At 37.7% G+C, this 144,179-nt stretch overlaps 1 protein-coding gene across 1 annotated transcript; it reads left to right on the forward strand.

Moving 5' to 3' along the window:
• Positions 1-7,269: 7,269 nt before the first annotated feature.
• On the forward strand, positions 7,270-65,792 carry HGF (hepatocyte growth factor). Its single transcript, XM_075727705.1, has 18 exons — positions 7,270-7,342; positions 20,643-20,808; positions 25,516-25,628; positions 26,230-26,344; positions 30,826-30,968; positions 32,667-32,787; positions 37,592-37,710; positions 47,746-47,920; positions 49,914-50,041; positions 51,515-51,617; positions 54,200-54,339; positions 56,262-56,300; positions 56,786-56,882; positions 59,648-59,722; positions 60,415-60,561; positions 61,288-61,394; positions 63,274-63,419; positions 65,622-65,792. Exons 1-18 carry the CDS (start codon positions 7,270-7,272, stop codon positions 65,790-65,792), a joined length of 2,178 nt encoding a protein of 725 aa, XP_075583820.1.
• Positions 65,793-144,179: the final 78,387 nt, after the last annotated feature.

Below are 144,179 nucleotides of genomic sequence, written 5' to 3' on the forward strand. Positions count from 1 at the left end.
TCTACGTATTATGAGAATTGATGGGTTTATTTTCTTATTAAAAATTGTTTATTCAAATGTTTACATGAAAATCAAGTAAAGGACAGAGGGGTTCTTGGGTTTTGGGTTTTTTTTTTCCTTCTTAAGGAAAAGTAATAAAATTATAACACTGAACATTTATTGTTCCATAGTATGAAGAAGCTATTATTTTTCAGCTTTTATATGTGAAAAATTTTGTACCAGAAGTAAAAAAAACAACTCACAAAATTGTATATTTGAAAATTCCTTTCCCAGCTAATTTAGCTCATATTTTTGTTTATCTGTTTACATTGGAACCTTGGTAGGCTGCATAAAGAGAGAAAAAAGTTATAAATCACCATAAAGATAATTACTTTCATAACACCAAAAATTAGGTGACCATCAAATGTTGGCAGGTTCAAAAACATTCTAAGGAAGTATTACTGCAAACTTGTTCTGTTTTTATACTTCTCCCTAGACAGCCTTCACTGATTACTCTCAGATAAAGTTTCTTGTCTATGTGGACTTGTCCTTCAACCTAATCTGCAGATTCTTAAATTAAAACCCAGTGTTACTGATCTGGGGAGTTAAATACACAATGAGTATTAATCTGTATCTTGCTTTTATAAGAAAGACTTCAAAAAAACTTGTAGTAATAATACCAAGTCAGAAATAATGTGTTTCTGTTTAGAATAGACCACAACTGCTATTCAGCAGAAAAAATACTTTTCCATAAAGTTTTTTCTATGCCACTATTGTAAATACTTTTGTTGCTTTATGTGTATTCCTATCAATCTGATTTTATTAAGAAGATAATTTTATTTAATAATCTGATAAAAAATATTGAAATAGGCCATCATACCAGCTTGCTTAACAGTAGTGTTCCAAATTCAAAAACTTATTCTTTAATTGATGTTTCATTTTGGTTGTGAAGAATGGGATCAAATTTTGGGAAAGTTGAGCAAAGCTGACGCCCATGAACAAGCAGACAGCTTTAGAATTGTAACTTCAGACCATAGGCGTCTAGATTCTGCTTCAGTCTTATTTCTGCTACAGAAGTTGGTAGCAAAATCTTCAGCAGAAGAATATGCTAAGGTGAGAATATACTCTGTCACTGTTTAATGTGCAGTGAAGCCTAGTCATCCATGCTCAAATTTCACCTTTAAGAAGAAAGCTTGGCAAAAATTAATCTCTATGAAAAGTGGGGATTGGGTACTTGGTAAAAATAGACACCATAGTGTTGAGGTATGGAACACTAAAAATAGTGGAGAGAAAATGTGTATGTGTTTTACTGGCATAGCAAACAAAGAGCAATCACACTGTTATCAGTGTCATTTCAGTACCAGCGTTGAAATACCTGTGTAAGATCTTTAAGGGACAAAACTGAACTGAAAAGGGTTTCTCTTCAGTATATAGAGGAAACAGCAGAGAAATTTAACAGTTTGTCCTAGTCTTCCTTTGAGAGTTCCTGTCCTGATTCTGCAGCCACATGTCCCTTTTCCCTACTTGACTATTTTCCAGTAGCTGCATTACAAAGCTCATATCCCAAACAAGGAGACTTTGATTCAAATAAAGTACCCAAAGCTTGTTCTTGAAAAGAAGTCAAGCTGAGATTCCTCCTCTGATAACAGCTTTTCTGATGTCTTGGCAAGCTTTCTGTCTCTGCAGTTTCAAACCTTAAACCAGGAAAGATCAGTGCTTTATGGCCATGAATTGTGAGTTCTTTTTTGTTGTTTGTGTTTTCTCTGAGCTGCTATTAATACATCCTCATGTCTGAGAGATTGCTAGGAAACTGATGAATCCCTGTTTAGTTTTTTTTTTCTAAAAATCTTTAACAGCACCCTAGGTAGAAATTCTCCTCTTTGATATGAAATCCTAGAGAATTTACTCTTGACAAGAAGTTCTGGAAGTCTTCATTCTCTGGAATTCAAAGGGCTAATGCTTTTGTTTCTGGATTTTTGAATTGCTAAAGTTATTCCATGATACATAATTCATAGTCAAACACTGGCTTAATTTTATTCTTTGTTACTCTAAATATATTGAAGAAAAATTTTTAAAAGTCTACCAGTCTGAGAGATATTAATAGTATTTTTATAGCAATACCTCATTTTGTTAAACATCTCTACGTTATTTTTTTTGTAGCTGGTCTTTCAGCAGCAGTTTTGGTAGGGTCTTCTCAGCATAACTCGCAATGATGTTTCTTTTACAGAAGTATCGTATTGGAAGATAAGGACCCTTCACTGTCTGTCAACCGTTTTACCTCCTCTGAGGGTAAAATGTATACTACAGAGAACCTGTTTTAAACTTTTGCCAACTTAAAAGCACACATTTAAGATGAACAAAACAATACATGGGCTTGTATTAACATCTCTCCATTGTTTTTGTCAAAATTTTCCTGGAAAATTTTTTTGTTTGTTTATTGTTGGGATTTTTTAGATGATTTTTTTTTTTAAGTGAAAATGGTGTCCTGATTTGAAATCCTTCAAAAGTTTATTTTTAAAGTAAGAGCAATTACAGAAAATAAAAAATGCTCTAGGAAAACCAAAAGTTATTCTCCAGTTTGGGATTTAATACATAAAAAGATCTTAGAAAAAATACCATCAGTTTTATGGTTTAACCAGTTAAATGAAAAAATATTGTCAGGTGTGTTCAGTGGTTTTACTTAAGTACACTCTTGGTTTTCACTGACTTAAAAAATGCAGAGGGAAGAGTGAATTATCTGTACATATAAAAGTTTCAGAGTAAGCATTACTGTAATGTCAAAATCACATATATACACACCTTAGCTCAGGCACTACGATCCTTAAACTGCTTTAAAAAGTGGGTGATTTTAAAATCAATGTGATTTGCAGATTTCCTTAGTGGCTGAATATTTTGGGCTCATATTTTCAAGATTTTCAAAAATAAAAAAAAGAAGAAATGCATTTAAATATACATATACACAAATGTAGATTTCCTTGATCATGATTAAGCTTTGTAGTTTACCTAAATATGCAAAGGAATGAAGGTTTTCTGAATCAAAAAAAGAATAACAGCTGGAAAAAGGGAGATCTGAAGACTGGGTGATAACCACAGGTGAATTTGGCCAAGCCTCTGATTTTCAGACTACTTTGTCCTAGAGAATGTGTCTTCTAATAAGCATGAAGTACATTTCTTTATTTGCTAAAAATGAAACACTTATGGAGAAGCACAAATGGATGCATATTTGAATGGTTAAACAGTATAGAGAATAACTGTCCTCAGAGAAGTAACTCAGTAACTATGGCATGTAAATTAAGGCCTTCTGGGGCTGTTGCTTCATAACAAATGTATTTAGCTTCTGTTTGTTTTTCCAATGGCCAGTACCACAACTTGATTTTAGTAGACTAAGGTCAAAGAGAGGTTCATTTTTTCTTACATTCTTGTACAAAAAAAAAAAAAAATCTATTGTAAAAGTTTTGCAGATCAAATTAGGCCCTGAGTAATACAGGAAAAGTACATTAGAATCTATTTAACAGTACTGCCAGTGATGTTTATCCTTTCTAGACTTGGAGTGGCAGAGACTAATAGAAGAGGAAACAAACAAATGTAAACAAAAAGTTTATTGTCCTCAGTCAATATACCTAAACTCTGAGTATGTATAAGTAACAATTCTTCTGAGTAGAGTGAGGGATTTTTTGTGTCCCTAGAATTGTATAGCCACAATGCAGCACATTCTCAAAAACTTCAAATAGATATTACTGGGAATTTTTATGAAAATAACCATTTTGCATGCACATTTGTTTGTAAAATTTATCTCCTTGTAGGTAAAACATTTAGGTGTGGAAATATCTAAATTTTCATCAGATAAAATTTGATCAGATATTTCTTACTAAGAGCAGTGTGCTGTATATCGATCCTTTCATTTTTCTTTTCTTTTTTTCTTTCCCAAAATGTTGGAAATATTAATTTCCAAACTGATTTTGAAGGGCTGTATTATCATCAGCTGCATTGTGCATCATGACATATTATGTGTGTTTGAATATTATGAATATATATGAATTATAACAGGTGGAACCAAGCACAACAAAGTCACTTCGGAGCTCATGTTCCTTTTTAACCTCAGCAACTTCAAAACCATATTTTTCATTCCCCAGGAGCATGCATTTGTGTATAAAATGATAATCTAGACAATTTCACATTTTGCATATGCCCTGCATTATTTTGCATATTTGTGCCATGAAAGTGCTCAGTCAAGGTGTGAAGCTACTTGCACAAGTCTGTTTTGGAGTAGAGGAAAAAGCAACTGCATAGTTTGAAGCCAAATCATACCATACCTTGAGCCTACAAAGCCAGGTAATAGCCCCTGACTGATTTTTATTTGTAACCTCTGACATGAGCTGAAGGAATAAGAAGCTTTTTAAAACTAGACAGTTTGGGTTATTAAATACACATGGAATTTTACCTGTGAATGCCGTGTTTGCAAAGGTGACTGCCTCAGGACTGTAGGTTAGTGTCTACATTGCAGAGGGAGGTGTGTCTCTTGTCTTCATTCCTGGGTTTCCCTGGTGACTAATCAACAAGAAGCCTCATCTGATGTGCCACACCCTCCCACTTCACTGCATGGGGCTTTTAAACACTTGACTGGTGTGGGGAACTTGTCCTTTGGGAGTAGCAGTTCAGATATGCAGCATTTAATATGATGACATGCAAAATCCTTTTCACTGAATCTAAAATGGTGGACTCAGAGGAGTTTCTGACCTTCTGCTTTCAACCAGACATTAATTCCTGTGCTTGGAACTTATGATCCCCTTCTTCCCCTTCTTCCTTTCAGCCTTCCATCCTTATTTGCCTTTTTCTTTCTGCATGAAGAAGGCTTGGGGACTAGGCTGGAAGGTGCCATGTGTCCAGCTGGGGCTCTGGCTGAGGTGCCTTAGCAAGTATTGACAACTTTCCCAGCACTGTTGAATCTCGTGGTCCATACCTCAGCCTTTTCTCTTCCTATTCTCAAGCTCCGTTTATAAAAAAAGACAATAAAAATTTATCCTGCTTGAAATGTGAAGCACAATTGCTTGGTTTAAACTTCTCAGACAGCCTGAGACTTTCTTATCAATCAACTCAATGTTGAACAATAATTACTACATGCACTTGCTTATTTTATTTGGCTTATTATCCAATAGGACCTTAACAGTGATACCTGTACCAGATAAATCAAGAAGTAAAAAGTTTTATTTTGTACACAAGAGGTGATTCATATAACAGATGCTGGTTCATTTAGAAAAGCTTTCTTTAAAGCTAATTGTGACTTGGTATTACTGTGTGTGTGTGTGTGTGTGAAGATTCCTGCTGAAACTGTGGATATCTAGCATTTCTGAATAGCAAATTACATCTGAAAAAAAGATCCAACTGTGGTTATGGTCAGAAAAGGGAATATAAAAATAGCAGTTTCTATGTATTTGGTCATGTCTGCTTCCTTTTCCAACCAAAATAAAGTTTTTCAAACTTTTTTATGCATGTAAGCAGTCCAGAGCAAATACATCTTTGGTAAAGTGTGCAGTAACTCTTTTCTTTTTAGATATCTTCCACAGAAATGTTATGCTACTTTCCTAATACAGAGCTATACTGATTTGAAAGTCAGGTTATCAGGGCAAGTTTGCAAAGCTGCCAAAAAAAAGAGAAGAAAAAAAAAAAAGAAAACAAAAAATCCCCACTCTCAGCTAAGCCACAAAACCAGAAAAAGATAAAGAGATTTATAGGTCAGAAAACATGGCCTCAAAAGGTCAGGAAGCATAACAGAATATTCTTGCATAAAACCTACTACTTTTGATTATCATATTTATATCTTTAGTTTCTCTATGTGCAGACTCAAACTTAACATGGAATTCTTTTTGAAAACTTAACCATGAAATGCAATTTTTGCAGCCTTCCTTCATATTGAAATTCATTCCAAAGTAAAATTTGATTGAACTGAACTAGACTATTATGCTTCAGCTGTAAAATAGATGGGGCAAGAAGATGCAGAAAAAGGATCATACTACACTTTGCAGTATATGATGCGGGACGAAAGGATATTTTTATTTCCCACATCCAGATGCAAACCTTTGTCTTGACTGCCTATGAATAGAGCATCTGAATATAGCATTTATAGGATCTTTCCCTTTCTAATCTCCCTTCTGTCCGTGGCCCTCCACTCCGTGTGCCCTAGTTTCCACTGAGGGGAGATATATAGGGCTTATGTAAAAGGCAGAAGTGTCCTCCAGCAGGTCCCCAAAATTGGACCAGGACTATGGAGTTGCACCTGCCCAGCATAATATATGCAGCCAAAGAAGCTTATACCCATGACTTGAGCTCTCAAGCAGAACTGCAAATACATCATGAATAATACACAGGACGATGTATTAATAATGGGAATCCATATAGCAAAATATTTTCTCCATTAGGAAACACCCTAGTCCTCAAGAGACACAGCAGAAGTCTTCTTAAAATTCAGGAGAAATCTGACTACAGGCCAAATACTCCCCTCAGGGAAGTCAGTGGCAAAAAAATCTACTTGACTTTAATGGCACATGATTTTGTGCTTTATACAAAAAAAGGTCACTCACCACATGCATGGACAACAAGTCAAATATGTCTGGTTAACTGAATGTGGCTATTTTGGGCATAGCATGGTGATATGATTATTTTTGTTGCTTATTGTTTGTATTTATGTCTGTCTTTAAGCATAGGGAGAAAAACAGAAAAGAAAAAGTAAGTGAGATATCCATGTTCTATCAGTTGCAGTGGACAAGGATTTCACACAAGGTCATTGGCCAGTGGGATACATCTTCTCTGGTCTCAGGTTGTGCATCTCTAAGGAACTCCTGTAAATTAACTTTTATTCTTGGGAGAAAAAGAAAAACAAGGACAGCAAAAAAAAAAAAACCCTAGAAATAATTTTCATTCTGCAGATTTCAGAAAGTATTTTTTTTCTCACATAAATGTGTTTTTCCTGTAATGCCAAATGTTCAAAATATTTTCTTCACAGACTCTCTCTCAACTCCTTCCTGTCCCCTTTCCTTCATTTACCAAGGCAGCAATTCCCAAATGGAAATTTTATGTTTTGCCACTGGGCATAAATTGGGTGAAAAAAAAAAAAGTTTTGGGAATATAGGAAAAAATTGAATAAAACTTAACAATGAACATTTGTAGCTTGGGAAACAACCCATTTTTAAGAAAAGCTGCTACACTCAAAGGTGTTTATCAGCAGTGTGGATAGTAAGTCTGGGCAAAGGAATCTGGGCTGGAGATCGAGACCCGTTTTCTGACTCACACGGCATGGTCTCTGGTTTATTTGTGGAAAATGGAGGGAAATGGTTTCCTGTGTTGTCACACACTCGTGCTATAGACGGTAGGTGGGTGCATGGGAGAAAGAAACAGTTTAAATTAAGGCAGAACTTCTCCTGAAGTGTTTATTTTTGAACACTTGCGTGTCACGAAGGCCGGTCTCATGACTTTAAACAAAAACCAATGCCATTGCATCCATGAGGTTAAAATGAAGTGCAATAGAAGAATTATAACCACTTTGCCTGCGATGGAAGGAAGGTCGGGCCTTGCTTTGGACTGAGGCTTGTCTCCATGGAGCGATGCCAATCAGCTGATACTTGACCTTTAGATACTTCAGAGTTGCCACAATTTTGGGGAAGTGGCATTTGTCAGACAGCCAAAGAGGGTGATGGAGAGGCCAGGCTGGTGGCCAGGGGCAGCCATAGGCAGGTCGGAGGAAAGGTGTTTCCTTACTGGGAAATTGTCCTTGCTCTGTCCCTGGCCACGGGGTGGGGGAGTCCTCCTGAAATGGCTATGGATGAGGGTGCTGCCTGGGGATGCGCCTGAGGGGCGGGTGGAGAAAGGGAGAGGTTGTGAAGGGCAATGTCTGCGAGGAGGAAGAGGTTTGTTCTGCCTGCAGATGAGAGGGCAAAGGGGTGCTCTGGGGGCAGGAGGGGTTGGGGGGAGGCTCCGGAGAGCTGCGTAGCAGCAGACACCAGCCCGGGGGCAAGAGCTGGGGGGCCGGCCCGGCCCGGCTGCTCCTCCTGAGCGCCTGAGGGATGGAGGCAGGGGGGAAGGCGGGAGGGAAGGATGGGAGCCCTCTCCCCGGGCTGGCTGCGAGGCGGGATGGGAGGCAGCTCCTGGGGAGGGGAGGAGGAGAGGAGGCAGAGAGGGGATGTTGTTAAACAGTTTCTTACCGTAAGAGGGAGTTGGGACCCAGATCTTTCCAGTTAATCACACAACAAACTTAGATCACCGCAATAAAAAGCGGCTGGGCTCACTCTGCCTCCTCTAGTGACCGGCTGTGCGCAGGGTCCTTCCGAGGAGCCTTCTCCTCTTCGCCTCCCCGCCGGCCGCCGGGGGGGCCGCCAGCACCATGTGGGCCGCCCAACTGCTGCCAGCCTTGCTGCTCCATCAGCTGCTGCTGCTTCCCATCACCATCCCTGCGGCAGGTTAGTTTTTCTACCACTTCGCTAGCCGCCCCCCGCCACCTCACAGCCGCATCCTTTTCCCTCTCCTTCGCTGCGCCGTGGCGAGCGTGGATGCACCGGGCGCCCCCCCCACCCCCCGCAGGTGGGGGCAGGCGGGGAGACCCCCCAGCTCCAGCGCCCGTCAGCTCCTACCTGCTCGGCGGGGCAGGCACCTCGCCCCGCAGCCGGCGGCCGGGCAGGGCTTCGGTGCGCCGGTGCCGCCCAGCGCCTCCCGCGCCCGGGGCGGGCTGCGGCGCGGAGCGGAGCGGCGCGGGGGCAGCGCGGAGGGTCGGGGCAAGCCGCGCTCTGCCCGCAGCAGGGCGTCCGCGGCCAGCGCTTTGCGGGGGCACCCGGCACGGTTTGGTGGTTTGCGGAGAGGTGGCTGCTTGCCGCCACCTCCTCCCCGCGTGAAGGGGGCACTCGGGGCTCGCTCAGGACCGGGAGCCCCGGAGGCGCTGAGAGCGGGAGAAGGAAACCTCACCGGTGCCCACAGGTCCGCCCGGCCGCTACTGGGACAGGAGGAAACGTGCGTCCTTAATTTCCAAGTGGCAGAATAAATGTTAAGTGACAGAAGTTGACACGGCATACCCAAAACACAGGATAGTGCGTTGATGAAAGGGAATGTCCTTGCTGAAGTTCAGCAGCATGAACGTGCTATTTCCAGGCTGAAATACTTGGAATTTCATTAGATGTTCCCGATGAAATCCAGGAGGCGGCGGGGGGAGGAGGAACAAACAATAAGTAATCAAGTGCTGGAAGCTCTTTAGCTGAATTTCTTTCCTGAAGTGTCCCCCTTGGACTGGATATCTGAAGAGCTAACTTCGTGCTTCTATTGGCCCTCTGGGGAGACGTCTAAGGAAAAAAAAGTTTGCAAAGGTTTCTACAAACCTTTCCTTCCTTCCTTCCGCCAATATTGTTAGGGTCAGACCTTTGCACAGACAGAAACAAAAGACAGCCACGATTCAGGGAAAGGATCTGCCAGGAGCGGGCAGAGCGAGGGCAGGCACACGCGGCGTCTGGGTCCTGGGCTGAGGGCATCAGGCGATGTGTGTGGCAAGCGATGTTGATGGTTTCCAAGACAGAACTACATTTTCTCGTTAAAAAAATAAATATTTTGAAATGGGAATTCAAAGTGGAATATTTTGTGATCCAAGTGGGCAAGTCAAAAAAAGACAGGCAGCATCATGCACAGTAAAATCTGTCATTTTTCCCCTACAGTAAGAGTGTGGTTCTGTAGGATGCTGAACATCTCGCCAGAGCTTCTGTGCTCAGTCTGCTCAGGGATGATTATGCTTTTGTGGGAATTCTTAGCAGGTGACACACAGATACAAGCACTATGCTACTACACTTTTCTGAACTTCTTTTCCACATACATTGCAATTTCCATTCTATGGACATGTGACCTCTCTGAAAAGTGATGACTAGAGCTGGTTAGGAATTTTCTGAGGAAATGTTTTGTTTTGGTTTTTTTTTTTTTTTTTACTGGAAAATGCTGACCCATCAAAAGTTTTCACTAAAATAATTCCTTTCAAACAAACTTTCTTTGGCTTGGTTCCCCCAAATCAAATGAAAGAGAAATTTGCAGTAGGAGACATTCACAATAGCTTGTGGTACCTGCTGTTGAGCAACCTTCACCTGTGACAGAAACCCATCAACTGATGGGCTAGTTTGAAGGAAAAGCAGAATACTCCCTCACCCCGGCTTTAATCCAAAGATACAGAAACTGGTCTATAGCCAAGTTCATAAGAAGCTAGGTCATGCTTGCTCTCTTGATAGTCAGGATGCTTTTCTTGGATGTGAGAAAGTCCTTGTTCTCTCTGACCGTAGGCTCTTAGCACAGGTCTGTAGTTTACCAAGCTCAATCAATATTTAATCTATGTAATATTCCAACAGGAGAGATTGAGAGACAGCCTCAGTACTGCCAGTATGAGTAGGCTGATGAATAGGTGGTGCCCTAACCAATGGGCTCTCCAGATTAGGAGCAGCTGGTTCATCTTGATGTGGAGGAAAAATAAATTTCCAAAACTTCAGAATTTTTCACAGAGTAGAACTTGTTTTCTGACTAGCTTTCATAGTGACAGTTTTTTGGCAATTGTCCCTTTCTTAAATTTCCTCTCCCACCTACCTTAATATTAATCAATCCAATTGTTTGCCTTATGGGCAAGAAAGAGGACTCTTACCAATCTCTGCCATTGTGCTTACCTTGCTTTTTAAAAGTATATGATCTTCAACGAAAGTGTCTGGGTTTTTACAACGTAGGCAAGGGGAAGTTGTGCCATTCTTTTCTGAAAATATATTGGTTGCTTTCTAAACATACATGGTAACTTTGTACCAGATGTTGAATTCTTTTTACTAGGATGTTTTTAAGAAATTAATATTTGCCTACATGTTTATTATTTTTATATATGAAAAACAAGCTAAGTGATGAAAACAGAATTTAAAAATAGGAAAAAAAAAAAGAAGTCTTTTGCTAATGCGTATCCATACTTTTTATATTCCCATTCTACAAAGCTATCAAACATTTTAAACGTACCCAGTGATGAGTGTTATTTCTTCTATGAATGGATCTTTTAGGTTTCGAATCTCATGCCCTAAGTTCTGTGCAAAGACAATGTCCTGTGCTACCAAGGTTGCTGACTAATACATTTGGGTTATATTAATGGGTAAAGAAAAAGGAGGGTGAAGAAAACACCAAGAAATTTTCATGTCAGCAAGCTGTCGACACTATCAGTTTCTGAGTTTCTTTTTAATATATAAAAGATAAGATGGTGACTGGTGAAAGACAAATGTGCAAGGTTCCTGTAGACTACTTGCCTAGTCATTATCAATATCCTGTAAGTCTCTGCCAGTTGCACAAAGAAATTAATCTGTAGCTAATAATTTTATCAGCGAGTTTTCTTCGTTGTTCAGATGTTCTTATTGTTCAGTATTCTTAGACAGTATCTCTTTAATAATGTTATTCTAGTGAAACTAAAATTTACTTCTTAATCAAAGCAAAAAGTAGATTGGTATATTGCAAAAGAGTGAATGTTAAAGATTTATTTAAACTAAAGATACGTTTTTCTGGGAAAAGACTGTCAGCCAAGTGTGTTTATTCAAATTTCTCAGCACTTTCTGTAGTTTGGATGATCTGAAGCGGTTGCTAATGAAGATGTGGGAGTTGCACTTAGTTCCTATAAATAACTATTGCTTAAAAAAAAAAAAAAATTAAATCCCATAGCCATAATCGATGTATGAATGTTGTGTATTCCTGCGGTCTGCATAGCTAAGTATATCTTAAAAATTTAACGTGATTTATACTTCCCCATCCCAGCTGTAGATAATCATTATACTATATACTGTCAACAAAGCGAAATGATACTCTGCCAGTTGGAAGACTGTATTCCTTCTGTTTAATGGAATCCTTTTGGTGCTCAGTGCCAGGGGCTGCTTGTTTTGCTCTCACATGTAATACAGCACTTACCCTGCTTAACAGATTTTCCGTTTCTATTAATGCCATTTTCATAAGTAACATAGCAGAGAATATAGAGTTGAAAGACACCAGATTAAAATGTTGCATAAAACTCTGGAAAATTGTGCACTGAAGTCAAGGAAAGGAAAGCCTCTTATTGGAGGAGCTCATCTGTCATTATTGTAATACTTCAATTGAGGCCAGGGTTGGAAGGGAAATGTGCAGTCTCCCTCGGAGAATGCAATATCTCCCCTTTGGATCTTTATGCTGAACATTAGTTTGCCACTTAAGCATTTCGAACTTTTCCAAGGAGATTTGAAAGCAGGGTAACTGGGCCTCTTGATGGGTAAAAGTTTGATGTGGAGAGGAGAGGGTTGCCCTGAACAATTTGCAATTACTTGTGCTGGATGAATGTTGGACTTTCACTTTCTCCCCATCAGCGTTGAAGTGCAGAGGCCAGAAGGCAGCATGGAGGTGAGAATGGATTGTTCATAGAGGTGAGAAAGGACTGATCTCCGCGCTTGCTTGGGAAGCATGGAGAATAGCAGGAGGATTGGCATGACGTGAACAATGTTTGTACCTTGCAGTGGGGAAGTATGGCAACTGCAAAGAACTGGGAAGGGGTGAGGACATCTTCAGCATTACCCCATCTTTTTTCTGTAGTTTTCTTTTGGCAGGGCCCTTAGAGGATAGTAGAGCTGTTCCTGAACATGGTTAGTACCTACACGCAAAGCAGTGCTACGTCAAAGCAGAGCTGGGAACATGCTCCAGATTAGTCAGATGTGTTGGCATAAATCTAGCTGCAGGAGTTTTCAATGGTTTGTGGGCCTCCACCCTTGTGCTGTCTGATGAGCCTGGCCATGTCTGGCAGTCCTTGGTGCTGCTGGCCCAGCTGGGGATTGGCTGCTCCCTCCATCTCCCCTCAGCTCCAGCTCTTCCTACGAATCCCAGCCTTGGCCAGCAGCACTGTTTTTATGTATACAACATGCAGCAAGGCTCTCATCACTCCTCACAGGGGCTGTTTTGCTGCCCTCAGCAGTCTGTCACTCTTTGTTTTGCCCAAATCCCTGCCCTGCTTGCTTGTGCTTTTCTCTTTACCCCCCACTCCATGCCCGGACATCCTCAGCGGTGGCTAAGACCCAGTCACAAAAGAAGTGCACAACGTGTTGGGTGCCTCGGAGAAGACACCAAAGGCTTGTAAAGATTGTGGAATGCAATGTGAAATGGTGGGGATTTAATTCTTGTGCAAAAGGCATAAGAAGACAAATCTTACAAGGGAAAATCCTCTCAGTAATTTAGCCAGAGGTTAGATACAGCAAGTCAGGGTACAAACAGCAGAACATTTGTTTCTGCCAATCGGTCCCAGCATCCTGCTGACCAGATAACCTTTTCTTGGAAGAAAAAGAGCTGTCCTTTTGCATATACCATCCAATTTTAGAATATACTATCTGTTGTTAGCATTATCCCTAGCTTCTTGAGCTTTCATGCTGACTATAGGAGAGGGTTACAAAGTCAGGACTTAGCAAAAACATGAAGTTGGGTTCCAAGTAACATGGCAATCTTTGCAGCTGCTAATAAGGGGTATGTGTGCAGGGGTGTGTGTGTGTGAGTGGTAATATGCAATGTAAAGCCAAAACAAAAAATCTTTTTGCATTTCCTGAATCTGCTCAACAACTAGACTGAAAGCCAGTGCAAAAATAAGGAAAAAATTATCTCTATATTATATATCTATATTTCAAACTACTTCTTTTTTTTTTTCCCATGATGTCTCTTTTGCCAAGAAAATAAGTTTCAGAAGTTAAAATAATCACATCATCCTCCAGATACCTTTCTGAGAAACTGTTTAATTATGATAAGCTAGAGATGCCTCCTCGGACAGCTGGTTTTATTTTGGTCACTTTCCAGCTATACAGATGACTGCAATTTTTATGGGTATGGTTGGTAAACTTCTTTCATGCCAAATTATTGTCTTACATAAATAACCGCATTAAACTTAATCTGGCGTCTAAGTCTATTCACTCTACAAAGTTCTTTTCTTGGGCACATTTCAGAATTGTTTCAGTTTCTCATTATGTTGGTCTTATGTTGGTCTTTCTTTCTTTCTTCTCTCTCTCTCTCTCTTTTTTTTTTTTTTTTTTTTTTTCCAAATGAGAAGTCATTTGGAAAAGGTGTTCACTTTTTTGCATTCTAGCCAGGAATCTGGACATTTCTGACACTGAAACAGGCATAAGGAGAAGTCAAAGTAAGTTGAAAGTAAGTTAAAAGTGCTGAGCATTAATTTTTTTTATCAAAGTGACTTTGTTAGAACTTGCTTTAAGAGAGAAAACTGCCTTGAATGTACTTGTTTAAAAAGTGTTTCCTAACTATTCTCATAGATAACAATACTTTGATGACTCTATTAATGATTTTAGTATCAACATTCACTTTTAATATCTTTTCTTTTATTACAGTAACCATACTGTTAACTTAGAGCATGTGGTGTCTGAAACCAGTTAGTAACATCTACTTTCACTACCTGGTCAAGTTGTTTGGGTTTTTTTTTTTTTTTTTTCCTTAATGAAGCTGGTATATTTATGCTGTCATACTGGGGCCTGCACCAATATGCAATTTACACTTGATGTTTTATAGCCTTTGAAAAACATTGTCTTGGAAATACATAATTGAATTTAATTAAAAGTATCCCTTGACCCATGTTTTATGGACAAGTTAAACACCTCACTGCATTTACATACTGTTCTTCAAGCCAAGTATGCTGAGAACTGTTGCTTTATTTCAAGCCCTACTCATTGATTTTTCTTCTTACACAAGCTTTGCAAAATGCAACTTTATGCCTATAATTAAGCATACTTTATTTTTTTATTTTCATATTAAATTGTCACTATTTATACAGAGATAAGCATTCAGCTTTGATGTCTCTTATGAAAAATGTTTTCTGACACTGTGATGATCCATGGTTTTGCAGATTTTTGCTTTGTACATTTTATTGAGATCTAAGATTTGCTTGTTTCTTTATTTTCCATTCAGATACATACTTACAAATATCTTTGCTTGGATGTTATCATGCAATTTTTGTTGAATATGGTGCTCCCTGATAAAATGTTTGCTACATTTATTGTGTCAAACTGTGCTTTCCTTCATTTATTTCAGATGTGTTTAGGGTTGGGGTTTTTTTCTTTTCTTTTTTTTGGAAGGTCTTTCATATGATAGTAGATTTCTGATTTTTTTTTTTTCCCCTAAGTTTTAGGTCACATGAAATTCAGCTCTCTTTTTTTTTTTTTTTTTTTCTAGCTCATTGGGGAAATCCAGTTTACTTTGGCTTGCAGTGATGATTGTTTGCAAAATTAAGTTAACAGCTAATCTCATTTTGATATTCTGACCTGATTATCAGTTATAACACAAATAATCTTTAATTAGTCCATCTGTTAACTGTTCAAGGTCAAGTGACTTCATTTCATTAAAAAATTATGCAAATAATTAAAATATTAAAGAGAGATCTAAAATGCTAATTGATACTAAAGAAAGGGGTTATGTCTCTTCTATATTTCTGAAATAATTGTATCACTATATGACCATTTTTCTTTACTGGAACATATTATGAATCTTCACCCTCTCTGAGCTTCCTACACAGTCTGTGGACAATTTCCCTCTTTCAATTTTTTTCCCCAGTGCCATCTTATTTTTCATTTCATTGCACTATTTGGAAGGACTGCAGCTGATTACTGCAGTTCTCTGATGATATTTTCCAGCCTAAGGAATTTAGGTATCTTCATTTTCTTCATTTATTTTTTTCCCCCAAATATTTAGTTTATCTCTGACATCTAACAAACATAATGAACAGTGGTGCTGTTATGTGACTGTCCATTTTTTTTTTTCAAAACTGAAAATAATAAAAAGTCTTTTTTCTATCCATGGTATGAAGACCTGTATCCAACTTACATACATCAGTAACTATGATAATAGAAAAAAACCCAAATTTCATTACTCCAGACAGCTGAAAGTTTAGCACAACAAAGCAAATAACTACTTAGCAAAATGCTGAAGTTCTGCAAGTATAAACAAACAGAATAAGGAAATAAAACTCCATACCAAATCATCAAGATTTCATTAAGAATCTTGATTTAAATATAAACCTTTAATTTAAATGTATTTCTCTTCTCATTTGGAAAATCTGGTGTTGAGTTTTGACTATTTTGTTCTATTTTGTATGAAGTGGGATGCAAAATTAGAAAGAAACAAAAAGAATGAGGCTTCTCACATCACAAAACTTCACAATGTCTTTCTTTAAGAAAGCACTAACTATTGCAGAGACTAGAGTGAAACTTGGAAACCCTGGAAGCTGACATGCCAAATGCATAACTCCTTTTTAGTAAAAGCTTTGTAGAGTCAGAGTCTATGACAAGTCCATAAAGTAGAGATTTTTCTAGGGGAGACAGCCAGTATACTCCAGTTGTACTCTGTAAGATTGTAACTCTAAAGCCTAAATATACATCTATTTTAGAAAAAGCTGCACTGGCAGAGGAAGGAGAAAGGGATTACCAATAAGGTAGATAAAGTCACATAATTTCATTGTAAAATTTTGCTGTAGACAGTACAAGTAGTGTTTTGATCTCATTATAATGGACAAAGGTGACCTTTAGGCCTGTTGATGTCCTGTACACTATTTTGATTACCACAACAATGATATCATATTGGTGATATTAGTTTTTTACTAAATAAATAATGCAAAATCAAATCCTTTTTGTGGTCAGACTAGGACCTGAAACTTGACTTGCTTAGGTACTTGAACTCTAAATGGCCTGCAACTAGATTTATACTGAATTTCTTGACTCTTATACAGCTCAGTATCAGACCTATTGTTTTCTGCAAGGTATGAATTTTTAATTGAGATATAGTACATAATCAGACAGTTTCAGGACTGAGTGGTGTGATGGTGTGGGAGCCCAAAGCACTTTTTGGTGTGGGACACAAGGCCAGAAGAGAAAAAGGAAGTTACTTTGCTGCCATTTTCCCATTAGCCCAATGATTAGAAAATATCTGGAGAGTGGGAGAGATCAAAATACAAACACCTTTGCTGATTCAAACCTATTCTCTTGTTAATCAAGAGTGTCTCAATTTCTATAATATTGAATATTATGGTGTCCATTACTCTCAGTACTTGCTGTTTTACTGGTTCTATTTTCTATTTTGTATAAATGTAATTAAATTGCAGTTAAATACGTTCTAGAATACAGATACTACAACCTCCTAGTGAGTTTTCTCACTAAAAGGCTACCAAATGATAATTTTCATTATCTCTAATTATTGATTTGGCATGGGCTGGAAACACTTCAAGAAAAGGTATTGTTGGAAATCTTTTCCCCCAGATGCTCTATAGTATGAGCAGTCTCAGTTAATGCTTCATATCTGAGAAGATTATACAGAAACCTCATATAAAAAAGGTAGTAAGGGAACCCAAAGTTGTGTTCTTATAGCTCCCAGGTAAATGTCTTTCACTGTGAGGAACCTTTTTTCTTCAGTAAATATTTAAAATATTTCATGAAAATGGAAGAGCTCCAGCAGGGAGACTGTGGAAATCCCAAATGAGATTACGGAGTACTTGTCCAGTGCTGCATCCTACTAGAGCAAATGTGGTAGTTCCTATTTCCTTGGGCACTGGCTGAGCTCTTCTTTTTTTCTGTTCAACCAAGGTTGCTATCATGTTAAGAAATAAAAAGAAGCACCACCCTTGCTTTTTTGAGGAATTTTTTAAGTCAACTGAAGAAATATTTTTAGTTAGTAGTTGTTTCTGTTGAAGAAATAAATGTGGATTCATATCTGACTGGATTCTTTTGTGTTTGAATCAGCTGCTATTATTTTCCAATTTAAGTGGAATGTCAGACTTCTTTAGAATATGATATTCAACTACAAGTAACATCAGAGGATATGGCCCACAAAATAACCAAATGTCCTGATTAATCAAAGTTTAGGAAACTAAAATGAACGGTGATCACAGATTAGGAACATTAGTTTTAGCATATTGAATAGTAACCTTTAATGTAGAACATTTCTAGGGCACTATTTTATTTAAGATTTTAATAATAAATGCACCTAATTTGAAGTGAAAAAGCTCAGTTGTTTTTATTTATTTTGTTGTTAGAGTTGCAAAAGTAATCCTTTGCATTATTCTGATGGTTCTAACAGTCACACCGCAGACGCATTTGGCCCTTTGCCTTTTGGATTATAAGCATGTGGTAGAATGTTGTTGTTTGAAAGCTAAAGTAAATCAGGCTGTTATGAATTGCTAAATGCAAGATCAAACCCATAATCCTCTTTGGACAACTGCTAGGAAAAGAAAAAAAAAAAAAGCAAAACTGTGAACCATGTTTTTCAAGTAGAACAGAATTTCTTGATTTTTTAAATCACATTCTTGCATGCTAGCTGGTGAGTTTAAGAAGCTGTTACCATCAGGAATTAAGATAATGACACTTATCAGTAGATGGGAAATGTTAGCATCAGGAACTGAAAGAAAATACTTTGATATTTCTGTACAGATTCTTACCTCCATTTGACATAAAAATCTTGGCTGAGACAACATAGAACTAACAAATACATCTTGTAAGATAATAGACTGAGAAATTTACCACAAAGTCTTGATAGAAGATTTGTTTTTTTCTGTGGTTGTGTTAAAGAACAGATCCAGTCCTTTTTTCAACACTTTGGCTCTATCACAGATACAGCAAAAAATAAAGCATCTTCAGTGTAGACACAACGGCTTCCAGTAACAGGGTGCTGATACTTAAGGCAAGCGTGTCCTTACAGCATTTCCCTAAACATTCATTTTGAGTGCATGTACACTGCACAAATACAAGGCTAAAAGGCTTAAGAGAACTGATATGAGTCCCTAACATGGCACCAAAACTATTAACGTTTGATCTTTTCTTCAAAAGCTTCTTCATATAATAACAACATAGATTTGGAGGCAAATAAATTCCTTTTTCTAAAAATGTTTGTAGTTGGAATTAAAATTGTGAGCTATTAGGTGCAGGGGAATAGCATAGTTCACCTTCAACAGTTGAAAAAGAAGGAGAGTAGGATGGGGTGAAGATTATTTTATAGGGACATTGCAACAGAGATATTCTACTCCTTTGATTTTCTTTTTTTAAAAGGCTGAAGCTTGATTGAAGTTAATTTAAATGTCTTTGGTGTATTTTTAGGTGTCTTAGGGATAACTCACCACTGAGAGGTGTGATTTAGCTGAATACAGTGAAAATGTGAGCTCACTTAATGATCAGGATGGAAGTTCTGCAAAGCAAACACCCTTTGGTCCTCTTTGGTTTTATGATAATGTGGACTTGTCAGTAACTCCTTCAGAGCCTCAGCTATTGCAATTTACAGAGTTTTTGTGAGCTTCTGCACAGAGTGCACCGAGCAAAAATTTACTGACCTAAGTGCACTCTGCACTTGCATGAGGAATTATCTATTCAGGATAACAGAGCACTAGGCTGAGGTTTCATATATTTTAAAGATTCTGGCAAAATTTAATAAATTGATCCTGAGCGTTCGTGCTCTATCATTGTTGCAGATTCTATAGAGAAAAATGAAAAGACAGCTGCAAAAGCAGTTATATGGAAAGAAGTTATGAAAAATACGATTACTCACTTTGTAAATTGAGGCGGTATTCATTCAGCTAACCTTACCAGGATTGGTCATCTAATCCAAAAAGATCTGGGATCATTGAGTGAAATAGGAGAAACAGATCCAAAGGGCAATTTGTCCTCCCTATGTTACTCATCTGTCAGAACAGGGAGAATCACTGTCCAGAGGTACTCATCTGCCTTCACTGATGGTGGAGCAGCCTACACTGGCAGACTGGTTTCTATGGAAAAAAAAAAAAAATACACATACATACAGGGAAAACTGTGGGGTTTTCTTGCAATCAAAGACTTTTCCTCTTGCATTTTAGCCAAACATCTCTAGCCAATCTTCCCTAATCCGTTTTATGCTCTTTCCTCTGGGCCTTTCAACAAAGACATGAAAACCAGATCAGTGTGTTCCTTTTGCAGAAATCTTTGCAGCAGTGCAGATGTTTCCATGCTATGGCCTCTGACTCCCTTTGTCTTCTTTTCTGTAGGCTAACAACTCTAAATCAGTCACACCTAAACTGGACACAGCACTCACACTGAGTCTTCACTGGAGCAGAGGGAGGACAAATGATCATTTTGTGTCGCTGCCAGGCTCCACTTCTTTTCACAATTTGTGATAAAAAATTTGCTGTTTTAAGAACAGTTTGTCACATTCAGATTATGATTCTCTATAACATTTATATCCTCTTCCTTCTGATTGTAACTACACTCTGTCCATCCAAAAAAGACCTTTGTTCATCTTTTTCACTGGAGTTTTTAATGGAAATAATTATAAGATCTCAGGTTATTATTATTGGACATATTTTGGGGGTTCTGTAAAAATTTTACAAAGGATGAAAAACCTTTCCTCTTACCCTTTTCTAGCATTATACAAGTCTTTCTTTGAAATTAATTTTACTATAATTCCTACCACTCCTGTTTTTAAGAATGGAGATCACCATCTAGAATAATCAATTCTTCTCAAGTATCTGCTGGTATTTATTTTTGTGGATTTCTCTATGATTTTGGTACCAATGTTCCTATAATTCTTAATACATGTTATCCATTTCTAATGCCATCTTGAATCTCAGCGCTCTTCTTTACAGTGTGGTTTTTTTTTTTTCTTCTTTGCTTCTTTCTTAGAGTGCAAAGGAAAAAGGAGAAATCCTCTTCATGACTTCAAAAAAACAGGAGAGTTGATGCTCATTAAAGTAAATAAAACACTGGAAGTAAAAACCAAGCTGTTAAATACCACTGAGCAATGTGCCAAGAGATGCAGCAGGAACAAAGGCCTTTCATTCACTTGCAAGTAAGTTATGTATCTCTTTTTTTTTTTTTCTCCTAATGGTATCTATATACTATTCTTTGGCCAAAGGTCTGTCTGTAATTGTCATCAGTGGTATCTTGTACTGAGGACATCCTAAAGATTTTGCTTTTTTGATTTCCATGATCTTGTTCTACCTGTCCAGAGTGCAGGTCTTTTCTGAAGTATTATCCAAGTTGTTCTGTCTTCTTAGCTTGTCCAATCTGTAATCTTTTCCATAACATAGGTGAAAAAATGTACTCATGTTTAGATGTGGATGGCTTGTGCTGCACTGTAGTGTTCAGTGAACATTTCTGAGATTTTTATGTCTCTTATAAAATGGTTGTTGTCACACATCACAGCTGCAGTATTTCAGCACCACTTCAGACCATATTCTGTCTTCATTCTTTGCACATTACTCCCACTGAAATCAATGGGAACCTCACACATGGAACACAGATACATGCACTGCTGAAGTTCACTGGCAAGTACTATGAATCTGATACAATGGAATCAAACCTTCTGGGCTGCATAATCACTACAAGTATACGATAGCTGTTCTTCAGCATCTGCTGTCTCTTCGAAACACATCATGCAGCTGATTGCTTGTCTGCCTTGTACATATTCTCTACTATTTTTTGGAACAAATCACTATTATTTTTCCCACGTATTAGATTTAAATTATCCCCCTGGCCTCTCTTAGTCTAGACCATTAGCAACAAATGAAAGAACATGAATGCAGGAGAATCTTGGAGAGAATGGATGACTTCTGTACTGGTGAGTACTGGCCTAAATGTGAGCCTGATCTTGAAACATAAAAAAGTTTTGACAGTCACTACAAATGGAAGTTAGACCAAATGTGATAACAAAAGCTCTTTCATGGCATAAAAGATCCTCTACTATAATTTAAATCTTCTTTAGGCCTTTAATTCCAGTGTTGCAAGATCTAGTTTGTATTGTTTTGTACTTTACCCATTTATATATGTAAACAATGAGCAGAGTTATTTCTGTTAGAAATTTTTTCCAGGCACTAATATTTTTCACATGGTACAAACCACTCCTTTTCCTATTGGCAGAGCTTCCGCTGATATCATTGCCAAGCGGATCAGGTTATATTCAATACAGCAAGAGATCCCTGAGTTCTGATGGTCAGCAGTGAGAAGTATTATAAAATTAGGTTTCAAAGCATAAGAAAATTCTGAATGATGCCAAGCAAACAATTCTGTTTTCCAACACCTGCTTAGGAAAATTGTCTCAAGCTAGTTGTAGCTGCTCTGGCTGGTATGTTTTATGTTCTGAAAATAAAAAGTAGGTTACTATATTTGTTGATTCTATTTTACATGAATAATAATCTAGAATATCTCTGAATTTTTATTACTTTCTCATTTGTGAAGAATTTCTTCTATTAGGACAATGGCTGATGGATTCATTAAGGGGCAAAGTCTCTCTGTAATAATCACTCATAAAGTAACATAGAGGAGCCATGAGGGACTTTGAGAACATGGCTTGGAAGAATCCTACTCATAGATAGCAGAATTGCAATCAGTCATGTAACTATTTTGCACTGCAGGTGAAAAAGGATTGCAAGTCTGACTAATCATGCTCTGAATTTGCAATTTTCCCTGACACTTTTTTAGCAAGGAAGGCTAGCAGCAGAGGTGTAGGTGGTTAGGTGTTGCCTGTGCTACCACTACGCAGCAGAGCAAGAGGGATTTTCTGTATCTGGCAACATTCTTGTGGTTTCCTGTTTGGCCCCAGATGAATCCTGTTGTAGTGTGCATAGTTCTTTGATGCTACTGTAAACACATATTTGACATGTGTTCCCTTTTATAGGAATCAGTGATTACTAATGTTTCCCTTTTATTCCTAGGATCCACAGCATATGTATTTTACTAAAAGGTGAAATTTGTTGCTAGCTTAGATTAAAAACAATTAGTTTACTGGTTGCTGTGGGAGCATTCTAATATAGGAAGTAACCCAAAATGGCATTTTAAATACTTGAAATATAAGAGTTAGTTTTTCGTTTGTCTATTGACATTTTCATGGCTTGATTCTGATGCTCCATACCTATGTAGTAGTTCTCCATCACTTGAGTCACAGGCCTGATGTTTCATTTTCTGGATGAAAACCCAATTTGTTTAAGATCAAATAAAAAAGAAATATTTTGTAACATAATTGTGACAATAGCACTGGGAGCTGCAACCCCCGGGTCTGTGCCCTGTGAGGTACTTAAGCAGGAAGAGCGTTGGTTTTCTTTTCTGCCAGAAAGTGGTAAAGTAGCAGGTTCCAGGCACTACAGATTTACAAAGGATCAACTACTCCTTATTTTCTGGGCAGGGAAAACCAAAACAAAACCAACATTTGATTTATTTATGATAAGTTCCTGTATCAGTTGCAAGTAAGGTGGAGTATTATATTTGATAATCATTAATCCTTGCTGGTTTTAACTCTGACACCTTTTTGTTGAAGCTAATATATGCCACTTCTCTAAATGGACCTTTCCTCTTTTCCCTTGCTATCATGCTTGCACAGATTTTGATCATTTCCAACTGAGTTGCAAGATCCTTATTTAGACTTGTTTCTTCTTCATAACACTATTCCTAAAATCTCCCATCAAAGCACCCCTTAGAATCACTTACCTTGTCTTTTTGACTTCATAACTCTGTGCATCATTTTCTGCCATCCCTATCAGCTTTATTAACCTGATGTTAAGCTGTTATTATTCCTTTGCTTCACAACCATTTGCAGTTCATTACTCCCACTGTTTTCCTGCAGTCATCCTTGCAGCTCTTTGCACTACATTTCTTATGGATGAGAAAAAGATAATACAGTTACTATTTTATTTGCTATGCAGGTGACTTTTGCAGACAAGTCACTTCCTTACCTACAAAGCTGTGCCTGTCTTTTCCTTTGTTATCTGCTTAATTACTAGAGTGTCTTTGTATTTACACAGAAAGAGATTCCAGTATAGACCACAGAACTCCAGTATCTGATCAGATCTGTACTGACTATCTCAGTACAAATAGCAACAACAAAAATTGTTGTGATCGGCAGTATTGGTAGAAGAAAGTCCAAGAATTTGCTTAAATATGTTGACTTTGGAAGTGTAAAAACCCTCCAGATTTAGGTCCAAGAAAAGATTGTTAAAAACTTTTATGTGCAGAAGTGGCTGAAGCCAAACTGGAAAGAAACCAAAAGGCAACTGAAAGGCAAAAACTGAAAGAAATGTTTGTAAACAGTGCATTCTGCATTCCCACTTTAGGAGGGAGGAGGGGAAAGGAGAAAGTAGTTGGAAAAGCAGGAAAGGTCAAGGATATTTTTGTGAAGATGGAGTTAGAGGCACTTGGATACGCTCATATTTGAGAACTAGCCAGGAGAGAACAGAAGGCTGAACAAGGGCAGAAGGATGAAGGTTAGCAGGTTGGAAACATTTGGATTCAACAGAGTAGAGAGAGCAGTTGGATAAAAAATCTGTTTGGTGATGGAAACGATAATGAAGAGGATGTTTGAAAGAGAGAAGAGTGGGGAGGTTGGATAGGATCTTGTAATATTTTTAACTGAAGCCAGCAAGATCTCACACAGAAAAACTTCTATGGTGAGAAGGGAATTAAATGAAGATCAAAGAACTTTGAGTTGAGGGATGGAGTTCTCAGGAATATGGCACAGCCAAAATACAGATGAAGTGTAGAAAATCTCTGTCTTTTGATTATTATCAAGTAGTGTTACAATGCCTCCTCAGGTCAGAATAAAATATCTCAGAAGGTTTGGGATGACTGACAGAAATATGGACTTTGTGGTGGGCTAGAGACAATAGTATCATGTCAGTGATTTGTTATTTGGTTCTAATGAGAAATTAAGGGAAAAAAGAATCTTCAGTGGGTTGTTTTGTTGGTTTTTTTTTTTTCTTTTTTTCTCATTGGAATAAGTGTTGCCCCTACCGAGGCAGTCAACTGTTTTTTTTTTAAATCCTTTAAAATATTTTACTTACACTTAAGGAATTTCCTTTCAAAATTACGTTAGGAGAAAAAGGTCTGCACATTTAATTTAAAAAATTGAAAGTGTTTTTACTCTTCTGATTTCTGTTTGTCTGTCTTGCCCCCCCCACATCCACTTAATTCAGCACACATTGTACTCTACCCTTGAAAGCAGTTAAAAATAAGAGAAAAAAAGAAAAGAAAAGCAAGGACAAGCTGTAGGTACACTATCACAGTTTAGATTATTCATAAAAATGAAAATAATGTTGTTTATAAACAGCTCTGTTGTTCTAGGCAAGAAACAGACTCCTTGTGCTTGAATTTTCCTCAAACCATCAGTGTGAGATATTTAACTATTTCAGAGGCACATTGTAAGCAGAGCAAAGAAGATGTTTTTAGAATCTTCCTTTTTATTCCTCAGAAAGCAGCATAACTGGAGACACAAATGCTGTCTCAGTCACATTTATCTCACTTTTAAAATAAAGATCTTAAATGACAAGGGAACTCTTAGATTAGTGTGAACAACCAAGCTGGTATTTAATGTTATGGCCACATCAATTTAATTTCTTTGTTTCTTTGTTCTTGTCAGCACAGTTGTGGGTTTAAATAGTAATTTGGGCTGTTTCTCTGACTTTCCCAGTAAAAATAAATCTGATGTCATTGCATGCTCCTTGGCAGGCCATGTGTCATTATTATAAACCACACAGAGATTTTTTTCTCATCCAGATTTTCTTTGCAGGGCCTTTGCTTATGACAGAGTTACAAAACGATGCCATTGGTTATCCTTCAACAGCTTGACAAACGGTGTGAGAAAGAAGCAAGACCATGCATTTGATCTGTATGAAAAGAAGGGTAACTGATTTATTTACTGATTTTGTTTTTCCAGCTATGGAGGGGGAAAAAAGCTAAGGTCAGTCAGTGATTTTATTGACTATAGGAACATTCTGGGCGTGGTATGCTTTTATGCATTCTGAAAGCTGCATCCTACAGTTTTATTTACAAATATCCTGGTTTTGCTGTCATGCAAGTTTGTCTACATACTTGCTTTTGCTCAGCTTTCCAACCTACATATTTGCCTACCATCACATATTACTAGTCTGAATTGCTACTTCAGTTTACTACTTAAAAACTCAGCTGTATGAGTTACTGTTACTGACTTAATATTGCCTTTATTTACGTCATTAATGAGTGTGAGACTTAAGTTCTCAGACATGGACTTTTGGTCAGTCAGACACTTTGGAAACATTTTCAGTAACTTTGTTTGGAAAGTTAGTGATCAATGTTTTGAAAAAAAAAGAGACAAGAATGTACGTGGACAATTAAACAGTATTTTGAATAATTAAGTATTTAAAGGCTATCAAAAAGATATTATTTTTATGTGAAAACTGATGATGAGCTCTAATTTGAAATACATTAACCAAACCCCTAATTTTCTTTTCTTTTCTTTCAATAGACTATGTCAGGAACTGTATCATTGGGAAAGGAGCAGACTACAAAGGAACAATATCTGTTACCAAAAGCGGTATCCAGTGTCAAGCCTGGAATTCAATGATCCCCCATGAGCACAGGTAAGAGTTCAGGAGCAGAGACAATGGGAATAATGCTCAGACAGCTTCCATAAAGCATGGTTTGACTTATTAGCAGACAAAGATTTTATGAGAAAACTGACCTTAGGCAACAAAATCTCTTAGGTGTATTCTTGCCTTTCCCCAAGAGATGCCTTTCTCCAGATCCCAGAAAATCCTTACCTTCTTGGGCTTTCTCCAACAAGGTCTCTCTTAATGCCAGCCTGTGTGTCTGGATCTCTTCCTTTCCTGTGTCAGTTTTTTTAGCTATGTATATCCTTTTGATCTCTTAGCTACTGGCAGAAACAAAACATCTGTGTAACTTCAGCCTGGGGTCTGGAAGTTTATCACTGTTTTCTAATAGACTGCCAGCAAATGGGTAATTAAAAAAAATACATTATTAGGAAGCGAGGGGTATTGGCCCACCTACTTGATCAGTATATAATTATTGTTACTATACTTTGCACAGTTACTATTTATTATTTGTAGGATATGTTAAACTCTATAAAGCACTTAGACCAGGCAACAAATACATGGAAAGGACTGAAGAGATTATTGAAATCCTTTCCTTTCAATCATATGAGCAATGACTAAAGACTGATGCAGCAGGTATGGGACTTTTGAGTTTAAGACCTGATATAGTGAGGAACTGAGGACATATCTACACCTCGAGAGTAGACTTAGTTCAACTATATTGGCTAAGGAAAAAAAGAAAGCTAAAACCTGAAGCTAGTAAGAGTAATGGTAAAAACAGATTCAACTGCAACAAACGTTTCTGGAAACTAGCAGAAGGACTATGAAGTACTGGTCTACTCTTTGACCATTTCTCTTTGAACCTTTTCATATTGGCTTTAGCCATTTACATAAAAAACCCTTGAGAGCCAAAACCAAAGTGTCCTCTCAACCATAAACTTCCTACCCACATTGCTGCCTTTTGCTCTGGACTCCCAGCACCAGCACTTTGTTTAGGAGGAGCCAAGGTGGAGATTACTCGTGCGGAACTGGTCTGTGCACTGCTTAGTCCTGTCCTGACCAAATTTATCCAGTGTACCAGATGGTATCTTGGAACAACATTAAAAGGCAAAGGATACTTGGGTTCTCTCCTGTTATGATGTGTTACAAAGCTGAGCCTCAGGCTTAGACTTCACTGGACTTGGCTGCTTATAATATAGATGGTAGTGTGCCTGATTTTCAGTGTGGGACCAGACCCACTCTTAACTGTGAACGTATGATAAATATGATCATGTCCCGCAGCAATGATCTCTTGAGACTCAACCCCTTGAAGTATAAAATTTTCATCTTTTAGAAATGAAAGAATTCTCAATAATTGCAGCCTAAGCAAGAATGAGCATTTATTCTATATAATATGCATATGACTTTTTATAATTGAAGAAAGAAAAGTGTCTGGATAGTATATATTATCACTAAATTGCAGTTTAATATACAGCATACACAGCTTTATCTAATACATTTGGACAGCCACTCTTCTATGATGTATTTTATGAGAATGACTTTTCTCCTGCCTTGTGCAATAAGTTTAATTTTTAAAAGGTCACTGGATAAATGAGGTGGCTGCATGCTAATTTTGTTTTTCAACATCAGAAATTATGATTTCATCATCACAGACATGAGGGAGATGGGAAGAAGCAGACAGTAGTGTGCATTTGGAACTTATTAGTATGAAGGGCTTAGATTTTTAGGTCAGTTTTTCTCAACATCTGATTATCACAAAGTGCCATTGGAAAATAAATCCCTTTTTCATATTCAAAGGAGAAATGCATTTTACTGATTTTTCATTATCTTTCTAGAAAAATTAAAATAACTTCAGACTTTCAACTTGTGCTTGGATTTAACAAATTCTCTTACTGGCTTCAGTTTTTGGCTTTCTTCATTTTTTCCTTACATAATACAGTTGAACTAAATCAGCACACAGTTTTAGGAGTGGCTCTATCTTCCATTTCTGGGTGGGTCTTTACTGTATCTCATCTTTTCCTCCCTCAAGAATGTTGGTTCAGTACCTGTTGAAGCTATGTGTATATCTGACCCACCTTGAGTTTCTAATGCTACTAATTTAAACTTTTTTTTAATGTTCTGACAGCATATCTGATGTAATTTGAAATACCTTTTCCCTATATTTTCTGATGTACATAATTTCTGAGCAGAAAGATTTTCCAGCAGGAAAATGAAATAAAATTTTCTAATATGCATTGACATACTACATTAACACATACACAGGTTGCAACATCCCACCCAAAAAGTTTGCCCTGGGCTGTCTTTAGCTAAAAAAAATTGAGAGATTTATATTACAAGACTACAGAGGAAAACCAGAAGCAACAATTTTATAGGCAGCAGTAATGACATAAAAATTATTCTCTTCAAGCACCAAAAATAAGAAAAGTACTTTTAAATAATGCTTCCACATTGCCTTGACTAGGACCTCAATGTAATTAACAGAGGTATTTTCCACTTCAGTTAGTTCAGAGATTTCATTAATAGGAATAAAACATGATTAAAATGTCACATGTCAGAATTTTCTTTTTGTTTCTCTCTCTCTCTTTTTGAATTTTTAATTTATTCGTTTGTAGCATAGAATTTGCCAAGGACAGCAGGAACTATACATTCCTCTTCTGCTTTTGTATATAAATTAAATCAGTTTCTGTGTATAAAGACTCTCCCAAGTGCTTCATGTAGTTTTCTAAGCTGCGTCTACAGTCTTCTAAAAGAAGTTAGATGAAATTTTATTCCTCTTTTTTTCATCTAGAATATAGATACATTTGAATTCCCTTGGTGATTAAAAAAACCCACACCAAAACAAAACAAACAAAAAACCCAACCAACTCCCCACCCCCACCCCCCCCCCAACACCCAAATAAAGTATTGGACATTTTCAAAATAAAAGGTGCACTTTACTTGTAATATTTCCACCAGAATTTAAATATACTGAAGAAAGAAACCTGGAGAATATCTTAGAAAGCTCAAAAATGTAATCAATTTGTTAAGTTGAATTACAAGTTTTGTGTGATCCCCTATGTATTTTGCCCAACTTTTCAATTAACAACAACAAAAAAATCTTCATGGAATTGGGCATAACTCTGAATTTAACATGTTTTTATTAAGGAGGAAATTTAGCTGCTGTTTAAGCATCACTGCAATGAAACAGGCGGTGAAGTGTCACTTGGTTTGTCTGCAATGCGCAGTCTGATGTTGTCATGAGCTCATGCAGTGGCATTGAACAGAACCAGCTCTGGGGTTGGGCTCCTTACTATGGGGTTACTGATTCCCTAGTTTGTGGGTAAAAATAACTAGTATTACTTTTAAGTATAAATATATATATATATGTGCCTACATATATATATATCTATATGTCAGTATGTATGTGGGGGTTTCTCTAGAGGTAAGCACATAATTTTACAGACAGCTAAGAACACAAAACTTTGACCCTGGAGAGTTTATATTTGATGGACGGAGCATAAGCAGCAAAATCTCACACTGAAAATGTGTGTTAAGCAAAAAATATAGTATTAGCTCACATTTCTATTAAATCACTAAAGAAAAACAAAGTGCTTAGCATTGGCCTGAGAACTCTTGGTCTAAGGGAACAATCTTAAGGGATATCGTTATTTAATAGCCCCTTACGGCAAAAGCACAAAATATAATGAAAGGGAGAGCACAGTTTAAGTCAGCTAGGTCACTGTTAAACGACCTAATTTGTATGATAGCAATGATGAGTGGGTCTGTAAGTAGCAGACCCTAAGGTGACAACAGTGGGGCTTGTGGCAGAACATGAAGCAAGAGAGCTAAAGTGGGATCTGGGGAAATTTCTAATGCTGAAATGCAAAGCAGTCCATGGTTTTGGGCAGTGAAAGCCTCTCAGCACGGCGTGTCACACTGCTTGGTCACTCTCACATGCTCCTGATGCTCAGTTCTAGCTGCTGCCTCACCGGGGATGGGAAGAAGTTTCTCTACTTGTGGGCTTTATGTAGTAGGTGCACATGAAGCCCAGCTGGGCCTGCTATATGTGCACGACATGCATAAGAACGGCAGGTCTGACACAGCTATGGAACCAGTGAATTTTTCCCCTATGCACCCAATATATCTTCCCCCCTTGTCCAAGGGTCTTCCACCATTGTGTGAGTGGTTACGAGCTCGTGAAGGAGAGTGCAGTGAGGGCTGGCAGGGAGTGTGCTGCTGCCTCTGGCTCTGCAGTAGATAGTTGTCTCTGGACGCCCAAGGGATGGGCGTAATACTTGCTAGAGCAAGCAACGGGCTAGACAAATTGTCCCAGATTTAGGCCATTGATTGAATAATCCTGACTGAAGATGTGTATTTGTGTATGGACAGATATTTGGGTGTGTGCATTTGTGTAGGCAGGGTGGAGGGAGAAGGAAGCAGATATGTGATTCTTTCTAACTGTTTGTAAAAAACATGATTAACACCAAATTTTGCATGCTCTTATACTGTAATGATTGTCATTTTAAAACTAGCTTTTTACCTTCGAGCTATCGGGGTAAAGACCTGCGGGAAAACTACTGTCGAAACCCCCGAGGGGAAGAGGGAGGGCCATGGTGTTTCACCACCAGTCCGGAGACGCGCCATGAAGTCTGCGACATCCCCCTCTGTTCACAAGGTAAGCCGGCATGGCTCATGCAGAAAGTTGCCTTTTCTCTGCTGACAGCAGGTACACACAATGAAACAATACTTCCAGTGACACTTGCTCGTGGACTTTGGAGAAAGAATAGGTGATTTCTCAGAGGGAATAACTCATGTAGCAAGAAAAGCAGTTATAAGAGAAAGAGATCTTGTTATGTTCCACTGCTCTGAAGACTTGAACAAGCTTTCAGGCTCAGCAGGTTTTGTTCAGGTGGCAGATGAGCTGGAACAATGCGGTTGTGCTGATGGCACAAATGTGACTCTTTTTTCACTTGTCTAGCCCATAGTGAATCCATTAACAATTTCAGTATTACTATGTAATAAAATCATCTAGTGCCATTCCATGGTAAAATCAACTTTTCTTCTTCTTCTTATTGAAAATATAGATATTGAACTACAGGATGAAAGCTCACTCTAAGTGTGCATTTTGTTTTTCAAATAAATACTGTAAATAAGTAAAACTTTTTATAAATCCAATCATATTCGACTTTCAAGTCACAGAATTCGAAAGGCACTTCATGTGCACCATTGCCTTTGTTGACTTTTAAGTTCTGTTAATGTCCAAACTAAACTCTTATATCTTGTTAATCAGCCAATTTATTTCCAGTCAATCAACCAATTTAAATTCTCAGGATAGGACGCCTTTAATTTTCCTGCTAATGTGTCATGTGCAATAGATATGCAGTGGTGGGGGGAGAAAGGGAGAGAGAGGGAGGGAGGAAGAGAGGGAGGAAGAGAATGATTTACAAGGAGCCTGAAAATCTATTAAAAGCTAAATATCAATTTAAGTGAACTTCAAATGGGATAAGACCTGGAGCTCACTGCAGGATGAAGACTTTGGTAGTGGATGTTTTGACTGAAAAGTGAGATCTGTAATTGCATAAATTAATATTTACGAAGAGATCCTCCGTTACAATTACTCTAATTAGGAGGCACTTGAGAAATGCATCTATAGTTAATTATGGTGAATTTATTTTATATTCTAAGACTTCTTATTCTGAATTATGAAGCATATTTTGTTCAACAGTGATTTCAAGTCCCTTTGGTAGCTTTTGCCCACTCTCCTTCCACCCCCCACTTTCCCAAACCAGGGCTGAAAATGTATCATAGTTTAAGCTGCCACGAAGAATTAGTATCGAAAAGAAACAGTATCATATGTAGCTGAAAGTGCTGGGAATTTAAAGAGACAGACTGTAGTGCATTGAAATTGTGATTCAGCCATTATTCTGTACTTAAACTTGTGCTGTAATTATGCTAGAAATTAGAGTGATTTAGAATAATGAATGTTACTCAATTAGAAATTATCACCTCTAAAAAATACTCCTTCCTTAGATACGTCTCTCTCTCTGATACTAGCTATAAGTAAGGTTAAAAATCCGCTAGGAACATGAATGTCTCTAGCAGCTCACACCTACCTGCCTTCAAACCATAAGTGTCCATAAAGTGATATCAAATTTAAGCATCTGGATTAGATCTAAGAAAGAGATGCAATTCTACTCCAAAGGACATCTCCCATACCAACCTAACTAAAAGATATCACTTTTTTTTAATACATCTTTAGGTTGGTTTCAGTTTATAACAGCAGGGATACAATATAATTCCTTTTTCTTTTTTTTTTTTTTCCTGCTACAAGTCATCAGCATAATAAATGACTAGTACCTATTTTTTTTCCTAGTTGAATGCATGACATGCAATGGAGAGAGCTACAGAGGGCCAATGGATCACACGGAGTCAGGCAAGGAGTGTCAGCGCTGGGATCTTCAGAGACCACACAAGCACAAATTTCGTCCAGAGAGGTAACCTCTCCTCTCCCCCAGACAAATCCATGTGGTTATAATTTGAAAATTACACCCATTCTGGCAACAGTTGGGCAAAATCAGCATTAGCTGAACAGAAATTTATGGAGTTCACCAGTTTTAGCTGCTTGGGCTTCTGGCCTGTGGTGTGTGCAGGCTGGCTACTGTCACGATGGAGATGCAGGACAGGGAATAGAGGCTGTTTTGTGCAGTTGTGGCTACCTCCCATGGCTGTGTAGCGCAGTGATGTACATGCGTTGCATTAATTGATCAAAATTTCCTCCCCAGCTTCACTGACAGTAAAAAATTAACCTCTGAATCTTTCTGTATACATTGTTATGCAGCTTCAGTCAGCTTAAAATGCCTTAAAGTGATCACAAAGTAAATAATTATTAAAAGTCATAAATTTTTGTTAGAGTACTTAATACAATTAGTGAATGTAAACTTGCAACATTGTCAAGTAAGAATATGCTCCTTTTTTGAAATATTGACCAGCTTTAAAGCTGTAGATGGTCTTCTGTTGTAATCAGGTTTAAGTATGCAATTTTTTTGACCAAAATATTTGCCCACTACATGTGTTTTTTTCAGCCTGGGAAAGGAGTTCATCGTTCTGTTCAACATTTTATACACATGGATCTATATTTTAGCCTTTTTTTTTTTTTTTTTTTTAATTTAGGCATAGATACATAATGCCAAAAGATGAGTCAGAAATAGCAAGACAAATTACATCCCTGTTAGGGTTTTTCCTAGAGGGTAAAATTCACCCGACCGCAAAGGGTCATCTATAATACACCCTTTTGAAGGATTTTGTGTGGGGGTTTAGGCCACACAGGAGGGCCTTTGTGGTTCTCTTAAACTCATTTTAGTTTTTCTCTGGATTTTGGATTAATTCCATTTATAAAGTGGATTGAATAAACTTAAACTGCCAGAGGAAGACTGCAAGAATCAAGAAACTCAGAATGATTTAGACCTTCCACTGGAAGTATCTTTATATATGTTGAAGTGTTCCACTAAATAAAGCATCATTTTTATACTTAGAAATAAGGGTACTGGTAGATGTTAGAAAGCCTGATTATGCAGCAAAACATTAAGGATCTGCAGTTTCGGAGTTTACACGATATAACCTCTTTTTCCTCTTGGCTCAGATGATCTGCTTCATGAATAATAGCAGGCTCTCCCATAGTTCTGCTACAATAAATATTTTGTATTAGCAGGCTGGGACTGAAAATAATCTGTTTCTGAGTCTTGCCATGCACTTGCTGTGCATTCTAGAATAAGTCATAGAAATAATTTTGTTCCTTGGGAGTGAAACATTTATAGAACTTCTGGGTACAAACAATAATAATTTTACTGTCAGAAGGAAATTTCTTCTTTCCGTTAATCTTGGATTGTTTGCAAAATCACTTTTCAGACTAACTGCAGTCTCACGAACAATTGCTTTCCTCCTTGAAAGTTTTCTTTCAGGAAATGTGTTCTTGAGAATTTTCTGACTGTAATAAAAATGCTTTTTTATCAAAAAGCCATCTATCCAGGTCAAACTGATCCGTATGTGCTTTCAGAAGAGTAACTGGGGTCCAGTACATTTCTAATATACTGATATAAATTAACTTCATGGAATGTTCACTAAAGGTAGCAACAATTATACTTAGATTATACTAGCTTTTAGCAATGTGTGGGCTTTAGATTATTTGGGTTTTTTTTAATAGTTAATTAAGTTCAAAATAAGAGAGGAGGTGTGGAACAAATGATCCATTAAATGCAGCAATCTCTAGAGAGGTTTATACTATATCATCTAGGGGTAATGTGAATAACCTGGAAACCAGGAAGGACTAGCTGGACAGATTTAGACTTATATTCATTTATAGATTCATGAGTTGCAATGACAAAGAAAGACAGGTAAAACTAGTAATCTTTTCAAATGTTCCAGTCTATCTGCTGTTGGACAATGCTTTCAGCTCAAGGTGAATACATGTCACTTTTCCTTTTTGTCACCTCGATGAATTGTTCTGCATTTATTCCCTTCAGAGGTCAGTTACTGAAGAGAATTGATAACACCTGTTTACTTAGATGTGACTTAGGCTAAGGGTAGGAATTCCCCCAAACAGCTCCTGCACAACCCGTTTTTAACAGTTAGTGGATGCAGAATTGTATTCTGAAGCTCCAGTTCTCTCGTGTACTCCTTATCGGCAGGATTATGCCTCAGTATGGAAGGAAGACCACTGAGGATAGTGACTTGGATAGGTGTAGAGCAGCATGCAGAAGCAACAGTTTTCTCCATTTCTGCTCATATTTTCTGCTGAAAATCAAATATGCTGTGAAAATAGGTACTTATTGCATGGAAGAAAGTAGGGTTGAAGTGTAGTATAAAAGTTGAATAACTGCAGGTATCCTTTTATTAAAATACTCTTGTTTATATCTCCTGTATGAAAATTTACTTTACACAAAATCAAGTTTCCAGTCCTGCATGTCTTCTAAAACAAAAAGAAGGGGAAAAAAAATATTGGTGAAAAGTTTTAGACACTAAGTTTCAGTTTAGTTCCAGCAGAGCTAGAGATCAGCATCTGTCTCTTTAAAGAGAATAAATGTTATCTCTTCGTCTAACACTCTTCTTCACCGCCCCAGAAACTGAGAAAAAGTCTTGATTTTGACACCAGGTGTGTATCTTAATGTTTCATTTTAGTTTCACCAGTGAAGTACAGCTACTGCAGTTTCAAGGGGGAAAAAAAAAAAAAAAAAGAAATATGTAGGGTTCTGAAAGATCTTGGAAACCTCAGGCTGTTTGTTGGGTCTAAGCAAGAGGTCTGTGCCCAAGTGTTCTGGGGAAGGAGGACTGTGCAGAGCAAAGGGACAAGCTCTTAGTAAATCCTCCACAGTCTCACTGTTGAATTGTGTGGAACATTTTGAAACCCTGTTGTTTATCTTACCCCCAATATTTGTGTCTTAAAGGTTAGTTGGCCTTTTCTATAGGAACTGAGGAACAGTTTGCTGGATATGAAGGCAGGCAGAAGCATACCTGAATACTGTGGGAAGAACCAGTGACTGGGAAGGCTGTTGCTCTAGAAAAGAGCACATAGATATAGTAGATGGAAAGATACAGTTCACAGATACTACTCCATCCAACAAAGACAGCCAAAGCTTGATCCTGGAAGAACTGTTACATCTCGACCTAAGTTTTAGTTAGTAAACAACGTATTTTTTATATACTGTGGGAACACATCATATAATATTAGGTAGAACAGAGCATTCAGTGTTATGAAAGACACCTTCTAGAGAGTGCATGCCCAGCTGTGTTGAATGATCCTTAGGAGCTATGACGGCAGATACCTTGCCATTCCTGGATTCATCTTGGTCCCTGGGTAGTGCCATAGACTCTCCATTACTACATGACATGAAGCATGCGCTGCCAACATCAAAGCTCATCACTGCACCTACTGGGTGGCCAAAGCCATCTCATTTTCTACCATATTATTAACCCATTAACTGTTTTCTTGTGAAATCCCTGAATAGAATTTTTCCTTTACAGTTTATCTTCTATCTAGCAGAAAACAGGGTACTGCTGCTAGATCTGAAACTACCACATTCTTGACTGCCCTTGAATTCTCAGTTTTATGAAGTTTCTCCTTGGTGGTTTTAATGTTTTGTTTCTCTGTTTTGGGTTTTTTGGGGGGGGTTGATCTTTTTTTTTTTTTTTTTTTTTTTTGGGCGGGGGGGGGAGGGGTAATTATACTTAAGTCCTGCCTCTGTCCCTTGTATAGATGAAGGAACCTGTTTTTTTCCCAAGAAATGGGAGATCAAGCTGCAAATGCATGAGTCAAAATTAAGATGATTGTTTGACAGAAAAAGCATCCTAGCAAAAACACAGTCTTGTAAATCATCTTTTCCTCTGCTTGTGCAAAACACATCTGCTTGCAGTTGTAAATGGGTTCGGGTTCCCAGGTAGTTAACTTTATTGTTCTCTGACATACTTTTCATGTTTCCCTCAGAGGAAAAATCTACTTTTTGTTTCTTTTGCAAACATGTTTCAATAAAATTGGAAAACCAGGACAATTTGTATTCACTGGAGAAAAAAGTATGCATTTATCTCCTTCTCTTTAAGCTTATAGATATCAGTATAGCACATTTACACAAAAAGAACCTCCTTATCTCGAAAATCTGCCTGATCCTTCAATTATGGCGGTAGGAACATGGAAACAATTAAATAGCACAATAGTTTCAAATCTTAATGAGATAAAGTGAGACGGAAGTTAATTCCATATTTTTTTCTTTTTTCCCCAATGCTTGAAATGAGGGCATGACCTAGAATGAGCTCTATTACAAAAATGGAGTTATCACTAGTAACATAGCTATTCAAAATAGCTTCCAGTTTGAACCCAGGGCTATTGCACTGAAGAACCTGTTTTCTTAATGAGCCCGGCATGCCAGGCAGTGTTTATATAATCCACGCTTAATTGGGCTGTTTTAAAAAAATGAGTGGCTTTAGAGTCTGGCCATCAGTTGACAGACAGAAGAGCAAGAGTTTAGCAATTAGCAGAGTTACCCCATCCGGTATCCTGTGCATTAGCACAGCAGGGAATCCCCTCAGTGGAGGTCTGATTTTGCTGCATATTTGGAAAAAGATTTTATTTTATTAATGTTCTAGTAGTGTTAAAAGAGTATCTGCATTCGTCTCACAGGATCAGACCCAAGGTTAGTGGTAACTCGTTCTTGTTTACCTCTGCTGAAGACTGTCCTTTAAGTACCTTGTACAAGCCTTGCAGTGTTGCCAGGAAGGGTTCCCTGACACGTTTCTCATTGTGGTTTGCAGATATCCTGACAAGGGCTTTGATGATAATTACTGCCGCAATCCTGATGGCAAGCTGAGACCATGGTGCTACACTCTTGACCCTAACACCCCTTGGGAGTTCTGTGCAATTAAAACGTGTGGTGAGTTCAAGCAAAATTTATTACTTCCTTTTCCCTTCCAAAATCTGGACACAGATACTTTAAGCAATATAGGACCACAGCTAGTTCCTTCATTGCACTTCACTGACTTTTAAAACAGCTTTCAAAGAGGATGTCCTATAAAGACATTATATTTAATCTGGACAGGAAATAAAAAAGTTGTGTGTTATTGAGCACTGGAATATGTATACATGTTATGCACAGGAAATTGCATTAAAAAGTAGGAAAACCAAGAACTAAAAAACTGAGACAACATCATCATGAAGATCTCATGTACAGTATTAGTTTGGCCATGCTGGGCATCTGCATTACAGTTTGGGAGTAGGTGCATGCACAACTTCCCTCCTCAGTGCTCTCTCTGTCAACAACTGTTCATTGCTTTGTTTCCCTCTTGCACATTGTGCAGTTCTAGGCCTCAGTTCCTGCACACGATTCAGCATTCTGCTGAAGACAGAATTAGTAATTTCCTCATGGGTTTCTCTGTGATATTCAGCACTCCATTATCAAAGGCCTCCACAGGCAATTAATTTCATCTGTTGATGACAAGACGGTGGCTTTTGTTATCCTCACTTTACAGATAGGGAATTGAATCAAAGTAACATTAAGGTATACAAATATTGGATGCCTACTTTGAGATGCTTTAGTTCAGAATTTTTAGAACATTCTGTGGCATGTTCTGTCTTCAACATCCAGATCCTCCTAACTTTGGTGGTAGCTCTGACATCTCTGTTCTACTCATAATTAGATGTCTTAAATGAGCAGTACAGTGACAACAAGGAAGGTGAAAATATTGGACCTCCCTTGAAAACTTGGGTAAAGCAGTTTTTCTAGACTTTCATGGTAATGCTGGGGCTTAGGCAGATGGCAGAAATAAGTTTTGTTGGGACATGCTTTAGTCAGGAAACTGAGATTTACACCCCTGAAATTCCTTGTCTCATTCACAGCTTGTCAGATCTACAGGTGATAGCCATAGAATCATAGAATCATAGAGTTGTTTAGGTTGGAAAAGACCTTTAAGATCATCCAGTCCAACCATTAACCTAACACTACCAAGTCCACCACTAAACCAGTTAAGGGTGAGTAGCAACCCCACGCCTCCTGGTTTGGTGGCTGGATCATTTATAATGAAAGTAAAAACTAGGAATCATTAAGATTGGAAAGGACCTCTAAGATCATCATTCCAATCATCAACTCAACACCACCATGCCCACTAAACCATGTCCCGAAGTGCCACGTCTACCCGTTTTTTGAACACTTCCAGGGATGGTGACTCCACCACCTCTCTTATCTCCCATATTTCTCATTGCCAGGTTTGACATTCAATTTTTTGCCCTTAGTGAACTGACAGCATGTGAACAACATTCAATCAATGTACAAACATGATATTAAAGGTAGTCTCATAATACCCAGGCAGATTTTTTTATTCTCTTTACTCAAAATACTTTGTTTATAACATCTTGGAAATAAAGGAAATTTCTGAAAACAAGGCATGACTTTAACTGAATCCATACTGTAGAAGCCTGTCAGCTTCATGTGCCCCAGCCCTGTGGTAGAACATCCAGGAATACAGGCAGAAAAGGGAAAACAGTATTTTTGGATTTTCCTTGAGGTAGAGGCAAAGGGAAGCCTCTAAATCTGCTCATTGAAACTCAGTGTCATGTTAGCTCATGAGAAAGTCAGTTTCTATTAGATCTGCAGTTTTGGAAACTACAATTTTGTTTGTTGTCCTGCTTCAATTCTGACCAAAATTAAGTGTTAAAAAAACCCCCTTGAAACCAGACACTCTGGTTTTCATCTAGCTTTAAGTGTCACTTCAGTAGGCTTATGTCATTGTAAAATTAATTTGGTTCTCTTGGGAAGAGGGTAGAAGAAGAGAATAGATTCTATTAAAAAACCCAATAAAGCTCACCTGGAGCTGGATTTACATGAGAATTCAGAAAAAGGGCAGGGGGAGGGGAGAAGAAAAATAATAATAAACATAAAAAGAGTGATTTTTAATGACTGTAATTTTCAGGGTTCTCTGTATTTTCTTGTTGTTTGTCATATAAACCAACATAAACCATTACCGGAGTGTCTAAAACCCAGACAAAATAGAGACAGTAGTGGATCTTACAAAAAGTCTGTTTCCATAATGTAATCCTGTGTTTTTGCTATGATATTAGCATATATGTAAATACTGGAAGGGGCAGAGAAGAGGGAATGGCTCTGGCAGGAACCTTTATGTGTGAGTAGCTTTGCCTAAAGGGCAAAGCATGGGATTCTCTGTCTTCACTTGGAATTCTTACCAAACCCAATTATGTCATGTATTCTTCTTCCACCACCAGTAGCTCAGAATTTTCTCTCCTTGCTTGTTCTTGGTTTAGGGCAGTGTAATGTCTTGGAGTGTCAGTCACTTCTTAGTCAATTGTTTGAAATCCAAAGGTTGAGTAAGAATACTCTTAATGTACTTCCTGATGCAGAGTAATTGAACTTATTCTGCGCTATCATATGTCATTGTAAATCCAGTATAAGGTGGTTAAAATTAGCAACATTTTTCCACTGTAAAAAAGTGAAGTTAATTTGCTAGTTTGGGCAATGGCTGCGATAAGGTTCTTCAGAGACAGAAGAAGCTTAACAGGACTACTGCTTGTTTTGTGTCAGGCACCCATTAAGTCACACCCATGTTGAAAGTCTTGCCTGTGAACTACAATATTAATTCATGTAATTATATCTACAGTTACTGATAATCTTTGATAATGGGGAAAGTTCAGTCTTTCTACAATGTGAACACAGTCTTGCTTAGCTCTATAACTGAATCATCTTTCCAATTTTTTAGTTAATTCATTAAATTAGGGGTTGTTCTTGTTTTGGATTTTTGGTTTGTGTTTTTTGGGTTTGGTTTGGTTTAGTTTTGTTTTTTTTTTTTAAACTAAACTGTGCTTCCTACAATTCTCTAATTATTAGATAATATATGAATCATATGTAGCATACTAGATCTGTTCTTTTCCCCTGGTAGAAGTGTTTTTATTATGAAAAAAAAAAAATATTCCTAAGTTACAGCTGACTGTTTCACAAATGCAACGTTTATAAACCTTTATCCTTTGGCATTTCCTGAACTAATGTGTCAGTGTTCTGAGGAGTCACATCTGGCTTTGTTGGTCACGTAAACTTACAGTCCATGCAACTTTCAGTATCTGCAGTCTGGCCTAAGCTTTATGAAATAGTTAGGTGAGAGATCTCCTGCAAACTACTGTAATGTCACCTTTGTCTACCCAAGTCACAGTTTGAGTCCTGAAAGAAAGGTAGTAAACAAAATGACATTTTAAAAAAAAAAAAAAAAACCAAAACCCAAACCACAAAGTAATGATTTTAGTGTTTTGATGAAAGCCTTTTGTCTCATTTCTAGGCAAAAGTTGACTGAATTAGGTAGAAATTCTTTCATGTTCAGTTAGAAAGTATATTAGGATCAGTGGAAATTTCACATGCAAAACTGTATTTTCACTGCAGAAAACTGTAGAACTTTGGAAATTACTGAAGCAATCTATATGAGGAAGAATACAAAAGTAGTGATCTTGAAAGTGCTTGATCCAGCAGATCTTTTCCAAGGATGTTTAGCACAGCATATGGCATTGCCCTCCACATCAGATGCGATGCTGCTCACCACTTTCCTTTAAAACCCAGAGAGGGAATTTATTGCTGATAGTACTATCATATCACCAGCTCGGTGACCAGAATACCAACACAAAATATGGAAGCCCTGTTTTCAGTCTTCTGTCTTTCTTGAGGCACATACAAAAATTTTTCCCACCTCCTAGCAGGGAGCCCAAAACACTAGGCCATTCTGGGTTTCAGCGGCTGCTCCATTTTCTGAAGCTGTTGTCTGTGTGCAATCTCAGTACACTAAAAAGAGAACATCATGAGTTATATGTCTTTATTGCTTCATGGTTTGGATTCTCACACAGGTTTTTAATTCCTATGCTGAGGACCATTTATATATTTTACAAGAAATACTAATTAGAAAAAATGCTTTGCAAATCCAAGTCCTTGGACTGTATACAAAAACGTAGGTGTCCTCTCCCTGGGGGGAGTGACCACAAGGTAGCATGCTGCTTGTGGCTTTTGCTACATGTCATGAGTGCTAGTATGCTCTGTAGCCAAAATGCTGACAACAGCTCATATACAAAATTTTCGGCAAAAAAGTCAGTGGAAGGAAGCATTCAGAAAATAAATATGTTTTTAAGACTGAAGAGACAGGAGGGCATTGTAACTTTATTTCCAAGCACAGAAGGCAGCATAAAACACTGTGGCTTACAGCCAGGGTTGTGAGAAAGAGATGACAGGAGCAATTAGGGATTAGAGATGGCTCAAGCTGCAAAAATTGGATCTGGATTAAGACTTCAGGGACCCCAGGATTGGTTTGAAGTTGCTCACATATGTGCCTGTGGTTTTGGCTTGAGACAATTCTTAGTTAGAAGAGAGGATAAAAGGACAACTATAACAGCAATAAAGAAGTGTAGGATGAAATGAAGAAATGGAAGCAGTGACAGCAAATATGAAAAAAGAAAATGACTGTTACTTTGGCATGGATGAAGACATGGACTACAGGGAAGACAGGAGTGGGGAGCTAATAGTGCTTTTTAAAAAAAGGATATCCACACTTCTGTGGATGAGCTATAGGGCTATAAGGGAGGTGCTGAAGCCCAGAAATGAAGGTATATGTCAGTCATTCAAGAGCTGTAGAGCTATATGGAATTATTATGGTAAGGACAGTGTTTGGTTGCTTCCTTCCTGATTTCCAACCAACCCAGCTGACTTTACCATGGATTTAGCCTTTGCTGTCAGTACTCATAGGCAATAGGCAGGGGTGACTGGAGCCCAAAAAACCCTGAGAGAATTCAGTAAGGGTCTGGGTTTGATGGGAAAGAGCAAGTAATGAAACAGGAAAATTGAGAATCTAAGTGTAAAATGAACCATTGCAGTGTGCCTACAACTTTTGGGAAGGCAAAGAATCACCAGTATTAGATTACTTATTCTTTAGAAGCAGCGATTTCAACTGTCCATTTGAATGTGAAATTCTGATTAAAAAGTTATTGGTTGAATCATAGTATGTAAACAAATAAAAGTGCCACTCAGTTTAAGCTTAATATTTATGTAAGAAAAAGATGTTTATAGAAAGGAAGCAGTGAAAAGAGACTGATGTTTAGTAGCTGATAAAGTGTTACTTTCCACCTTGCTTCACAGGGAGGCATAGCAGAGGTCCAGCATTCATTGTGTACGCAACAGCTTAATCTACATTTCCTCAAAAAGGATCCTTCTCAGATCTTTTTCATCATTTCTGTGATGGGTTTGAAAGTGAGATTTAAGAGCTCTGAACCTGCAGAGATCGGGGGTGGGGGTGGGGTGTTCAGTGGATTTAAACTAAAAAACTTTTGTATTTAAAGCCTTGTAGATATTGGAACAACCCAGAAAGATATCTTTATGCTCAAGGACAAATGAACTGTAGGTGTGCAGGTTTTAGGTGACAATGAGTTCTTCAGTACTGTGATTCTTGAACTTGGGTCTAATTTATTTCTTCATTTGCTCATACGTAAACCCAAAACACTAGAAATCAGTGGTGGATTTTTTTTTTTTCTTCCATGTTTCATGTACTGTACATTGAAGGAAACATGTGGAAAGAACTGCTACTATCATACTGCCCAGAACTGTAGATCATATTGCTTGAGTTAGGGATGCCTGGTGGCAGTGGAACTGAGCATAAGCAGCTTCTCCCCATAACATCACTCAGGTTTCTTACTGACATTTGCAGAATTGCATGGATCATGTTTAATGAGGACTTTGCTGCATTTAGAACACTTTCTTTACTGGGTTAGGCACCTCTTTTAAAATCTACTTTTTAATATCTTTTTTTAAAATCAGGGCACATTTTCCTTTTGTTGACTGACACACTAGGAAAGACATTGTAACTAAATAAGGAAAAGTAGGAATTTTCCTGATGAAGTAGTTTAGGACTCCACTTCTTTCCCAACTATGTCTTTTTCCAAAAATACATAGATACTATTACCGTGAAAGAACATGAACACTTCAGCAAAATCCCTACCTTCTTTTGAGTCAGTAGGAGTTTCACCACTGACCTAAAATTTGTGCAGGATTTTCTTCTGGGTTTTGGAGATTAAAGACAGAAATAGTATTCTAACTGGTTACTTCAGCTGTAGAATGACTCAAGGCCCCTGCTGATTCCCTCATGCTGGCATTACTGTGAGAACCAGAACTGAGAAGACTATCTGTGGCTTTACACATGAAGCTCTGGATAATGTTTCATCTCTTTACTTAAGCATCTATGAATGCATGAGCTGGCCATTTATTAATAAAGTTATGTATTTTGAAGTATCAAAATAAGAAGGGCTTTATGGAAAAAAGGAAACCTTTGCATTATTGCGCTTTGGTTGGGGTTTTCAGAGTGAACATGTGAAGGTGGAAATACTACTGACAGGAAATCCTCAAGTAGCTGTCTGAATTACATGGTTAATTTGAGTCATCCAGAATACCAAAAAAAAAAAAAAAAATTACAACACAGTTCAAAAGTAGCAAAATGCTGCTAGACAACTACCAAATTCTTCTGTTCATAATGAAGTTTCATATAGTAATAAGAAGTGACATTTAATTAAAAAATCATAATAGTAGTCTTTTATAAGATGATATTTTGTGTGCATCATCCTTTAACATTACCTTTTATCTCAGTTCAGAACTATAAAAGCTGAACTGGAATTAAAAAAAAAAAAAGGTACTTCTGAGATGAAATTAAAGTACCTGCCTGCATAGTGAGCATTGCTTATTGAATTTAAAATAATCATAATGTCTCTTTCATTGGAGCTAGCCTTTGGATTTGCTAGTTTTAATTTAAATTTTAGAGGAATTGCTAGGATAAGGATGGGAATTCAGCCTCACTGATTTGTAGCTTGATCTTGTTTCCACCTTGTAAGAGAACTGGTGAGTGTGGTCTCAGGACTCTTTCACCAGTGCTCTGCACATCTGATGTTTGTGGTTGGAGTTATTAAACTTTAACTATTTCAACTTTACAAGAGTAATTACCTTCAAGAACAAGACCAGTACTGAATGGGCGTGACTATTTCAGTTGTAGGCTTGGACAACCTGCACATTTCTTAAAGTTTGGCAACTGCTTTATAGTCTGCAGAGCACCTCTGTAATGCCTGGTGAGACAGGCACCGCTCCTCAAGCTTTTGCATGTCCCTGTGTGCATTCAGCCCACCTTTCATTAGCATGAACAGGGACACTGTTCACATCATGCATTTTTGCGGAAATCACCAGCTGAATGAAGGATTTCTTGAGCCTTTTTTGATAATTTTTGAGCTTTCTGTGAGACTCAAAAGCTGGAATAGGAGAGGTTGTTTCTGAGGGCACAAGCCCTCAAAATTTCACAATTAAATTTCAGAAATATTTTTGAGTCTCATTTTTCACGTTTGAAAGTTAGACATTTGTAGGAAATGCAGGCGATATAACAAGAAGAGTTCAGGGAGGGTTCTGTGGACCTTTTGGTATGATAGAACTGCTTTATTAATTCAAATAAAAATATTCTTACTGAGAGCTGCCACAAAGTAGTAGCAGCAGATAATCCATCACACATTGCAGATTTCTTAGTCATTATAACGTAAGTCTTCCTAGTAGTGGCTTGGCTGTGCAAGTATTCCTGACAATGTGAAAGCTAAGTTTGTTTGGTTCTTTTAAATAGGATATTTTGACATGGACAAATTGTTGCAAAATCAGATCTACAGATAAGGGTCACTGTCCAGATACATAGTGTAAAGTTTAGTGATGAGCTGCGTATCTGTAGATGTATAAGGAGGAATGCTCTACAAAATGACTCTATGGCCTTGCTTAAATCAATTGATGCATTAGTTATTTCATTTCAGGCACATGATTTTAACACACACACACCAATGATACATAAATGCCAACCAATACTTTTTCCCTAGTATGATTGAGTACAGAGTAGATGTACTATACAGTTCATTACAGTTGAAATAGCAACTTCTTGTGTATAAATAAGGTCTTTGTAATAGCTTGTGTTAAGTTGAAATTTTATGCATTATTACTATTATTTAAGAAGACTTTTTGCTCAAGTTATGTAGTTGTAATTTATTAATTTACTTAAGAAATATTATGCAGCCAGGGTGCCATATGTATGCTGAAATTTATAATGGTAGGTAACTTTATTTTTTTCCCAAATTATAAACTACATCTCTTTCATTTTTAATAAAAGCATTGCATATATTTTTTGAAAAGACTACTGTGTATTTGAATGTGGCACAGCAGTGTTCTGTCTAATCACTTTAGGAGTTATTTTAGAATATAATTCCAATTTGTTTTCATATATTAGTTATGAAGGAAAACTGAAATATGCAGGTATGTATTTCTATTAGACATATGAATTTGTCTTTTTGTTGTCCAATTATTTAAAAAGTGAGTAATAATGATTAAAAATATAATTACTAGCTGCAAGCCTGTTTGATGAATCCACTAGAAAAGGTGCATTTGTCAGCCTGCAGAAGCCTGCTTGTGATACTTGCAGTGTCATGTCCTTTTGATTTTGGAACAAGCTTGGAACTCACAATCCCATTGAAACAGGACAACCTTTGCAGACAAAGTGCCTTGGGAAGGAAGGACAGGAAATTAATTTGACCATGAAACACTGATGTAAAAACATCAACCAGATGAACAGAAAAAGGGAAATTTTCTCCAGCATGGAGAAATGTATAATTCAACTGCACAACTTGATGTTATCATCTGACAGGGAAGTGATCTTTAATGTAGAAGACTAGACAGCAAATCAGCCAAACCCATCTGTTATGACATTTGGTTTCCTTAAGATCCATATTCTTTGTAAGTTCACAGAACTGGCTCAAGCTACCAGGAATGAACTATATTATGAGTAACACACAAATATTTTTCTAATCACTGGACCATTTGAAGAAAACTAATTTTAAAACTTTATTGACATACTTATTGCTGGCAACTAATACTTTTAAAGTAATTAATACAATTAGTCTTGTGAACAATAGCAATTACCAACAGATGGGTAGTAACTTAAAAAAATATTATGTTGGGAGCTATTTGGGACGTTGTAGAAGTGTTGCTCTTACTGTAGTGTATTTAGTTTTGTACTACTTTGTATATATCTGATGCAATATCTCTGCCATTAATTTGCAATTATGAAAATTGCATAAGAAATAACAAGAGACTTTCAAGTTATGTGAATGAGTCATTTCAAAAACCACTGTTTTTCTGAATTTAGTTCAAGACATCCCACACCAGGATGAATGCAGAGTATATCAACATCTGTAAAAGATCTTGCATCTGATGAATTTGTTAGTCTTTAAAGCATTTGTCTCTCTGTAGAGAATACTGATCTTTGATTTCCAAAATCTGTTGGGTTTTTTTTTTCCCCTCTAACTATATGAGGCATAAAAAGAGAGACTTCAAGGAGGATTTAGCACATTACTTTTTATTAGGATTTATCATCATCTTTTTTTTTTTTAATCAGCATATTTTTTCCTGTGACTTGATATTCTGGGAATTCTTTGGAGAAAACCAATTGGGTTTTAATCCTGCAAACATGTAATAACATGTCTAACAGTGCACACATGGGTGGTCACTCAGTTTTGTAAAGCTAAGCAAATGAGAAAATATTTGCTGAACTGGGAAGAGTAACCAAGAATATCTCCTGACCTTCAATGGTATAGCATAGGCCAAGTGTCTCACCAAACAAAAGCTCTTAAACAGTGCAGATTCTTTGTCTGCAAGTGGATAAACTAGCATAAGGTCTAACACCCATTTTGATTTCATGGATGTTGTGAATGCAAAGAGGAGAATATTGTTCTGTAAAACACATCAGATTGGTAATTTCACTAAAGAACTCCAACTACCACAATTTGAACTGCAATGTAGAGTTCAAACATGAGACATCCTGAGCCAGGCTCAGCCTTAAGAAAATGAAACAGCTCTTCTTCTCTGGGTCTGCAGATGAAAGTGTTGTGAACATCACGGAGGCGGCAGCTGAGACATCAACGTGCATTCAAGGACAGGGTGAGGGTTACCGTGGCACAGTCAACACCATATGGAGTGGAATCCAGTGCCAGCGGTGGGACTCCCAGTTTCCTCACCAGCACAACATCACTCCTGAGAACTTCAAGTGCAAGTGAGTAGAGATAAGTGGGTATTATTGCAGTGGGAAAAGAGCTTAGTTTTCAAACATTTAGAAATTCATGCCACCAAAGTAGACCATGGTATTGCTGTACCTGCTCTGCAACCTGATGTGTTCACTCTACTTGCTGATGCTGAAAACCATTTGAACATAGGAAAATCAGTTCTTCAGCTCTCAAAATATTAGTTCCAGATAAACTATGTGAAACTGTATGGGTTTTTATGAACTTTTTCTTGAGGTATGTATTCACAAATTTAATCAATTGTGAAGTGTATGGATGTTTTCCAGACTGGGACCTGAATCCCAATAGTGCTGCTTCTTTACTGTTGTTTTTCTTTCATGGAGGTAAGTACTTGTTTGCAGTTTGGTTACTGACTTTAACTTAGTATGTCCTAAATGTTACCTGAGTGTAATCTCCTTGGCAATACTTGATGTTTATAATATTTGACAACACTTTTATTTTCCATCTTTTTAATCCTTTTTCTGTGTCATTACTTAATGTACTTGCATGAATAGGACTGCTTTTACCTGAAGGACCACTGGTCATCTAACCCTTCTGTACAGTTCATAAACTCCCAGGATGTGAATAATCTACTTATTTTAGGCAGTTACCTTAATTATGCTCTTTCAGTCCTTTTATCACTAAGCATAGAGGAAACATAGCTGACTAGCATGGACCCAAAGCCCAGTTTGTACTAAACATCTTTACTGATGGCTAAATATCAGTCTGGGCTTGTGCTGGAATTTAATAGCATGGATCTTTCAAGGTAAAGAAAAGATTCCAGTCTGAGTTTGGATTATCTGTCTAACAATAGCTTGTTTGAGCAAAGCTGTTAGGTTTGTTGTCTTAATCCCTTCACTACTATTGTTCAGTTTATTGATCAAATACTGTGCATTGTAACACATCTACTGGAAATGTAACAATCATCATTGTAATGGAAAATAGGACTGATCCTGAGCCTCCTCTGTCAATCTCAGGACCACTTTGAATTTACCTGGACGTTAGTGTTTGAACCTGATCCCACAGGTTTTTCTCAGAGAAGCCATTGCTTAAACCAATTTGCGCTGAACCTGTGTAACACTGCTTCAGGATTAGGCCCTCATGCAGTTTTAACAATGTTCCTAGCAGTGTAGAGGGGCTAACGATTTTAGGACTGCTCATTCAGATGATGCTTGAGAGTCTAATGGCTGTTCAGGCCAGTAGCTTGAATAAAATCAGCAGAACCACTGGTACAACTGTCCAAAACTCACAAGAGTAAGAATTACAGTATTAGGCCCATTCTTTCCAGTCTATTATCAGTAAGTGCTGCAGAGGGAAAAATACAATGAAATATGGAGATGCACAGAACATGGCAACAACTGTCAGGAGATGGGAAAATAAAACTTACATTTAAGAGGTCTGACTATTTCATGTAAGCTGTGAGAGACATTTAAAAATGTTCCCTTGTGACTAACTTTTACTTTAAAGGTAACAGCTGTATAGAATTTCCACATATTTTTTTTTATATTCCAAGATTCAGTTTCTTAAATGAATCACTGACAGTCTGCAGGACCCTGTTTGTCTAAACTCAGCAGAACCATTCAAAGTACAGGGAATTTTAAGCACTTTGGTAATGTTTGTATTTAAAAGCACTTGTAATGGATTGCAGGTGTATCTAATGTCTGCTTCCATGCAAATTTTGATGGAGAATCCTGAATAAAAATAAGCTATATTGAAAATATTGTTAATCTTCAGATGAAATGTTATATCCAGTCAAAACATAGGCCCACTGGAAATGAATTCCCATAACCATATTCTTATTACAATTACTATATTTTTCTGGACACTGTGCTCTTACTGGCTTCTCATGTCCTTGCACTTGACACTGATCCGTAACATACAGACCTTAAGGAGCCTATATTATTGCTAATTCATAACAAAAAGCAATAGAATGCATCAGTGGCTTTAGGTTATCCCTGCTGTGAGCTAACATATTTATTTTTATAGGGATTTGAGGGAGAACTACTGTCGAAATCCAGATGGATCTGAATCACCCTGGTGTTTTACCACTGACCCAAACATCCGTATTGGTTATTGCTCCCAGATTCCTAAGTGTGATGTATCAAATGAACAAGGTAACAGAGGGAAGGGTGATAACATGATTTTAAGTGAATGCTGTGCTGTGCCAAATGGCAGATAGGCAGGCTTGAAAACTGGAGAAGTTGGTCTCAGTACATCTGTATTACACCTGTGTAGTTCCGCTTTGGCTTTATTTGCATACTTGGTATTCGTCATGGTGTAAATGAGATTCATTTCTCAGTTCATGTTTTGATTCCAACAGGGAAAGCTGTAGCAAAGATTTGCTATTGGATCTGATTTTTAGACAAGGTGAATCTCTATGCCATTTTATATTAGCTGGAGACCTGCTCCACTGTCTTACCTTTCTTAGTTTGAAAGGCCTTTTTCCAGAGCTGAGATGATTTCCTTGGTTCACAGTCTTTTTATAATTGTGTATGATGCCACCAAAAGCGATTTTTTAAAATTTATTTTTTCCATATACCCCCTTGTGTAAAAGGATTTGAGCTGAAAAAATATATGCGGGACTTCCCATATAACCTCTCAGCTTCAATCTGTTACCTCTGCCTGTAAAGTCCACTCTGAGTCTTCAGGCAAATGTTGTTTTTCCCATGAGGTCTTGGTATTAATTTAAGGAGTATTATTGCATCCTGACAACTGATGTCAATCATAGCATAAACTGAGGCTAAGACCTCAGACCTATGGCCCTACATCAGGCTGCATTAAGATCTCCATCTTTAAATTTTAGCCTTTTTTTCTCTTAAAATTCAAAAACATTGCAGTTCCACGAGTTCTGTCAGAGAAAGGATTAAACTTTGACTTTCATTCTGTGTTTTTTGTAAAGTATCTATCAAAAAGTAAAAACACTGATGAATATGAAATTAAATGCTTTATACAAAAAGTCTTTATAGTAGTGATCATTTTAAACAATCCTCTTGAAAAGTCTCAAGAAGGCTTGTGATAAAAGCTTATGAATTAAACATGACTTCTGCTGCAGTGAACAGGCAAGTTTCTGAATTACATTAAAATTAAAGTCATGTTGATTTTTTTGATTTTGCCAAAGTCTAGAATTATATACTGTTGCCAGTATCCAGAATCTACAAAAAAGTAAGTTGTTTCAAATAGGCTAAGAGTGCTTGTTTTCTGAGGAGGGAGGATTAAGGGGACATTTTTGCTTTGATTGTATAAAACAGTTCCTGACAACTTTTAGAATATTCTGTGTGACCCTTCTAAATTAACCAAAAACTAACTATTTATGAAACAAATTTTCCCAGTTGATCTAAGTAAGATAAAATTTTAAATGCTACTGTATTGAGAATGAAGGCCTCAAGCAGGAGATTACGTTATCTAAATTTGAAAACTTTCTGCCATTTTCTTTCTGATTTGATTTATACAGTTGTCTCATTCATATTGTATAGAGTTTGCTAAATATAACACTTTAATTATTTGGATTACTGATGGAAAGGAAGAGTTTTCTTTTCAATGTTGCACAATCACCCTCCACTTCTTTTTGTCTCAACATTCTTATTCAGATTGTTATCTTGGCAATGGCAAGAGTTACATGGGGAATCTATCCAAGACAAGATTTGGGCTGACTTGCTCCACATGGGACAAGAATATTGAAGACTTACGTAGGTGTGTACATACAAAACAGAAAGAGATGGTTCAGTGAGTCCTGAATAAATACTGCCTCCAGATGGCATCTCATTTTTTTTCTGCAGTCATTCTAAAATAGCCCCTTATGCCCTGGAGCTTTAGTATCTTTTTAAATTTTTTTTTTCTCTCAGTACTTAAATATATTACGCAACATGTCTTTGTTCAGGCTAACCACTAATTGCAGGCTTTGGGATGTTTCTTAGTGTTTAGTTTACTGGCCTGGTTTACCCTATCTTTGAGAAGATAACAGGAATAAAGCAGGAAATGTTTATCTGGTCAATCTGATCTCATAGCTCATGCTGCTTCAAGCAGGAGGTTGGATGTGAAACTACGTAAGGTCCCTTGCAGGTTGAAATTGAATCTTGAGTCTATGATCTAATGACACTGACATCAAATGCCATTAAAGCAACTTGCAATTTCTGTTGTTTGTCATTACTTTGGCTTCATATTCAAGTAGCAGAAATGTCAAGTTGCTTTAATTTATTTGTGTCATCGTTGAACCTCAGCTGGCAACTAAGCACCACATAGCCACTCACTCACCTCCCCTGGTGGGAGCGGGGAGAGAATCAGAAGGGTAAAAGTGAGAAAACTTGGGGGTTGAGATAAGAACAGTTTAATAATTGAAATAAAATTATTATTAATAATAATAGTAATAATAATAATAATAATGAAAAGGAAAACAAGAAAGAGAGAGAGAGGAACAAAACTCAGGAAAAACAAGCGATGCAACTGCTCACCACCCACCAACTGATGCCCAGCCCATCCCTGAGCAGCAATCACTGCCCCCCAGCCAACACCCCCCCCCCCCCCCCCCCCCCCCCAGTTTCTATACTGAGCATGAAGTCACATGGTATGGAATAGCCCTTTGGTCAGTTTGGGTCAGCTGTCCTGGCTATAGTCCCTCCCACCTTCTTGTGCACCTCCTCACTGGCAGAGTGTGGGAAGCTGAAAAGCCCTTGACTTACTATAAACACTGCTTAGCAACAACTAAAACATCAGTGTGTTATCACATTATTCTCATGCTAAATCCAAAACGCAGCACTATACCAGCTACTAGAAGAAAATTAACTCTATCACAGCCAAAACCAGGACAATTTGTTAAAGTAAAAATGAATCAGCAGTAAGTACAAAAGAAGCTGTGAGTTTCCAAGACTTTTCCATCATGCTAGGATCCTCAGTGTTGTCTCTGCTGGTTCAGAACAGTAGACTAATAAATCTCAGGAGTGACAAGAAAAGTTACTTCCAGGTACCGCACAAAGACAGAGATTCATCAAAAAATTTGCTATATATGAGATATTACACACAGTAGTGGCCTGGATGGAAACAGTTTTCCCTTCCTTTTCCTTTAGCTTCTGAAGTTGATACAATTATGTCTATATTACTTTTGGTACTTGTTCTTGAGTTCTTGCTCATGATCACCACAGTCATAGTGCCCAACATATTAGCCTTTGCCCTCTGGAATTTGGCTGTCCCTGATTCCTGCTGCTGACTTGATGGTCAGTCAAGTGAAGACATACAAGTCAGTAAGTCAGCCTTTGGGGAAGCTGTATTGCAAAAGGCAGACTTCAGTGGCACTGTCTGGAATCACCAGGTGGACTATGTGTGGTTTTCCCTACACAGAGTCAGAGACAGCATACATATTCCAGTGTCCTGTCCACGTAAGGGAGGCAGAGGTTTAAGTTCATGACTTCTGAGAGCTCTGATAAGTTTTCAATTAGCTGTGAATGAGACAGCTTGAACCAACTGGATGCTTGATGCAATTGCATTCATATAATTTTGAGCCTTTCTTTTCTAAGTCCCACAAATTTTCCATCTGGGAACTTCTTTGGGGAGTTATCTGTCTCACTTCAGCAGTTACTCTGGGTGATGGGTGGGCTGGAAGCAGCATGCATGGTTGGTTATGAACTAAAAGGGCAGTGCAGCTGTAATTTAGGAAGCCTGTATGCTTCTGTCTGACAAGCCAGAAATAAACAGCTTTCTCTGCTTCAGATTGTCACCCCAAACTTTCACCTTTAAAGTGCCTCATGTAGATTTACAACTTAGGTGACCTATCACTGCAGTTTGTCTGAGCCATTCATCTCTCTCCTTGCCTGCTGGTCATTCTTCCTAACTTTCTTACGTTTGTCTTTCCTTTGCCTGAGATTCCGCTATCTCTGCAGATTCAGTGCTCCCTTGTGCTGTTAATCTGCAGGGAGAAGGTACCTGTGGTCCCAGAGAGGCCTGCAGATTTGCTGAGGGCAACACAGATACTCTTCTAATCAGCGTAAAGATCCCTCCTCAGGGTATTCAGGGACTTTAGCTCTAGTGGGAGATCTAGAAACATCCCAGCTATCCGATGGACACAGTGCTTAAAATACCAACCAGAGGAAACTTGGACCCAGATCCAGCAAATGCTTGGGTCTCATCTTCCCTTTGATTTTAACCAGCCCTAAACCCTGACCTGTAGGCTTCTCAATCAGCTAATATTACAATGTGGAGCAAAGCAACATTTAACCTTTGAAAATTTGGGCTATAGTATAAAGCTTTTCAGCACTTTGAATTTTTTTTTTTTTCCCCTGTAGGCATATACAAATATTCAGAGAACCAGATGTTAGTAAACTGAAGAAAAACTATTGCCGCAATCCAGATGATGATTTTCACGGTCCGTGGTGTTACACAGATGATCCTCTTGTTCCCTGGGATTACTGTCCTATTTCTCGATGTGAGTACTTGGTATGCCTCAGGCATTGTCAGCTGTGCAGTCCCAGTGAAGCTGTGGTGTCACATGTGTATACATACCTTTCTGTTGTCACTTGTGGCAGCAGAAAATGTGTAATTCTGTCAAGAATCAATTGTGCATGACTAAGAAGGACAGAAGCTGCTTGTGCAATATATGAACAAGGGGTCCTTTTCCTTGACCAGCTTGGAGATTTCAAGGCTTATTTATGCAGAAGGAGCATAAAAGAGCTGTTACAAATGGTCAAACATTTTCCAACAGATCTAGCTATTGAATTAGGGCTGGACGGAGACAAAGAATTGTCTAGTGGTCAGAATGCTGGCTGTGGCCTCAAGAAACCCAGGGACAGTTATCTTCTGTGCTACAAACTTCATAGTCTCTTTATGTGATCTGTATTTGTTTGTAAGGTTAGGATAACTCGCTATATATATGCTGAAGTATATATGTGCTATATAGATTAAATTCTGCTTTCAGATGTTTATGGGATGATTTAACTCCTGGCAAGAATTAGGAACATCACTCCTCCAAAGCTGCACGTTAAAATCTAAAGAGCTTCAATAAACAGAATTGAAAATCCTAGGGAATTCAGTAATAAACTGACATTAAGTGGAAAAAAATAGGTTTATGTGGAAAAATGTGCAATTCACATTTATGTTCAAAATTTTTCTCTTCAATTCTTATTTCTAAATCACTGTGCTCTCTATCCTGGGAGAACATTTAAATGGTAAATCAGGCTTTTGAATGCATGTCTGTGACCTCTAGAGGTTAAGGATAACGTTACATTCATTCCCAGCAGCAATCTGCTGCATTTCCGCATACTCTGAACTGCAGCTTCTCTAAGAGGTGGTATTTGAAGTCTCAGGTGATATTTTGGCATCTATGTGAAGAGTAAAAAAAAAAGTGAAAAAGTTTATTTGTGTCAATGTATTTTATTCACTCGTTCTGAGTTCATTATCTGGATCTATGAATTCCTAAGGAAATATTCACATCAAACATTTGTAGGGTATATTGCAATGGTGAGTATTATGATTTCTGGAATCAAACTCCAGAGCTGGAATATGTCTGTTTTACAGTTGTAACTTGTATGGACTAGTATTAAACTACTAGTAGCTCACTCAGGTACTGATAACCAGTTTAACCAGTCCAGACAAAATGCTGGCAGTTCCCAAGTATACTTCCTTGATGCCTTTAACTGGTCTCTTCAAACTGCACTATACATACATTCATAAGTATACATATGTACATACACATATACATAAGCATACACATACACATATGTATATGTGTACACATACACATGGAGATTTAACTATGTGTATAACTGTATACCTTTATATATATATCTCTATTTTCTTAATGATGGAAATCTAGTTGGATGAGACTTCAGTAGCTACACGTGTACCTCTAGCTCATAATGCTGGGTCACTCTGAAGACTTAACTGAAGGCAAAAATTTTCAACCAAGTTTAAGCAACCTTGTTGTAACCGTATTTTGACTTGCACTAGATCGAAGAACCAAACCAGATTTTGGGGAACACATTTTGATAAGGACAAGTTTTTGCTGATAGCAACATAAAAGGACTTTTGACATTTCAAAGGTTTTTAAAGAAAGTAGAAATTATCATTAAATCTGATTTGGATAATCACATGACTCCTTCAAGAAGAAAAATGCTTGAAACTCCTCTTGCAAAATGTATAATTCTTATTTCATTTTATTGGAATGAAATTCTGCCTTCTTGTTAACCCTTACCAAATTGTGCTTTTGCAGAGTAGTAAAGAAATCATTGAAGTTTAAAACTTTGTGAACTATTAAAATTAACAATATGTCACTTGCTGTTTATTTTTACTCTAATAAATTTTTAGATGTGCTTTAATTTTGTATTATGACTACCTTATGTGTCTGTCTAGGTGAAGGTGATACAACTCCTACTACAACTAGCTTGGATGGTAAGTAAGTTTGCAGATGTACTGTGCACTGCATGTATTACAATATCCTCTAGGACTAGCCATTTCTTTCTGATTAGGAAATAAGAGGAAGATCAGTTAAATATATAAAAAAAAAAAAATACAGCTTGAGAAAAATTGCTTTTCAAGAGGCAAATGTAGAATAGCTTTATTATACTCCTTTATCTATTCTCACTGTCCTGCCTTGCCAATGGTGAGATATGGTAATGATTTTCAGTGTTTGCTTTACAACTATGTAAATCTCAAAACCCCTATTTTTATATATATGTATTTTATATTCCCTATGAATATTTATATAGACTGACCCAGCTTGAATTGAAGTAGTTTTGATGCTCTAGAAATATACTTCATTGTCGCAGGAAAGTTAATCTGTAATAAATATTGACCTTCTTGTGGTCCTTATGTGCAACTGTACAGGTTTCCTACCGCTGTTTTTAGTAAAATGTGATCTCTGGACCTGCTTTCAGATCCTGTCATTCCTTGTGCCTCAACAAAACATTTGAGAGTTGTAAATGGAATCCCAACACAAACTAATGAAGGATGGGTGGTTAGTTTGACATACAGGTAACGATCATTTTGATTAGAAAGACAATACATCTGCTAGGATATTTGTTTTGGAACTGTAGAAAATGTTGACCATAATAAGAATACTTCTAGACTGCAGTTAAATTCTGTAGAAGCAGAAAATCAGCACTCCTGGAACATCAGGTGATTCTATAGTATTCATTCCATCAGTGAAATATTTATATTTTCACTATCACTAATTTACATACATGAGCTTGTAAAGCATTCATAGCATTCTGCTCTTTCAGCTAGTTACTGCAGACCTTTTCATAACATTGGCTTAGCATCCAGTATTAAACAGTTTATTTTAGAGGCTGTTACAAAAAAATTGAGTTTCATATCAATATTTTAATTTTGACAGCAGTGCATTTAGTTGTGAGTGGATTTATACGTGTGTCATATTTAGTGTTCTGCTCATATCATTGCATGCAATTGAAATGTATTCTGTATCAAAAAAGTAAGTAGAAGCTATAGGAAAATCCTTTTCATTCTGTAAAACAAGACCCTAATGTGCAGCTGGAAATGTGTATTACATTATGGCAGATCTTACTTTGCTACTGTGTAAAAGCCAGAACACAGATTACTGTTTCCTACGTTCATTACTTTCATTCATAACTCATCAGCTGGAAGTGTGAATCATTAATGTATAACAGGAGATATATCTCATGCATCAGGCTTGTTATGTTCTATTATGAACAAAACCAGGAAGTAAAAAAAAAAACCTTTTTTGTCTGCGGGTACAGACTAAAGTACAGCTCATTTCTATTAGCTTATGATTCGTCATCTCTTTAAAACCACGTTGTAAAGTAGGTCTTAAATGAAAAATTGGAGTAAAGGAAAAGATAAAAAGCTTATTTTCTACATTGCTTCATTGCTAGAGAAATTCTGGGGTCCTTCCCATCTTTGGTAATCTTTACAATTTATGAGCTCCAGTCAGAACTAGACCTTTCTTGGAGTCTAACAGATGGTCCAGAAAGACATTTCTAAAGGAACACCACTCTAGTCCTAGATTAAATAACCAGGTCTGTGGGCTGAATCACTCTCTGGAAAAGTTTATCTCTCCAGTATTTTTAAAGCAGCCTTGATGTTTGAGGAATTTTTAGACAGGTAAGGTGAATTACATATGGGTGCCTAAAATTCAAATAGCTAATGTTAAGGTAGTTGAACCTGGAATTTGTGCTATGCAACAAAATTCCATTAAGCAAATGAGTGCTTAAATGATTGCAGATTCTTTTATGAAAAAGGGATTCCTGGAATACTCCAGCAGCAAAATATATTTCTAAGTATTACATGTGGGCATAGAAATGTAGTTTTATTTTGTATTGTTACCAAGGAAGCAAATAGAATCTTGACTGAAACAAAATCTTAATGACTTCAGGACTTTCTACAAAAAAATAACTATACTCCTCAAAATGGAATTGCTATGTCTCAACAGTAAAGGCTTGGTGATACTTAGAAACTTGTATTCATATTTGGCAACCAGGGACCACCTGTAAATGTTAAATTAATCAATGACATATTTTCTTATATATCCAATCCGAATTCTGTTATCAGGTATATTTAAGTATATTTGGATTAATTTAATCTATTTCATGGAATCAGCTCTGGATTTGTGCCACATTTAAATAAGTTTAGCCTTCCTATGTGTATGAGTCAATCTTCTAAAACAGATGATGCAATCTTGTAAATTCCTTTTGATAATTAGTGATGCAAATATAATATGCAAGAACACATTTGTATTCCTGATTGTGACATTTTTATAATAAAACTGGGCAGAATCTATATTTTAAGAAGAATCCAGCCTTTTGGACCAGACATTTTGTTGCTCAACCAAAATACAATTAAAAACAAAACAAAAAAAAAAAAAAAGGAGGCTAGCATCTGTGTTTTCGGCTGTCTTTGAACTCCATATAGAGTCTGGGCTCCTTCCAGCAGTTCTTTGCAAAGCTTTGAACATTTGTGTGATTTGAATTTATAAATTGTGAGATTTTAAGCTTTTCCTAAATTGCTGACAATTCTGATTCACTTTCCAAAGAGCTGCAGAAAATAAATGTGATTTTGGAGGCACAAAGAAGGAAACTAATTAATCTGCATTCCACAGTCATCTTTATTTTTGAAAGAACTGTCATGCTTAATTGCTTTAATTTTACTTGATATATTATGCTGCAGGTTTTCTATAATCACATGTAGGATGTCATGCATTTCAGATTGTTTCCAACTGAAGTATGTGGGGACAGAAATCTCATAGGGCTGGTAATCAAATAGGAACTCTCCACCTTGAGGTCAACGCTTTGAATAATACCTACATGAATAATGACTAAATGTTGTTTACATCTGGTGGCAGTCTGGGGACTTGCTTGAATGATTCAGTCCGGTTTCTATTACAAAAAATTAGCTTAGCTTTTTTTTTTTTTTTTTTTTTTTTTTTAATTTAGATCTCTTATTATAAATTCAACTTTGAAACCACTAAATGAACAGAGTAACTGAATTTCTCTTTCCTCCTGGTTTATACACGTTGGAGTAGATCTCTGCAAAGTCATGCTACTATAAGTGTTGGAACTGTAGAACAAAGGGACAGAGGCATGTTTTTGCAGGCTGTCAGTCAGCCATCTTTCACCAGCAAATGTATGTGGGGAGCAAAAGTACTCTTTAAAGTTTTTGACTATGTAGAAACTAATACTATTTTTAATTTTTAAATTTTTAAATACTTTTTAAATTTTTTTCTTCTTTTTTTCTTTTTCTTTTTTTTTTTTTTTCTTCCCCAGGAATAAGCATATCTGTGGAGGTACTTTGATAAAGGAAGAGTGGGTTCTAACAGCAAGGCAGTGTTTCCCTTCTCGGTACAGTAGTCTGTAGCTTTGCAATATTGAAATATATCTATTTTCAGGAACTTATCAATACAACATTTCTTCAATTTAAATGCAGCATTTTTCCCTCCTGTTTGGCTTTAGCACTGCTTTTCTGATGTAAAGGTCCTGTGGGACCTTGGTATTTTCTGTTATTATTGTTGTTAATCTAAAAGAGCTCTGGCTATTTTACATAGAAGTATAAATGTGTTTTCCAAGTGTAATAGTTAGACAATTGCCTCTTTATGAAAATAATCTCATGCTTCTGCTTAGCTGGACAGAATAAAACAGAAAACTTGGGTAAATCTCAAAAAGTTCAGAGGTTCATAATGTCTAAGGGTCTAAATGTGTGGATACTATTAGGAAAAAAAATTAGATTTTACTAACAGTTAAAGACAAAATTGTGTAGTGGCTTCAGACCAAAAACTTACATCCGAGCATGTTGATTTTGGAATAGCAGCTGACAGCATATACCTATTTCTGGTGAGGAGCATTAGTTAAGATCTTCTAGCATAATCATAGAATCATAGAATCGTTTAGGTTGGAAAAGATCTTTAAGATCATCCACTCCAACCACTAACCTAACATTACCAAGTCCACACTAAACCAAGTAATCATATTAAGCAGAGTTTTTTGTTACTTTGTTATACACTCAGCAAAATCCTAACCAACTTTGCCTCATTTAGGTACAAAGATTTGAAAGACTACAAAGCCTGGCTTGGAGTCCATAATATCAAAGGAAAGGGAGAGGAAAAGCATAGACAAGTTCTGAATATCTCCCAGTTGGTATATGGCCCCTCAGGGTCAGATTTGGTCTTACTGAAACTTAGCAGGTTAGTAGCTATTCTTGCCAATTCCAGGATTTTCAAGTGATGAATGAGATTCTTGCTAAACAAGATTTGCAAATTCAGTTCTCTGCTATCTCTGATACTGCAGATGATGTCTCCATGGGGTAAACTTCCAACTGTAAGAAATTTTGCTTGATATATGGAAATGCAGGTTCATCTACCTTACTCAGAAAACAGATGTTACTTCTGAAAAATCGTGCCTACACTTTTTTTTCCTGACAAACAAGTTTAGGTTTGTTGGGAGAGTTTTTTTGTTGTTGTTGTTTTTTAATTATTTTTTCTTTTTTAAATAACCAACCCACATTGTATAAGGTTTATAAGGTTGTATAAGTATAAGGTTTTCATTTATAGAATAAGCACCGGATTGTAATTGAGATGCTTTTGTACATATGAGCTTTCAAACTTTCTCCATATTAGCAAAACTATATATTCAAATGAAATGCCATCATTACTTACTTTTAAGATGAAAACCCAAGTTAAATTGCATAAAAATGGTGACAGCATTTCAAGAAATCTTTTGACAGTTAACAGCTGTAGCACAAAAAATAGGCAGAAGAATCCATCATATTATTCAAAGACAGAAAAGAAAGGAAAAGTATTGGCACAGTTTTTAATTGCTGTGGTCTATAGTAGGTGTAACGTCATTTTTAAGATGCATTTTAGAAGGTTAAGTAAAATCTATTATATCTACTATTTGTTTTTTCTTTTCAGACCTGCCATATTGACAAATTTTGTAGAAATAATCCGATTGCCCATTTCTGGATGTACCATTCCAGAGAAGACCAGTTGCAGTGTTTATGGATGGGGATACACTGGATGTAAGAAACTATTTTTAAAAACTAAATGAATGCGTTGACAGCTTACTTCCTCTTGTCATTATAGGTGAGGCTGCTGGTATTGCCTGATGCCATGGTTATCCAACACTTTTTGTTATAAAATGCAGTTTCAATATTTTTCTAATTTTGTAAATCTTTGAGCATTTTGTCTAAGATCATTTAATATGAAATATTTTCTGCTGGTCTATCTTTTTTTTTTTTTTTTTTTTTTTTTTGGTCTCAGTAACAGGCAAAATGATTCAAATATTTCAAAGAATGAACCAGAGAAAAATATTGTTTTACATGTCTAAAAAGTCTGGCAGAATTGTTCTGCAGAGTTCTAACCCTTTTTTGAAAAACCCTGATTCATCTACTTGAGCAGTCTCTTTCTGTATCCCAAAGCAGGTTTCCGTGTGGAAAAACTAATGCAGAATCCTGTAATCATAATTACCATACACAAAGATAGTGAACTAAGGATGCAGAGGCAGCCCTAAGTCTGGCATTTCCTAACTTTTGAGTACTTGACTTTGCAACCTTACTTATGTTTACTGAACACAGTTTTTGTGTGAAGTAAATACAAATATGTGGGAGAGCAGACGTTTATTTAGTCTGGTAAATACTATATCTGGCTAATTACGTGTTGATGATAAAGTTAATAGCTGCCAGTTGACAATAATTACTCCAATAATTACTGTGCTCAAATGTCATTTTGCCACAGACCCTGAGTAAGCAGCAGCAACATACTCACGCTGTCCTCAAAGCGGAGCAGAAGCTAGACTGTAATTCTGAGGCTCTCTTCCTTGTAACCATTACTCCGCATTTCTTTGTGGGTGGCAAGTAATCTGTACCAGCCCTCTCCTAGATGATTGCTTTTGATGTTCCCAGCATGGCCACATTAGCCATCCTCTGCAGGGAATGGCTCTCTGGGGAACTGGGAAGTCGGGCTGGAGCACAGTGCAGCGTAACAGGAAAGCTTAGCTTAAGAGAACTGATAAGGAATTTGCAATGTTGTGGAGTTATGTAATAAACACATAACATCTGTAATCCAAGGACTTTGTGCTATATTTTATGCACTACTTCATATAATCCTCACAGCATCCTAGTCAGGGAAGAAAGAAGTGTTACATCCATTTTTCTGTATTCAAGAAAGCAGGATAACAATTCAGTGAAGGGCAAGCTTGGCATTTTCTTTTGATGGCTGTGCAGGGAACAGGCAGGTCCAGGCCCTTTATTTATCTTTGCAGCTTGTACAGGCTTGTCTTTCGGCATGTAGAACAAGAACAAGCTCCACAGGGCTTCTGCTTCCTGACCTTCACACTGATGAATGGAGATTGCACAAAGCTGCGGCTCTGCCCTTGCAGGCACAAAGTCATTCAGTGTAGCTGAGCCAGCACAGAACGAGAAAAACTCTGCTCTGCTACAGTATTTTTCAAGTCGCACGTCCTTCCCTAGGCCACGGCAGGCACTGTTACTCATTAACTCATGTTTAAGGCAGGGAGCAAAATCCTCACTCAACTGATGGGAGTGACAACATTCTGAGGCTCATTTTTTCTGATTTCTGTGATGTGACAGGGCAAGCTGCTGGTGGACTGTAGAGTAAACCCAGTTACCTAGTACTTTAATACAAAAAACTTCTCCAGATATTGTCAGACAACTCAACAGACATGCACACCAAACAAATTTCTTGCAAATCTCATTTGTAGCAAATATAAGAAATCCAAAAGACAAATGCATGATAACAGTGAAGCTGAACAAAAATGTGAGTACTGGAGAGAAAGTACAGTAACTGAAGTTACATGATTAAGTTTATCCAGACTGCATCTTCAATTTTTTTTTTTTCACTTAAAATAGAATAAAGTTCTCATTCTTTTTTCAACCCTAGTAATTAACTATGATGGCCTTCTCCGGGTAGCAAACCTGTTTATTTTGGGTAATGAGAAATGCAACCAATATCTCAAAGGGAAGATCACTGTAAATGAGTCAGAAATCTGTGCTGTCGCTGAAACCATCGGTGCTGGACCTTGTGAGGTAAATATTACCTTTCCTAATACATTCTTAGGAGCCTTCAACCTGGCTATTTCTTTCCCAGAAATAATTTACTAGCGTTTTTGTATAATTATTTTCTCTGCATTAAACTAGTGCCGCAAAAATTATTTTAATCTTTTGCATTGGAAAACGATTTGTGTTTCTAGTGATCTATGTTCTGCCAGAGTGCAGGAAGACATTCCTTTGCTTCAGTTTTGCCATACCACCACACCAGTAAAGGATTCACGTGAATGTTATATATACTCATGTGACTAAACACTTTTCTAGACTGAGATAAATTTGTGTTCTGTATAATAAGGACAAAAGTGGGCTGTGTGCTAAAAACAGCAGTACATTTTGATTGAGTAGAAAGCCAAGGCTGGAGCAAATTTAACTACTTACTTAGATGAGGACTTGCATGCAAAATACCAAGTCAGTGCTCAACAGAGTTGATAAAATTATGAAAGAAGGTGAAAGACTAAAAAATGTACTGAGGTTCAGTATTAGCCAGAAGGCTGGAGCATTTGGTATCTCTAGTCAAGCCTGAGCAACATATCAGTGAGGACAGGAGAACTACTTCAGTGAAAGTATAGTTTGATACAGTAGTTTTGCTTGGGAATACTTTTGATGAAAAGACATCCGAGGAGAAATGCTGTAAACCATTTATTACAAGAAGACATTTTTTGTGTGAAAAATCTGCCTGATGAGATGATGTCTAGAAGGAGGGCAGTCATAAATATTATTATGTATTTAATATCTGGAATAGAGCAGATGATTTCCTAATACTGATGTTAACCAAGCTGTGAAATTGTCCCTACCCAGGGGTACTACAAAAGCATGGGGAAACGAGGTCTTCATCAGGCTGAGGCCTCTTCCATTTATTATTAGTATTCCAATGAATCATTTTGTTACTGCAAAGTATTTTCTTCAAAATCAAATATTTAATCATAAATGAACTCTTAGACACGTCAAGGCTTATAAATGAAACATCTGCATGGAAATCTGCTGGGGATCCTGCACTTTGTTGTCCCCCGCAAGAAGAAATGGACTGAATTAATATTAGCAATCAGTCTTAATCACTGCATGGTTTCCTGGTCCCTGAGTTTCCCTTTGAAGCTACTTTTCTCAGCAGAAAACAGACAGAGAAAAAAAATCAGATTGGCAGGTGAAACTCCACTCCTGAAAATGTTTTATGAGCCGCTCTGATGGTACTGACATAGTTCATTGTTCATGTGGGAACTACTCTGCCGTCAGTCAGAAAAAAACCCCAAACCAAATAAAGGTCAAGCATTGTTGTTTCTCTGGTGATCCGGAGAGAATACAATGCTAATTGTCAGCTTTTATTTTTTGAAACAATGCCTCACTATCCAATTTGAACATTTACTGTCTAGTTTTGTAGCTAGTTTGCTAGGTTCAGTATACATTTTGCCTGGGTAAAACCTGCAGAATCTATGTTTAAGTCCCAAATCTATGTGAATGCATCTAAATTACCATTTAAAACTAATTTAAACTGGATATGTTTTAGTGTTAAATAAGACCACAATTTGAGTTGGTCATACTCCAAATTTTCACTGAATGCTTGTACTGGTTGGTGCATAGATGCCTCATTCACTCAGAATAATGAAAAATAGTGTTTTAACAAGTTATGTCTCAAAATTCTGTCTGCAAAATATTACCTTTTATTATGGTTGGGATTTCCCCATACGCCTTCACCTATTAGTAGACATAGATTCTCATCCTGAAGCCTTGCAACATGATTGACTGGCAGAAGGATATTAACCTGGCTCTGTCAGTAATCTTTGATGCAAAGCCTGTTATCACAACAAAGATGTTTATCAGTCAACTCACTTTCTGCTCTTCTGGTTTATATGCACATAAACAAATATTATGCTTGCAGGTAGCTGAAAGAGGAGAGTAAGATCTGGTAGTCTGAAGTCACTAGAATCACACGCAAAGATGGATCATAGGGTTTAATTTGCATAGGAAGCAACTGAAAGTCAAAGGCCAACCTTGACATTGGTTCGCATAAATTCTGGTTGTGAAAAACATATTGGAAGCTTGTTTTTGTCCTATGGCAAGAATAACTCTGTTGCCTGTTCATTGAGTTAGGTCATCCCCAAATAAAACCAGTCAGCAGGAGACAAGTGGGAGCTGTGTCTTGAAGCATTTTGAGAAGTGACGTTCTTTATGTTTATTTTTTCCTAGCGAGATTATGGTGGTCCCTTGGTTTGTGAACAGAACAGGCTGAAGATAGTAGTTGGTGTCATTGTTCCTGGGCGTGGATGTGCCATCCGAAACCGTCCTGGGATTTTTGTTCGGGTCTCATATTACTCCCGGTGGTTACACAAGATTATGATGACCTACAGAAAACCCTGAAAAACTCAACAACTTCCATTCAAAGAAAGATTTTGGACAACATGGAATTAATATGTAATGTAAAGATCAACAATTTTTTAACTACTTGACAGTCAAGTTTGTTGAGCTTCTTTTAATATTTATGGGTGTTTTTAGCGTTTTTGTCTATCAATGTTGTTTTATAAATGTTAGAGTGGCTTACAGTATATGCAAGTATGGTGACATATCTCCTGAAGATACTTGAATGGGTAAACACTTTTGCAAAGATATTATTACTGGATGATAAAAGGTTTTGTAGAAATAGATCATATGACCTCTTTTATGCTGCTCTTCAGATTATCTTAGAAGGAGAAACAAATTATAGTTTTATTTAACACATCTTAGTCTTTCTATGAGCCATATATTTCTCTTTGTACATGACAAAAGCCCTACTGAGAGATATATGCATATGCCAAGGACAGCATATATGATCATATTTCTCTTCCCCGCTTATAAGAGGTCAAAGATTTCTATGTTTCATTAAAAATAATTTCTTTAGAAATTATTCTTTTCATTATTGATGGACTTTGACATGCCTGCCATAAGCAGAGTTCTCACAGAAGTCAATATCACTTCCTTTTACAGTGTTTATAGACTCTAGTTCTGCACTTGGTCCCTTCCTTCAGTGTGTATGTGGTCCCCTACCAGATATCTCAAAAACCCTTTTGGATGAGGGAAGAGACATAGAAGTGGATTGGTTAGCAAACTATCAATCATTCAGTTGATTCCTGTTATTTCGTGAAAGTAACTCTGTATTTACAGCAGGAGAAAAATAGTTGAATCTGGCACCTGGCTGAGAGACTTAATACTGGGAAAAGTAAGTTAAACATTAATAGCCTTTTCAGAGACTTAAGACCTTTAATAAAAACTTACCTAGATTTGGACAAAATTATATGCTTTGTATAATTCCTTTCAGGGTAATAAAATTATTGCAGAGATTGTTATGTCTTGATTGTAATATGGAAAACGTCACCAACAGTTTAGTGGCTTGTTTCCTGCCAGTATGTAGAACCATCATTTTCCTTTATGTCAACAGGGAAAGGGAACAAATAATCAACATCTATGAAAAGTGCTTGTTCTCCTTTAGGCATTTAGTTGCATGGATGGAAGTATTATACAAATATGTTGTTAGAGGTGGCACCAATTACCTTGCAATTTCTGCAAAATTGACACAACATATATCCATTTGTTCATTTTACTACTGTACCTGTAATTGCATAAGTAACTGCACTGTTACTTCATTTGTGACTATGTAATTCTATATGTTTCCAGTAGCAAATTGTATGGTCTGTGTATCATATCTAACTGCATAGCCGCTAAGCTGACATCATGGTGTAGACATATAAAAGGACATTTCATTCAGAAGACACAGGGTTGAATTCTGCCCTGGCAGAAAGTAATCACTTCAGGGGAGCTGTCTTGGGAGGCAGCCCCCATGTTGACTCACCAAATTATTTTCTTCAGCAGTGCACTTTGACTTCAGTGGGTCTCAAATATGCTTACATCTCCTGGTGAACTGGGATGAGTTTCAGCCCATGATTAGTGGCTTGGCTTGCTGAGATTTGTGTCAAGCATCCTGCCGATTCTACTGGCACATAGGAAGAAATCTTTCAGCAAGCAGAGCTTCTGAAATTCCTCCTGATGTACATAGTCTCTTTGGACAAGATGTGATTTCTCTGTACAGCGGATCTGACATTGTGGATGCTACACAGACAGTCTGTCTCGATCTATTCTGGCTGCCTCTGAAGGCTTTGTGTTCATTTTGGGCTCTCTTACTTACCAGGCCTAAAGAGGGCAGGATTTAGCCTGTTGTATTTACAGTTAATTATTGCCATGTATGTGAAGAGTGTATTCTTGCTAAGTGTATACTGACCATATCTTATTGAAAGGATTAACTTTTTAAGAGAGACTTTTAAAAAACTCTGAGTGAGTTTTGTTTTCAGTCACAAGTAGAATGTGGATAAAATATATAATTCCATGTTCACTCTCTGTATTCTAAGAATTGTTATGTGCTCACTGTATTATATTTGCAGGCATTTTGTTATGTCTAGCTAAAAAAAATTGAATCCTAAAATATTTTAGTTATAAGCTTCTGCTGTGCAGAAGACTGATTTTTATATATATATATACACATATATATATATGATTAAAATGCTGGTTTTTGTTAGACAACGTGTAAGGATTTTTACCTGTTTGTTCTGGGCAGTGCCTCAGTAAAATAAATTGTGCAGAGTGGGTGCTCCAGAACTTAACATGTTTGTATGCACTTGCTTATCATGTGCTCTTGCTCTCCCTATCTCAGTATGGAGGGCACATGAGACTCTGAAGAGCAAGGGAAGAGAAGATTAATGATATGTGGTAATGAATTTGTACTTCATTTATTCCTGTGAATATTTCTTGTTGGTACCAATGGTACCGTACCAGGCAACTGTTATAACTACAGGATTCTCATAAGAAAGGACACTCTATAGATATTTTTTCACTGTTCTAACATTTTTCTCTCTGTAATAACAAGGGAACCTGATCTATTGCCCATCTAAATTATTGGAAAACCTCTTACTAACTTCAGTGAGATCTGGACTTTACTTCGTAGATGTGATTTTATTCATATTAGAACTAAAGGATACAGAACTTAAATACTTATCTAAGGACATTCTTAAACTCCATTGAATTTAATCTTCATTCTCCTTGCTGTAACTAATCCTTGGTCTCTGAAAAGTAACAACTGGATAAAAAATTTTGGGATTAAAACCTAAGAGCTGATTTTGTGCTACTGAAGTTAGTTTGACCTAATTACTGATTTTCTTTGGGCATTGGGACTGGCTGACACTTCTTTTCAGTAACAAAACCATTTTTCCTTTAAAAAAGCTTTTTTCCCTATCTCTTTTTCTCTCATAAACCTCATGACCCTCAGAGAAACTGTAGCTCTCATTGGGAATGTACTGGTCTAGATTTTTGCTGCTGCTGCTGAAATCTTCTTCTCTAGTTTAAGATTAAAATTCTTTGAGGCATTCTGCAAACCCTTGCTGCGGGTAATGCCAATGTACTTGACAGAGCTACTCACTTGAGTTAGAGCTTTTCAGACGAGGGTCCAAATATATCTCTGAGGGTCAAAATCTACTCAGGCAAAATGTCCCTTGAAATCAGCGAATGTGATTGTCAAAAGAGTGGGGGCTGAAAGTTGCTCAGTGCTTTTCCCTATGGCAGTGCACTGAACTACATGCATCCTTGTACACTGAAAAGCACAGAGATTCTCAACTCCATGGCAACTGCAACAGGAGGTGAGGCTTTATTGCCATCCTTCTGGAAGGCTGGTTGTAAACTTGTTGACCCCCATGGAACCTGTATGAAACCTATTGGATTGGTTGTTTAGCCTTGTTTCCTTATCAATTATTTTCTTCCTCCCTCACGTGCACTGGTATATTATTGTTTTATGAATGTTGGGGCTGCTGGCAGGAACTAACATGGCTTTTCACCATAATATTTTACAGTGTTCCTTTTTAAACATGTTCTTGGGCATTTATGTATGGTATTTCCCTGCATGGGACCTAACCAGGGAGCTGCCTGTGGAATTCAGTGTATGATAAGAGTATTTTTTCATATTTAAGTGGGAAAAATAATGCTCCCATTAAATACAACTAGCTGAATGCCTAATGAAAAGGGAACACTGTGGTTATAACTTGTATTACAAATCTTCTGTAATTAATGGCATCTTCATTAGTTAATAAAGTTGGTATTTTTGTAACCTTGTTTACTCTTATTATTCTTAATAAAGTATTTTATAAAAAACAACAGCTTAATTAGCATCATATTTCTTACTTAAAGAAGAAGGTTTGGAACCCCATTGCTAGACTCCCAATTCTAATTTCAGTGAGGGATTTTTAGTGTGCAGAGTAAGGAAGACTGGTACTTTAAAGATCTTCGTGTGTCCAACAGCAGAATTGCACATAAAATGAAAGATACAACCAAATCCATGCTGTGATCCTGCTGAGTCTCCCCAAGAGCTTCCTGATGGAATTCTGCACCAAGAATGGCCTAAGTGTATCACAGAGAGAGCATATTTGCAGTGGAAAGGGTGTGCTTAACCTAAACATGAATATTTGCCAAGTGGTTTGTAGTTCCTTACAATTTCAGTATGAGAGGCTTGGAATTTTAAATATTTCTTTTAATATACTTTATACTTCAGGAAAGGGTTTCCCTCACTGTGTCAGTTAGTACTACTGGCAGTACGTAAGATGATGCAAAGGAGACCAATAGCTTGCACAAACCTAGGTGCTGCTGCTGCACTTAATATCAAAACCAGCCAACAGCAATACCTAGCAAAAGAGGAAACAAGCAACACCCTTACTAGCCCCACCAGATTAGTGCCTCTGTCCAGTCGAGTACTGTCAAGACCTGGTGTCATTCTGGTTAGGTAAGTTCAAATAAGGGACAATAAGTTATTACTTCTTTTTCATTATCCAGATGAAATTTCAAAGTTCTAAGAATTTCTGGTTTCACTGAATTTTTGACGATTTTGACGGTACACTAACAACTCCAGTTATATCAACAGTGAATCATTCTTCAAGTAAACTCATGTACAGAGTGTTTGAAGTCTGATTCTAAATTTTCCATGGTAAACATCAATTTCTTTTTGTTCATAGTCCAAAAAGAATATTTCCTAATTGATTCATAGAATCAGTGGATTTTATCAGGAACTCCTGAAATCAATGGGAGACTTGCCAATAACTTAATACTTCCAAAGTTACAAAAATCTAGAAATAGCCCATATGTCAAAACTATATCTTGTTATAGTTTTACATGCAAAGTGTTAAGGATGTTCAGGTGACCTGTCTACCTCCTGGGAGTCATGAGAATTAACTGCTTGTACAGTAATTTGCACAATAAAGGTCTATAAAGGGGTAATGCCTTCATATTACATTCTGTTATGGCTTTATCTTTTCTACTTGCAAGAACACTATAATCTGCAGATGACAAATGATGAAAACCCACATTGATGCTCAGTACTTGTATTTTGCTCTTTGTTATTTAACAAGCCTCGTGTAAACAGAGCAGGCCATTTAATAGAGTTCAGTTGTATATCTACTCTGCCTTCAAAAGCACCGATTTCTGGACAACTATGTTCCAAAAAAACCATGTGCAATAAATAGGAAAGAAAACAGCTGGGAGGAAAAAGGAAAACCATAAAAAAGTTAATATCAAAGTAAGCCCTAAAATGAACAGATAATTTTTTCTTCATGTTGTCTCAGTGTTTATAACGTAGGATATATGGTGTGAAAAGCTGCAACAGAATAGCTTAATAGCCTTAGCTTTTCTAAAGCTGTTTCACTTTAGTTCAGAACACTTGGGAAGTTGCAATGACTTTTCCATATGGTTACAGAGGATGCAGTGCAAGTTGTGTTTCTGTGCCTGAGGACCTGATCCTACTTGCATTGTAATCACTGCCAAAACTTCATCTAGGGCTAATGGCTAGGTCCTAAACCCTCCTTCTGAACCCCTTCGACCTTGTCATGGGGCTGTGTCAGATCCTGACTTAATCAACCACCCAGGGGATGTTCCAGACTGGTACTGAGTGACAGAGGAGAAAAGCATATGTTTTACTTTAAACATGGACATCAAAGTTCCACTGCAGACTATCAACTTTGCTCAGTCAGAGCCTAATTGAATATAAGGATTGGATGATTTTCTTACTATGCAAATATTTTTAGTTATAATAATAATAATTAAAAAAACATTATGGATGCAGTTACTATTAATGTAGGTTTTATACACATAATAATACATTCCTTAGGGAATTCCTTAGGGAAAAACTCTCCATTAGAGCAAAAAACTATATCACTTCAGAGCCTAAGAGATGTTGGCATTTGCTTGAGATATCTCACATTGTGTCTATTTAAGCTAGTGTTGTCCTCAATTGGGTTATTTGATACATTCTACTGGGAGAAAAAAAAATACAGGAGAGTGCAATTCATGGCAATTTATTAAAAATAAGGCAGGAAATATGGCATTAGAGGCACACATTGGATGAAATGAAGTTAGTATAAAACACAAACAAAGATATAGTCCTTCTCTCCACTTGAGAGTAGTTTTACCTTGAGTAATATGCAAGTTTATGGTATTTAATTCAGTTCAGATTATACTAAATGAAATTTTTCCAGATGGTTTTCTTTCCTTGAGGATTAATGTCAGCATGATGCACAGACTGAGCAAATATGCATTTACATCAACATTGCTATTACAAACCATGTCAACAATAGTCTCATGTCTTGGGTGTAAATATGCCATCTGCTGTTCAGCCTTGTGTTGAACAGTACTGTAACTTAACATAGCAGTTCCATCACATAGTTTCTTTTTTTTTTTTTTTTTTTTTAATTAAATGAAAGCTCAGAAAATTTGCTGTTGAGAGCAGCCAGTGTAAGCTATGGAAGATTTGCATTAATCATTCACTTGAAAACCTCTGTTGTGCATCCTTATGAGGCAGCTGAGTCCCAATTATTGACTGATCCTACAGTTCTTTGAAGTGTATGTTTCTGTTGACAAAGTCCTCACATAGGCTTAATTTTTCCTGTTGAACATATTCAGAATATGTCTCTAAGAATACCTGCAGGAGGTGAAAACTCATTGCAGTCCTGGAATATTGGGATACTAGCCTTCAACTATCCACACTGATGTTCCTAGCTTCCCATCAAGTACATTAACACAGGGAAAGGAATATGTTAGTGGGCTAGATGGCTTCTACACACCCCACATCAGCGAGGCTTGGCTATCCCTGGGGAGGTGCTCCACAGCCCTTTATACCAAACCATCCTTACATTGGCAAAGGCTTCATGTGACTGAGCACTAAAGCACAGAAATTACACATGGACACACAAACAAATGCACACCACTCCCACGCAAATGCACACAGTGCTTTCACAATGGTATCTAGCTGACTAATTCAGAACTTCTTGGTCTACACACATACTTCAGGAAATAGGTGATAACCTGGGGTTTTCCCTGTCCCCCAGAGCTGTGCTAAGTGCCTTAGTACAGGAACAGGAAAACCTGAGAAGAAAGGTCTTCCTACCAGGAGCACTTATCTCACTTTGCCTAATAACCACGAATAACAAGAGGAAGCTTAGTGTTGACAGCCATGAGTATGAATTTTTCACATCCTGAATTTGCACATTTGTGATGGCAAACTTCTGTAGTGTAAGCCTGAACTGAGAGAAAAAGTTTTATGTGCCTCAGCTCCTTCACCCATGCTCCAGACTTGTTGGATCCAAACCAATCCAATCGGTTCTGCAGTGACAGCGTGTTTACATATGTCCTTGTGTGTGTGTGTGTTCATGTGCGCGTATACACATGTATCTATTCTGCCTGAAGCAATGTAGAAGCTTTGTCATTGGTGTTTATTGTCCTGGAAGCAGACAAGTAGACCTGATTAGTGTTCAGCCAGCTGTGTACTGGTTTGAACCCATCAGTATAACTATAATCTGCATGTGAAGGTCCCAAAAGTTAGGAATTAAAAAGTTTATCCTTGGCTCTTAAGATGCTCAGTCCCTCTAGGGAATACATACTAATCATTTGCATCTATACCGCTAATTGAAATGGTGCATGGGCCTTTGAAGACCCTCCTGGATGCTCTTTTTCCTTTTATTCCACTTTAATTTTGCTAGGTATCACCAGAGGCTGGCCTTAATGTTAAAGTTTTCTTAAAACCAAATATTTTTCCTGTAGAAACCTGCTTCCTTACTGAAGCTGTTTCTGGGCTGTTATCTTAGTTAATTTGGTTAGGAGTCTCTTTTAAAATTCTGGATGGGTTTTCCAGGCTGACTTCTCACTTTATCTTAGCAGAGAGGACAGGCTGTATTTGTAAGCATGGTGTTCTTTAATCCCCTCTGATGCCACTTAGTGTTCATATAACTCCCTAACACTAATCCCTGAGCATTAATTCCTTTAACTTTCTACTGAAGTTTTTTATTTAGCCCTACCTTCCTGCCTGGTTTACATACGTGCTTGGGGGGAAAAAAAAACCCAAAACCCCAAGGTTTTTCAGTTTTTTTTAGCTGGCCTTTGCATTAAAGCTACTAAACTTTCTTATCAGTATTTTTTCCCACCATGACACACAGATCTTACCAACTTAGTCTGCAGGAACATGTCAGTTTTACTGGTATGTTTGACAGAGACCAGGCTGGTTTCCAACTGAAATCCATTTGTTTTCCCTCCAGTGTGCTTGCTTACCTCCCCAGGCTCCTACTCTGTGTGGCTTCCTCCAAAGAGGTATTTCCCTGACTATTTGGGTACGGATTGTGCATTCACTTTCAAAACTGGCAGCAGGGTTTCCTATCTTTCTCACTCCACACTGGGGCCAATGGACTTTTCTTCCCACTTCCCTGACGAATTCAGAAGCATAAAATGCTCCTTACCTTTAAAGCAGTTTCTATCTAAATGCAGGAAGGAATCTGTGAAGCTGATGTGAGCTCAGGCAGCCAAAACTTACAGGAAGACACCTCACTTTAACCATAAACCAAAAGTTGTGAATGTGCTTCCCTTTTAAATATTTAAGTATAGTCTTGGCATTCCCATAGTCCTCTGAATGGTTACTTCAGTCATTTAAGAAGAATTTATGAATTCCTTTCTTGGATCGGACGTGGTGAGGCAGTGGTGTTTGCACAGGCTGCAGCACAGTGTGATCCAAGGGACTCCTCAATACTGCTGACAGACAAGGACTCCAATTCTTTTTCTTCTCTACTGGGTTTTCTTGCTTATTTTCTTGTTTGTCTTGTTTGGTTGGTTGGTACTTTATTATTCTATTTTAATGGTGACAGGAAGAAAATAAACAGGGAAGAGTAGGACTGGTGCAAGTGATGTGTTTGAACTGTCCGCTGGGTAAGATTTATGGTCTGCTAAGGACAGCTTTTTGGAATGTTCTTCTCTTCACTCCTCTCTTGGCAGTTTTCTTGGCCTCCTTAGCTGTCTGAAGACACTTCAGTTTCTCTATTTGGAAAGTGCTTTCCTTATTATCTTCTCTGTAAAGATGGAAGTGATGAAGTCATTTTGTCTCTCTTCCCCTCTCCCCGCCGCTCCCACACCATTGTCTACATCCCTCAGCACAGATTCAGTAACAGTACTGAACACTTCACTGCAGGACATTTTCCTTCTGTGAAATACAGAGCAAAGGGCTACTTGGGCATACATATGTTGAAGAAGAAAATATAGCAAAAGCACTGAGTGGAGTGGCATTTCTACGATATTTGCCTCTCTCCAGAGACCATGCCTGTAAAGACAGAGCTTTGTGGGGTGTGAGAGAGCAGAAAAAGAACACTCACTCTGGAAAAGAGAAAAAAATGTTAGAAAAGACTGTGCTCATACAGTATTTTTTTGATTGCTCATCAAGATAAGCTACTACATGCATAGTAAATTGATGCCTGCCTTGAAATAGAGAAGTTCTGTAGAGACAAATTAAAAGGTTAGGGGCTACCCTTAGGGAATTTTAGGTGTGAGAAAGCAGGGCAATAATTTTAGGTCCCAGCCCATAAGAGTGGCCACTGAGGAGCTTAGGAACAACACAGCTTCTGATCACAGCTCATGACCCCTGTCGTTGTCAGGTCTTTTTCTATGGAAGATCGACCTATGAGAAAAAATTCAACTTCGAGGGAGAAATTTCAGCAAGCTCTACTGAAATCACTCAGCAGCATGCCACTGACTTCCCTGAGATCAGCCCTTTGCACACGGAGCTGGTTTGGTTTGTTTTTTCTGCCTGTTATGGGGGGATTGCAAAAGTGGCCTGGACCAGTTTATGTCCGTGTCTGAATTTAGTCAGTCTTTTCACTCCAACTTAAGAGATGAAGATCAAAGAAAGAGAAGGGCTCTCTTAAAAAAGTGTTCTCTTTCAGGCCACATCCTTCCTATCATCTTCCCAATTTCACACATTCATTAAAAGGAGAAAAGTACTGCATACAGAAAACACACCAATCCCTCCAAGTGAGAACATATAGTGATTTCATTCAGAAACACTCCTTTTAAGGCAGAGTCTATAAAAACCACACCAAGAGAATACTGTACTCTGTGGTCATTCGTTAGTAAAGCTGACAGGAAATCAAAACTGAAAGAATTCTTCTGTAACTGCTAACTTGCTGTAATGGAAGCCAGGGAAAATGTATTTATCTGTTTACTTGACTAAGAAGAAAGAAACCGAAACATATTTTCCTCCAATAGTAGAGGGAATTACTAGTCCTTTGTGTGCTAGTCTTCCCTCCAGGCCTTTCCTAATGTTTTGTCTTACATTCAAAACAAATAAAATATCAGCTCTTAGGAAAAGAAAGCATTTCATAGAGTAAAGTCTTTAAGTACCTAACGTTTCACCTTTACAGCCTTAAGGATATTGTACAGTACTTCACATTATTGAGAACTATCTTTTCATAGATGATTTTTGCACAATAGAGATTGCATGCCTGTGATCTGGCACAAAACTGCAGCTGCAAAAATGGACAGCCCATCTAGAGGTATGACTCACTAGGCCTGGTTTTCCCTCCAAAATTAATTTTTATTCCATTGAAATAAATAGCATGAACTAGAATGGATCTGATTACAGGAAATTCTGTCACCTTACTTAGGACTTATTGTAATAGGTGGCAGGTAAGTTGAATCATGTAGGACAGAGGCTACTACCGATGTGATACTAAATGTGCTCTCTATAGTTAGGATCTCTTAAGAAACAGTTACGTGATGATGTGAAGAATAAAAATTATCTGAAATATGCCGAGGTCATGCTCAGCAGTGCATTTTGTCTTTGCTGTGTTGCTGTGATGATACAGAGCTGCCATAAATTTCTTCAATTGCTTTTTTTACAGCAGTTTTGCACTGCCATGTAGCAGTCAAAACCAGCTGGCAAATCTTGTCAAAGATATTTCATTTCATTAATTCTTCTGTCTGGACAGATGCAATGCAGTCTGTCAAACCATGAAAATAAAAAAAATTAAGATGTAGTTCCTAGAGACAGCTAGCTGGGTAAATCTTTGGTAGCTGGAAGAGGGCAAGAATCAAAGATATTTTTCCTAACAGGATATCTTTGACGTGAATCTTAACATAACTGCTTTAGGGAAGTTGCATGAGACAAAGCAGTCAGTTTATAGTGTTCAAGGTAGCTGAACCAGATAACTAACACATTAGGTTTTGTCCAATTTAAAAATTCCACAGCAGGAACTATCACACTTGCAGCAAGAGATTAATCTGTACATACTATCATCATGCTGTGTTTTTTTATGCTTTTCAAATTCTGTCACAATGTTTGAAGTGCTGAGCAAGAATCTCATGCATAGACTTTGTGACATTATTCCTAAGTGCTGAATGTACCTATAGAAATTCAGCCAGAATAAGTAGACTGCCACCTTTGACATATTTAGCACCATAATATGAACATGAATAATTTGTAACAAACCACTTACATCTTCATTTAGGACCATAATTAAACATATGTTTAACTTCAAGCATAAACTTAAGTCCCATTGACAAGTGCCTTCCTCTGAATACACAAATAATCCAGTGAATTTACAAAGCATTGTGACTTTGGCTGAATGTGGGTAAGGATTCTAGTTGGGGATGGGACTTGTTTATACAGTACCTAAGCCAGAAACACCATAGACATAAAAAACCCTTCCAAAACTGCCGTTAAAAATGTTAATGGCTTCCTTTCATTCCTCTTCTTTTTTTAAACTAACAGCTTAAAATGACATTCAAAGACTTAATAATTTCAACTATATGGCAGAGGACACATTCAAATTTACTTCTGCTTTAACCACAGTTTGTGTAACTCCTGTGAAAACAGATGTGGTGTTGTGGTTTAGTCTTCAGAGTCTTATTAGATGTCTCATTATATATCTTTGAGTAGTTGAAAGGTAATGCAGAGCACATTTTAATATGGTTGTATTTTAATGGGTTTCAGTCCAATTACTTCTCAGTCTGTGGGGAGAACCTATAGCTGGCCTGGGCTCTGGAGCTGAATTTAGAGTGTATATCTCTGCAGCACCTATATTACTTGTCTAGACACATCTCTTAGGACTCAGAATTACAAATGACAGATTGTATACCAGGCCTGACATTTATTTTATAGAATATAGAGATATATTTATAGCATGATGATAACTGTATCTGATACGTGCTTCATCTAAGATCAGAATGAAGCCCAAGACATTCACATGTGGCAGGGTCAAAACCCCTTTATGATTACATTATAGACTAAAAGTATATGTGTAGACATGCAAAAGCCCCAGATCTTGGCTTTCCAAACTTTTTTCTATAAATTAAACTCTGGTTCATCCTTGGAATTCTGAAGATTAAAAAAAGACTTGAAAACTACACTTGAAAAGTGTACTACAAATACCTAAGTCACATGAAGTTTTTGATCAAGCCAGTTGAATTGCATTTTTGAATAAATTATGATAAGTTGTTTAGCAAAGCTCTATTCCACAGCTCTACAGATTTGTGGATTAAAGAACAAATGTTGATGACAAGTGGGGATTCACTTGGAAGAACTTGAGGACACGCTCCTCCCTAGAGGAAGAGTAAGTTCTTAAATAGTCTTTTGCAATCAACATATGTATCAATTCTTTATTACTATTAAACTCTTTTTTTTAAAAAAATGACAATACAGATCATGAAACTAGAATTTATTGGAGTTGTATTCAGTTCTTGTCTCTGCCTCTGGCCCTTTGACTGTTTGTTGACACCCTGAGTGCACTCGGGCCCTGACGTCCCTGCCCATCTCCAGGGCTCACCCTGTCCTATCCACAGCCTAGGATCCCATTCCAGCCCCTCGGGCCATCAGTCACTGCCCCAGCGGGGCGACAGAACACCCTCTCTACCTGCCCTGACCCACCCCAGCACCAGCCTGTCCCCATGCCCAGGGCGGAGCCCGATGCCCCGCGCTGGGCCTGCCCTGCCTGCCCCCAGCCTGAGGCACAGGCCCTGGCTGACGGGATGGGCCCTGCCCTGCCGCCCCGGGGAGGCCCTGGCACCCCTGGCCCAGGGAACCACAGGCCCTCCCAGCACCATGATAACATTGATTCTTTATTTTTAAGTAATTATAATACTTTCTTTTTCAGCAGCTTAGTGGAAGAAGTACAAAATCAAGAAGAAAGCTTCTGATACCCCTTCCTGCTGTTGTCAAGGTTTTGTGCCTGCAGAAAGGAGTGTCAGCCTGAATTGCTTTGTTTGATATGAAACATCCTCCACATCTTTCCCCCGTTCAGTAATTTAACTCTTCAAATTCCCTTTTTTCCTATTAAAAATCATTAATTTCTAATGGACAGACTTTGCTTCAAAATGGAACTCAAAGACTGCTCATTAGAAAACGTGGGGAAAAAAAAAAATTGTTTATAGCTTCCTAAGTGCAAGGCTTCATTTTAGAAATTCTCCCCTTTTAACAAATATCTTGAATCTTTATTCAGCCATAATTTCAGCTAATTCTAATAAGAACACTTCTTTCTTTGGGTTTGAGTGTTGAGTTCAATGACACAACTTTATTACAACTCTGTTATGTTTAATGCTTCGAAATGCTCTACAAAATGCTATTGCTTTCTCTTGAATCCTCACGAGACCATAGAAAGGTAAGTAGCAGATGTTGCCTTCATTTTACAAAAGAAGACATAGGTGAATATGTGCTTCTAAGATTTGTAAGTTTTTAGTTATTTCTAGCTGCTTACAGCAACAATTTTGAATAGAACATGAAAAACATGAAAAAATTGGTACAGTTTTTGAAGAAGGCAGATGAGAACCTAAAGACCCCTAAATGCCTTATATGTGTAAAAACACAATAAACTTTGCCTTTGTGTTTGTTTGTCTGTATTTCCTGAAGAAAGTTTTACAAATTTGGGAATTATTGACTAGTTGTGATTTTTTTGCATTTAACTGTAATTAACTGTTTATCACAGCTGCTAATACAAATATATAGGGCAAAAAAAGAGAAACCTACCTTTCCTTCAGCTGTGATCATCAGGCATGAAGATAATTATTTTAAGTGTCTTTAAGAGAAAAGGATATGTATTATCAATGATTTTTTTTTTAATTTTTATTCTTTCTCTTTGAAAGTGACTACAACCCCACCTATTCAATATTAATGTTAAAAATTGTGCCAGGTATTTCAGGATTCTGCAAGATTTTCATTTCACCTCAGGCTATTTTTACACAATGATTTTCAGAATAATTTCCATATTGTTGAATTACCTAAACACAATTATTGCTGTATTCACTCCAAGATGAAATGCATACGCTTTTTACAGCAACTGTGTACAAAAGTTGTTGCATGAAGTAATATATCCAAGCTGAATTGAAAGTGTAAGGGAAATTCTAAAAAGGTAGAATGCAACTAACATTGAAAGTTGGCAGAGATGTTGCACAGTTTAACACAAGCTGTTCCTCTCTAATATCATAGTGACAGTTTCATATAAATGACATTTCATGAGTAATAAAATGACAAATACATCATTAAAAGATGAGACAGATTGCTAAATGGATTAGACTGCAAGTATCTTGGTTTTTTCTTTCTTCTTCCACATGCATATTTCATCTTGCTGAAAAATTATATGCCAATGTTGTTCATATTGCCAGATCTTAAAATTAGTTTTAAAATTCATTCATTCCCACCATGCAACAGCTCCTTGCAGAGAGGAAATTCGGCACTGACTTTTTTTAGTATCCTTGAACAAAACACCCCAAACTCTGATCTGCAGTCTCTTAGATGTACGAAGTACCAGGCACATGTAGGGCCTTATACATGTATAAAATAATTGCAGAACAAGAAGAGGCCTCTCTTTTTAGATGTTCTTTCAAAAATAAAATCTCCCTTAAGGCTCGGATTAGAGCATCAAAGGCTATTCTAAAGCTTGATCTCAGGGTATGTATATAACTGACTCATTTGGGGTTTAGAAAAGGAACCAGTCAAATCGCATTCACACAGACAAGTAGTATACAAGATACAAGCAAGAAAACCAAATAAAATAGACTCTTGTCATAAAAGAGGCTAAGAGGCTGGCAAAACATATTTAAAAGAAAAAAAAGCTAATCACATAGCTATCTAGAAGGACTTCTAAAGAAGTTACACATAAAGAGAGGTACACAAAGTTTTATGACAGGCTGTTAGAACTCTATAGTATAAAAATACAGTTTTATTTTGGGTTTTGGGCTGATTAACATTATTTAGTATAAGAAATAATATTATAGAATAATTCCTTATTATCTTATTTAAATCCTCCAGGAGTCTACTGATTTTAGGGTGTATTTTCTTTCATACATGATTGGATTGCAGATTTGAGCAACTTGTCAGGAGTGGCTATAGTATGCCTATAGCCCATGCAATTACAATAAACAAGATGTCGTTCTGTTAACAGAGGAAATAAGGAAGTTTGATTTCCTATGGATGCGTCTCCCTTAAATATCTTCCTTTGTGGTAACACCTAATCTGCCTCACCGAACAACAGGGAGCACCAACGTGAGTGGTCCAGGGACCTGTGTGTACTGAAACATCATTGTTTTGTAAATTCCTACCCTTCCTTTAAAGTGAATTTGATCAGATGATTCAAAAGTTGTTACAGAAGGATGGACCAGTGGATACCTGAACAGTGGGGGTTTGGCCACAAGCCAGTAATGCACCATCACAGCAAAGCAGGCTGACAGCCACCTCTGCTGCAGGACCACAAACATGTTCAAGGTCTTGGAGCATATGACATATGAGGAGAAGCTGAGGGAGCTGGGCCTGTTTAGCCTGGGGAGGATAAGGGTCAGGGTGTATCTTATCAGTGAGTATAAATACTTCATGGGAGGGTGTAAAGAAGATGGAAGCAGACTCTTTTTAGTGGTATTCAGTGACAGGACAAGAAGCAATAGGCACAAACTGAAATACAGTAAATTACATTTGAAGATAAGAACGCACACACACCCCCCCATTTTTACTGTGAGGGTGCTTGAACACTGGAACAGGTTGCCCAGAGATGTTGTGGAGTCTCCATCCCTGAAGATATTCAAAAGCCACCTGGACAGGGTCCTGGGTAACCAGCTGTAGGTGACCCTGCTTTGAATCGGACAGCTGAACAAGATGACCTCCAAAGGTCCCTTCCAACCTCAACCATTCTGTGATTCTGTGATCCTGTTTCCTTAGGAAACCATCTAAACACATACGTGTAAAATCTTCAAAATATCTGTGCAGCTGGTTCTTGTTCATTCGTTCTCATAGAACAGTTAATTTTGCTTACTGGAGGCTACTCACATAGCCTGCAAACCCCACCATTTGTAGAATAGAGACAGCATATGAATAGAAAAAACTTGTAGGGAACCTCTAGATTTGTTAGAAGTGCTATACGTTTATCTGTCAGTGATTTATTAACCAAAATGCTCTTTTATGATAACACTAAAATATCTTTTACTAGGGAAACTAATAGGCATTGTATCAGGTAAGCTTCTTTACAGTGTTCCGGTAGAAACAAGCAAGGATTCATTTTAGAATTATTGAGCACAAGGGAAACAAACAGAACTTTTTTTTTTTTGACTCGTTCTCTGGTAAACCTTACTTTAGACTGCGGAATTTATATATTCCGATGATAATGGCAGCCTGTAGGATTAAACTTCACTCACTTTGAAACTGTTTCTCTCTTTGATGAATCTGAAAGCTATTAAAAAGTAAGTGAAGATTCCATCAAATTGACCATAAGGAAATATGTACATCTTATACAAACCAGAGCTATTTAGTTGCTAGGTAGATTCGACTTTTTGTTAATGGACTGTAGAAATAAATAAATAACAGACTTGGCCAAGGCACGGTGTTTGTAATCATCTTCAGGATTGCTTAGGTCTTGGATCTAGCTGGACAAAGCTGTCTTTATGCCAACGCACAAGTGAGAGAAACTGCACTGAAAAAAGTTATAGGGCCTGATCATGGAAGATACTGAATGCCTCTGGTGAAGGACTGAGGGCCCTTGGCTTCAGCTAAAGCAAAGAAATATGCAGGATGAGGACCTCACTCCGTAAAATAATCTTCTGATTAAGCATGTGCTATTTTCTTCTCTTCTGAAATGAGTGTGTGCACATTAACATCTGTAAATGTCAGACAAGTGATCTGCTGTATTGAGCAGTCTCAGTTTAAATCTGTCTAATGCATGCCTTGTCTTAGTAAAGATACCGATGCTTTCTGTGGTCCTATAAAAATGTGCATTTTAATGATGAATGGGAGAGTTTATAGTTCCAATTACTCTTGTCTCCTTTGAAGCAGGAAAACTGGCAACCTCTTATCTAGACTTTAGCAGGTTGAGATAAACCTTGATAGCAAAAAGTATCTGGATTGTCAGAGCTTTTAGCTACAGTAAACTACTTAAACTAAAAGCAGCTGTTAGTCAAAAAAGAACAATTCCCATTCATTTGTAAGCTGTTCTGTACTGGCTGGGATACTATTTAATGAGTTTTTTCTTCAGATGAGACTATTGTAAAAAATCTGAGTTACACACGTGGACACTCACATGCATGAACATGTGCACGCAGTGATGTAAAACACATAGTGTTTGAGGAAATCTTGTTTGGCTAACACACAGTAGTCATTTGGAAGAAATGATCCATGGAGATCACTGTGTTCAGAAAACTATAGCTTAGTTCCAACAGTATAGCAGTGAGATTACACTCATTGTTATGAAAATGTTATTGTTGTCTCTACACATCTATTATCCATGTGATGTCTGGAACAGCAAAATTTTCCTCACTGAGAAGTACTGTTCTGTCTGTTCCTTTTTTGTTACAATTACATTAAAATTACGTGGACAGTGCAGACTTCTATCATGTCTTCTGAATCATTACCAATGTAATTCATTGTATTACATAAGACAATGATTCTGGCTCCCTCTGGGTTTTGTACTATGTTTCTGCCAAGTTTCTATAAAGTTTTCTGGTGTAAATTTAAGTCTGTGTTTTAGTTAATATGGCAAACAGGGAAAAATACTAATTCAACTTGTAGTGTATCTTCAGTGTGCTCACTTTGTTTATAAAACACTGTTCAGCAGTTTTAAAATTCTGCGTGGACCTGTTTGGTCAAGAATGAAGCCTTCTGTATTTATGAAATATCTCCCCCAGGTCTCTCAAAATCTCTGTATCGTGCACACTGTCTCTCTAGTTTCCCAAACCAGTCTCCTGGAAATATGAATAACCAAATCTCCAAGACCAAAGTTTTAGCTGACAAACAGTGGCAACAATACACCTGATTTCTGAGGTATAAAAATTTACACCAGCTAAAATCCTCCTTTCTGACTGCAGGAGTCTCAGTTCTGCTTGATTTTCTCATGGTTTCTGTGCAAAACCAAGTTCTGTACTCAAATCTCAATCAACTTTGCTTGGATTACAGCACATTTGCCTTTGAAAATCAGTTTTGGACACTCACAAAACTCTGAAATTGAATCCTAAAGAAATAATTCCTTCTAACAGAGAGAGAGAAAATTTGAGCCCATGGAAAGCTGAGGCTTAGCCTTACTCTTTTCCTCATATTTTAGCATAAAATCAGACTTTCCTAGTTGGTGTCCAGACAGATTTTCCTATTTTCATATTCATATTCTTGTTCTTGCCATGGCTTATGCTGGGACCTGGTAGGTTGATCCACGGTTGTGAAGTTTCCTTCCAGACAAGGACCTTGAGCCTCTCATGTGAACCAAAGAAGTTCCTTCTTTCAGGGTTCCCTGTTTGATACCATAATGTGGTGGTGTCTAGTCTATTCAGTTCAGGCACAAGTTCATTTCCAGTTTGAAGTGCCTGGCCCCACAAAGGGGAAGAAAGAATATCTGAGCTTCTCTAATGTATCTTACTGCATCCCTTGAACAGTTTTGAGAAGAAATAAACACTTCTCAGATCTGCAGATGGAGTTCCAGGCTACTGAAATCAGGTGTCTGCTCTGTGGCCTGTATATGCAACTTAGATGCCATAAGAGAATGATCCAGTCTAAGGTACATGTCTATCCTTTTCCATTGTGAATACAATGAAATAACAGGAAATGTTCGTCTCCTCCATTCACTTGGGATACACCCTACTAATTTTCTCTGCGCAGAAGTGGAAATCTCCAAATCCGCAAAATGAATAAGACTTCATATCTGTAGGGCTCTAGGCTCTGCTCCAGATATAATCCAATAGGTCAACAGGGTGTTTTCCTCCCTGAGGTCATGGTCTGCTGACCTGAATCACTATGCAGGCACTGACCTGGATCAGTCAATAAGCATATGAAATTTACCTAATCTACACACAGGTATCTGTCCACTGCCAAAGCTGGCTGCAATTATGACAAGATAAAACTTTCAGGGTTTCTCCAGAACACTTAGACAGATTTCTAGTGTGGTTGCCCATAAACTGGATTGCAGCAGAGCTTTATCTGGTATGGAAAGACTGCCATCTCATCAGAAAAATTACTCGTGGTCAACCTGAGGTGAACTTTAAGGCTGTGAAGGGAGGCAGTCCACAAATAAAAGATTAGGCTGTCCTGGAAAATAGAGCTGCTGTTTTGGACGTGGTACGCTCTAGAGATCTAAGTCCCAGCTGATATGGGATTTATGGCATTAGGATTTAATCTGCTTTTCTTTGTCTTGTATTTGTAGCACTAGGTAACATTATGGTGTTTATGTGGGAGAGGTAACAAAACTGTTTCTTCTGTCCTTCCTCATCAGAAACGTGCTGTTGGTTGATACAACAATTCTTGTTTGTTAGGTGCAAATGATGAGTACAGGTGCATCAAATCATACTATTGAGCAAAACTGAGCTTTGCGTATTTTATATTTTCCATAACTCGACCAAATTATTTATTCCACCCTGTCCCACAGTTCTCCATTTGCAAATGAAGTAAGAGATCCTTATACATCAAGATTGCCAAGAGAGTGAAACCTAATTTTAAAAGTATGGATAAAAAGTGTACGTGGTAGAAAAAGAGAGAAAAGACAGACGTGCTGGTTTCGGCTGGGATAGAGTTAATTTTCTTCCTAATAGCTGGCATAGTGCTGTGTTTTGGATTTAGTTTGAGAATAATGTTGATAACACACTGATGTTTTAGTTGTTGCTAAGTACTGCTTATGCTAGTCAAGGACTTTTTCAGCTTCCCATGCGCTACCAGGTGCACAAGAAGCTGGGAAGGGGCGCAGCCAAGGCAGTTGATCCAAACTGACCAAAGGGCTATTCCATACCATATGATGTCATGCTTACTGTATAAACTGGGGGGAGTTGGCTGGGGGGGCAGCGATCATTCCTAGGGAACTGGCTGGGTATTGGTCAACAGGTGGTGAGCAATTGCATTGTGCATCACTTCTTTTGTATATTATTATTATTGTTATTACTATTTTCCCTTCTTTTTCTGTCCTATTAAACTGTCTTTATCTCAACCCATGAATTTAACTTTTTTTTTTCTGATTCTCTCCCCCATCCCTCTGGGGAGGGGGAGAGTGAGCGAACGGCTGTGTCGTATTTAGCTGCCTACCAGGTTAAAACACAACAACAGAAAAAGTTCTTACTTTTAACTTAAGTATGGATTAAAATACTGTATTATAAAACTTTATTTTCAATATTTGTATTACTATAATGCCAGATACTCTGATCTTGCCAGAGCCAATCACATTTGATGAGAACATTAACTTGGTTTGGAGCCAGGAAATAGGTGTAAACATCAGACCTCATTAGATTTTCCTGAACTGTATTGAAACTGAAGTTTATTTCATAACATGTATAATTAGACAGTTATTGTAATTATTCCAATTTATTTCACATCAAGAGTTCTGCATTGCATCCTTTTAAGACAAGAACTGAAATTTCCTATGCCCCAAGGCAGATCAAGACAAAATTTGTCATGTCTTATCCATCTAGAGGACAATCAACATTTGTGTCTGTCCTCCTGTAACAGCCAACTCATGATGCCTCAAAGGAGGACAGAATTTCAGCAGAACAGAGAATGTTTGTAGATGACATCTGTACATGAGAAAGGAAGAATCTGCATCTTTTAACGGTCATTTAAAACAACAATAATTCATTCATTTCTAAACTACTTTGCAGACTGAGTCCATCTTGAAGTGTCTTTCAGATATGTTCTTATAAAAATGATTCCCCAGAACTGACTGGATTGAATTATTTGGGAGTAAATCATTTCATTATAATTGAATGCTTTTTTCTATCTGCAATACTTGCACACACAGCCTCCTTTCTAGAAGGATTTTTGACAGGTTTAAACTGACCGGGTTTATGTATTTAATTCAGTTGTACACGGGTACAGCATCTACAGACAGCATCAGAACTCTGAGGCCAGTGGATCAAACAGAGTAATAAAAGTATTGTTTCCCTAATAAAATCAGATAAGCTGAGGGAAGGCATATATGTTGAGAAAGGAGATGTAATATTTTCATTCATGCTGCTTTCTACTGCAAATCCTTGTGTTTGATGTTCATCTGGCTCTCTTTAGGGAATTCTAGACCAAAATCTACTTCCTTCCAGGTTTTGGCTGTTGTGGTCTGTCTACACCAACCTTGAAGGAAGTTTGTACCTAAGTCTCATAAGACCCTTTTCTCCTTCAGTCATTCAAAACACTTAACCCTGCAGTTATTGGAGAAACCTTTTATATTTTGGGGTCACCAGATGTTATATTTCCTGTTGTCTTTGTCTGAGATATCTTGAAGGATTTTTTCCCAACAGCCCATGTTGTTCCAACATTTGAAATCACATTCAATTCGGGTAGGTGGTTTCTTAAAAAATATTACCACGGTTCTGCACTACCTGGATTATTGTTTTATTGTCATAGTCCATCTACTTTATACTCTCTGGAAATCCATGGAGTAGTAAAGGGCAAGTAGTGTGTCTGTAACTTACTTCAAAGGAACACTTTTTTCCTGGAAATGCTAAAAAAATCACCTCCTCTCAATCAATAATAAGACCATACCATATATTCTTCTTTGGGCCTGTACTTTTTACTTCATCTAGTACCAAAACTGATTGTACAATAAATACGCTATATGTCTTGCTGATACATATCTTTCTTTCTGGGCAGAGGATCCTCAGTGATGTGCTGGTCTTCACATAATCAATATATCAAGGTTTTCCACAAGATACTGTAGAACCATTTCAGACTAGGAGGAACACAGGATTTCTGAGAATATAGGGATTAGAGGAAAGAACCAAGTATAAAGTTAGCAATACCTGACCAGATATATATGGTTACTTTTTCATGGCCATTCACTATGATAATTTGATACCAATTGTTTGTCATTAGATAAACTGATAAGTGGTCTTGAGTTTTTAAATGTTATACAAAAGGAAGTATCCTTTCTGAGATTAATCTGTGCAATAAGTTGCTGAGATCACATTTTAACTTTTAAAGTCTTAAACAAAGAGCTTTTAAGCTCAGCTTCATGGTCTATTGTTAATAAAACTGTTCTGTTGAAGTATTCTGTCAAAAAACTCTAACAAAATATTTATTTTGTTTGGGATATGCGTCTTCTTAAGGAATATCCTTCTGAAATCATTGTAGTACTAGCATGATCAGAAGGGGCAGAAGATGAGATCCCAAAGCTATTTCTGTATTGCTCTGGTTCTGAGAACACAGCTCCACTGAAATTTAGACACCATGAACTAACTTCAGTGGTTCAGGGAAAGGTTGTCTAGCACTGAAGTAAGAGTGGATGCCACTGCAGCTAAACATTGCTTCATGCTTGTATTGCCATAGAAAAATGTGTAAAAGCAGGGCTAGATCAAAAGTGAATGTACCATGAGTAGAAAGAGGAACACACATATCACCTAGTGTTACAAGGATTTTGGATTGTGGTACAAACTGTACTCATCAGCTAGAGCATCCTCCCTCTTACCAGTGGAGTAGAAGGACATTTGTTAACATACTGATAGGCACTTTGGGGCCACATGTGCTCTCCAGAATATAATTTACCCTGTTGTGTTGACTCTGGTCCACCAACAGAGCAAAGAAAAAGCTCATTCCTGCCTTATCTCTGGGTCCTGCCATTTCCTTAACTTTATCTTCTTGTAATTTGATAATGAGACACAACCTGCCTTCAGAGCATCTCTTGCTCATGGAAACTTTATGGCCAATGCATGTCACAGGATCCACCTCCAGTTATGATACCCAAGCAACACCTTATCAAAGAAAGCATGAGGCAGAGAGAAGAATTTTGAGACTTTTGATAAGAAAACAAAAGAGCAGGCACAATTAATCACAAATTTCATAAGCATGAGATCTGCAAGACTGTGGAGCAGCAGGCTAAGTGGAAGCTCCACCTTCAAGGGAGACTACATCACTTCAAATGGTATTGCACTGTGGGAATGAGGGCAGCATATGAACAAATAGGTCTCATTCTGATAATTCATAATGGTTTTAATCCATAACAAAACTTAAGGACAATAATGGCAGTAGTCTTTGATTACAGCCCTGTTGATTATATCAAACAATAAGTCAGAAGCATTGTCCTTTTCATTATATGCTTGCCTAGACCTTTGCCTTTGACTAAGTATAGTTAAAAAGACAGCTGTACTGGGTTGGGTGGTTAAATATGTCTTCAGAAATTAGAAACAAAGTCATGTAAACCAGGACTTGTAAAGTCGTTGCAGCAGTTTTTCTCTTGTACAAACAAATTCTTACTGCTTTGTCCCAGTGTTCCTCCCTGAGTATCAGAACATGATATGAACTTTATTAAGTGAAGATCCACTGTGACTCCATGAGAAAAATGAATGACCAGCTGAACCATTTGTCATTAACTCTGGATACCAAAGACACAAGGGCTGATTTGGAAGAAAAATCCTGATTCCAAGGTCTTTATTTAAACCCATTCTTTTTTATGGAATGTCTTATAATGTAAACTTTAAAAAAAAAAAAAAGTGCAAAGAAACCTTTGTATATTTTCATCCCTTCTCCTTTTTTGACATTGTAAGTCTTCTCACAGAGCTGCTACAAAGTGAGATAATGTTGCATTCAATGGCAACTGAGGTAAAGAGCCCCAAAACATGTTCTTTCTATCCACAAATCTGTCCACTTTTTTCAAACATTACTAATGTAATGTTGTCAATTCCATTACAGTAGCTTGCTTTTGTCATGCAAATTCTGATTAGACTTACATTACATTTTAGACATGTTTTCACACTTATTTACACAGCCTTCAGGGCAAAATACCCTCACCTGCTTCTTGGTTTACTTTTATTTCATTTTGTGAAAATTAGACCAGCTAGAGAAAAAAATGGAAGAAGAGAGAAAATCAGTGTTCTGTCTCTCTTTCTTTTTGCCCTCTTTCCAAAGACCTTACTACCTAATGCATTTAGTACTTCTTAGTCTTAGTAATGTGAAGGAACTGAGCTCAAGCTATATCACATGACAATGGAATAGAAGGCTGAATGCTCCATCATCTGAGTGATCAAATAGAAAAAAGATTATGTAGAAGAAGGGTAGCACTTCATCCTCCTTTACCTCCATGAAGATTTGCACATACCCTGAAATTGCTGGTCAACAGATGTCAAAGGTTGGAAATCCCCTGTTTCATGAGTCCAAAAGGAATAAAGTATGAGAGAGCCGCTAAGCTAATTTACAATATTTTACTCAAAATAAGCACATGCCTTAGAGCAGAATTCTAAGTACTTCACAAGGAAAATTCAGAAACTGAAAGATTTTTAGGCACTTATGTGGGGATCTTGGAAATTGACTAGTTTAGACTAGACCCCTGTATTTAAGCTGGTTAAAGCTAAGTGAGATGAACTCAAACCACTAACAATTTTAAGTGGGAGTTGAACTTACATGCTAGTCTGTTTTGTGAGTCAGGCCAAAGTGTCTGTTATGACTAAGGAAGTTATTTGAGACTTTCTAGGGGCTAGATCACTGGAGACTTACTCCAATGGCTGAGTCCTCACATTCTCATCTAGCTGATGTCAAAGGCACTTCTGAGAAAGGTCAAAAACTTGACCAACTCTTTTCAGCTTATCAGTTCCACACCACTTTCATATTATCACAGTAGTACAAGAGGAGGATTCCTCATTAGTTAAATGCGCTGTCTTGGATTAAAGGTTAGTTGTGGAAAGGAGGTCCATCATCAGCTAATTTGTTTGTCTGCCTGGCAGGCTATTATTTTGCTGTGGAAAAACCTTAAGTCCACAGTATAATGGCGTTACTGTCTGGTATTCGTAATGCTAGCCGCACAGTCCTCTTTCTTCAAAACTCATCTGCTCATTATTTGCTGAAGCCAACTTTATTTTTTCTGCAAGATGCAACAGTAAGTAAACAACATATGTTGTTGATTCAAAGCATTAACAAGAGAGTGCGTTTTTTCATGCTCAAAAATCCTCTCTGTTGAGTGTGTGTAATATACTTTCTGCTTTTGCTAATTTCTTCTGCTTCTAAGTGTTTGCATTCAGAAGCAGAAAAAGACTTAGATATTAATTATACTTGCGCTTTGAGTCATGGATTAATCCTTCTAAATATGTCTTATATGTGCTCACACAAATTCCTTTTTTTTCTTAATCTATCAGTCATTGTACAAACAGTACAAGTACAAACATTTGTCTTGATTTTTAGGAAACTATTGTATATGGCCGACTGAGTCAAAGTTCCGATTTTCTGCACTGGAGTATGATTTCATCCCTGGATTATTGACACTATGTTTAGTATACATGACTTACATGTGCTCTAATAGCAGCCAGCAGCTTAAGCCTACCCTTACTGACATTGTTTTTAGTGGTGAAGAATTGTTACTCAAATGTCATCACATTTGCCTGCAAGGTTTCCAGGCATATTATAAATGTGATAATAGAAATAAACATTTGCATTACTCCCAAGCCCATATTGAAGATCCTACCATTAGAATCAATAAAGAAAATTTAGCTAAAAGACACTGGGGTGGAAAAAAAAAATGATTTTTTTTTGATGGCCCTTTTCAGTCAGCAAAAGTAAAGGTGTAAATTTACTCAGTCCTTTCCATTAATCTCACCCACCCACCCAGTTTGCAGAAAAGCCTCTGACTCGCATTTTTACTAATATTCTCCAACTCTTTGTCTAAATTGTTCTTTGGCTTAGAAGAACATTTATGTCAGCGTAGAGTTTGTGTATGTGTTCCTCTAAATCTCAACTCACAGGAGTATTTATGTACAGGATTATGATTAAATATCAGCAAATATTATTTGTATGTTAAACAGTCATCCAGACAGGAGATGGAGCCATGTGAGACTTAGCTGGCCAATGAAAAAGTGTGAGTAATGTGTAATGAGTCACAGGAATATTCAGACTGAGAATCTGGCAAATAATCAGTCTCAAAATCACCTAATCAAAAGTAGAAAAGAACTAAAAATTGAAGAATCATAAAAATTCTCATTTAGTAAAATTAACCTATACCCCGACTTTTCCCAAGTACTTTGCTAAAATCTGTCAGTTATCTGAATGTCAAACGTGTTTTCTCAGTTCTCATTGTTGTGGTTGCTACCAGTAAAATATTCTCATGGCTTTATAGAGTGTATTGTTGTCTTCTGCTAGCACTAGAAATCCTTCTATGGCAAAACATATCCTTCCACATAAAGTTTAGAACATTCTCTATGTAAGACATACTGTATAAATTCAAATGTGTGTAATACAACATATGATTCATGATATTTAGTTTTCTCTGCCTATGTCAATAAGGCAGGAGGAGGAGGAAGTGTATGTTTAGAATTTATTCTTCAAAGTACTGATGGGGACACATAACTTTATTCAGTACCCCTAAACTATCACAATGGATTGTGCAAATGATTAGAATAGAAAAAATTATACTGTCCCTTTATTTAGCTCCTATACTCTTTATTAGGCACTGATACACATTCTACATAGGACTTGTAAAATAAAAATGAAGATATATATCAGTAATTATAGAAAGGTTTCATGGAGTGGCAGTAAAACTTCCAGAAGAAAATAAAGAGATTGAGATAACAAATACCACAACAAATTTATTTTGCAGTTACTCTATGATTTTTAACTGATGTTCACTGGTAGGAACATTTTAAAAAGTAAATTTACAGTTTAGAATTGTTTTAGGATAAATATAGACATGTAATCATCCAAAACATATTTTTAGTCTATAAATTAATAACAAATGTTTGATTCTAATGGTGATAGCCCACAGAAAATCAGAGACTGGGAATATTATCTCATATGTCCAATTTAAGCAACTGTTCCACATTGTCACAGTATGTTTACACATAGTGTACACACTAAATAATATTGATTTAAATTACACAATCATCAGGAAGACAGACAGTTATTTTTTGTTATATATATTCTCTGTGGACACTGTGTGTTTAAACCATGCATACCTGCTTGCATAGAATTCTGTCAATTTTTTCTACTATAATGCAGTCTGCATTTCATTGTCTCCGTCTACTCAACCACTTCTAATCTTTTTTGACATCTTGTCCATGAAGGCTTGTCTGAAATCAAGCATCTGCTTCTGATTAGAATCAGTTGTGATTTACACATATCAACTTCTAATCTTGCTTTAGTCACTGGACCTTCGTGTGGTCACTAGTCCCTACTGGCTGAATGATTTCTAATTTGATTATCCTGCATTAGTCACCATCTACCAGATGCAGACATGAAAAATTTCCCAGTAGGTTTATAAAGTCATTTATGACAGGAAGCAATTTTTCAGTGCATTCATCACTTCTGTCTCCATCACGCCATTTCTTTCAACAAAGAGTTATTGAAATATAATACCAAAAAGGGTGAAATCATACAGCTCCGTCTATAATTGTAATGATGATGCCTCCAAGTTTTTGATATAGCCTAAGCTCAGCTGGGTTGTTAATTGAAAAGTTAGTCTTTTATTTTCTAAATCATTGATACTAACTTCTGTATACTTCTGTTTTTACTTGTAATTATCAATGAACATTATATTTGTGAATACATTACATTTCAGTGTTTATTCACAAAGTCATGTATTATTTAGTCTTAGTTGTATGTGATTAGTTGCCAGTCATACTGTGCTAACCACATTATATTAGCACTATATTAGTTGCTAGTCGCATTTAATCTCTTTTTTTATTATTGAGCTAAAACTAAAAGATAACAGAAACGAGATTTTATTACTAGTGAATTGGTGTCCTCACTGAGACAGGCAGCTTCCTGTAAGGGAACACCTTTATTAGAGCAGCTGACATAGTTTGAATAAACAGGGTTTCCAGCACAGAAGCCTTTCTTCAGGTCTGAAATGATGCAATCCTCAAAGCCAGGAAGAGATTGCTCCAAGGTTTACTAAACATGTTATCAATTAGATCTTTGGAGGGAAAAGATAGTTAGTAACTGTGAAACAAAGATGATGGAGCAGGTATTTGCAGGAGAAGTACTAAGTTAGCTATATTGTATGGGAGAGGAAAAAAAGAGGCAGGTGACTTACTGTCTGTGGGACATGGAAGAGAAAGAAACATTATGTGTCATGATATTCATGTGAAATATAAATTTTCCAAATAGTTATGAGAGGTAAAACCAAGCACAATATAAAATCTAGTGAATACAGGAAATGGTGTGATGTAATGAAAGCTGAAATATGTGGAAGAAAAAATATCTTTATATTTATTCTTCAGCAGGTTTTAGTCAGCATACCATTTAAAGACTTTTGGAACATTATGGTCCTTAGACTACAAGCAACTTTTTAATTTTTATTTTTTAATATGGGCCAGAATCACAAATTATAAGAATATAAAAACATATGGTTTCTGTTTTGGAGTCAGCTTAATGCTTTCTTGAGGGAGTCATAATGTTCAAGGGGAAAGTCACTCTGGGCAGAAGAGCCATCACATGATCTGCCTACTCATGGTTCAACAAGATCTACAATTTCTTTTGGAAATGATCTCTACATGGGAATAAATAAAGTATCATCTTAATTTGTGTTGTGTTATTGCTCATGAATTTAGCATCTTGATTTCCAATTTTATATTTAAATCTACTCTGGCTTGATGGAATGCTATAATTACTCATGATGCTTAAAGCAAACTCAGCTGAATATTTTCTTTTTTCATCCTCACAAGTGAAAAATCCATGTAAAAGTGCTATGAATACCACTGTCTCCAATGGCAAGCAAGTGTGAGAATCTTTGTAGTTTCCCAGCAAGATGAAACTGGGGTTGATAGCATCAAATGAGTTACCCAGAGTGAAACACCTCCTGCAGGAGTTAATGTGTGCCTACCTAGCAAGAGACAGAGGGACTGTTAACATCCCACAGCTTTGAGGTGTCCCATATTGGAATATATACTGAAGACCATAAGAAAGAACGTAGATATTTTAGTATGAATAATCATACTAAGAAGCAGCTCTTTTTAATCAATAACTAACTGAAACCTTGGAAATTTAGCCTATCTCTGAAAGCATTAGTTATACAAATACTTCTACCTCATCTGACTTCTGGACCTCACCTTAACTTACCTATATAGCTGATTCTCCTACTTTGTACCAAATGGCTACATAAATGGATTGCATAAAACATCCTAAAGCATGGAACCAAATGAATTCCCAAAGCACATGTGGTTTGTGCAGGTTCTGCCTAAAAAGTTAAATTTTATATTCATCAAATCTTGATCCAAAAAGGATCAGTGAGTGCATGTGTATGTTTTTAAAATGCTTAAAAAAACCCCATGTTTTAAAAATTAAGTAAACATTTATCATTTATCATTTAAGTTTAAACACAAGATGTATCTAGATAGAAGTGCTAGCAATAAATCTATGTGGCAAAAATATAAAAAAGTAAAACTGTTATCAAATGGATCTTTTAAAAAAATGTAAATTCAACATCTTAATAGGAATGGGCACTTTCACTATCATCCAACTATTCACAGATACACCCTTGCAATTGGGACAGTGAGTATTGAAGCACCACTGTATATCCATAAATATTCAATAGTCATTTTGCCTTGCCTGACTTTTGTTTAAACTCAGTTTCATCAGAAATTATTTTAGTTATTTAGTTTTACAGTGAAATATAACAATGTATGTGATGATTTTTTGGGCGGTTTTGTCTTTTTTCTAAAGAAGACCATAAATAGAATTGCTGATACTTCTATTACTATATAGTGGTGCTTTTAACTGGAATGGATTAAGATCCCTCCATCAATCCATTCCTATTTCTTCGCAATGAAGTGTGTGGGTAATGATTGTCCCATTCATAGAACTCCCTAAAAGCTGTTCAACTACTTCAGCTGAGAAAAGAACGTTTGATGACCTACTAAGGCCTATATAATTTACTCATGACTGGGTCTTGGATTTAGAAAAATAGTAATCTTGAGTTCTCATCCAAGAAGGACAAGATGTACCTTACAGCCAGGACATTTCAAATATCAGGACTGAAACCCTGTCAGCCATTCAAGACTTCTTTTTCTCACGTCAGGAAAGTTAGTTCACCTGTTTTTTCTGGAATACTTTATTCCCCAGTGTGTATCCAAGAAATTACACCAAAGCAGGCTGACCTGAAAGCAATCATTGTGTAGATTTTGTTGAATGTCTGAGTCAAGACAAAATTAGGTTTTATGAAATTGAGAATAGAGTATGATTAAGGGGGAGTGAAAGAAAGATAGGGGAGGTAAAAGCAGTAATAGCATTCCTGCTCTGAGTTTTCTTCCTGGTAGACATGAAACATTGCCCAGAGAAAATTTGTTAATATATACACTTTTGAAAAATCTTTTCCTTTTGTTGAAACAAAAGTACTAAGGAAAAAAAAATCCATCAAAAAAATCCTAAGCACTTCAACATTGTTTCTTGTGGGGATGGAGTCAGTCTGAGGGGACTAAACTGAATGTTAAGCATGCAACATACCTCCCTGGTCTGCCTAATTAAAGGATGGAGAAAGCTAATCACTTGTTACAAGGGAGTTTTTTTTATTATTTTTTCTTTCCTATTTCCAGTATTCTTTTGCTCCCCAAACCCATTTTTTATTATTTTTAATTGGATAAATAGAGGTCTCGGAGAAATCTATTTAGCTATGGCAAAGGAAATGAATTATATTTTGCTAGACTTTGTGGCAAGCTTCAGTTCTTCATATTTTTTATATCCAGCAACAGGGAATACCCTGAGCAGAATGAGGTCCAGCATTCACTGGACATGTTTAGCCTTGAATTCCACAGCTTATTTTGATATAAGGTAATTACGCATTGCCTAAGGCAATGAGATGTGTGCATCTTTTTCATTCAGGGGTACATTGGTAAAAGCATGAGATGGCCTACTCTTGGAAGGTTTTTCTGTTTATTCTCATAGTCAGCGCTAGCTCATATTTCTGTTTGTTTCTCTATGGGCCACTTTGAGTAAAGCAGATATGTATTTACTCCGTGATCTACAGCTAAGGCATATTTCCTTAGTTGAGAGCTGGCTGAATCTGAGCTGAAATCTGACATGTGGTTTATTTTAATGGGAAATTTCTTTTGTTTCATCACGGTATTTGTCATCTCAAAGTAACTGCAAGTTGTACTCTTATATATCATCTCCCTTGTGTGGGATTTCCCATGTGATGGGAAAAAAATAGCAGAGAGTCATGAAATTTGAATACTGAAAGGGAACACCTTTTCTCAATCTGCAACTGTTTGAAACACAGAGTAAAGCATTGCAGCAGCAAGACAAGCAGGTTATTATTGAAGCACACAGGTTTTTTTACTTTGACATTGTAGAGGCAGAATGTCTCTCATGGAAACTCCCTTGGAAAAAAAAAAAAAAAAAGGATATGCCAACATTTTCAAATATAGGTAATTTTACTCTGTTTTGAAGTACTTACAGAATCTTGCCTGCTTTGGGCTTAATTTTTTGTCCAGAAAACCTTATTGTGCAGAACCTATGAAAATATGATAATCGGGACACTGTTCTGTAAATAAATGGGCTTTTTACCAAAGTTTGAAATTATAGCCATACATTAGGTAATTCAAGATATTACCTGACTTACAGGTGACAGATTTTGGGAACTGGCTTCAGGGTCTGAAAAGAGACTCTTGTAGGCCCTGGAAAGTAGGCATATGTATGGTCAATTGGTATGAATACTCAAAGTCTCTAAGAGTAACTTAATGACTTAGTGAGTTGTTTCAGATGAGGCTGGACTTGCCTATGAAGTGAGTATGAAAACACATTCTACAAAAGCTGATGTGTCTCTTATGTTCTTTGGCAGCAATACCATGACACAACTATAGGTATCTTAGTGAAGAAAATTAACATTTTCTAAACCACTGATCAGTTATTCACCAGTTCCCTGATGAAATGGAGTTGGAATTAGAAGAGTCCTCCTGAAGATGCCAATTTTACCAATGAGCTAGAAGATACAATGCAGAGGAAGTCTCTATTTGGCTGATCCCTTTTATTAATATATGGAGAAAAGCATATGCCTTCCTGAACTCTTCTAGAAGAGGAGGGCAGTGATGTGTCTGCACCAAACAGGAAAAGACGGGGCTGATGGCATACCTAACTGATTGAAACTAACAGAGAAAATACGGTGATCTAGTCTCTAGAAGGCTCACCATCTTATACCACTTGGTAATGCTGTAACTTAATTAAACCACATTATTGCATTTTGTCTCTTTTTCCTGAATGGTCAAGTAAAGTGTGTTTGTTATCCTTTGAATACATTTAGTTTCCATATTTCATAGAATCATAGAATCATAGAATGCTTTGGGTTGGAAGGGACCTTTAGAGATCATCTAGCCCAACCCCCCTGCAGTGACCAGGGACAGCTTTACCCAGATCAGGTTGCTCAGAGCCCCGGTCCAACCTGACCTTGAATGTTGCCAGGGATGGGGCCTCCACTACCTCTCTGGGCAACCTGTGCCAGTGCTTCACCACCCTCATTGTAAAAAATTTCTTTCTTATGTCTAGTCTAAATCTACCCTCTTTACTTTAAAACCATTACTCCTCGTCCTGTCACAACAGGCCTTGTTAAAAAGATTCTCCCCATCCTTCCTATAGGCCCCCTTTATGTACTGAAAGGCCACAATAAGGTCTCCTCACAGCCTTCTCTTCTCCAGGCTGAACAACCCCAACTCTCTCAGCCTGGCCTCATAGGAGAGGTGCTCCAGCCATCAGATAATTTTTGTGGTCCTCCTCTGGACCCACTCCAACAGGTAGGTCCATGTCCTTCTTGTGCTGAGGGCCCCAGAGCTGGACGCAGTACTCCAGGTGAGGTCTCACCAGAGCCAAGTAGAGGGGCAGAATCACCTCCCTCAACCTGCTGGCCATGCTTCTTTTGATGCAGCCCAGGATTCAATTGGCTTTCTGGGCTGCAAGCGCACATTGCCGGCTCATGTCCAGCTTTTCATCCACCAGTACCCCCAAGTCCTTCTCCGCAGGGCTGTTCTCAATCTCTTCATCCCCCAGCCTGTATTGATATCGGGGGGGTTGCCCTGAGCCAGGTCCAGGACCTTGCCCTTGGCCTTGTTGAACCTCATGTGAGGTTCACATAGGCCCACCTCTCCAGCTTGTCCAGGTCCCCCTGGATGACATCTCATCCTTCGGGTGTGTCAACCGCACCACTCAGCTTGGTGGTGTCTGCAAACCTGCTGAAGGTGCACTCGATCCCACTGTCTATGTCATTGATGAAGACATTAAACAGTGCCAGTCCCAGTACAGACCCTTGATGGACTCCACTTGTCACCGGTCTCCATGTGGACATCAAGCCATTGACCATGACCCTCTGGATGCAACCATCCAGACAATTCCTTATCCACCAAACAGTCCACCCATCAAACCCGTATCTCTCTGATTTAGAGAGAAAGATGTTGTGGGGGACTGTGTTGAATGCTTTACAGGAGTCCAAATAGATGACATCCATTGCTTTTCCCTTGTCCACTGATGCAGTCACTCCTTCCTAGAAAGCCACGAGGTTGGTCAGGCAGGACTTGCCCTTGGTGAAGCCATGCTGGCTGTCTCGAATCACCTCCCTGTCCTCCATGGGCTTGAGCATAGCTTCTAGGAGGATCTGCTCCATGATCTTCCCAGGCACAGAGTTTGAGGCTGACAGGTCTATAGTTCCCAGGGTCCTCCTTTCTTCCCTTTTGAAAAATGGGCACAACATTCCCCTTCTTCCAGTCAGCAGGGACTTCACCTGACTGCCAGGACTTTTCAAATATCATGGAGAATGGCTTGGCAACTACATCAGCCAATTCCCTCAGGACTGTTGGGTGCATCTCATCAGGTCCCATAGACTTGTGTACATTGAGGTTCTTCAGGTGGTCTCGAACCTGATCTTCCCTTACAGTGGGAGGGGCTTTGCCCCCCTGGTCCCCATCTTTTGGTCCATTGATTCAGAAGGGGTGAGGAGAGAGGTTGCCAGTGAAGACAGAGGCAAAGAAGTTTTTGAGTGCCTCCACTTTCTCTTTGTGTGTTGATACTAGGTCGCCATTCTTGTTCATCAGGGTGGGGTACGCTTTCTTTAACCTTCCTTTTCTGGTTGACACACCTGTAGAAGCCCTTTTTGTTATTCTTTACATCCCTTGCCAAATCCAGCTCCAGCCACGCCTTGGCCTTCCTGACCTCCTCCCTACACAACCAGGCAGCTTCCCTGTACTCTTCCCAGGACACCTGTCCCTGCTTCCACTGCCTGTGCAGTTCCCTCTTGCTCTTTAGTTTGACCAGCATGTCTTGACTCAGCCGTGCTGGTCTCTTCCCATCCTTGCCTGATTTCTTACACTTGGGGACGGAGAGCTCTTGTGCTCTATGGAAGGTGTCCTTAGTGATCTGCCACCTCTGTTCTGTTCCCTTGTCCCTGAGGACTGTTTCCCAGGGGGTCCTTCTGACTAACTCCTTGAAGAGCTGGGAGCTTGCTTTTCTAAAATTTAGGGTCCTGACTGTACTCCTCGCTTTTCCCGTGTCCCTCGGGAGCATGAACTCCAGCAACGCATGATCACTGCAGCCCAGGCTGCCTTCAGTCTTAATGTCACCAGTGAGCTCACTTGCATTGGTAACCATCAGGTCCAGTATTGCATCCCCTCAGGTAGGGGTGTCTATTACCTGGCATAGGAAGTTATCCTCAATGCATTCCAGGAATCTTCTGGATTGCCTACAGCTTGCCCTGTTGCTTTTCCAGCAAATGTCGGGGTGGTTGAAGTTCCGCAGCAGGACGAGAATCTGCAAGTATTTAAAACAATACTGCTGATCAGGATATTGCACTTATCTCCTCTGTTCTTTAAATGAACACAGTATCTTCAGGTTAATGTATTCTCTCTTATGTGTTTAGTAGTACTATTTGCTCTTTTCTATTTCTGAGCTGGTTGTATTGAATTGTTTTTGGGGAATGATCTGTATAGAGATACTATATAATATCTGGGACAGAATACAATGCATATGATGAAAAAAGTGTTGAACACGATAGTTTCTGCTTAGATTGTTGGGTCTTTTCTACAAAATATTAAAAAATGTTCATTGTACTTTCAGTTAGATTCCTTATAAACTGTGACTATTTTTGCCTTCAACAGCATTCCTCTGCAGTCCAATGACAAGGAAAAGGGTTAACGGATGAATAATTTTCAGTGTTTTATTCATCTTATTCAAACACAGGAGGCTGGAAAAGGTGGGTTAAAAATAAAGACTGAAATTTTCATGTGTGGAAATGTGTTACACATTTAAAAAATACTACATCTTTATGTTGTTGGCCAGTTTAAGTTTTAATAATCATCAGAAATGACTTCAACTTCTTTTCTAACTTAGTGTTCATAGTTTCCCTCTCTGTTTCTAGATATCTGCTCATCTTTCTTCTCACACATTTCTTTTTTTTTTCTTTTTTTTCTTTTTTATTTTAATAAAACCAAAAGAATCTAAAACTACTCTACTATCCAGATCTGTCCTACCCAACTGTTACCATGGACTAAGATGCCTAATTTAAAAACCTAGCTGATGAAGGGAAAGGGACACATGCTTCCATAGGGAGAAATGTGATCCTAGTTGGACTGATGTAACCTAAAAGGCATGTTGGTTTCTCTTCATGGGTATAATCCAAGGGTTGAAGATGAATGAGGATGTGCATGTGCAACATATAGGCTCAAATAAGTTGAGTCAGATGAAGATAGTCACTAAAGGTTGAACACAGGGGTAATGTACCTCAGAAATTGTTTTCAGGGTAATGGGAACTCACTGGAAACTGTGACAAAAGTTAAGAATATAAAAACATCTGGTTTTAGTCAGATTTAAAACACATCTGTGCCAATATCATATTGTCGATAGTGGTCAGTAAATGCTTTGGTAACTGCGCAGCCATGCAGCTTCCAGCCATCTCTGGTTGGGGCTTTCCTGAATTGAAGATTGCACCGCATCATCAGGTTCATTAGTTTTTGATGGATCTTCCAATCCTTAATTTGTTTAATGTGTTTTTGAACCCATTTACACTTCTGGCAATGGAAGCAATCTGTGGCAGTGAGTTCCACAATATAATGAGGTGTTGCATGAAAAAGTACTCCTGTTACTTCCTTCAAACCTACTGCTTGATAATTTCTACTTGGTGCTTTCTCATCCTCGTGTGATAAAATACAGTGAATGATTATTCCCCAGTCACCTTCTCCAGCCCATTCATGATTTTACAATCTATCAAATCACTCTCAGTTCCTTCTTTTTCTGAGAAGAGTTCTAGTCTATTTAAAATCTTCTCATATGGAAAACATTCCTTAACTCTCATCATCCTTGTCACAGTGCTCTATGCCTTTACAAGTTTTACTATATTTATTTGGAGAGGGGGATGGTGAGGAGCACTTTACAAAGGATGGAAGACCTGTGTTTGCCACAGATTTCTACAGTGGTACAAGGTTTCTTATTCTGTCTTTACTAGCATCCTATTTTCCTCTGATTGTTGATGATCATTGAACTGGTGATTCTAGAGAAATAACAATGATCCAAAGATCCCTTTCCTCATTGAGAGCAGTTTATTTAAAGTCCATGGTGACATATGAGTAAATAGACCTTCTTTTAACTATTTTGTGTTTATCAACAGTTAATTTTCCTTTGAAAATCCAGGTATAGTATATTAGGTAGCTCACCTGTAATCCTTGTTTTACACAAATGATCTGTAGTGAAACATGATTTCTCCCAGCAAAACTTGTGTTGAGTATTCTCTATTACATCACATTTATTTATGTGGTTCACTATGCAGTTCAGTTGCTTAGTCCAGGACAAAAGAGGCTTACTTGTGTGTAGTTTCCTGGATTTTTTCCTGACAGATTATTTGAAAACACACCATTTCATTCAGCATCTTCAGTCTTTCAGCATCCAAGCTGATTTGAGGAATTCAGACAATCTCAAATTTATTCTGATTTTGATTTTTCAAAGAAAAACTATTTTGCTTTCTTTGTGTTATCAATGATAAAAAACTCATCAGAACTCTTCTAAGGACACTTCAGGTTTAGTTATTTGCTTGGGTTTGTCTGCCATAAGGAAAGTCTCAGTGTCAGAGCTTACCTACGTTCCTCTATAGTGAACACCAATGCAAATAATTCACTTAGTATTTCTGCTATGACTGCATCTAATTGAAGATATTCTTTTATACTTTTTATATCATCTATCAACCCTGAAGATAAACTGGTGTGTTTCCCACTTTTGATATATTAAAAGAAGTTTTATTTGTAGTTTTTATCCCTCATGAAATTATTCAACAAAGTGATTTTTGGCCTATCTTATTCTACACTTGCCAGAGTTTATGCTTAATTCCACTTCTTTTGCTTGAAAGCATTTTCCACTTCTTGAAGAATGCCCTTCTGTTTCTAATACCCTGTGTTATTCTTCTGTGATGACTTTCTGGGGATCTTTTAAGGTCTCTTTGGGTACATGCTTAGAGTATTTGTTATAGTGTTTTAAAACATTTTCCTTGCCACCTGTAAGCAGTTTGCAGAGTGTGCGGGAGGCAGACATCTGTTAATAAGATATTTGAGGAAAAGAGAGATTTTGTATTACAAATGCTCATATGTTTCACTGTATTTGAGACTAGGATTCACAGCTTGGAAAACTCCTTAAAGTATCCCTTTCAAAGCAAATCAAGACAAATATTAATGGTTGGACTTGATGATCTTAAGGGTCTTTTCCAACCTAAATGGTTCTAAGATTCTATGATTAAAAGAGTCATTAACAAAGCAATAGCTGAAGCATTGTTTCAGGTCATATGAAATGTTAGTTCAGTGTTTTTCCTACTACTGGAAGGGTCACCATCTTGCCTTCTATTTTTCAGGGAATTCTTCAATAATTTATTGAATGCGAAGGAAGGAATATGATTACCCACTCTGGACATCAGCAAAGGATTGTAAATTTTAGTTCCTTCTCTAGGGCTGCTTATGCTTGTTATACAAGGAAGAGTCATGTAAAACACAGAAACAATAGTGGGAGTAGAGACTCTTCTTAGGTGAACAGTGTGCTCACAGACTGGAAGAAGTAAGTTTCTTTGCCTCAACTCTAACCAGAGGCTATTTTAAAAGCTCCACCAGGAGAAGCAGGCAACATCTTAAGAATTTGGTAGTTGGGGCCCTCTTCTTGAAAGAGGAAAATGTCTAATAGAGTTCACTTTTAAGAATCTTTGAAGCCAAGTTTCTTGCCTCTTGATGTATGATCTGGCACCGAGATAGACATCAAGAAAAGAACATAACTCCTCCTTCTCTGACAGCTGTCCTTTTGAATGAATGCCCATGGCATTTCTGTTTGCAGGAGAAGTCACCACTTCAAAGTAGAATTACATGGGTTTTGAGACCAAGAAATGACACTTGCAGGATATAAGCTTTTAAAACAGTTATAAGAAATGTTTGACATAATGTCTTTTATATCAGTTGGCACTTAAAGGCATAAATCAAAAACATGTAATGAATACTTGACATGTAGGATAGGGGACAGTTCTTCAGTTTGTAGGGATATTTCCAGTCCAATGGAGAACATAACCTGGTTCTGAGTAGCTCATCTTACTTTTATTAAATAAAATGAAATGTACTTTTACCATGAAGACAACTGAAACAACCCTCTTTCCCTGTCTTGTGACTTCAGACTAACATTTCTCAGCATATTACTCATTTTCCATAAATGTCTTCTTCAGGATGAACCTAAATAAGGTCAAATCCTGCTTTATGCAAAAGCTGCTTTTGACTCAGTGGCAGTGTTTGAACTAGAAAAGTGAACAATATTTAGACACATGATAGACAGGAAATATATTTCTTCTTTGTCAAGAAATGACATAAGTTTTTCTATATAGTAATAATCCTTTGTATTTTATTAGAGGAAAAACATTAAACATAAGAAACATAGTTGGGGGGGAGTTGCTTTGTAATTAAAACAGGATGATTTCACCTACTTAACTGTCATGAGCCAAAAAAATAAACATGTTCCAATTACTATTTTGTATGGCACATCATGATTTCAGTAAAGATTGGCTTCAAAAGTCTGAAGCAGTAAAGTCCTAAAATTAGTATGGATAGATGGAATGGAAAAATATTAACTTTAATGATCTCTTGTTCCCTACATGGGCCTACGCATTCAGGAAGAGCAATGAGTTCTACAAAATTCAGCTGTTAAGTTTATGATTACTCTTCTTTTTAAGATCCTTTCCACTCTACTACTTTGCAACCAGGAATCTAGATCTTCCTGTAAAAAGTGTTAAACAGAATTAACATAAAAAGTTTAATTCTCAAAAATGTTTAGAGTTGCTGAAGTCTAGTGCTCAATGAGTCTTTTTTTTTTTTTTTCTTTGGTTTGCTTGAATTTCAGGTAAGAGTTAGGGGCTGATTCAACTTAGCATTGCACTGCCTAAAATTCAGGTACCATAAAGATGGGGATAGGATTCATAATGCGGATTCAGATTTCCACTCTGTATCCTGTGTACTCAGTTGGAGATAGTCTCTGTACCTGGCTCAGCAACACTAAAACACTTAATAGGAAATGCCAAAGACAGCAGTTTGTTTGAGATTCTTGCACCAAAGTCTTTTGGTTTACATCTCAAAGCTGCAGTTAATGCCTATGAAACTACAGTTTAGTGCTTGAAACCCTCTTCTGGGCTTAGGTACAAAATTTTTTGTTTTTCTTAAACATAGTTGTTAGTGGAGGGTTTTTCTCCATTTCCCATAATACTCTGTGGGTCAGACCATTCCCACCAGTCTTTCTATGCCCAATCTGTTCTCAATAAAAGGCAGGACTGTAATGAAGGCCTAGAGGGGATCCTGCGTGCTGGTAACCTCTCGTTCATACACTGGAGCTGGGTTGAAAAAGAAAGCTGTTGGGATCAGAGAAAGCAGGAGGAAGCTTTACCCTGTAATTAGTGGTTAGGGAGAGGAATGATTGGAGTCTTGCTGTTGCAAACTGTTTTAGAGGGAGCTACCGGATCTCTTCCCAGGATTTCTTAGAAAGTCGCTAACCACCTGGCTCTGGAGAGAGACCTGGGATGTGGATCTCAAGCAGAGGGACATAAAAGTCCTGTGACTACTGGATTTTTGCTCAATACACAAGCTTTCAGAATTATTGTTCAGAGGCATCTGACTCCACCCACTGACTATTTTTATTAAGTCTGGGTCAGCCTGTTAAGTGTGCAATGCAGGCTGATTGGGTCGTCTCTGAAGATCCTGATCTTATTTTCCTGTCCCACGTAGGATTGTTTCTGGAGAAGAGCCCCTGATCCAGAGCACCTCTGAAAAAGTCTTTCTTTAGTGGAAGGGTGAAAAAGAAGAGCAAAGAAAGAATGTATTTTGCACAAGTTGCCAGGGACTCTGCCATCCAACACTTCTACATCTGGAGAGGTATCTCTAGAACTCGTTGGAAAAAATGAAGAACCGATGCACAGGACTCAGTTGTTTTTACTGTCTAGTGTCATTTCCAGTGCTATGGGGATCCTGCTCCATTCCTAGCTTCTGTTCCAGGAGAATGTCGGTCCCGTAGGTTCTGTGGCATTGCATTTTCTATGGTGTTCTAAGGTGCTAGCAATGAATCCCACTGTATAGGAGTCCTTGTTGATTGTTCATTTCTTTCCAACAATCCCACACAACATATCTGGAACTAGAGCTTCTTCCACATTTGAAAGATATAGGTGTTACTTTACTAAAAAGTTGACTTTGTGTTCAGAACCCTGAGTTTTTATTACCCTGATTGTAGAAGTGTTGTGGTTTAACCCCAGCCAGCAACTAAGCACTGTACAGCCACTCACTCACTTCCCCTTGGTGGGATGGGGGAGAGAATTGGAATAGTAAAAGTGAGAAAACTCATGGGCTGGGATAAAGACAGTTTAATATGTAAAGAAAAAGCCACACACACAAGCAAAGCAAAACAAGGAATTCATTCACTACTTCCCATCAGCAGGCAGGTGTTCAGCCATCTCCAGGAAAACAGGGTTCCATTATGTGTTAACATTTACTTGGGAAGACAAACACCATCACTCCATACGTCCCCCTTTCCTTCTTCCCCCAGCTTTTTATTGCTGAGCATGATGTCATACAGTATGGGATACCCCTTTGGCCAGTTAAGGCCAGCTGTCCCAGCTGTGTCCCCTCCCAGCTTCTTGTGCACCCCCAGCCTGCTCACTGCTGGGGTGGGGTGAGAAGCAGAAAAGACCTTGACTCTGTGTAAGCACTGCTCAGCAATAACGAAAACATCGTTGTATTATCAACACTGTTTCCAGCAGAAATCCAAAACATAGCCCCATACTAGCTACTATAAAGAAAATGAACTCTATCCCAGCCAAAACCAGCACAAAAAGAAAGACAAATTTTAACCCAATTGTTTTGTGTTACCTCATGGTCAAAGCAATTTTAGAAAATCACCAATGGCACAACTCTATGAATGGCAATTCAGGCTATGAATTAGCAAAACACATTTGCTGCTGTTATGATGCATGGAAGCTGTTCACAAAGTAATCTGGATTCACATTTCGAGAGACACCCACTGATCTTTTTCCATTGGACCTCCTGTCACCTGCATATTCAGGCAGGACAGCCAACTTTCCATTGTTACGCATTGTTATCTGTATCAGAGAAGGAGAATACTGAAGGAAGAGTTTATAGTGTAAATATCTTTCTTATGCCAAACAGTTAATGCATTAAGTTGTTGATTTATGCTTCGAAGGCTGCACGTTTATGTCTCAATATATGTTTTAAGTTATTGTTCTCTTTTGTTTGTTCTCTTGTACCTTTAATCTTCTGTTCTTTGAGCTTGTTACATTATTGTAGATTTAATTTACCGGTTGTGCTGCCTGGCCTTAAAGCTTTACCACACAAGAAAAAGAAGACTTTGAAGAGTCACAGTACTGGTATAAAACAATTTTCCCTGAAATCCCCTGTACATAGAGCATGATTAATTTCACAGCTGTGAATCAGACCTGGCCTTGCTTAGTATACACAGTCTATAAACAATGCATGTACATATTTATACATAATGAAACAAAGAAAGTAGCACAGAGTTTACTTGGCTAAGAACAAGTATTGCATCAGTCTAATATCTGAAAGTCCCCAGAGACAGGATGAGTCTCCCAGCTTTGCAGGATGATAATTTAATGCTCTAGTAGTTTTTTTATATTGATGTTATAATGCTAGGCAGATGTTTAATTCACATGTAGTGTCTAGTACTGAAAGCATGTGTCTTTGTAATATTAACTATCACCAGGATGCAATAGATACATTGGCTTTTAATCAGGAAGCTTTGGTTTTGAACAGTGTGCTATTTCACAAAACAATACATAGAATAAGAACACAAGTTTTTAAAGTTATCTCAATCCATCCTCTTTACTTTAATGAGAGAGGTGGTAAGAATGGGAGTACACTTGTGGCATACATTTTCATAAAGATTACGAAATGGAAAAAAAAAAGGACTGCAGGAAATTTAGATTTCAGAAGAAAGTTTTCATGAAAACTTCTGAATAAAAATAAATCTTAACAGTCTAAAATGATGGAAAACATCTATGAACTGAAGTATGTAAACTGTGAAATTTTGACATCTGTTCCCACCTTAGTTACTTAAAACTATATTTACATTTCTAACAGGTCCTAATAGAGAGAATAATGGTCATTAGTTCATGAGTGAATTAGAATCAGAATTAAAAAATTGCTTTGATCCCAAGTTCAGGTTCTCGGTAAAATTTACAGACACAAATTTAGTTCTAGAAACTACAGCTCTATTGCTTTTTAACTTTGGTGATCACCACATCTGGATATTTTGACTTTCAGTCCCCAAATCCTGCAGGTGCCACATATTCCACTGCTGTGCTTTCACAGAGCTGCCTCCACGTCTGTGCAGAGAAACTTACACCTGTCCTCATTTTAAATCCTATTGGGGTTTGGAAAATAAGACCCAAGTCATAGCCTGAGGCATCTAAATGTAAGTGTCTACATCTGAGATAAGCATCTCAACTCTCAGTACAGTCAGTGGCATTTATTAACCTAACACAAGCTTTGAGTGCCATTTGGGATGGCTGCCCCAAGGTATCCCAAATGCCCACATGGATGATCCAGGTAAGACACAGGACCCATGGAACCACTGTGCCCTTCTGGACCATCAGCTGGAGTCCAGGTAGGACACCTGAAGGCATCTTAAATGACACTAAACACCCCAATATACAGGCAACTGAACTGAGTCCTTATACAGCATAGTCAGTGACACCTAGGGCCTATTCAATTAATCCTAAAGTGAGTAACTTCAAAGCAAACACTTATGTGGGGCAAGATTCAGTTCACTAAACTTGGACATCGAATGTTGTAACTTGGCAAGTTGCATGGAGCTGGCAGATATGATGCAGTGCTTCTGGGACATCCATATTCTTCTGGCAGGTGGAGGCACCTAGAGTGGGCTATGCTAGGTATACCCAATGGCACTGCTTCCCTATGCCTATGCAAGGGTCTCATCTAAATAGCTCTCCAGATTCCATTGACTAGATCTTTATTCACCTCACTCACATGTTAACATTTAAAACTAGGTGTCTTTGTGAGATGGATTTCAGCCTCTGGTTTCCTCTGCCTGTCTGCTCCAGTGACTGTCACGTACCACACGTCCTAATAACGTCTTGTCGACATTAAAACAACATCCTTTTCATCTACCTTTTTTTTTTTTTTTTTTTTTTAAGGAAGAGATATTTTAATGTATTGATTGAAATATATCTCATATAATGTTTCTGTGCCATCAACCCTAAGATGAATCAAAAGGGCATTAGTAAAATTACAGTAGAAGTGGTTAGTCCATATTAACCCAGTGGGCCAGTAACAGAGCCAGGAAGAGCACCTGAGTCTCCAGAATCCACAGCAAGTCCTGAAGGATGTCTTAAGTCACCTTGTAAGGGCTTCATTCACTTTGTGTGTCTGCAATTTCTGTGTTACCTAAGGTAATTCTGGAAACTGCATTTATTGTGTTCAGCATGAAATTTCATCTTTCTGTTTGCAAAAACTCTCTGATTTCTTCCCCTAATTTCTTCTTTTTCCTATTCCAAGTTAATTTGTATACTAGCTTGATAGATTAGTATCTGGTTATCATCAAAAATTGTCCCATAACTATTACTTGTTTGGATTATCACAGAAAAAAAAAAAGAAACAGAAAACTACTGTTTGTCTCCTTGCAATACTTCAGCTATGATTTCAGACGATCTTCAGTTGTTCATGATAAGTCTGAACTTTTGTTCAGAGAAAAAAAAATGACTCACTGACTGAGTCAGAGCTCCTTTTCCTTTCTCCCTCTTCCTCTCTCCCTCCCCATTACTACCCTCCTCTCATGCACCCCTGGCCTTCTTAAACTATTTCTTTTCTTTCAAAAGTTGAAAATAAATGATTGATAGCAGCAAGCTACTTGGGTGCTGTGCCTATGTCCTCTTTTCTTGGTAACTGAATCAATCCTGTTTTCAGCTGTTCTGAGGAAGTCTGAGACATGCATGTGTTGGTGAGTGCTGTCTGGACCAGTCACTCTGCATCTGTGAGTTATAGTCCTGGAAAAGCACAGCCAGCCTGAGGCCAGGTTGTTTCTATCTGGCAAAGAAAGGGCAACCCCAGTTCTGGCGTGACCTAGCTATGGAGTACCTGGCTTTGCAACCTAATGCGATTTTTATACAAGTGGGGTTTTTTGATGACAATTTTGTATGTAAAAACATGTGGGAATCTGCTGACTTCATTTGAGGCTCTGCCCGATAACTTTTCAACAAGGTCTGAAGGGAAAATTCCCACCTCTAGGCAAGTATTTAAAACTCTATTCACATTGGATTGCACCTTGCTCTTTGAATGGCTTCAGTGATTTTATATTTATCTAACATGAACAAAGGAGAGAGAATTTGTTCCTAAGCAAATGTGTGTGTGTGCAAGACAGAGGAAGAGACACTGGAATTATTTTTCTGAAACTGGAGGCTTAAATGATTATGTTTTTAGCATTCCTATCTACAGTGGAAATCCTTTCCCCACAGTCAATCCAAAGCCTATTCAAGTCAATGGGTTTTGGATCTCTGTCTTCTGCAGCTATGACAGACAAACAAAATAAACTGCTATCAACTGTAATATGACCTAAGTATTTGCAGCCCCTTAGCAAAAAAAAAAAAAAAAAAAAAAAAAATGTCTGGCTTTGGGTCATTTCAAGGAGCTTACTGAAGTGTTTGTTTCAACTGTATTCCGTTTCTAAGCAATTTTGTATAAAGGAAGCAGGAGAACATATAAGTTCACATTCAGTAGTTCTGAGCATCTCATGCAGCAATATGTTTGAACACAGTTTTGAATTTTTTTTTCCCTGCTTTTCTGATATTAATGGGCTAACTTAGCTGCACTTTGAGGGCAGAAAATCACTAGATGTACAAATGAAAAATGTAAATTATGCTTAAAAACATCCAAAGGAAATATTACATGTTGGGCCAGCATGAGCTGTTGTTGCTTCCTTGAAACACTGGTTAGGACCTGGCTCGATGTGTTTCATTTTGTCCAAGGGCTTTAGATCTGTGGCAACAAGGCCCTGAATATATCATTAATCTTGTTTATGAAAATGTAGCTATTCCAAGAATGAAATAATAAAACTTAAGACTTGGAGACAACAGCTCACCAGCTTCAGTTTTTTCTCTTTCCTCTGCAAATTCCTGGTGTACCTCTTCACTTTTAACTGAGAGGGGCTAGGTAGCCATTTGCTTTTTGAAGTTAACTTCTTGGTACCTGAATGAGAGGAAAACATAGAGGATACAAACATCACTACTTTCTCCCTGGTTGTCATAAAGCACTTAATGAGTTTGCAAACATACAAACTAAGTGAATTTTTATTAATTTTCTGACTGTAATATCAGAGAGAACAGCTCTGCATAAATTATATTGGAAATTTCCTTTCTCGTGAGTTGTGCTGTCATTGGATGCTTTTGTTGAAAATTGCAATCAAGACTAATGCCTTATGTACTGAGAGAAACAATACAAAAAGTGGAACATTAAAAATGGATTAACAGTACAAGGAGTTATATGATTCACTAAAAATAATAAGACTGAAACCTTTTGCAAATCTAGCTGTGGTGGTTTAAGATAGTTTTTACCTTACGACTTTGCTGGACAGTCTGAAAAGGGGTGACAGAAGTAATGTGTGTTTGCACCTCTGAAGCTAGAAGTGGCAGAGTTGCACCAATTAATCAGCACTGAGGCATAAACACATTTGCTTCTATTACCCCAGTCCCATTGCATAACTTCTGACAGAAAAAGAAAGCAGAAAGATGAGGGGTTTATGCCTTAAACTGATACAGCTGCTTGGTCTGGTGCATGGGAGTCAGTGTCTAAATAAGATGTTCAGCTAGGAGACTCAATTAATGCTAGAGGGAAGAACTTCTAACAGTGAAGATCAGTTCAGTTGTTATGTCACAAAGATGCCACTGTCGTCTTCTGTCTTTAGAAGGGTTCTCACTTGCTCCAGTCTCTTTGTTTATCTTGGTTTCTAAGGTTACAGCTGATCTTTTATTTATCACTAACTCAGTGAATCTCAGTAAGATCAAGCCTGTTGTCCCAGAATGAAGCCTCACTAATGATCCTATTGCTGTTGGCAGGAAAAAAATCTTACCGAACTGCTGGCAACTTGCAAGAATTCAGCACTGACTTGATTGAGTTCTGGAATTTCTTTCTATTCAATCATTTAAGTACATTTCTGATCAGCATCTTCACTGGACAGAGTCAGATTTGGAATCCGTGTTCATTCCATGGATGTAGTTTCCAAAATATTTTCTTTTTAGAAAAGACATTCCACAAGCATGATCAAGTCAAGCATGCTCCTATTCCACTATAATGTACTTCAATAAAAGAAGCTTTGTATAAGTTTATGCAAAATTAACGGTGGAAGTAGACAGAAGTGCCTTTTATGAGCCATAGTTCTACAAGCCCTCATGCACTTCATGAATTCTTACTTTCTTAAAACATGGGGTTCCAAGATAGGTTTAAAATTACAGTTTATAATTAAAAACTGATCGAGAACAATCAAAGCTAGACTACGCCATGGATGTCATTGGTGGTCAATCCAAAACAAAGACATATGAATCTTTCACTGAGAGAAAAGGGAAAGCTTACCTCACATTTGTGCCCCAAAAATCTTCCTTTGCTTAATACAGTGGGCTCCTGCCTTATTCTGTTTAATTATATTCCACAGAAACTGCATTTGCAGATATGAACTTTCAAAGTATCTGACATGCATGTGAAATCCTTTAAAGTACTACATTAAAGGAAAATCATGTTTCAGATCTCAAGGAAAGCATGCAAAATATCTAAGCGTGCTTGCCAATGTTTTTTTCAGGTGCTAGTGTCATTACGAATAACTGTATTCAGTTCTGAAATTGATGTAAAAAGGTACAAATAGACAACCTAAAAGAATGTTTTCTCCATGGGGAAAGAAAGCATTTCACAGTAAATATTTTCTATTTTCCTGAAAAATCCACATGTAACTGGTCCTAAATTTATTGAAGGAACATGTGAATGGTGATGCTCTTTCCCTCAAACCCTTTTCTCTGTAACTGGTGAAATATGAATGACAAGAGCTTTCTGAGAGAAAAAAGTCTCGCCTGCCTTATGTCAGAGATATACATCATGGCCCTTCAAGAAATGATCCAGGTACTCTCCTAGGACAGGACCTTGGGAATGTTCCTAGGCAAGCATCCTGTCTGGCATGTTTTAAGTCAGTCATGGGACAATATCATATTAACATTCAGGAGCAAGTACAGCTGGGTTTGCCCTGGAGTACAAATGTTCGCCAGGAGAGTGCTACTGAAGATAAATCAGGTATAGAAGTGAAAATTTGGTCATTAGTTTTGACTCGGGGCAATTCTGCAATGTCTCTAAGTCTAATGAAGTAGTAATACACAATGAAAGTCTTAAAATATCCCAATCATTTTCTGCTAACACATCTCAAACATAACCCAGGGAGACCTATTCCCTATACAGAAGAAACTTCAGACTTCACGAGCAGTCAGATTTTGACTTGTGTTTGAGAATGCTCAGAAAATGTCAGTTACCTAGTGCTCATTGTAATGAAGTATAACTTCATCCACTGACAGCAGAATTGGAACTTATCACTTAGAAACTGAGATGAATTAATTATTTTTCTGGTTTACTGATTTAGTTTAAAATACCTTTAGATTGTTCACATTAATGTCTAGACTGTGTCCATTGTTATAATATTCCATGTGTAAGTGGAACACCACATCAATAACTCCCTACTGTTGTTATCATCATAGAAACAGTTCAGGACAGAATCTTATCAATGAACTCAATTAAAGCTAAATTGAATGGAAATGAGGTCTTCTGTCCATTCTTATTAAAGGTTTAGTTAAGGATAAGTCTGGCTTGGCTTAAAGTAAAAACTTTTTTATTTTTAGAAAAATATATTGAGATTGATTAGTATTAATCAAAACTCAGTATCTACAAAGGTAATAAACAAAACAAAGCAAAGCAAAACAAAACAAAACAGATTTTATTTTTGATTTACAGCCAACATAGATATTAATGAGAATTATCCAGTTTTTCACTCAATCTTAAAAGTTTTCACTACAGATGAGGATGTCAAAAATGGTGACAGATGAATGGTGTAGGGAGCAATTTATCTCTTCCTCTTGTATTATGGCTTAAAGAGAATTGCTGCAGTCAATTATTAGTTACCCACTCTTTCTGAAGCACTGTGGAAACAGCGAGCAATTAGGAGTTTCCAGTAATGACGGAAAAATAGAAGCATAACCATATGATACACTCAGAATCACCGAATGAGTGAGTTTGGAAGAGACCTCTGAAGGTCATCTTGTCCAGCCTCACTGCTCAAGCAGGGCCACCTAGAGCTGGTTGCCCAGGGCCAAGTCCAGGCGGCTTCTGAAAATTTCCAAGGAGGGCCTTGGGCAACCTGTGCCAGTGCTCAGCCACCCTCCCAGTAAAAAAGTGTTTTCTGATGTTCAGATGACCCCTCCTGTATTTCAGTTTGTGCCCATTGTGCCCATTCACATTACTAAAACACATGTACACACAGACATGTTTATGTCGTGTGGCCGGTCACGAGAAGTGTTCCCCAGGGCTCCATTTTGGGGCCATTGTTCTTTAAAATCTTTATCAATGATCTGGATGAGGGGATTGAGTGCACCCTCAGCAAGTTTGCAGATGACACCAAGTTGGGTGGGAGTGTCGATCTGCTCGACGGTAGGATGGCCCTGCAGAGGGATCTGGACAGGCTGGACCCATGGGCTGAGGCCAACTGTATGAGGTTTAACAAGGCCAAGTGCCGGGTCCAGCTCTTCAGTCACAACAACCCCATGCAACGCTACAGGCTTGGGGAAGAGTGGCTGGAAAGCTGCCTGGCCAAAAAGGACCTGGGGGTGTTGGTCGACAGCCGGCTGAACATGAGCCAGCGGTGTGCCCAGGTGGCCAAGAAGGCCAACAGCATCCTGGCTTGTATCAGGAATAGTGTGGCCAGCAGGAGCAGGGAGGTGATTGTCCCCCTGTACTCGGCACTGGTGAGGCCGCACCTGGAATACTGTGTCCAGTTTTGGGCCCCTCAATACAAGAAAGACATTGAGGTGCTGGAGCGTGTCCAGAGAAGGGCAACAAAGCTGGTGAAGGGTCTGGAGCACAGGCCTTATGAAGAGCAGCTGAGGGAACTGGGGTTGTTCAGCCTGGAGAAGAGGAGGCTGAGGGGAGACCTTATCGCTCTCTACAACTCCCTGAAAGGAGGTTGTAGTGAGGTGGGTGTTGGTCTCTTCTCCCATGTGGTTAGCGATAGGACGAGAGGAAATGGGCTCCAGCTGCACCAGGGGAGGTTTAGGTTGGATATTAGGAGAAATTTCTTCACGGAAGGGGTAGTCAAGCATTGGAACAGGCTGCCCAGAGTTGTGGTGGAGTCACCATCCCTGGAAGCGTTCAAACAACGGGTAGATGTGGCACTTTGGGACATGGTTTAGTCTAGTCTACCCTTGATTGGTTTGGTGTGGACTTGGTAGTGTAGGTTAATGATGGGACTGGATGATCTTAAAGGTGTTTTCCAACCTAAACAATTCTATGATTCTACGATTAACAGTCAACAAAGTGACTAGAGCTTTAATACTTCTAAGTTATTCTTTCAGGGAACTAATTCTTCCTTCCTCAATGTCCTGAATTTTGAAATGCAGTTGTTTATAGTGATGACTAAGATATGCAAAGCATGCAGAATAAGGAATTATTTAATATTAAAACCCACTTTATTTTACCTGGTAAAAAAGATGTTCACATCAATCTAGTTACAAAAGGAGTAACAGACAGTAGTGCTTTCTCTAGAGCAAATAAAACTATGGGAGAGACTATTATTTTGGATTCTATCAGTGTGACTGAAAAGAAACCTGCTGGAATGAATCTAACAAGATTAAAAGGAAAAGAGAGAGATGCAAATAGTGTTATCAGCTGTTCATGTTTTGTTCCACGGACAGTGTTTTACTTGGATACCAGTAAGTCAAATATTTTCTATTTCTATGTATAAATGATCAGATTTTTGTTTCTACAGAAGAATTTTTAGATTCATAAGGTTAAAGTTCATTTAGCATTTAAGAGACAAATGAGGTCAGCATTAGTACTGCAAACGTTTGTCATTATGAAAATTTAGTCAGAGGCTGGTTCAGAAGTTGAAAATACCATAAGGAGAGCACAAGACACTAATCTCCTTCATGACAGTGACAATTCCCAGAGCTGTTTAATACCAGTAAATGCTCTCAGGTATTTGAAAAAGAGCAGTATTTCATATGGATAGAGTCCAAAATACCATGGTTCTTGAAATTTTGAAAGCATTTTGTTGGGTTTGTTCTTCTAACTTAGTAATCTTATATTTTGTGTCCAAAATAACTTTCAGGTTGATTTTGGCAGGTGTTTATTGTTGTTGAAAATAGGCAGAACTAGGACAATAAAAGGAGGAGCTGTGGATGAGGAACCACCCTAGAAAGTTGGCAAAATGTTTTCTCTTTTGAACAGATTTGAAATTTGTCTCCTTTATTCAGCATGATTCTTTTAAGCCCAGATGTCTTTTCCTGTTTCTAAAACAGTGTTATAAGCTGCTGTTTATTCTATATGTTTTCAATCCAGCTACTCATGCCTCTTACGTCATCTCTCACATATTCATTTTATTCTGGAAAACTTCTGCCCGCTAAGATCTTATTTTACTTCAGTGTCTTTCAATCTTCAATATAAGTAAGAATTTTTTCCAGCTTCTGTAGTATTTCAGTTTTTAGATCTACAGCATTTAAGCCTGGATTCAATATTCCCTTGATTTTGATTCAAGGATAAAATTATTTCTTCAGCACATTCTTAACTTTAAATGTGGGATTTCTTTAGTTCTGAAGATTCTTTGCTGCTTTGGTAAACAAATTTTAGCTAAGGACTTGGTACCGAAGCAAGAATTAATATTACTGTTTTCATCTGCTCACCTGTTTTTGTACTTTTGTACTTTAGTGCTACTGAGGCTAACACAGATTTCACCAAAAAGAACATTGGCAATAATAATATGAACATGTTTGGTCTTTTATGCTCTGGCTATTCCCACCACAAAACACTCTCTAAATTAAACCTTTGATAAATATTCAGCTTTGAGCCTGGAATTGATATAAAACAGCTATGCTGACTCTAGACTACCTGGAAATTTCTCCACTGTGAAAGAACCTTAGTTGTCATGCTGAGTTGTGCAACACAAGAACCTGCTATATTCATTATCAACGCTTGAAATGTCTCTTTCCATATAAACATTATTGGTAAATTTTATTTTCAGTCTCAGCAGTTGTGGTGGATTTTAACTAGACTACTGCTAAAAAAGTTCTTTGATTTCTGCATTTTAACATGTTCCCTTTACAATCCACTTTCTGAAATTGATTTTTCCGTAAGGCATACTAAGCCAATATTATTATTTTATTTTAAAATAAATAAATAAATAGAAATCATAAGCTGTTATTCTCAAATACCTGGGAAAGTTAAAATTGGTACCATCATAGTAGCAACCAATGGTGTATTTCAATGAGACCTTGCTCATTTTCCTTTCTTAAAAAATGAGCAAAACACAAAACAAACAGACAAACAAAACCACACCCCAAAATACCCAGACAAGTAGGATCATGCTTCTTCAGCCTGTTTGACATTCCTGAGAAGATCAAAGTCTATCCCATGCCTCTAGAATTGAGAGACACTGGAAATTTCTCTTGCCTTCTACACACTAGTGATATTTCTGAATAATGTGAATGTAAACCATGTTTTTCTGTGCAAGCAGACAAGTTAACATTGAACTTCAAAGTTTATTCAGTAGAACAACAGTGTGATACAACTACAAGTGTGTGTACAGAGAAGATAAAATTCATAAAAGGTGACCTTTCATAAATCTTGTGTTGCCTATGTTGTAGACAGTAAAGCTGAAATGACACAACCAATAGAAGACTGTGTGTTAATATGACAAGCAAAAAGCAGATCCTATAGCATGCTACATGGCAGCTAAAGATAAATAAACAATGCAAGCTAATATTGCTGTGCCTACTCTTGTGTTTCATCATGTCTGTTCAGCTAGCTTCTTGAGAAAAATTAGATCTAGTCACATAAATTTCAAGTAGCTTGAATCTATTTAGGCAGAGTGCAATGGAACTGAGGATCTGGAAATCAACCCTGCCAAGACGAGAGTCAGAATACATGCCTTTTGCATAACCCTTCTCTTCACAGCTGCTTTTCAAAACTTGGCCTGGTTATATCTCCTTTGTGCAAGCTGCGCTAAGAGCCAGGGGTACTGGATCTGTTTGAACAAGTGCCCTGGCCTCTCTTTGTAGGTATTAAGCCAACCTTCTGTAGCAGCCAATGCAGATTTGGCTTGGAGAGTTTTTCTAGGGTGCAAAAAACAAGTATGCTGTGCAAACCCTTACTATAGGGTCTTTCTGTTTTATTTGCACAATACAAATAGTCTTTGCAATTTGGTAAATGAAATATTTTATGCACAACTTCATCTAACTCTTCCACTGCTAGGAAAGCAGAATATTTATCTAGGCAGCCGGAGTGTTTACATACTAATACTAAATGAATGAACTCTTTACATTAAGTAGCACCTGATCCAGTGGACCAGAACCATAGTATTCCAGGGGTCCAAGGCTACAAAATAGTTCCTGAGCTACAGAATACAGTCCAGGATAAGAAAAAAGGCTACTGACACATGGTAAATCACAGGGACACATTATAACAAAGTTGTTCAGCATGGTAGTTAGCAGGCAAATTTTCTGTAGGAATTTTTAGTTAAAGGAGAAGTATGATAAATAATAGGAATGGGATGAGCCTTGCATACTTGGTCAGAGTGAATACACTTTCATCTACCTTGAAGATGCTAAGCAAAGGACCATTTCTTAATTTACAATAGGCAGCTGGAAGGTCCATACTTGCTCCTGATTCTTGTTCTGCTCTTGACTTTGGATTCTGAGAGGTGTTAAGGTAAAATAATTCCAGTGAAAGACCTCATTTCAAGAATGAGTACAAATTATTTTCATACTTTTGCCATCAGTCTCTTAACTGACTCTTACTTGATACACTGACACCTTTAAATCACATATGGCCTTTGTTAAACAACAATATTTAACTATGCTTGGGTGTTTAACTATATTCATTTTCTCTCTTGAAGTTAATTAAATTCAATGTCTTTTTTTTATTAAGTTAATTGAAATCTACTAATGTTTTGTTAGCTTTTGCCTAAGAACTATAGATAGTCAGGGCTGACAACTTTAATGCAATGCATATTTATATGTAAATAAAATGAGGCCTTTCAAAAAATTAGACAAACTTGATTCAGTCAAAGTAATCTGTCTTATTTTTATTTTATGGCCTATGCAAACCAGTACTGATTCCTGAAATGTAGGAATCATTCAGTAGCTGTCTATACAGTTTTTGCAAGAGATCCATATCCTGAAGAAACTCTTGAAATAGATTATAAAATATGCTGAAAAAAATGTCCAACATAATCAACCGAGCTGCACATTTTGTCCTGATTTCTCATTGAGAATGCCTGGATGGAGACTCCCATGGGAAAATTGCTAAACTGGTGCGACATCAGCCTTCTCCAGAAAAGACTTCTGGACTTAAGACTTCTGTGCAGTGCACATTATGCAGACTAGGCATGTCCTTTTTCCATAATTTTCCCTGAGAAAAGCCAAAAATAAACGGAAGTCTAGATCCTTGTGGAACACAGTGAGGGGTGTATCCCTGCAAAGAAGATGTAGCCTGTTAGGTCTGTCAAACTGAATTTTAGTGCCATTGGTTGAAACATTTTTTGAGCAGATGGATTATTGAATAAGAATGCCATTTAAATGTAAGTTTTAGGGCAATCACTCAGCACAGAACACAATAAAGCACATATGTTGCAAGAGATAAAGTGTGCTTTAAGAATGGATTTTTGGCTAATTATATATGTGGATGACTGAAAATGTCAATTATTTTAATTAATCTTTTGTAAAATAAGTATTTTTCATTTACTTTTTCTTTTCTGTTAAGATACTGCAATTGCAATGTAGTGACAATTGGGCAGACCTCTGTGTCTGAATGCAACTCTGATTTCAGTAGGACTTCTGTAGGTTCATGAGACTGTCCTACAGAAGACATTGTACAATCAAGACCTCGGAAATCCTGCTAACATTCCTAGCTGGTATTAGTTTTCCTGTAACTTTAAAACAGGGGAAAATGCCACTGACCCAGGAGATTTTTCTTTTTTGTTTTCATATGTTCCTAATCTTTCTTCTCTTGACCTAGTCAATCCAGGGCTGAGTTGTGAAGCTCGCAGTGCTCTTGTGAAATTGCTTTGGCTCACAGCAGGAGGATGGTTGATATGCCTAAGTCTAAAGATATGCTCTTGAATTGTTATTGAAAGCAATCTCAAGTAACCACATTTGATTTTTTTCTATGAAATCCCATAGGAAGAGACCATAAAATGAAGAGTTACATTTTCTTGTATGTGTCACTGCCTTCAGAGACAAATTTGTCTTCACTATACTAGCTTGAACAGATACCTAATAGATTTTTGATATCATTTGTCATCCTCCTTGCTCACAGATCTAAATTTCCAGCATGTAAAAGATCACATATGTTTATAAAAGAATTCAGTGATTGCAGAAGTATCCTAATTGTCTGCAACACTATAGAATTCTAGTTCTGTCAATGAAGTCTGTCTAAATTGCACACATATTCTTCCAAATTATTTATTTTTTAAAGTGTATTAGGAACAAAAGAAAACTTTTTAATAATTTCAACCCATTGCTATATGGAGGTTTTTTTTGTACTAATGCAGAAAAGGCAAGTACATTTACTATGTATTTCTGTGCTGTATTTAAAAAGCAGCAAGCCCCTTTGCATTCAACTATAGGAAGTTGAGAACTTTTTTATTAATATTCTTATTTTTTTAAGATGAGAAATCCTTGACCAATGCATAGTAGTTTGCATTGGAAAACAGTAACTTAGGTGCACAATAGAATTTTGATCTGAACCAAAGAATGGAGCTTACACCCTAAGATAAATAGTGCCCAGACTGGGAACTTGCTGAGAATAAAGGTAATATAAATTTATGTTAAACTAGGAACACTTGATCCTCAACCTTTGAGCCTTACAGTGAATTACAGTCACAAAACAGAAACAGAATGAAGTATATGGCCCATATATATTGGAATAGCATTCCTCTTCTTGTAAGCCAAGAACTTTATTTATCGTTATATATCTCAAGTACAATAACACACCAGATCTGCCCAACTGAGGCTGACTAGTCATACCTAAGCAAGGGCACCTCCATATATTTTTGTGTTATCACTTTTGTATAAGGACAGATTTTCTTCTACTAGCATGTAATTCCAAACAGTAGAGCACACAAATAGGAAACAGATTTTCTTCTGTATTCATAAATCTAAGACTCAAGGGTTATAAAGTGAAGTGATTTATAGTTCCAAGCATTATCAAAAATAAATGTTACATTATAAAAATGGTTTGGAAGCATAAAAATGAAAATTTAACAGGATTCACAGTTCTTCTGAAGTTTGGAACTAGACCACTAGATAGGCTTTGTTTACGTGATCTGTCCTCATATGATTAATATTAGCTCACAATATGTTATTTTCAAGAGTACTTTTTAAAAAGGCATAAGGAAAAAAATAATGTTGCTCATTTAACTATTTTGGGTTTAATTTTTCTCTGCTGCATTCTTTAGCTAAACAACTACATTCTTTTTTAGTGGATCCAGATAGTGAATGATTTATAAAACCTCTGAAGCAGCTCTGGATTATGAAATCGACCCTAAAGTAAGACTACAAAATGATCTGTAAACAATGTTTATTCCAAAAAGATGGTTCCTTTGTTAAACTCTTCCTATTTCTTTCTATTGATTTTAAATAAGAATTTTGCTTTAAGATATATTGTGCAATAAAAGTCCTGTGGAGAGGGAAAGAGGATTAGACAATAAGAGTGGCAAGTCTTCAGAAAGAATTTACTCCAACAATTTCCACAGCCCCTTTTCATATATGAAATTCACCTTGTAGCTAAGCTGTTAACATGTAACTAAATTTGCTATTTATAAAAGCATGTTCTCGGTCCAAAACTATATACTAGCATGAATTTTCACCACAAACTCCTTAAAACTGAAAATGAGGAGATGTTATTTGGAAAATCACAGCCTAGAAAACCAAATTTTAAAGACAATTCCAGTGCACAAACCTGGGAGATTTTCAGTTGATTTCACTGGGGTTCAAGCTGAGTCATAAGACATTTAATGTTACCTCTAAATGGATTCTGCCAAAAATCTGAAGTATCACAGAATGGGTTTTTATATCAGATGCTTCTCACCGTGGCAAATACAAAATATCCCAAAGTAGCATGTGGAATGCAACACTGTTAGAGCCTGCAAAAAGACAGACATGGAGAAGAAACCACATGCAGGGAAACATTTAACTGAATTTTAGATAATTAGGTGTCTAGTTTTGAGCTAGATAAGACTTACTTATATTAAATGCAGCAAAATAGGCAATTGTGAGGTGTACAACCTATTTATTTCATGAATCGCATACTTGGGGTGTCTAATTCTTTTCATTAACCTTAAAGGGAGCTTTTGTTGACTACGTAATATATATTCATCTTCATGGAGTTATGAGTATCACACAAGTGTGTCCTGCCATGTGTCCCCCAGAGGCAAAGCTGAGGATGCTTTCCCTCCTGGAGCTCACCAGGCACAGGAAAAGAATGAAAGAATGCTTTACAACTACTCAGAGGAGAGGGGAAAATTGTAAATATTTTTGGAAAAGCTGTATAAATTATGTCTTCGCTGTTCTAGTCTGTATGGGTTTTTATACCACATTAATTGCTCTGGTAACTGTGCACATTTCAGTCATGTTTTAACTAACACAACTAAAATGTTCAGATCTGTTTTTTTCTCTAATGATCTACCTGGGGAAAACAGCTATACAGGGGAAATTTTTTGACTGTTAGTAACATATACCTCCCCTGAGAGTATGTGAAGGGGAATGGGCAACTGATAGGGGTTTAGAGTTTCTCCTGACTGAGACCTGAAGTATTTGTTTTTTCAGCGTATTCCCCTTTTTAAAGCAATCAGTAAGTAACTTTCAAGTTACCATAGCAGGTCCAGGTTATGGGCAATTTTGGTGCTGGTCTGTGCGCACAGACTCCTCACTGCACAGCTGTCTTAGATATTCCACACTTTGATAATGGAGGAGGAAAACTGAGCAGGAACACTTCTTGTGCCAATACCCTGGGAAGATCGCACCCAGCCTCCCCTCTCAGCTGTGAGTCATACTGGGGAAAAAAAAGAACAAAAACAACAAAAAACCCCATAAAAACGATTCCTGCAGATCTCCAGTTAAAGGTGTTCTCTGTTCTGTCTGATGTTCTGTGGGAACTCTGCCAGTGCATCCATCCATCAGCAATGTGTCACTTACGCAGCCTGTGCCCTTTTAGCCTCCAATCTTCTATTGGGATGAACTGTTGCCTCTGCTCCCCCTGCCACTTCCATAAAGTCTCCATCCCTCAGCTTTCCATACTGTTGGTTCAGCCAGTGCACCTTTGGGAATTTCCTATGGAAATTGCTATAAATGTGTCTCAATTACTTTCTTTAATTCCAGTTTCTATCTCCTCTGCCATTGCCTTTTGTACCTGCATGTCAACCAGGAAGGATTAACTGATCAGGGAGAGAGGAAACCAATGGTCACCTAATGCTTTGTAAAGGCAGTAGGGAAAGCATTTGCCAGTTAAGGCTTCAAGAACTTTACTGTCAAACAGGCTGCAAGAGCTTAGAAATTCTTTTGGCAAAGGAAGAACTTGTGAACCTGGGATGAGATTCCAAAGACCGTTGCTGAGGGAATTCCTCCCTCGAGGCAGCAAGATTCTGGACTCATGCATCACATTTTATAACCAAGTTTTTATCAAGTTCACTGTTGTTCTCGGTTGTATGACATTGATAAGAACACCAAATTCATAGAAAATTTGCATAGTCCGAGACATGCTCTTGTTTTGTTAATACTGTATTTTAATTTTTCTTAAATAAAAGTTCTTTACAATTCCCAGTTTGCTTGCAAAAATGAAGAAAAGCTTCTCAGTCTGAACTGCATACATCCCTTGAATTTCCTTTAATCAGCTGAAGCATTAATTAATACACAGAAGCATTCAGAGAATTATATACTTGAGTCTCATGGTGATGACCAATTACAAAAAAAAAAAAAAAACAAATGACAGTTGAGAGAGAAACTTGCATACAAAAGCATAGCCCAGACTGAAGAAAGTTTGAAGAAGGGAGTTATTGTTTCTGCATATAAATCCTATTTCTTTTATGCACTTCTAGCATTTCCAGATGGCAAGTTGCTGTTACAATAACCCAAAATCCCCCATATAAACCTCCTAAATCATGCACTGGCACAACCACAACACAAATCAAAACTATAAATAATGAAGATCCTTTTTTTTTGTGTGTGTGTGTGTAGGTTAATACTTCCTGCCTCTTCCTTTTGGGATTACTGCACTGAAACATGTTTAACCATACAGTAAATGGCCAATGGAGTAATGTCACTAGCCATGACTACACTGGACAATCTTTTATTTCTTTTTCTCTTCATTAGTATTCTAATAAACCCCAAAACCTTAGTGCTTTTTTATTATTATTTTTAAATACCAAAAATCGCACAGTTTCATTACTAAGTCATATACAAGTCCACATAATTTCATCAATATTCCTTTTGGAAGGAGTCACAATATGAAAAGTTGATGTATAGATTATTTATGATCTGCGTTATGCATAACAACATCATTTTAAAAAAATCCAAAAGATGTTAAGCCTTAACTTGTTTTGTTTTGTGTCTGTCTTTCTCACAGAGATTTAAAAGAAAAACATGGGAAAGAATAGGAAATAATCTGAGAAGATAAAACAGAGGAGAAATATGGGATGACATTAAAAAAGTGACAAAGCAGGAAAAATTGAAGAAAGAAACCGCGTGAACAAACGGAAGTGAGAAGTGTAGAAAGACAAGAAAGGTGACTATCAGACTGAGATGGAGACATGCATTTAGTAATATTAGTAGGGTATTTCCAGAATAATTTTATGTATCTGTAGGAATTTATCTTGATTATTTTTGTTAGGGAACATAATTCCATGGTAGATGGACTTCCATGCTTGTGCTCCAGTCTTTAGATTTCTGGCACTTTTTGGATCTTTCTATAACAGTCTCCAAGAAGTCATTATATGTTTTGCTGAGCTAAAGTGTTTTTTCCATATTTATCCAGCTTCCATTAAGAACCCATTGGGCTTAAAACTGTATGGTTATCTTGTAATACAATTTTATTTTATAGGAAGAAAGATTTCTTGCATAAATTCTGGCTAGGACAAAAGGATGTAGGAACAGTCCCAAAGCATATGGGTTAAATTAGCGCCTGCTGAGTTGCAGTGCCAGCATTTGTCTGATTTAATGACATGATTTTAAATAATTGGAGGGGGGTCTTGAGCATCCTCCATGTGATTTTCTGATGGATTAATTTTAAACAGAGGACCAGGGAACATTTGGGACCACTAGTGTGAATGTGTTTCTGTTGCTTAACAGTGAATAATTGGCCTAGTTTCTTGTCCCATTTCTTCTTCAGGAAAACATAATTAATTAAAATGTGCTGGCCAGTGATATGCATAGCACTGCTGCAAACAGTAATAATAACGGTAACCTCTGGAGTAACAAAAGCAGGTCAGATGGTCAGGAGTAGGACAGGCAACAAGACTGAATCTATAGGAAACATCTCAATCAACTTCAATCTATCACTTCATCTTAGGCCAGGAATATTTTAAAATATGAAGAATTGTTTACAATTAAACATTAATACCAAAGTAAAAGAATATTAAAGGTGACATTTTAGATCCCAATCATGCTTCTGGAGTGTAAGAGTGAAAATAAAATGAGAAAGTCTGGTTTTCCTGATGCCTGAGGAGTTCCTCCTAATAGATGAATGAAATATAATCTCAATGTTATTTTCAATGATTACTTCAAAACCACACTTTTCAACATATTATTTTGCCTTCAACAAGCATCTCTTTTGTTTCATGATGTAAGATGTTATCTGGTTTTAAAGGAGTAGTTTTCAAACTGTTAAGAGTAATAAAATATTGCAATTATTTGATTTGCTCTTTTTGTTAACTTAGTGGGCAGGCATGCAGATGCAGATGTAAATCTGAAGTTTCAGTTATGTAACAGAAATCAAAATCCCACCCAAAAATTGTTTCATGAAAATGTTGTAGAAGAATGCATGTGTATTCATTAAACATGGAGAGTAATTTAGGAAGTGACAGTGAATTATCTAATCAGAACTAATAAATTCTGTTGCATTTTGCCTACTATAACACACAAACAGAATAGTGGATCTGTACTACATTATGCTATACTTATGCTACTTTGTTTTTAGGATATGGAAATCTCGGCCTATGAAAATGAACATGTTCATTGCAAATCCAAAACAGAGCATGGGATGTGATCTACAATGCAATCACAATGATTGTAGCTTTTCTTTGCAGATAGCTCACTTTAAAGTCCTTATTTCATATATTACTCCAAGTTAAATGCAATAGCCCCAAACTTGGTTGGAGTTAACAAGCCTACTGTTTATTCAAGTTCTTGAGTAAGTTTTTTAACTTATAGTGACTTCCTGTATAGCTTAGCTAAACAAGTGCCCAGACTGTTTTAAAACAGAAATCATACAGACCTTTCCTAATATAAATCCACCCTTTTACCAGTCTTTGAAGATCACACAGCAAGGTGTGTCCCATATTGCTGTGCATCTGCACAGTAATGCTGTGTTCTAGAGGGGCAGAAGCCTGGATGGTTACTGTGTGAAAGACTTAGCTCATGAGCTGAAAAGAGTTTTGAACCTCGAATAGAACAGTTGGAATTTATAATTTCTACTTTGCAAAAATTTTACATTTCCTGAAAAAGATTAGGCTTTCTGACTGAAAAGTCTGCATAGTTTGTTCAATAAAGAATCCCAGTTTTTTGCTTTTGGATGTATTTACAGACTGTGAGAAATTTGTCATGTTTATACTTTAAAAATTATTTTCCCTGTACTTGTGTCTTGTATTACTTGTGAAGAAATACAAGAAATGAAAACAAATGCAAATTTCCCATTTTCCAAGTGAAATTACTTTAATTTCAGAAATATTTTTTTCACAGAAACTTTCAGGAAAATGAAACATTTTCAGTACAAATGGAACAATCTTCCTTCATTTAAAAGTGTTTTGGCAAAACAGTTCTGACCAGTTGTACTCACTAACAGTCACCTCAGTATGACCTTTTGCATCAGTATCTTTTATATGAACCCAGAGAATGTAAATCAGCATATTAAGTCCAAATATTGCTTTTATTTACACTTGCTTCCACCTTGAAAAACTCAATTGAGTCCTTGTGATTTTTGGGGGAAAAAAAAAAAAAAGGAATAATTCTACAAGCTTTAAAGCCAGAGAAGATTTCTTCAGTCAGCTGGTCTGAGTTTTTTCTTTAACACAGTCCAAACTAGGATGGTAGGGAACTAATAGCAGTCCAGACTCTGACCTCAGCCATCTGACCTGATTTTCAGAAGGGTTGAACACTCAGAGTTTAAGCTGAAGTTAGCAGGCCTTGCAGCTGTGTGGTTTGCTTGCCAATCAGCCTGTTGGCCTGAAAATAAGAAAAGAGCATTAAACTAGCTAAGGACTGAAAAAGACAGTCATTGATTATTAATAGTAATAAAGGGGTATTACTTTTATAATAGCTTGACCTACTTCATTTTAAGAAAGAATATGCAATGCAGCTGATTTATTTTGAAATACACCATCATGAAGCTTAAGCTGAAGTTTCATTGTATTTAAGATAGTAGTATTCATCTTACCATACCTAGGATAATGTTATATAGACTTAAAAGGAAAACACTGTCCAATCTCTGTGTAACAGGAGGGTTGTGACACAGTCAAAACATGCCTTTTCATTTTACCGAGCTGTTTCATATGATACATCTTTCCAAGAGCCCGAAAGTTTATGATCTATAAATTGTGTTATAAAATTAATTATTAAAGTACTGTTTAACATTCTTAGACTACTAGAACTGGTGAAGTAATAAAAAAATATATTCCCAAAGGTGGGATTCAGAAGAACTTGTCTGAGAATCAAAATCTGTACATTTTACAGTATCTACTGCTTTCACGGTACAGTGGCAGTGCACATGTGACACCCCGTTACCTTGGATGGCGCCTAAAAGCCCATCATAAATTCATGAAACTGGTAGACTCATAATAAACTTAATGGAGAAGTAAATAATTGCTTAGTCAGTAAGCTTCACTCCTTTGAATTTAATATATCGTAGAATCATAGAATCATAGAATCGTTTAGGTTGGAAAAGACCTTTAAGATCATCCAGTCCAACCATTCACCTACATTACCAAGTCCACACTAAACCAATTAAACCAATTAAGGGTAGATTAAATCATGTCCCAAAGTGCCACGTCTACCCTTTTTTTGAGCACTTCCAGGGATGGTGACTCCACCACAACTCTGGGCAGCCTGTTCCAATGCTTGACCACCCTTTCCATGAGGAAATTTCTCCTAATATCCAACTTAAACCTCCCCTGGTGCAGCTGGAGCCCATTTCCTCTCGTCCTATCGCTAACCACATGGGAGAAGAGACCAACACCCACCTCACTACAACCTCCTTTCAGGCAGTTGTAGAGAGCGATAAGGTCACCCCTCAGCCTCCTCTTCTCCAGGCTAAACAACCCCAGTTCCCTCAGCCGCTCCTCATAAGCCCTGTGCTCCAGACCCTTCACCAGCTTCATTGCCCTTCTCTGGACACGCTCCAGCACCTCAAGGTCTTTCTTGTAGTGAGGGGCCCAAAACTGGACACAGTGTTCCAGGTGCGGCCTCACCAGTGCCGAGTACAGGGGGACAATCACCTCCCTGCTCCTGCTGGCCACACTATTCCTGATACAAGCCAGGATGCTGTTGGCCTTCTTGGCCACCTGGGCACACCGCTGGCTCATGTTCAGCCGGCTGTCAGCCAGCACCCCCAGGTCCTTTTTGGCCAGGCAGCTTTCCAGCCACTCTTCCCCAAGCCTGTAGCACTGCATGAGGTTGTTGTGACCCAAGTGCAGGACCTGGCACTTGGCCTTGTTAAACCTCATACAATTGGCCTGGGCCCATCGGTCCAGCCTGTCCGGGTCCCTCTGCAGGGCCATCCTACCCTCGAGCAGATCGACACTCCCACCCAATTTGGTGTCATCTGCATACTTACTGAGGGCGCACTCAATCCCCTCATCCAGATAGTTAATAAAGATATTAAACAAGAGTGGCCCCAAAACAGAGTCCAGGGGAGCACCACTCATGACCAGCCACCAACTAAACTTAATTCCATTTACCACTGCTCTCTGGGCTCAGTCACCCAGACAGCTTTTTAGCCAGCAAAGAGTACGCCCGTCCAAGCCATGAGCTGCCAGCTTCCCATGGAGAATGCTATGGGAGACTGTGTCAAAGGCTCTACTGAAGTCCAGGTAGATGACATCCACAAGCTTTCCTTCATCCACCAGGCGGGTCACCAGGTCATAGAAGGAGATCAGGTTGGTCAAGCAGGACCTGCCTTTCATGAACCCATGCTGGCTGGGCCCGATCCCCCTGGTTGACCTGCACATGCCTGTTGAGTTCACTCAAGATGAACCGCTCCATCATCTTTCCCGGCACCAAGGTCAGGCTGACAGGCCTGTAGTTCCCCGGGTCCTCCTTCCAGCCCTTCTTGTGGACGGGCGTCACATTGGCAAGCCTCCAGTCATCAGGGACCTCTCCTGTTAACCAGGACTGCTGATAGATGATGCAAAGTGGCTTGGTGAACTCCTCTGCCAGCTCCCTCAGTACTCTTGGGTGGATCCTATCCGCCCCCCTAGACTTGTGAGCATCCAGGTGGCATAGCAGGTCATTGCCTGCTTCCTCCTGGACTACGAGGACTCCATTCTGCTCCCTGTGCCTGTCTTCTAGCTCGGGGGGCTGAGTCCCCTGGGGATGACTGGTCTGGCTGAGACTCTGTCCTACAGCCCCCACCACTTTTAACTTCCAAAGACAGGAGTCCAAAAAACCAAGAGCAATTCCTGGTGTCAATAATGTTCCTCTTTTATCTTTAATATTTAAAATATATAGATTTAGACAAAAAGATTGAATTATTAAAAAATCAATGAAGATTATAACGCTTTTCATGCACCTTTTTCTTCATGTTCTTTTTTCTCCTCTAGTCCTCAATGAGCACAATGAAGTGAGCCTAAAATAGCTGCCCATGTGCAGAACAGCCCTTCACTAACTCCTTATTAGTGTAAATGAAGAAATGAAATTGTTTCCATCAGCATCAGCCATATCCCTGTTCTCAACTTTGTCACTACTATCAGATGGGACGGTTTCTGAAAGTGTTGGGCCATGGCAGGGTGAAGCCATGTTATGCCTAATCTTCCTCTGACGTCAACTTTCTTCCAAAGGCTAAAGGCCAGTTTGTGTGGATCCTTTGCCTTCCTAATTAGTCCCAGGACCAGATCTCAGATGTGCTTGGTGATTTTTTTTCTCGTTCTGGAAATGCAACTTGTGGAATTCAATAGTGGCAAACACACATTTTAAGAATAAAATGACCTTTCAAATAAGTTCTAAATTAAAGCCCAGAGCACAAATGAAATGAATATTCAAATAGCACAGTAAATAATGGAGGCCAGATTCCTTTCAGTTAGTTTTAAGATTATTTCAGATAATAAAAAAATATGAAAGTTATAGTAAGTAATTGCAGATAAAGCCACCTGATTCATGTTTTGAGTTATAAGCTATTTCCAGACTCCTTCACACACACAAGCTACATGGTAAAGAAATGTCCCTGGTTTCGTGCTTTAGCTTGTATCTAGGTAGTGTTCTGTAAAACAAGATCTATGCAGATTTTAGACCAGAGTAAAAAAAATACATAATCTTGCAATTACAAAAGATTTTGCTGGACTGTCTAATGATTGCATAGGTCACAAGAGGCTGTTAGAAAATTATTAAACAAGAAAAATCACTTTATTGACTTGGAAAAACTTATGTGCTTACTTCTAAATTTCACTCTCTTAAACAGGGGAAGGAGTAATGAAGTACTGCCAAGATCTGAAAACAGTATTTAGCAGCTTGTGTCAGTTAAATATGCTTTTCCTTATATGAACTGCCATACGATGCTACAGTCAGTGTTCAAATGACCAAAACTGGCCTTTTCTTATTTCGATGGTTCCTTGAGTCTTGTGTTCTACTTTCTTTTTGGCTCTGTACAGAATATCTCAAAAGAAGTTTTAATAACTGCAATTCTGGTTTATCTACTCATTTATTTATTTATTCATAATATCTTTCATTTAGGTACCATTACATTACAGTTTCCTTGAATGATGAAGACTTCCTGCTCCTCACTAGAGGGCTTCAGAAGTCTGCGGCAGTGACAGCAGCAGAATGTATTTACCACTGGAAAAGTACCTGTTATTTCAAAGAATGAAGACGATAATCTTCCTCCCTCTTTCTTTTTGGAAATTTACTATGTTGTGTCACCCCACAATTAGTTGGAATGTCAGGCTGTCGTGGTTTAGCCCCAGCCAGCAACTAAGCACCACGCAGCCGCTTGCTCACTCCCCCTACCCTGATGGGATGGGGGAGAGAATTGGAGGAGTAAGAGTGAGAAACACTCCTGGGTTGAGATAAGAACAGTTTAATAATTGAAACAAAGTAAAATAGTAACGATAATAATAACAATATAATAATGATAATAACAATAATATACAAAGCAAGTGATGCACAATGCAATTGCTCACCACCCGCCGACCGATACCCAGATAGTTCCCAAGCACTCCAGGCAACCCCCCCCAGTTTATATACTGAGCATGATGCCATATGGTATGGAATAGCCCTTTGGCCAATCTGGGTCAGCTGTCCTGGCTGTGCCTCCTCCCAGTTTCTTGTGCCCCTGGCAGAGCATGGGAAGCTGAAAAGTCCTTGACTAGCATAAGCAGTACTTAGCAACAACTAAAACATCAGTCTGTTATCAACATTCTTCTCCTACTAAATCCAAAACACAGCACTATGCCTGCTACTAGGAAGAAAATTAACTCTATCCCAGCCAAAACCAGGACACAGGCAAATATCAATGTTGTATTTTGCATTGAGGATCCTTGTGAAAATTGGAAAAATAGCAAGAAAACCACAAGGCTTATCTGTGTAAGACAGAGAGACTAGATTTACTTCCAACTCACTGGGAGTCAATGACAGCACATGGAGTCCTTAATTCACTAGATCTGGGGTTTCTATTAACTTGGAGTGACGGTCGCAAGCCAAATCATCGTATTTCTTAAATTGTTTAGTTAGCTTCACCAGCAAAGCAACATAAAATGGAGAATTTCCCTTCTGAGCCCTGCTGTTTGCTCCTCCAGGTCAGTAAGGGTAGATCCAGCTTGCCATGGTCTTTCTGAAGGGAAAACATACCCCATTATCCATCTGATTCTTACTGAATCCTTCTCCTTGGTCCTCATGCCTGTGATGTGCCTTGTTGTGGTTTAACCACAGCTGGCAACTAAGCACCACACAGCCGCTCAATTACTCCCCCCACAATGGGATTGGGGAGAGAAATAAAAGAGTAAAAGTGAGAAAACTCATGGGTTGGGATAAAGACAATTTATTATGCATGCAAGCAAAGCAAAATAAGGAATTAATTCACTACTTTCCATCGGCAGGAAGGTGTTCAGCCATCTCCAGGAAAGCAGGGCTCCATCACGTGTAACAGTGACTTGGGAAGACAAACGCCATCACTCCAAATGTCCTCCCCTTCCTTCTTCTTCCCCCAGCTTTTTATGCTGAGCATGACGACATATGGTGTGGGATATCCCTTTGGTCGCTTGGGGTCAGCTGTCCCAGCTGTGTCCCCTCCCAGCTTCTTGTGCACCCCCAGCCTGCTCGCTGGTGGGGTGGGGTGAGAGGCAGAAAAGGCCTTGACTGTGCAAGCACTGCTCAGCAGTAATGGAAACATCTCTATATTATCAACACTGTTTCCAACACAAATCCAAAACATAGCTCCATACTAACTACTGTGAAGAAAATGAACTCTGTCCGAGCCAAAAACCAGCACATTTGGGTGTAAATCATCTGTGGAAAGGGCTACACTTCAAGTGAAACTTTGTGATGTGGTTTTCTTCTCTTTACTTGCATTTTTGTTTGTTTGTTTGCTTGTGGGTTTTTTTGTTATGTTGCTCGCTATTTTATAAAGAAGTGTCTATCCTTACTTTTTGCTAAAGGAGTATGGTCTGTTCTTTTTCCTTATTTTTTCTTATAATGACAATGATACTTCTGTGATTGGGGTTCTCCTTTCTTCACCCACTGAATTTATTTACAGATACTCATTCGGAGTGCAGACAGGTCATTTCCTTCTATCTTAGATGAACTGGTGACACTATATTAGTTTTAATTGTTATTTTCCAAGTAGAGAGTTTGTCAAAGGTCATATTACCATGCTACTGATATGTTTATAAGACAGACCAATCTCCCTGCTTTCTGAATGTCTTCTTCGAGCATATGGTGTTGACCTTCCCAAAATAGTTCCTATCGGAGAACTCCTAGTTATTTTCTTATGCAGGGGTAGAGATGGAACAGGCTACAGTAATGTTCTCACCAAGGATTTAATTCTCTCTGAGTTTTATGATTAAAAAATTACTCTGACTACTAATGAAATTTAAGTGTTTCAGTCATATTTCCTGATTTATGATGACACTTGCTGACAAACAAATAAAGTCTGTACTGCTTATCTTTCAGTTGTGAGAACAACTTGTGACTCCACTTGGGATGCTGTTCAAGGTGATGAGAGAAGTGCTGGAAATACTCCATATACTGGAAAAGTGTTGTCTGAATGGAGGATGGGCATGTTGAGCTCCTTTAACCTCTTCAGCAATCTCATGATTTCTCTTGGGAATAAGCAAGCATTTTCCTGTCAAAGGATTCTTTGGCAGTGACTGTGCATACATTCAGCTTGCCTCTGGCCTCCAAAGCCCACAACAGCCAACTAAGCAGCATACCTGTGAACTGTCCTTCTTTAACTAATTCTGTCATAACCTCACCCTTTGATTTTCTTGAAGCTTTGCCTAACTAATGATGCATTTGGGATAAGTACTGGTATTAATAGCTGAGCAATTTTATTCTGTGTTTTGAACCTTTGAAATTGATTTCTTCTTATCTAGAATTAAGCTCAAACTGAACTGGTACCTTGAAATGGTCCTAGACCACTGTGTACCAGCTAACATGGTGAGCACATGCCATAATCGAAACGTCTTTGACCAGTCTGTGTCTGTGAAGTATACTGAGAATAGGTCTTTACTGGCAAATAAAACAAACTCATCTACTTGCCATCTATTAAAAAAATGGCAAATAAAAAGGGATTCTTTGTCCCTAAGGCCAAATGTTTTGTCATAGTTTACATCTGAGTTATGACTAAACTCTTTCCCCCAAACCCTCAGAACTGCACGGCTACATCCAAACTGCCCTTAGCTTGCGGTATGCCCCAAAGTACCCCTGAACACTGGGAAAGCTCTAGCTGGGGGGGGGAAAAACCATACCAAGGTTGTGTATCAAACAGTACACGTCGTGGTTTAACCCCAGACAGCAACTGAGCACCATACAGCCGCTCACTCACTCCCCAGGCCGGTGGGATAGGGGAGAGAATCGGAAGAGTAAAAGTGGAAAAAAAATCGTGTGTTGAGATAAGAAGAGTTTAATAATTGAAATAAAGTACAATAGTAATAATAATAATAATAGTAATAATAATATACAAACCAAGAGATGAACGATGTAATTTTTCACCACCTGCCAACCAATACCCAGCCAGTCCCTGAGCAGCCATGGCTGCCCCCTGGCCAACTGCCCCCAGTTTATATACTGAGCATGACATTATATAGCATGAAATATCCCTTTGGTCAGCTGTCCTGGCTGTGCCCCCTCCCAGCTTCTCGTGCACCTCCAGCCTTTTCAGTCGATAGAGCACAAGAAGCTGAAAAGTCCTTGACTTAGCGTAAGCACTTCTTAGCAACAACTAAACCATCAGTGTGTTATCAACATTATTCTCATACTAAATCCAAAACACAGCACTATGCCAGCTACTAGGAAGAAAATTAACTCTATCCCAGCCAAAAACAAGACAACATGTCTACGGGCCAGTGATCTAGCCTGTGCCCTGGATCTGATTTATTTGCCTATATACTGATGAAGCCTAATTGTCTGTAAGGTGCTAAATTGAAGCACAGAGCTATTTTGTACATGTGGGAGGAACATAAAACACAGGCAATGTTCTCTAACCCCTTTGTCATGGGTGGGAAACACAGGAAAATAATCTGAATCCAATTACATTCATAAGAAACAAAAATTCACTCCCGGGCAGGAAACTCACAGCCCATTTCCAGCTTTAAGCAAAATGTCATGGCCAACTTATAAACTGCTTAAAAATGGCTTTATGTAATGAAAGTGCTGACAGACCTTTAATTATATCCGTGAGTGTTACTATATAGCAGAATAATTTTGAATTCTTCTTTGATTCCTGAGGTCTGAAGCAATTTTAATTCACTGTGAAGTGAGATCTACCAGAGTACCAGTGTGAGGTACTTTGTTTTAATATTAAACATATGGAATTACAAACTGATCATTTCCTAAATGCCCATAACTTCTGCACTGACTCTAAATTAATCCATTAAATTAAATGTATTAACATTAATACCAAATGTATTCCTGTAACCATGGAAGAGGGGGAATAATATATTATTAATCTTACTGATTTTTGCATAACCTGTTCTACATACTAATTATCCTTATGGCAGCAGCAAAATCCATTTAACATTGCCTAATCCTTGAAGGTATGGGGCCTTTTGTCATCCTTTTGCCAGACTTCAACAGTTTATTGCAAACTTGCCCCTGCCAAGCATCTGCCTAAGTCTGAAGGATTTTCTCTTTCTCCCTTGCTTTCTGTCTTTTTTTATAATTTAAGTGTTACAAGTAACTCAGTTAAAGTAAAAGGAACTTTATAAAGCTGTGATGAATTAGGGACTTATGTATATGATTAAGCATCATCCCAGCAAAGAATTATATGTTTATCTAATGTTATGTCTTGTAAATAGTCCAGCTGATTCTAAAGATACACATTTATGCCGTGTAAAATAAAGCATGACTACACCTGTCTTTGTAGAAGAAAGGACTTTATAGTAGATATTAGCAGTGTAATAATTTCAGTTTAATAGAATAAAAGTGCAAACAAAAGAAGTATGATCTTTCATGTAGGAACTGGCTGATAAAACTTAGATGCAAGGAGGAGAGTACTCTGAAATATATTTCAAATATATAATAATACTTACCCCTCCTCAAAATCCAGTATAAATCCTACTCAAAAGAATGTACTAGCTAGAGATGACTGAAAAAATATGAATATAATTAAATTATTACCAAAGATTGAATCTAAACATGTAAATTGTGATCCTGACACTTTTGCAAAGACACAGTTTTAGCACACACTGATGATCTATATATCTGATGGAAGGATTCTATTACAAATAAAGGGGTCATTTGCAAACCATGGAAATAATTAGAGGATATAAATTGTACCACCCTGCAGCTGAAAGATATACATGCTCAAAGTGCTTGTCAAAATGGTTGTGCAAAGTTTTCCTATTGTGGAAAATAACAGTTAGTATGAAAAAAAACCAACAACAAAAAAACCTACTCCCTCCCACAAAAAAAAACCCTTTGATGTTTCATACCAGATCCTCTTGGTTAACTTGACCAAACATCCTTTTCCCTTAAAGTCTGTTAGGAAAATAGAAAATTCATTTTCCGCTATATAGACACATTTCTATGCATCGCTATTCACAGATGAATGAGCTGTACCTGTTGATAGCAATACAAGGATTTTAGTTCGTATAAATGTCTTTAACTCCACTTTCTTCAAAGAGGAAAACTAAGTTTGCATCTTGGCTGAAATTGCAAACACTGCTGAAGCCAAGTGGGGTGATTCCAATGGTGTTAGTGGACATACATTCACTTATTATGCCTTCATGCAAAATTAAGCAGTGACAGTAGCTGACTTACAGCTCCAGAAACCCCAAAGGTTTTTGTGTTGGTGGGAAAGCAAGATGAAAGGATATCTCACAAATTAAGCATAATATTCTTGTATACCATCTATTAGAACATTAAATTTGTGCAATCACTTTCTTTGACTCCTTTGGTCAAGTCACTAACGCATCTTCTTTTAGGTTCTTCCCAAGGCGTTTGTCCAGGAATAATACACTATGCTCCCATCCAGTTCACAAAAATACCTCAGGTATAAGGGGATTATTTCCACAGACACACACTCCCCCAAGCTGTAAAAGAAGACTGTTCTCAACAACTGAAGCAAGTGTTGCAAGTAGCAATATAAAAGCCATACATCAGGAATCAATAGAATTATTTATGTATTTTTACAATACCCTAACTCTAATTACCTGCTAGTGAACATGTAAATTGCTGATATATTTTTGCAGATAATTAATGCCGGGCATATACTTATATATATAACTAGGAACAAATTATCCATTAGTTTAATACAGCATATTTCTGTGTGGGGATTGCTTTGATTTAAACTAGCTAAATGGATCTGGACACAGTGTAATTGTTGGAGAATTTAGGGCACTTTGGGGTCCTTTTTGATGAGGAGTGCAGGCTGAGAGGTTATGATGTTAAGGTCGAGCCGCCAAAACTCTGGCAACATTAGTTTCTTTTGAATAGTGTGTCACAGAAATAACTACGCTCAGCCTTGGGCTGAGGCTGAGCAGGCTCCACAGCTGTCACGCAGAATCTCTCCCTGGAGAGACCCACAGGCTCGTGCTGCATGGAGAGGTGCTGTTTACCACTGTCAGTGCAGGAGAAGTGATGTGTCCGGAGAAATACATAAAAGTACACCTGGGAGCAAAACAGGCAGGAGAGAAACAACTGCTCTCCTTTCAGGACAGCTTAGAAGCTGCAAAGGCTTATTTATTTATTTATTCAGCCATCCATCTATTTTTCTTGGGTTTCTTCTTTGTTTTGCATTGTCCTGTCTCCCAATAAGTATAATCATGACGATAATCATAAATTGACTTGCTTTTCCACAGGTACTGCCACAGTAATTGCGAGAGAGATTTGTGCTAATGAACAGGCTACCAGTGTTTAGACAACCATGTTTACTGTTTTTGAAAATAGCTGCTGTTTGGGAGAGTCATATTTGGATATCAGGACTGGCCAGCTTCAGTAAGCTGAAGTGCTTTACTTCTGCAGGCAACTTAGGAAACCCTCTTGCATTTTATAAGACTCCAGACACAGACTATATCTATTCTTAAAAATCTGTACAGCTTCATTTGATAGGATGAACTGAATAAAAAAAAAAAAAAATTTTGTTAATCTTTCCATTGTGTGTCTAATTATAAGAATAAATGATCTGTGAAACTAAGATTATTCAAAGCTGCACATTGAAGTTATGTTAAAGGTTAGTTAAATTAGACCTTTTTTTATTCTACCTCATAATGAATTAAAAATCTGGCTCAGAAAAAACTATACAGTTGTTTACTCTGCCAAGTACATAAAGATTGTAATTGCAATGAACAGTGAAACAGAATCTTAGTATTCTCTCACAGCGAGAGCAGTAGATATGATTAGTGATATTAAACCTGATCCCATCAGACACAAGGCTGCCTTTGCTGTTATCACAGCGTTCTTGCAAATAAGATTATTTATATGTTCCCCCTTGTAGTAGGACTAAGCATTACAAAAAAGTTCTGATGTCACCTAACAGGCAGAAAATAATACTAAAACTACAGAAGTAAAAATAGTATGTTACAAGATTGCAATTAGACCTGGTGAGTATGCATATGATCTCTGAGTTCTATATTTCCATGTTTTTATAAGGAACAGAATTAAATTTACAGCTGTAGCAAGAGCAACATAATAAGGAGACCCAGTAAAAATTTTTCCCACATATAAAGATGCATTATATGCCATTTGATACTTAAATTTATAATTGCAAAATTTTGCAAACCCTTATTGTTTTGTTCAAATGAAGGATTGTGTGTGTGAAAACCACAGCCGTAGTAATATTAGATTATACCCTAGACTGAAAAAAATATTGTGCAGAATGTGTGACTATATATTCTTTTCCATTTCATGAGCATAAAGAGGAGATAATTTCATATCTGTGCCTATAGACATAGGTAGGTCCCTGTTACTAAGAAGGAGACTGCACATGTGTATACATATAAAGGACAGACTATACAGGTACACCATGAATATAAAATAAACTAAATACTAAATTTCAAACCAAAATAGAAGTAAGTATTCTATAAATTTTACTTGTATTCCACAGCAATGCAATAATGTTCTAACACACACACAAAAATGCAACGTAGGGAATACATTGTAAAATGCAATTGTGTATCTCATAGAAACACATATTATTTCTTTAGTGCTTCAGTGTACCGACCCTTATGCCAAACTACTGCATAAAAGACATTGTAAATTCATTTTGCGCAGTGTGTCATGAACAACAGAATTTCATCATTGTAAATCATAACTGATTTAAACTCTATGAATGACCCAGATTCAGAGCTGGCACAAACTGAAGTACCTTCACTAAACTCAGTGGAGTTAAACAGATTAACTGATGTCAGCATCTGCCCCTGTGAATGAAAGCTGTGAAAAACAGTCTATTGTAATATAAAACTGTTCTTTATGAGAAACTCTCTATGAAGAATAGCAGGATGCCAGCTTAGCTGAATAGGCAATCCCAGAGGAAGTACAGAAAGAAAATGTTGAGAGGGCAGAAGCAGGGAGGGTCTGCCCAGAAGGAGTGTAGAAGGATCACACAGGCACACAGGGATGGAATTAGGAAGATGAAACCTTGATTTGTCTTCGTTTGGAACTGATGAAGGATGTTAAAGGCAAAATGACGGCTTATCATCAGCTGCAAAGAGAAGACCATGTCGGCCTATGGGTAGATGAGGAAGGTGACTTGCTTTCAAAGGACACGGTCACAGAAAAAGACAATGAAATGCTCATCTTGAGGAAGGACAAGAAGGAGAGTCCATCAAACTATTGACTGCTCAGTCTCAACTTAGTCTCTGGGAAAATCACAGAATCATAGAATCATAGAATTGTTTAGGTTGGAAAAGACCTTTAAGATCATCCAGTCCAACCATTAACCTACACTACCAAGTCTACTCTAAGCCAATCAAGGGTAGACTAGACTAAACCATGTCCCAAAGTGCCACATCTACCTGTTTTTTGAACACTTCCAGGGATGGTGACTGTGGTGGAAGTCCTTATGAAGGCCAGTTTCAGGCACTTGCAGGACAGGAATGTGACTTGGCCAGCAGGGCTTTACCGGGTGATTGAGTCTGATTGCTTTTTATGATGAAGTGACTTGCTAAGCAGTGGGTGTCAGTTACTTTGGCTCTAACAAGGTTTTCAGCATAGTATCCTGCAGAACCCTTGTAGCCAAACTGGGGAGATATGGACTGGACAGGTGGACTACAAGGTGTGGAGAAAACTAGATGAACTGCTGGGCCCAAAGAGTGGTGGTCAATTGCTTGGCTTCTAACTGGTAGCCTTTCTCACTGGTCAATACTGAGGAAAATGCTGTTTAAAACCTTCACCAATGATCTGGATGATAGGATGGAAAACACACTCATCAACTTTACAGGTGACATCAAATTGCAGGAGCGGTCATTATGTCAAAAGGCAGAGCTGCTGCTCAGAGACCTTAGTGAGCTGGCGGAATGAGTCAAAGGGAGCCTCATGAGTTTCAGCAAAGACAAATGCAAAGTCCTGCATCTGGGATGGATCAATGGAGACTATGAATTGAATGGCTATATACCAGCTTTGCTGAAAACTATGTAGGTTGTTGGATGACAAATTTGCAGTGTTCTTGTGTCAATAAAGGCTAATTGTATGCTGGACTACATCAAGACAAGCATAACCAGAGGAAGATATTAGTCCTTTCCACTCAGAACTTGCGAGGTTCCATCTGGAATATTCTGTTCCATTTGGGGTCACCAAGTAAGGGAAAGATTGACAAACCGGAGAGAGTCCAGCCACTAAGATGTTTAGGGGACAGCCACATAGTGAGAGGCTGAGAGATCTGCATTTGTTCAGTCTGAGAATGAGGACTAACAGGAGACCCATTTGCAGTCTTCATGCCTAAAGGTTTTTTATAAAGAAGTAGAAGCCAAAATCTCAGATGTGCACAGCAAGAAGACAAAAAAGACCCGTGACAGGTTGCAACAAAAAGAATGTTGCCTAGTTATAGGGAATAAAGAATATACTACACACCTAGTTAAAAAAGGAAACAAACTGCTTGGAGAGGTTGTGAAATCTCCATCCTTGTAGATCTTCAAAATCAAACTCTACCCAAGCAACCTGATCTAACACAGAAATTACCCCTACTCTGAGCAGGGGGCTTGACTAGATGACAAAGAGGTCCCTTGCAGCCTAAATTTTTTGTGGTTTTCTATGATTTGGTGTTGCTAATATACAACTGCTCTTTATTTTTTTCTTTTTTTTAAATTGCTGTAATTATAATAAAGGTTTATAAATGAAAGCATCACCCTACAGGATTAGACACAAATACCTATTTATTTGATGTGCAAGAAATGAAACAATACTTTGTGCTTAAATAGTCAAAATTCTTCTTATTTTTGATCACTGCTTATGATTTTTGTTTTAATTCCATGAAAAGAAAACCCAGTTTAACATATACTGAGCTTTGAATTGATATTTTCTGCTGCTGCAACTCACTTTTGTTCAACAGTTCTATGTAATATAAATCAATAATACTTTTATATAAAATCTCCAATCACTTTCTGTATCTACCATTTTCTTATCTCTTGAAGCAAACATTTTCATTCAGTGTTTCTGTCTTGCTGCTCATCTGTCTCGCATCTAGCTTGATTCCAACAAGACCTGTATATAAGTTGTGTTGGTAATTACTGGCTCCACACGGAGACACTGATACTTCTATCCTGGAAGTGCTGAGTGCCAGTACTTAAGGCAGGAAGCAGTTCTCAGCTCTTATAAATGTTTAACCTGCCATTACATCTTTTTCCTTTTCTGTCCCATTTCCCCTTTCCTAAAGTTAGCAATGAGACAATAAAGATGAAATTATTTAACAATTTTGCTGCCAGAAAAAGAAGCTCATGTCCATTTCCAGCTCCTCTGCTCCTCTCTGTCTCCTCTCCAGGTCCATATTAAATATATCATGAAGCTATGGCCTTATACAACCCGTCTTAATGCTTTGAGAATGCTTTGACCCTGCTGTGAGACTAAACTTCAAAGGAGAGAGAGTTCACAGATTGATAGAGACAAATTGCTTTATTGAAAGGCTTGAATTCCACAAAAATCCTTCCCCTGGACTAAAGAACTGGCAAGAACAATAAATTTGTGAGGTTCTCCAAAAAGAAGTAAAGTTCTGAGCAAGAAACTGCCTGGAGACAGAAAACAACTTGGATACAAGGAGTTATTTAGACAGAAGGTAAGTCATCTTGGTGTGGTCTTTCTGACAAATTTTCAGATCAGAAAGCAAAAGAATGTTGTATATGCTGAATATTAAAATGTATTTTATAGGTTTTATGCTAAAGTTAAATATTTGAGTGTTGGGTTTATAGGCAATTTCATCTCATCTATGCCACACTGTCTACCCAAGGTAATTCATATCAATGGCAATCTTTTAATAGATTACGCTGGACTCCAGACCTCACATATGTAGTTGGCCCTTGAGGTGGAATTTAAGTCACTGAATTTTGGTTACAGTCTGGAACTCTGCACCTGAGCCTGTCCTCCCAGATTCAGTTTAGAATAAGGGAGAGAAATATGTCACACAAATTGTATTCTAAAAAGACTTCTTTTACACAACTCCATTAAGATAGATCTGACTACTCTCCTTATTCTTAATAGTCAAAATTATTATTAAAGAAGCCTGGAGAAGAAGCTGGTTTGTAGATATATACCATTAGACAAAATAAATCCTGCTGTGGAGAGTCAGCCACAGTCCTGCAGAAGTGGAAAAAAACCCTGACCTATATGAAACTCTCTTTTTACCACTGTTTCTGATCATTTAAAATTACCTTAGATATTTCTATAATCCACTGAAATCTGGGATATAGACAGACAATTTTGGTCTTCTGGCACTATAATTTCTTTTCTTTTCTTTCTTTTCTTTTCTTTTCTTTTCTTTTCTTTTCTTTTCTTTTCTTTTCTTTTCTTTTCTTTTCTTTTCTTTTCTTTTCTTTTCTTTTCTTTTCTTTTCTTTTCTTTTCTTTTCTTTTCTTTTCTTTGCTTTTCTTTTCTTTTCTTTTCTTTTCTTTTCTTTTCTTTTCTTTTCTTTTCTCTTCTTTTCTTTTCTTTTCTTTTCTTTTCTCTTTTCTTTTCTCTTCTTTTCTCTTCTTTTCTCTTCTTTTCTCTTCTTTTCTTTTCTCTTCTT

The sequence above is a fragment of the Pelecanus crispus genome, chromosome 1 (assembly GCF_030463565.1).
Source record: "Pelecanus crispus isolate bPelCri1 chromosome 1, bPelCri1.pri, whole genome shotgun sequence".
Taxonomy (NCBI): domain Eukaryota; kingdom Metazoa; phylum Chordata; class Aves; order Pelecaniformes; family Pelecanidae; genus Pelecanus; species Pelecanus crispus.

Bases quoted from the DNA above. Each gene is read 5' to 3' on its own strand.
- HGF (XM_075727705.1), top strand. From the start codon at position 7,270: ATGGTCTCTGGTTTATTTGTGGAAAATGGAGGGAAATGGTTTCCTGTG. The intron at 56,883-59,647 runs GTAACGATCATT...TTTCTTCCCCAG, and splicing joins GTGGTTAGTTTGACATACAG to GAATAAGCATATCTGTGGAG. The intron at 61,395-63,273 runs GTAAGAAACTAT...TTTCAACCCTAG, and splicing joins TGGATGGGGATACACTGGAT to TAATTAACTATGATGGCCTT.